We start from the raw sequence: 135,655 nt of genomic DNA, 5'->3' as shown, positions 1-135,655 counted from the left end.
TAAATGAACAGAAATGTCTGGCAGAGGAGGTGACAACTAAGCTGAAACTGGAAGGAAAAGAAGAAATTAGGCAAGGAAAGTGTTGAGGGCAGAGCATTCCTGACAGAGAGGACTGAAGGCATGAATGTTCTCAGACAGAAGAGCTGGGCATGGTCTAGAAACTACTGATGACTCGGGGTAACTGAAGTGTTGCTGTGATGGATGAGAGTGGCTCAAGACAAAGCTGGAGGATCAGCATCCGGCCACAGAAAGGAGTCTGGATTTTATCCTAAGAGCAATAGGACAGTCGTCAAAGGTGTTAAGCAGGAGAGTGACCTGATCGAGCATAAACTTTTAAAAGCTCACCCTGCCTGCTCTGCGAATAATGGATTGGAGGGAGGGAGCAACACAGGAAGGCAGCAGAAGGACCCAATTAGGAAAGGTTTTTGCAGCCATCTAATCAAGAGATGACGGTATCCGGACAGACTGGAGTAGCAGGGCAGTGGATGAGTCCAAGATATGTTTTAAAAGTAGAAATGATAAGATTTGATAATGAATTGGACCATTCTTCCATCAAGGATCTACGATTAGCAGCACTCCCCTGCCAATATTCAGATAAGCTCTTAAGGTCCATTTGTAGGAAAATGTTGGGTAGCCAAGCTTCCAAGACTCCAGACACATCCAAATGAGGCCCAGCATGTGGCAGTCTGCCTTTCTTTAAAAAAAAAAAAAAAAAAAGTTCTGGATTATGATTTATGTTAGAAATTGTCCAAAGTACTTTGGTTAAACCTTGCAAAAGAAAAACAAGAAACCAGATTTGAAATTTCAAACATCAGACATTTCAGTGAAATTTTTATAGTGTTGTAGAAAAATAAGTTTTTAAGCTAGGATTCATTTTTCAGTTTGACCTGAAGTCATTAACAATAGGTACTACATATAAATGATCAATATCTCCTATCTGGCCATATTAGTCTTCAATTATCTAATACACATCTCTCAAACCTTGATCTCCATACAGATACTAAGGTTTACATTTCACATAGGTAACACAGACTTTGAAAGGAGAGTCCTTATTTTTTTCACTTTGCAATAGCAGGAAAGCACAACAGAAAAATCTATTCCACACGATAAACGACAGAGAACAGTTAAATTAATCTCACCGTGATTGGTCAGAAAGTAGGTTCTCTGTTTACCGTTGAATTAATTAGGTTTCATATTTGATCGCATTATCAAAGGCAAACATAGCAGATGCTTATAGAAGAAATAAATTTTTTTCTCCATCATACAACATGCTGAGCAGTGCAGGAATAATATGGCGGCCCTAAAGTGTTAGGGACTCAGGCACCCTCTGTCTCATTGCTCTGATACTCTCACATGTTAATTTCTCCATGTTCCTTCAAAGGCCATTCTCACTTAACTTCTCATAGAAGAGTTTCTGACATACCGAGACTTAGCTACCATCTTGTATATCATAACAAGTATCCCAGGCAATTCTAATGCCAGGTAATTTTGACGTAGTCCTTGGACCACACTCAGAACGACTAAGCATTGTTTCCCAAATTATGACTCTCAGAACACTGATTTTGCAAGATGCTCCTTATAAAAAAGGATTCTACTTAATATATCCTTCTCCTGGAAATTAGCAATAATTATTAGCACATTTAGAGCTCAAGTAAGTGCTGCAGTAAAGAAATCTGTTCAAAATAGGTGAGGGAGATTAGAAGTAAAAACTTCCAGTTACAAAATAAATGAGTCACGGGGATGTAATATACAGCATAGGGAATACTGTCAATAATATTGTGAAAACTTTACATCAGTCTTATAGTGGTGATCAGTTTGTAATGTATAGATGTATCGAATCACTATGTTATATACCTGAAGCTAATATTGTAAGTCAATTATACTTCAATAAAAAAATAATAGCAATGAAAGAAAGAAATCTGTTCAATGTTGTAACCCATGATTTCCCAATCTTATTTGAATGCAGCACACTGTTTTTTTCAAGCGGCAACTGTTAAACACTCTGGAAAATGTTGTTGTAGAGTCAAGCTGGGAGACGAGACTGTTAAAGTTTATCAGTTAAGGAATCTCGAGCATCCTTAAATTGAGCAATTTCAGTTGAACAGTGAGAAGAAGCTGGACTATAAATTACAGAATGAACCGGAGGTCGCGTGGACACAGAGAATGTACAACTATACTTTCAAGAAGTATATGAAAGGAAGAAAAGTTCAGTACTGTTTCAGGAAGAGAAAAGGAGCCAGGAAGAGAGAGAGCTTGCAAATCCAAGAGAAAGAAGGAACAACTGATGGAAAATTCCAAAGGAAGTAAAAAAGGGGTGGGACAAAGAGAGTAAGTAAAGACATGAAGAGAAGTAATGCTACGGGTTTTTTCCTCAAAAAAAAAAAAAAGATAAAAATATGAGTGTAGATACATACGTTTGAAAGTGAAGGAGCATGGCTGAAAGGGAACTGTTTTTCTCTATAAAGTAGGAAACAAAATCACCTGCTGAAAACGAGGAGCAAAGAAAAGCTTCAAATGGGAGATAAAAATTTAGGAACAGCACTTTGTTAGAAGTAAGAAACACTGCTGATTCAGAATTAGTAAAAATATTGTTGAGCAAAACTCATTTCTGATTGGACTGTTGAATAAATTTTTCTCCATCCTCAGTGGCCCAGGAGAGGAGCAAGCAGGTGTTAGTATTTGTAAGGATCGATGGAGCAAGGGAACCAAAGGCCCACCCAAGAGTGTTGTTGAATGATAATTTTGTTGGGTTGGTAAGAAAAGGAAGCTAGAAAAAGAGAATGATGGGTAGAGGTTAAGGCTCTGGAGGTTTCTAGGATGTGGAAGAGCAGGTTTGGTGGGGATATAGGAGTGGAAGAGTTGGGAGGTAAACAGGGTGTGTTCACATGAGATTTCTATGTTCAAGATTTCAGAGTTTTAGGTGGTAATTAGATCAATTCACGGGAATGAATTGTTGGAGTGAACCGGAGGGGAAGGTTGCTGCAGTAAAGGATATCTAGGAATTGTAAAGCTAATAAACAGGACATACGACATAGTGAAAACAACAATAGCTACCATTACATCCTGGCTCTGTCTCTTGAACAAGTTGCTCAACCTACTCAGCGTGTTTCCTTTTTTTGTTTTGTTTTTGTTTGTTTTGTTTTGTTTTGTTTTTGTGGCCGCACTGCACAGCATGCTGGATCTTGGCTCCCCAACCAGGGATCGAACATGTGCCCCCTGCAGTGGAAGTGCAGAGTGTTAACCACTGGACTGCCAGGGAAGTCCCTGTGTTCCTTATTTTTTAAGAAAAGGGGGAAATAATAACTATCTGGTAGGAGCAATGTGAGAAGACAACATACATGAAGTATCTGGCACAGTGAATTTAAAAAGCAGTAGCTATTATTATTGGATTGATTGGCTCTGAGGATTTTATAGATGCCTGGAATGATGGCAGAAAAATGATTTAAAAAAAGATCAGAATAGGCCAGATGATGAAGTCCTCCACGAAACTGAGGAACTGACTTGTAAATTGCTAAGGGGATGATCAGGAGCTGAGAGATTGCTGAGAGGGTAGATCTTAAGAGTTCTCATCACATACACATACACACATACAGACACAGAGAGAGAGAGAGAGAGAGAGAGAGAGAGAGAGAAATAGTAACTACGTGAGATATGTGAAGAGATGAATATGTTAATTAGCTTGATTATTTCACAATGCATACTTAAAACATCAAGTCATACATCTTAAATATATACAGTTTTTCTTTGTCAATTATACCTCGATGGAGATGAGGGGGGAAAAAAGACTTGAGAGAACCCAGAGAATGTTGAGTCCCTGACTGTGGTACTTTCTGATTCACTATCTTCCATGTCCTCATTTGAAGTGGCTGTTCAGACTTCTGCTTCCGATAATGATTGAATAACTGGGGCCAGATTCATCTTCCTGCCTTAAACAACTAGAAGACTGGGCAAAATATGGGAAACAATAATTTACAGACATTGGACAACAGGTAACATAGGACAGTGATCTCTGCAAGTGAGCTCTTCAAATTTCCCAGCTCTCTACCTTAAAAGAGTTTCCAGGCCATAGTGCAAGAGAGGAAACCCAAAGATAGCCCAGCCATGTTCCTGTATGAAGGAGACATAATTCAGAGTAGCTAGAAAGGAAGGAGCTGTGCAAAGAAAGAGCTTTGGAGAGCTGCAGGGAGTCCCTGATCTGAAGGCTGACGACTGATCTACAGTACTCAGTAATGAGGAAACTACCCAGGGCCAAGGGAAAACCCACCAGAAAGGAGACAGAAAAATCCCTTGAGCTCATATAGGATTGGAAATTGTTTTTGTTCCCACCAGCCAGAGTGGAAAGACCTTATACCATAGGGCATTGTGTAGGGTCCTTGGAAGGATATTGCCTCAATAGTGGGACCAAATTAACCCTAGGCTAGTGGTTGCTCTGGGACTGACAGAACAAAGCTTAAAGCAAGCCTCAAAAAGATCAAATCAATTTCAAGTAACTCATCTGTGTCCCAGAACAAAACCCCCCAAATATTTAAAGGAATACAGTAAAGTCCAGCACCTAACAAAGTAAAATTCACAATGTCCAAAAGCCAATTAAACATTATCAGGCATGCTAAGAACCTGAAGGAATATCAGTCAAAAGAAAGACCCAGAAATCACACAAGTGATAGAACTATTAGATATGGATGTTAAAATAGTTATTATAAATGTATTCCATATGCTTAAGAAGGAAAACATGAACATGATGAGAAGGAAAATGGAAGATATATGTATGAAAAACATAATATCTGAATATTGAAAATACACTGTGTGGGATTAACAGATTAGATACTGCAGAAGAAAAGATTAATGGATTTGAAGACAGCAGAAGAAACTCCAAAATGAAACACACAGAAAAAAAATACTGAAAAACACAATGAACAGAGCTTTAGCGGGCTATGAGGCAATATCTAGTGACCTGACATATATATAACTGGATTCTCAGAAGGTGGGGGGATTAGGAGGTGGAGAGAAAAAATATTTGAAGAAATAATGGTCAACATTTTTCTAAATTTCATGAAAATTATAAATTTTCCAATCCAAGAAGTTCAATGAACCTCAAGAAGAAATATTAAGGAAACTAAATCAAAACACATCCTAATCAAAATGCTAGGAACCTGTGATAAATAGATATTTTTAAGTGGGTGCTAAGGAGTCCTTCTTTGAGGCCTATTTGGCTTTTGCAGCCTGATTTTGCAATCTGAGAGTCCAGGATTTGTTTTATTTTAACAAAACTTTTTTTAGGCCAGGCTTCCTATGGCTTCTTCAGGAATACTCTCACTTTACAAACTTACAAGGCTTTTAATCTATTTGCTTCTATTCAGTTCCATGTGCCAGGGGAGACACGCAGAGTTCTTTTCTAGACAGAGTCCTTAATCTGTTTCAGCACTTTGCTTCCTTGCCCCAAGCTTCTCCTTCTCAATAGTGGTAGTTGCCTTGAAAACATCTGAAACAATTGGGCAAGATTGAAATAAGCTCTTTGTCTGACTGAGATGTCTTAACGAGAGGCCTCTAAGCAGCAAGTCTCATCTCTTGCTATTTATGGTATTGAAGCAGTTGGCTTATTAATATCTACAACATCTCAAATTTCTGAGCTCTTTATTCCCTTCTTCTGCCTGCAAACCAGTAGATTCTGGTCTGAGTGCATCTCTTGCTTGTAATACCTAGATAAAAACAGCAAGCAGCACTACAAATAATAAATGCTGGAGAGGGTGTGGAGAAAAAGGGACCTTCCTACACTGTTGGTAAGAATGTAAATTGATACAGCCACTATGGAGAACAGCATGGAGGTTCCTTAAAAAACTAAAAATAGAGCTACCACATGACCCAGCAATCCCATTCCTGGGCATACATCTGGAGGAAATTATAATATCAAAAGGTACATGCACCCCAATGTTCATAACAGCACTATTTACAATAGCCAGGACATGGAAGCAACCTAGATGTCCATCAACAGAGGGCTGGATAAAGAAGATGTGGTACATATATACAATAGAATATTATTCAGCCATAAAAAAGAGTGAAATAATGCCATTTGCAGCAACATGGATGGACCTAGAGATTATCACACTAAGTGAAGTAAGCCAAACAAAGACAAATATCATATGATATCGCTTATATGTGGAATCTAAAAAATACAAAAACAAAAACAAAACAAAAGAGGGAATTCCCTGGCGGTCCAGTGGTTGGGACTCCCCGCTTCCACTGCAGGGGGCCTGGGTAAGATCCCACAAGCCCTGAGGCATGGCCAAAAAAAAAGATACAAATGAACTTATATACAAAACAGAAATAGACCCACAGACATAACAAACTTATGGTTACCAAAGGGGAAAGGGGGGGAGGGATAAATTAGGAGTTTGGGATTAACATTAACACACTATTATATATAAAACAAATAACCAACAAGGACCTACTGTATAGCACAGGGAACTCTACTCAATATTTTGTAATAATCTATAAGGGAAAAGAATCTGAAAAAAATATGTATATATATATATATGTATAACTGAATCACTGTATTGTACACCTGAAACTAACACAACATTGTAAATCAGCCATACTTCAATTAAAAAAAATTTAAAAAAACAGCAGGCAGCAGCCAACTCATACTTTCTGGCTCATTCCAACCACCTTCCCTCGCACGACTGGCACAATAGGGATTGTGTCTGCCTTTCAAGTTACCACAGCATCAGTTCTACCAAACGTTTTGCCATGGCAGAAGAGGAGATGCCATCTTTTCAGCCAGTGATACCAGTTCCTAACCTCCTGCTATGCTTCCGCTAAGCCAATATTACCAATTCTAAGCCAATCATTCTATTCTGTTCTATTCTATTCTACATTTTTTAGCTGCACAGGTGCAGCTTGCGGGATTTTAGTTCCCCAACCAGGGATCAAACCCGGGACCTCGGCAGTGAGAGCGAGGAGTCCTAACCACTGGACTGCCAGGGAATTCCCTAGGTGTTTATTTTAAATAGCACTCCACTTCAAGGTACCAATTTTTCTGTTAGTCAGGGTATGTTAAATTAGTTTATGAAACAAATCCAAAATGTAAGAGCTTGAACACAAAAGAAATTTATTTACAACTTACCTAACAGTCCAGGGGCATCTAGGTTAGGATGTTTAAGATCTGTGAGGCCAGGGGCAGGGAGGAGGGGACTTGGCTCCCTATAGTTACAGAAGGACCCGGGATGCCATCTTCAACACATGGTTTCTGAGGATGCCCTCTGTGTCACCCTGCCAGTCATCCAGGAAAGACAAAGAGCAAGGAGGTATAATGGGTCAGGCATGGAAGTCGCTCATTTCACTTCTCTTCCCACACCAGTGGAGAGAATTTAGCTGCATGGCCACACCAAGCTGCAACTCATCATCGGTTAACTAGGAGAGTGAAGTATGAATTTGTGGAGACAGCTATCCACCCCCACTACAGATATTCTATTAGTCAGTGTTCTCCAGAGAAGCAGAATCCATAGGATATATTTATATAGACAGAGAGAATGAAAGAGAGAGAGAGAGAGATTTTAAGGAATTGGCTTATGTGAGTTGGGAGGGTTTGCTGGCAAGTCTGAAGTCCTTAGGGCAGGCTGGCAGGCTGGAAGTTCAGGTAAGAGTTGAGGTGGCATAAACAGTAATGGAAAAGGATATGAAAACAAGTGTTTGTATATGTATAACTGAGTCACTTTGCTGTACAGCAGAAACTAACACAACATTGTACATCAACTATACTTCAATAAAAATAAATTTAAAAAAAGAAGAGTTGATGTGGTTATCTTGAAACCAAATTCCACAGGGCAGTAAGCTGGAAACTTGGGCAAGATATCTGTGTTGTTGTCTTGAGGAAAATTCCCTCTTATCTGGAAAACCTCACTCTCTGCTTTTAAGGCCTTCAACTGCTTGGATGAGGCTCCAGTTACATCATGGAGGATCATCCGCTTTCCTCAAAGTCTACTGATCATGAACTCTTATCACATCTAAAAAGTACCTGCACAGCAACATCTAGGTGCTGTTTGTCCAAACAACTGGGCATCATAGCCAGGCCAAGCTGACACATAAAATAAACCATCATAGACAACTAAGTATTAACCGTAGTTATTTTGGAATAGGCAGTGAAGGTGAGGCAGGAGGACAGTATAGGGGAGGTAGGCATAGATTTTTGTTATTTTTATATCTTCATAAATATTTGTTTCTTTACCGTGTGTATATATTACTTTCTTTTTTAAAAAAACTGTTGTTTTTAAGAAGGGAGATAAGATGATATAGACTGATGATATAAGTCTGAAAAGAAGACAGGCTTTTTGAAAAACTGAGGATCGGGCAATGGGTAGCTAAAAGCATGTCATCCCCACCTCTTGGTCCTCAGATAGGAGTGTCAGGGAAACAGCAGCTTCTGCTCAGGAGGGCTGTGAATTACCGTGTATTCCCAGATGCATTTATGTAATTATATGTATACTTCCCTCATGAGAAAGCCAGGTTTTTAGTTACGGGGGTTGGAGTATTCTATGATGAAATTGAGGCTGTGGTAAAGTCTAAGCAAAGAGTGGGGCAGCAGAGGACTTGGTGTAGAGGAAAGGGGAAGCGGGAGGAAGAAGGGCTTGGCTGGATGGAGATGGGCCATAAGAGGACAGACAGTGGTGGGGCGGCCAGTAGGATAAGGGGAACCCTTCTAGGTCCACCTGCTCTCTTTCTCTCCTAATTTTTTAGGATGGTTGCCAAGTCAAGGAAGAAACAAACCTTTTGTGGGTTTTGTTGTTGCTGTTATTGTTTTTTCTTGGACGGACATTGAGAGGTTTGAGGAGTGGCAGAAGGAGAGTCCAAGAGGGGAAAAAGGTAATAATACCTGTCATGCGTTTATGAGATCTGTGCCTTCATGCTAAACCACAGGGAGCCTCCCACTGGCCCTACTCGAGTAGCCATTCTAGAATCCTCTCAGTGTGCAGTCCACTCTGCCTGCTTCCCTTTTGCTGTACAGCGGCCAAGGGGCTCCAAGAACACAGAACCTCACTCCCCTGGAGAGCCTGCAGGACCAAGTCTCACCACTAGGTGGCACACACACAAAAGCTGTAGGTTAACCGGCGGAAGGATAAAAATTAGACAACTAGAAAAATCAAACCCATATAGCAAAGAAAGAATTCAAGAATGAGGTCTACAGATTCAAACATCTATTGCGTTTTTTGAAATTTTGACTACCAAGTGGCTTTTTCCGGTGCCCCCAAACTTGAGGCTGGATGCTTGGTCATGATGGAAAGAAATGTCTCTGCACCAGGTGGCAGCAAATAGCAAGATACAAAATAAGAGAGGCTGATGACCCATCTAGAGCCAGGTTACCTCCTCAGGCAGCCCAATTCTATCTTGAATGGCCTCTCTGAATCATTATCCATACTCCTTAATATTTGTATCCCACCCAAAGCCATTTCTCCCTTTTCCCAGGCTTAACAGATCCTGGATTTTTTCCCCAGTGTTTAACTCCCTCGCCACATAACTAGGGCAAATCATGAGTAGACTAAACCAACCAGGGTTGTCTTATTCCCCTTGGCATTGATGGGCTTGGGGATGAGCGTATGACCCAGATCCAGCCAATGGGCACTGGAGAGGCTGGGCATCTTCTGGGAAAAGATTTCCCAGCTCTTAAAAAAAGCCCCAATGTGAAAGTTGGACAGCTGCATGTAAATCAATAAAGTTAGAACACACCCTCACACCATGCACAAAAATAAACTCAAAATGGCTTAAAGACTTAAATGTAAGACATGACACCATAAAACTCCTAGAAGAGAGCATAGGCAAAACATTCTCTGACATAAATTATACCAATGTTTTCTTAGCTCAGTCTCCCAAGGCAATAGAAATAAAAACAAAAATAAACAAATGGGACCTAATCAAACCTACAAGCTTTCACACAGCAAAGGAAACCATAAAAAGTAATAATAATATAAAAAAAAGACAGCCTACAGAATGGGAGAAAATATTTGCAAATGATGCAACTGACAAGGGCTTAATCACCAAAATATACAACAGCTCATACAACTCAACAACAGAAAAACAAACAACCCAACTGAAAGATGGGCAGGAGACCTTAATAGACATTTGTCCAAAGAAGACATACAGATGGCCAGTAGGCACATGAAAAGATGCTCAACGTCACTAATTATTAGAGAAATGCAAATCAAAACTGCAATGAGGTAACACCTCACACTGGTCAGAATGGCCATCATCAAAAAGTCTACAAATAACAAATGCTGGAGAGAGTGTGGAGAAAAGGGAACCCTCCTACACTGTTGGTGGGAATGTAAGTTGGTGCAGTCACTATGGAGAACAGTATGGAGGTTCCTCAAAAAACTAAAAATAGAACTAGCATATGATCCAGCAATCCCACTCCTGGGCATATGCCTGGACAAAACTATAATTCAAAAAGATACATGCACCCCTATGTTCATCGCAGCACTATTCACAATAGCCAAGACATGGAAACAACCTAAATGTCCATCGACAGATGAATGGATGAAGAAGATGTGGTACGTATATATATAATGGAATACTACTCAGCCATAAAAAAGAACGAAACATTGCCATTTGCAGCAACATGGATGCAACTAGAGATTATAAGTGAAGTAAGTCAGAAAGAGAAAGAAAAATACCATATGATATCACTTATATGTGGAATCTAAAATATGGCACAAATGAACCTGTCTACAAAACAGAAACAGACTCACAGACATAAAGAACAGACTTGTGGTTGCCAAGGGGGAGGGGGAGGGAGAAGGATGGACTGGGAATTTGGGGTTAGTAGATGCAAACTATTATATTTAGAATAGATAAATAACAAGGTCCTACTGTATAGCACAGGGAACAATATCCAATCTCCTGGGATAAACCATAATGGAAAAGAATATAAAAAAAGTATGTATATATATAGTGTATAACTGAGTCACTTTGCTGTACAGCAGAAAGTAGCACAACATTGTAAATCAACTATACTTCAATTAAAAAAATAGAGGGACTTCCCTGGTGCTCCAGCTGTTAAGATTCCACGCTCCAAAGCCGGGGGGCCCGGGTTCGATCCCTGTTCGGGGAACTAGATCCTGTATGCATGCCACAACTAAGAGTTCGCATGCCGCGACTAAGACCTGGTGCAGCCATGAATACATAAATAGTTTTAAAACATTATTTTAAAAATTAAAAAAATAGAGAATTAAAAAAAAAGCTCCAATATAATAAGAGCCTTCATTCTTTTTCCCAACAGTATGAAAAATAGGTTTGTCTAAGCAAGGAAGAGGTTCATCAGAAAGTAAGGGAAAGAGGAGAAAGAGTATCTTTTTTGCTCCGTGGTTGGGGGTTGGGGGAGCAGTGAAAACGGGGCGATGCTCCTAGGAGTGTGTAAGCTGCTGTGAAGGCCCCACGCAGCTTCAGAGCTGAGCCTCAGCCGTGGCTGTGGCCCTCTTCCCACTCCCTCCTCTTCCATTTCCCAGTTCTCCTCAGGTGGGTAGGGGGAGAGGATGCTGCAAGGGCCCCCTGCAGCCTCAGTACCAGGGCAGAGGAAGCTGAGGAGTGGCCAGCCTCACAGAGCTCCTCTCGCCCCTCCCCTGTTCTAGTTGCTTCTAAGGTGCACAGTGCGGAGAGACTCAGCCATGTGGCTCCAGGTAATCCATGGGCCCAGATGCCACACATGAGCCCAGCCTCTTACTTAAGCTACTTCTTCAGCCTTTAACCAAATCCAAGTGCCTCTCATCTAAAAATAACAGTTCTCTTCCACCCTACCCATGTGTCCGTCTAGCTGCAGACCTGTATCTCTCCTTCCTCAGAACCAGCCTGATAGGAAAACAGTACACCTGCTATCTCTACTCCTTCAACTCACATTCACTCCCCAATCCACTGTAATCTCTGCCACTCTACTGAAGCTGCTTTGGATAAGGTGTTAATAAGCTCCATCTTGCCAAATCCAATGGATGCTCTTCTAACTTTTTCATATTGACTTTTTTGTGTGGCATTTGACACTATTAACCACTCATTCATTTGTTCAGTAAATGTTCATTAAGCCTCTACCATACACCAGGCGTTGTTCTAGGTTCTGAAGATATATTAGTGAATAAAACAGTCCCAAGTCCCTGTCTTCATGAAGCATCTATTCTGGTGGGAAGAGATAGGCAATAAAGTAAATTGATAAGAAAATTACATTGTACATCAGAATGTGTTAGGAGAAAGTGTTATGATACATCAGAAGGTGTTATGGAGAAAAGTAAAGCAAGAAAAATGATAGAGTGCTAGAATAATCTGAATGTAGAGTGTTTTAAATAATGGGTCAGAGAAGGACTTACTGAGATGATTGTTGAGCCAAGACCTGAAGAAGGTGATGAAGAGATCCATGCAGAAATCTAGGGGGAAGACTTTTTCAGGCAGAGGGAAAAGTAAGTGCAAAGGCCCTGAGGTAGAGTGTGCTTAGTGTACTGAGAACAACCTGGAAATCCCTGTGTCACCATCAGAGTGAGTGACAGAGAGAGAATAGTAGGGGATGCTGTCAGACAGTAAGAAGGGGTGGGGTGGGGAAGAGCAGGGGAACGGGCACATCTTATAGTCTTGTAGAAGCTTTGCAAAGACTTTGGACTTTACTCTGAGTTGGGAAGTGTTATGGGTTGACTTGTGTCCCCTGGAAAAAAGATATGTTGGAGTCCTAACCCCCAGTACCTCAGAATGTGACCTTATTTGAAGACAGGGTCTTTACAGAGATAATCCAGTTAAAATGAGGTCATTAAGGGGGGGGTCTTAATCCAATATGACTGTGTCCTTAAAAAAAAAAAAAAAGGAGAGGGCTTCCCTGGTGGTGCAGTGGTTAAGAATCCTCCTGCCAATGCAGGGGACATGGGTTCGAACCCTGGTCGGGAAGATCCCACATGCTGAGGAGCAGCTAAGCCTGCGAGCCACAACAACTGAGCCTGCGCTCTAGAGCTCGCAAGCCACAACTACTGAAGCCCACGAGCCTAGAGCCCATGCTCTTCAACAAGAGAAGCCACCGCAATGAGAAGCCCGCGCACCGCAACGAAGTGTAGCCCCCGCTCACGGCAACTAGAGAAAGCCTGCGTGCAGCAACGAAGACCCAATGCAGCCAAAAATAAATAAATTAATAATAAAAAAAAAGAAATTTGGACGCAAAGACAGGGAGAATGCCATGTGAAACACTAGAGTTATGCACAAGCTGAGAAACTACCAGAAGTTAGGAGAAAGTCCTAGAATACAGCCTTCCCTAGTGTCTTCAGGGGGAATATGGCCCTGCCAACACTTTGATCTTGGACTTCCAGGCTCCAGAACTGTGAGACAATAAATTTCTGCTGTTTAACCCACTAAGCTTGTGGTACTTTGTTTTTGTTTTTGCATTTGTTAATTTTTTTTTTTAACATCTTTATTGGAGTATAATTGCTTTACAATGGTGTGTTAGTTTCTGCTTTATAACAAAGTGAATCAGTTATACATATACATATGTCCCCATTAAGCTTGTGGTACTTTGTTATGGCAGCCTTAGCAAACTAATACAGGGAGCCAAGGGAGGGATTTAAGCAGAGGAGTTATACAATCTGGCTGACTTTGTAAAGGAATCACACATTGTTGCTGTGTTAGGAACAGAAGAGTGGAATCAAATGGACCAGTTAGGATGCTAATGCAATAACCTGGGTGACAGGCAATGGTAGACCAAGGTGGTAGTCTAGGTAGAAGTGCTGAGAAAACCAGAGCCAACAAAATATGCTGGTAGATTGGGTGTGGGGAGGGCATGTGAGAGAGAGAAGAACCTAGGGTGCCCACTTGTTAAAACCTTATTCATCTTCAGCTCAAATAGCCTCCCTTTCTCCTGGGTTTTCTCATTATTCTGTGTAGGCATCTCTGCTTCTGTTTCTTCTATAAATGACAATGTTCCCCTGAATTTGTTCTTCTTCCGTCACAAGCTATAGATTCTCCTTGTAGTTCAGAGCCAAAGCTGACTTCAACTTTCACTTGTATTTCGATAACTCCCAAGTACGTAACTCCATCTTTGATTTCCCTTCTACACAACAGAAACATATATCCAGACCCTATTAGGCATTTCCACCTAGTTATCCCACAAGCTTCTTCCATTCATTTTGTCTAAAGTTGGCCTCATTATTTTTTCCCCAAAGCATGTGCCTCCTTCTCCTGTATTCCCTTCAGTGTAACTGGAATGTTCAAAGGTGGCTTCAGCTTTAGGCATAGTTAGATCCAGGGGCTCAAATAATGTTGTCAAAACTTTTTGTTTTTCTTTCTCTCTCTCTCTGCTCTACTTCCACCTGTTTATTGGATTCATTCTCTGGTTCTCTACATTTATCAGGAAAGATGTTAATGGTTCAAGCCATTGAGCCAAAAGAATGAGAGGCCCTCTCCTTCCTAGCATCCACATATCAAATATCAGAGTAGTTCCTGACTGGTTTTTTGTTTGGCCCCTATGCCCAGCCTGGAGCCTAAGCACCAGGGCCAGGAGGATAGAGCACTTTAATTGACTAGTCTTTGTTATTTGTCCACCTTTTAGGAAGAAGGGACAATGTGATTGACATATCATATGGAGTAGGGAAGGTATGGTTCCCTAAAGGAAACTGTTGTCAGAAGGAAGGAATGCTGCACTCTAGAGCCCGTGTGCCACAACTACTGAGGCCACATGCCACAACTACTGAAGCCCATGCGCCTAGAGCCATGCTCCGCAACAAGAGGAGCCACCGCAATGAGAAGCCCATGCACCAAAATGAAGAGTAGCCCTGCTCGCCGCAACTAGAGAAAGCCCGCGTGCAGCAACAAAGACCTAATGCAGCCCAAAATAAATAAAAAAAAAAAAAGAAGGAAGGAATGTTGGGCAGTCAGCAACAGCAGAGATGTACCACAGTCACATTGTCCTACTCTCTCACAGTGATTTAGAATACCTACATTTTGTAATTATGTGTTCATTTGTTTGACATCTACTTCCCCCACCAGAGTGGAACTCCATGAAAGTGTAACCATGTATATTTTTGATGACCACAGTGTCCTGGTACACAGTAGGCACTTAATATACACATGATGAATGAATGGCTTCCTAATCTGTCCAAAGGCTTGCCTTTCCTAATCTCTGTCCACCCTGCCACCAGAGTGAGCTTAAAATGTAAATCTGATCATGCAATTTCTCTTCTTGTAATCAATGGCTTAGAGCTTTCAACCTAACCCCCTTAGCTGGTCAGGAATTGGCCTCATGGCTTGCTGGTTCCCCACGTATCCCCAGAGCTCCAGTCATCCTAAACTACCTACTCTTTCTTGCTTCCTTACTTTCTTGTACATTATTCTTTCTGTCTCCAATGCTTTTCTTCCAACTTTTTCTCAGCCAACTCCAATAATTCCTTTAGAATTTGGCTCCTGTCACCTCTTTCAGAACCCTTTCTTGGACCTGTGTTAGATATCCTCCTCTATGTCCTAGAATACATTATGTTCATTTCTACTTGCCATACTTGGCCGAGTCAATCAAATGCTGCCCCATCTATACTCTAAGCTCTTTGAAGGCAGGGGTTTTGTTTTATTAATTTTTGCTAACCCATAGCTCCCAACCCTCCCCAAACAGAATCAACGGTCCCCTTCTCTCTGTGTAGCTACCTCTATTGCACTGTATACCACAATCATTACTGTTGTTCATCCTTTCTCCTAGAGGATATTGACTATGTATTATTAATCTCTGCACCTCCCTGGTGTTGTTGAGTTGCTCTGATGTGACTGAGAAGAATCACCTTGGGGAAGTGATATTCACATTGTTAGAACTTTTAAGGATTGAGTCTTACCAGAGTTATAGAGATTATGACCTCTATATCTGTAGCCATGTAATTTTTTAAGAGCGACCTAATAGTACTTCACGTTATTTTGAAGTCTTCTGGGTGTTTTTTAATCTTTATTGTGCACCAATAAATCCTATCTACTGAGATAAGCAGGAAGTTGGTTCATTATTTTTTACTGGAAGATAACATTTTTAGTTAAATTATCCTGTGGACATAGGGTACAACCAAGACTAGAAGGAAATGAAATTTGTTCATCTACAAGTCTAGCACTTTTTATCAGCAACATTTTACTAAATACAGTTAAAGCTTTTAGACAAATGAACTTCAGAAAGAAAATCTTCTAGCTGCTGCCTAGAGTTATTATAAATTGATGATTAAAGGGGAAGAAAAACAAATTGTCAAATGATTGCTTAGTATATATAGAAATAAAACAATTGAACATTTTACTTGTTCAACTGTTTTTACTAATGTCCCCTTATAATTTACAAAGTATATATCTATTTCTCATTTCATCTTTATAACAATTTTGTGAGTAGCAGGCCACTGAAGGAATTATCATCCTCTTTTTTAAAATAAGGTAACTGACACAGTAGCCACAAGTTGTCAGTTGTTTGAACATAGAATCCTACTCAACTCACCTTTGTGGCCACTATGCCCCCAGCACAGGGTCTTGCACAAAGATGGTGCCCTGGGGGCTTCCCTGGTGGCGCAGTGGTTGAGAATCTGCCTGCCAATGCAGGGGACACGGGTTCGAGCCCTGGTCTGGGAAGAGCCCACGTGCCGCGGAGCAACTGGGCCCGTGAGCCACAACTACTGAGCCTGCGCGTCTGGAGCTTGTGCTGTGCAACAAGAGAGGCCGCGATAATGAGAGGCCCGCGCACCGCGATGAAGAGTGGCCCCCGCTTGCCGCAACTAGAGAAAGCCCTCACACAGAAACGAAGACCCAACACAGCCATAAATAAATAAATAAATAAACAAATACTTTAAAAAAAAAAAAAAAAAAAAAAAAGATGGTGCCCTGTATGTGCCTGGTGGATGCGTGAATGAATGTATGTAATTATATCCTGACATTAATTTCAGGTTCTTGTGTTTTCTCGTCATCCAGGAAGAGGCATTCCAACATATTTGATGGAAAGAAGTCACACTTTGGCTAAAGCCTTTCTAGAAATTTGATTATTCTTTATTTTTAAAACCCAATTACTGGGGCTTCCCTGGTGGCACAGTGGTTGAGAGTCTGCCTGCCAGTGCAGGGGACACGGGTTCGAGCCCTGGTCTGGGAGGATCCCACATGCCACGGAGCAACTAGGCCCGTGAGTCACAACTACTGAGCCTGCGCGTCTGGAGCCTGTGCTCCGCAACAAGAGAGGCCGCGACAGTGAGAGGCCCGCGCACCGCGATGAAGAGTGGCCCCCGCTTGCCACAACTAGAGAAAGCCCTCACACAGAAACGAAGACCCAACACACCCAAAAATAAATAAATTAATTTTTTTAAAAACCCAATTACTGATTAACATAATATAGTCAAAGTCTTAGATGAGCCCACCACATCTAATTTAAGCAGTGTTTTCTACTCTATTCTCCCAAATTTGACTTCAGCCAAATTTCCTAATTCAACTTCCAAAGAGATCTCTCCGTCTTGTTTTTTTTTTTTTTCTTCAAACTACCTGGTACCACCTATTAGTAGGTGGTAAAATTAGTAGATTGAGACCAAAATGTTTTGTAGATACAGTACTTTTATAAAGTTAGAAAAATTGGCGTGAATATGGAGAATAAAATTTCAGAGGGATCTCTTCGGCAAGCTGACTTTTTAAATGATATTTTTATATTTTAAATATCACCCCTGAGTCAAGGGATATAAATGGGAATAGGGAAGCCAGTGGAATTTCCATTTTCCTGTCCAAGTTGACTTTACTGTTTATATCTGAGTGTTCTTGGAGCAGTGTTATCAAAAAAGAGCAGAACTGCATTTAAAGAATGTGACCAAATTTTTTGAAAAATTAAAGTATGAAATTATCAAAGTACATATAGGAGGTAAACATTGTTTCATGAAACTTCAGTGTCTGGGTTGCAATAATGGTATTCCTTACCATGGATTGTGGTCAAAAAAAATTCAAAACCACTGCTCTAAAGCTATTGTCCTGTTTTGCTTAAAAATGTGAAATTTTCTCTAGAATGGAACAGTCTGTCACCAGCTCAAGCAGGTTTTAGGCTTTTTCAACCTTCTTGATATGATCTCTATTTATGGTCGATGACTTTGTTCAGCAAATGGTTGCAGTAATTAATTACAAACCTAAAAATCACTTGCATAAAAAAGGCCTTTGATTACATTCATAAGCAGCCAGATGGGCCTTGGATCCAAATATAATTTTCTGGTTTAAAATATGTGTTTAGCCTCTCATCTTCAGAAAGCAGCCATTCAAAATATCATCTCTGGAACTTCCCTGGCGGTCCAGTGGTTAGGAATATACCTTCCAATGCAGGGGACGCGGGTTCGAACCCTGGTTGGGGAACTAATATCCCACACGCCGTGGGGCAACTAAGCCCACGCGCCATAACTACAGAACCCACACACCGCAATGAAAGATCCCACATGCCGCAACTAAGACCCAATAAAGCCAAAAATAAAATTGAAAAGAAAAATTAAAGAATCGGGCTTCCCTGGTGGCTCAGTGGTTAAGAATCCACCTGCCAATGCAGGAGACACGGGTTCGAGCCCTGGTCCGGGAAGATCCCACATGCCACGGAGCAACTAAGCCCGTGTGCCACAACTACTGAGCCTGTGCTCTAGAGCCTGTGAGCCATAACCACTGAGCCCACGTGCCACAACTACTGAAGCCCGCGCACCACAACTACTGAAGCCTGCGCGCCTAGAGCCCGTGCTGCGCAACAAGAGAAGCCACCGCAATGAGAAGCCCGTGCATTGCAACGAAGACCCAACGCAGCCAAAAATAAAATAAAGAAATTAAAAGAAGTTAAAGACTCAAAGATTTAAAAAAAAATCATCTCTGTGATAAGCCATAATGGAAAAGAATATGAAAAAGAATATATATTTGTATAACTGAATCACTTTGCTGTACAGCAGAAATTAACACATTGTAAATCAACTATACTTCAGTAAAATAAGTTTGAAAAATAAAAATTAAAAGAAGCAATTTTGAAATTAAAAAACATCATCTCTTAGTAGACTTATGTTTATACTCTTCCATATTCATCTGTGACTGGTGGACAATTTCCTGATTTAATAATTTAACATTTTCTTCTAAGATTCACAAAGTCACGTTAATATGTACCATTCAGATGGTGAAACAGGAATGTGCGCAAGTTTTTTAAAAAGAGAGGGAAAAGAGACAGTGATAGTCACTTAAATGATACTCCCTGGGAACCCCAGCTTGCCTTACATGAAGACATTTTGCATAAACGGTAACAAGTCCAGACAGGATTCCAGCTCAGCAGTCTTATATTGTAGACCCAATGGAGTCAGCCTACCGGATGCTCTAGTAGAAACAGCATGGACCCTGAAGCCTAAGGCTCTTTCTGGTTCTGCCACTTGCTGTGATCTTGGATACATCACATCTCAGAATCTGATCTGTCACATATAAAATCAGGACAATAAAAAGATATCCTATCTACTTTATAGGACTGCTGTGTTTGAAGATCAAATGCTTTCAATATGCCAGGCATAATGTCAATTGCTTTATATAATCCATCCAAAACACCATGAGGGAAAAATCCATGTAGCTGATGTGACTAGAACCAGTAATTTGTAGGTTAATCTAAGAAGTTAATTACAGAATCATGAAAAAAATTCATATGTACTTCAGACACTTCTAACTTATAACAAATATATACCTATTCACTTCTGATGTAGGGTCAAGGCTTTTTCCCTGAATATGAGGTTATTTTTTGGAGTCTTTTTTTTTTTTTAATAAATTTATTTTTGGCTGCGTTGGGTCTTTGTTGCTGCGCGCGGGCTTTCTCTAGTTGCGGCGAGTGGGGGCTACTCTTCGTTGTGGTGCGCGGGCTTCTCATTGCGGTGGCTTCTCTTGTTGCAGAGCATGGGCCCCAGGCATGCGGGCTTCAGTAGTTGTGGCTCGTGGGCTCTAGAGCGCAGGCTCAGTAGTTGTGGCGCACGGGCTTAGTTGCTCCGCGGCACGTGGGATCTTCCCAGACCAGGGCTCAAACCCGTGTCCCCTACATTGACAGGCGGATTCTTAACCACTGCGCCACCAGCGAAGTCCCTTTTTTCTTTTTTTGTATACACCAAACCGATAATGTATCACCTCTCGTTTGTTTGATTCATCATGACTGGCTCATTCATTTCAAAGAACCCTTATCTTTATTTTGTTTTCCATGCATAGTTTATAGCAATAAAACAACAGAATCAAACATCTGCAACTCAAAGGTTTCAAAGACTGAAAGAATTTAAACAGAGTTTTTAAAAATAATTTATTTATTTATTTAATCTTAGTTTTTGGCCATGCCGCGCAGCATGCGGGATCACAGTTCTGCAACCGGGGATTGAACCCACGTGCCCTGCAATGCAAGCATGGAGTCTTAACCACTGGACCGCCAGGGAAGTCCCTAAACAGAACTTGTGATGATGAAAATTCCATGTTTTGTGGCAATGCTTTCCTAAAATTAAATGTTTTTAAGACGAAAATGTATCACCTCTGATTTCCAGTTTTGGTTTCTTTAAAGTGAAGTATGAACTAAAACACTAAGAATGAATATGAGTACTGAATCTTTCTAAACTTTTATTACTTTTTTCAGTCTCTGTTATTTTACCCATATGTAAGTCAAAGCAATTTGCTTTTATTGAGTCATTCCAAACCATTCAAATTAGTTTTCATGGACACAATTCTCTTTTTTGCATTCATATTTCATTAATTTTCACAATACTTAGTGTATATAATTAAAATTAACAAGTAAAACAAGTAACGTTATACAATTCCCTGGTAAGAGCTAAAGTGCATACGTGTGGCTGACAGTGTCCAGTGTGCTGTGGGCATCAGGCAGCAGGCTTTTCAGAGGGAACTAAGAGAATCTAGCTGAAGACTCAGATGAGTGATGTTGGATATGACAGTTTTAACTGGAGTATTCATCCCATTTTCCAGACGAGGCCATTGAGGCTTAGAAAGTTAAGAGATTTGCCCATTTTTAATAAATGACTCATATGAAAAGCTCAAACAGATACAGGGAAAAGAAACCTAACACGACCACGTAAAGGTCAGAGAAAACCTTTAGGAGGAGGAGATGCTTGAGCTGAGTTGAGAAGGAAACATGAGAAAATCAGGCAAATAAGAGGAAGAATATTTCAGGCAGAGAAAACAAAGGTAATAAAGTCTAAAAATGTGAAAAATGCAGAATTTAAAAAATAAATTTGCTTGACTAGAGCCTAGGATGTATGCAAGACAGGGATGGGAGAAGGGTAGATCCTAGGGGTGGGAGAGGCTGGAGATCCAGACTAGGGTGATTTTCTATGCTAAATAGTTTACATTTACTTACAGGTTACTGGGAGCCAGTGGACAACTTTCCTTGGAGGAGTAACACACTTAGATTTATATTTTAGAAAGATTATTGCCTTTACAGGATGGATGATGAGCCAGGAGAGACCAGAGTAAAGGAGACTACCTGGGAGGCTACTTCAGGGAAAGTAAGGGGACAGTGATGAGGACATGAATGAGAAACTCAAAAAAGAAACTATTCCAGATAATCTGAAATTTCAGTAATCTGACTGTCAACCTGGAGTGGGATGTATTTTAAAGAACCCCCCAAAAAAACTTCAATTATTTTCAGGAATTATATTGTTGGTAGTAATGTTGGTATTGATATTCTGAGACTTTTGGGTGGATATTGTGGGATTATGCTAAAGACTAAGTATATGATATTCCATCATTTCTGGCAATGAAAACTGGAATTCTTAGCATGAGAATTAAAAGAGACACAGGTTAAAGAAATTAAGGAAGAACTCTGTAGCTCGGAATTTAAGAGGGGCATAGAGTACTGGTATAAACTCATGATGCATTTTATCTTAAAACAACAACAAAACATATTACCTATCTTAGTCCACAAAAAGGGCCTAGAAACCTAGTAACCCAGTCTCAATGAGCATCTTTATGCTCTGACTGCAGTCTCCAAATACCATTCCCCAGTAAAAAGAATCAGGCCTCCTTGAAGAAAGTGTTGCCTTCTGGTCAGGCAGGAAATATGAGGTGGCCCTGGAACATCTTGTCATATCACTTAGCAAGGATGCCACCAATGAAAACTAGGGTCATGTCAAACAGCCCCAGGAGCCAGCTTAAAGAGCCTCTCACTGGCCAAAAATAGGACAATTTGAGCATCCGCAAGAAAAATAACTTCAGTGAACTGAAATGAATCAAGTACGTTTAAACCTATGAACTGCTAATCACACACATTGTTCACCCCTGGAGCGTTAGAGTGAACAGCTCATTATTTTGAAAACCAGATCATCACGCATTTAGTCTGCCTTTCCTATAAAATTTAACACTGGGTAACCAAACAGTAGATGAAGGGATGCTTCTACCTATAGAGGTATTTTTACCTAATAAATGAAGAGATAGTAGAGTATCATAATTTTTCAATCCCTAATTATTGGCAATTAGTGATTAGCAAAAGTTAACAATACAAAAAGAGACAACCAACAGTGTGTAAAACAGGCATGCAATCAGCAAATTTCAAACTGAGGGTAACCCTACAGGGGAAACAATGCCGTTTCTTCAACAAATAAATTACAAGGGGGGGAAATGAAAGAGAGATGGTGGGGAACTAAAATGTGAGTGGACTGCAAGCCAGCCAACATCAGCGTCACCCTGGAATTTGTTAGTAGTGCAAGTTCTCAAGCTACACTGCAGACTTATCAGAAACTCTGCAGTAGGGCCCAGCAGTCTGTGTTTTAACAAGGCTTCTAGGTGATTCTGATGTATTCTAGTTTGAGAACCATGATAATAGATTAGAAGAGATTTACAACGCTTGTCAACCAACTGATTCAAAAAAACTGTAAAAAATTTTGACATCTATAGACAATTATCCTATCAAGGAATTGTCAATTATTTAAAGTGTGAAAATGGTATTGAGATATATAGAGAGATATAGATATTCTTTAAAGCCCTGAAACGTTTATGAGTAAAAGATACAATGCCTAGGATTTGCTTTAGAATAATATAAGAGGAATAGAAGCAAGAAGGGGTAGACATAAGATTGGCCATGAATTAATTGCTGAAGATGAATAATCAGTATCTGGGTGTTCTTTATACTATACATTTTTTTAACTTTCATTTATTTTTGAGGTTTTTTTCCATTCTAAAAAGCTTTAAAACTCAAAGCAAGAAGTAAATTCAAAGAAAATAAAAGACTATAACTTAAGCAGAATTAATCCAAAAAAGGAGAAAGTATATGGTGCTTTTACTTGTATTGAAGGGCAGGACTGAAATACACAATATAAGTTTAAGTTATGTTGAAAAAACCCTACTACACACTAGCCTGTGACAAAATGATTTTGATTTGGATGTAAGGGAAAATTCTGGATGCTCATCAACCTACTGATGTCATTTTAAATCCCTAAACAAACTGAACAGAATAATTTACACATGAGAGAAGAGGAACCACAATCTGGTCAAAGGCATATGAGTACACTCGTTTGCTTTCCAGGTTTCAAACTGGCTTAGATTTTGAAGTCTTATCTGTTAATAAATTTAGGTTTACCTGCATTTTTAAAAAGTTTACTACTAAGTATATTGTGAGCACAACCTGAGTAGCCTAATGTAAATATTAATAATGTTTGATTTTTTTTTTTAACTAGGAAGGGGACAATCCATCCTTTACATAAGCAAAGTAGCCAAATCACGTGTTTTGAGAGCTGTTCAGAGGCTTCTCTGGCTTGAAATGTCATCTCCATTAATTCAGTGATGGTCTGGATTTAGAGTCATCCAAATGACTAGTCTTGAAAATTTTTCAGGGCAAGTAAATAAAAAAGCTAACTGTGAGGCTATAGTAGCCCTTAATATCTCCTTGAATTTACATTCTTGTGATGTGATAGCTCTGTTTCCTCTGCATACATCCTTGCTATTGTGTCCTTTTAGGAATAGGGTGAATAGATGTTCTCTCTCCTCCTTCCTTCTCCTTTTTTACTTCTCCCTCTTATTTACCCTCTTCCACTGAAATATACTTTATGAAAACCTCAACATCCATTAGAAATCTGATTAGAAAGCACCAGCTTCAAAACCTAAGAGGGCTGATGGTAGGATGAACTATATATTTTCACTTTAGAAGGTGACGGCAGAATTTTGAGTGTGGTCTCTTCTCTTTTTATGCTTTAGTTTAGATATTCCGTCATTTTCTCATCATTGTTATCATGATCATCGTTTCCTTCTTTATCACCCTTTTAATTTTTATTTTGCCTGGAACAGTTAATGACATGGAGAAAAGACCATTAGAAGTTATCACTACCCATTTTCAGGCATCTTTTCTGATAAAGGTAACCTTGCAATAGAGATTTCTGTTCCATTTCATCTGCTTTTAATGAGCTCCTGCTGTGCCCCCTCCCACCCATGTGATGGCTTTGAGGAAACAAGAACAACAACAAAAAAAGACAAAGCCTCAACTTTAGAGCTCATATACTCTAGCTGAGGAGATAATGGAAAGAGATGGGAAGAGACTCACCACATACTATATTGGGATGTTATAATACAACACAGCATTTGAGAGCCTGGACTACGTGGCTTTAAACTGCTTGGGTTCGAATCCTAACTCTGCCACTCACTAGCTAAGGGATGCTGAGCAAGTTACTTAACCTCTCTTGCCTCAGTTTCTTCATCTGTTAAATGAGGGCAAGAACAGTAATTACTTTGTGGGGTTGTCTTGAGATAATCCTTAAACTAGATAATCCATAAAATATTTAAATGTATCCATATATTTTATCAATTTCTGTGTTGACCATCGTTTCTTAGATCCCACACCTTCCCCCTGGTATTCTTTCCCGTCCCTGAAATATATCCTTTAATAATTCAACTATCTTGGATTTTGTAGCTCTGAAAATATTTTCCCCAGTTTTGCTCTCAAACTTCTGGTTTAGCTGTACATAAAATTCTAGGTTGATAATTATTTTCTCCAGCTTTAAAAATATTATCCCACTGTCTTCTGGACTTTATGCCATTGAAAAGTTTGCTGTTGGTTTAACAGTTGTTACTTTGCAAATAATGTACCTTTCTCACTGGTAGAATACATGCATCTAAGAACACTACTGATAAAAGTAAACATTTAGTACTAGAGTTATCACTCCACATAAGATTTCCAATTCCATGGATTCGGGGGGAAGATCATGGTATAAACATCCTCTCATCCTTTACAAAGGAGCAGGGCAAGAACCGAAGGCCACTGTGACTACAAGGAAGCTCTGCAAGATTAACCACAAATAACCATAACCTTGCCTCCAGGGGAGGACTGAGTGCCTTCCCAAGAATCCAACGGATTGTACTAGGGTATGAAGGAAACTGCTGAGGACCCACATTTTTATACTCTCGTGAGTTATTACTTTCCTTTTCTCTCATGCTTTCGAATTCCTATAACAGAGCAACTCTGTATTTTGAGCATATGAAGCAAGTATGATAAAATATTACATTTAAACATTGCCCCAGGGTAAGGGGGACGGGAGAGAAAAAACAAAAGCAAAAACAGCATTGCCCCTTCCTGGCCAATGTTTACCCTTATGTTCAGATTACTAAAAATATGTATCTAGAAATATGGCAAAACAAAACACGTCTCTCCTTGTAGATGAAATAGCTAAAATTTTGGCCTCTTTTATTGATCTCAGGTCATATATTTGGGTTGAAAAAAACACACAACAAATAGTTCCAAATAAGAGTTACATAAACTAAATTTTTCTTCCAGATCTCTAAATGCTCATAGAGAGCCAACTTCCATGGTACATGGCACACAGCACATACTTGAAAGTTGATCCCACAGAAATATTTGGGTAAGCAAAATAAGAATTCGTTTCTCATTACATAAACATCCATCACCTGTGCTTATCTAATCAAAACACTTGTTTAAAAAAAATTAATCTGTGACCAAAAGCACTATCATGCTTCTTGAGTGCCATTCTCATTCGAATCATATCCAAAAAACCTAGAAATAACTCAAAATTAGAAAGTGGCCCAAGTGCTAAGGCTGCCTATGGCTCTTGCTACAAAATAGTTGCCGGTCTGATTTGAGTGTCTAAAAAGAATGACAGGAATTATAGGGTTCTTCTTAAATTCAAGAGAACTTCCCAGAAGGAGGTGGAGGGCCAAGAAATCCACCTGCCTGCTTGGTGGCGGCTCGTGAAGGGGCAAGGCCAAGGATCTTCTGGATGTTCTGTGAAGGAAACAGAATAAAAATTGGGTTTTAATGAGATACACAGAAAAGTATTTAACATAGATCTCATATAAAGAGAAAACTTACAAATAAAAAGTACTGATATGACCTAAAACAGGATGATTACTACTTATTTTTTAAAAGGCCTACAATATTATAGAGATCACAGAACAGTATAAGGCCTCTTACCTCATGGGATCTTGGTCTACTAACCAAAGAAGCTGATTTTTTCAAGTGGTGAATCATAAAAAGAGGTAATCTTTTATTTCAACACAAAGTACATTCATTAGCTATTTCGTGTAGGAAGGCCTTTTCTCTGAGTATGGGTCTTATAGCTGGATTTAGTCATTATTGCACCGTCTGAAGCTGAAACTGAAATATTCAGTATCAATGTCTTCAAAGAAGCGAGAGAATTCAGAATTTTGCAAAGTAATCTAAGTTCAGAATCCTCCTAGGTTTCTACACAACCCCTCATCTTTTCAGCTGTCTCAAATCTAATTCAATAGTTTTTTTTCTAGAAACTCAACTTTATGAAACTAGTTCTCATAGAAAAGACTTTTATACTCAGATTTCATCAGTTAATATAACATTAAATTAAATAACATAAATGCAACAATAAGTAAAACTAGCATAAACAGTTTAGGGATAAACACAATTGGCTCTTGAAAGGCAATGACTCAACTGGTGGGAGCAGACAGGTGGAGGAGTTCTATAGAGCAATCAGGAGTGGACAGTGTGATGTGGGGATGAGGTGGTTTGCTTTAAAGAGGGAGGGAAGGGGTTCATGAATGTGGAGAGGTTAAATAAGGTCAGTTAAGATATTGTACAGCACCTGTAAGGGGGAAAAAACCTTAAAGATCGTCTAATTATTTTTGCTCAAGTCTTTCATTTTATATTTCAGAAATTCCAATTAAAACTTGGAAGAGTAGGATGGCCTGTCCAAAATTACAAAGTTAAATGAAGAACAGAGTTAGAATTAAAACTCATGTTTTTTGATTCTTAATCTAATGGGTTCTCTTACACAGTACCTCCTCTATTAAAGTTCTGTTCTTCAGAACAAACTCTACACCAGGGTAGGCAGGTTAGCTTGTATGCATTCATTCGTTCAACAGTTATTGAGTACCTAATGTGCATAAGGCACTATGAGAATATCTATATCTAGGCTCCTCTGAAGTATATACTCCCCAATCCTTTATCATTAAGAATAATTGCTACTGAGAGGGCAGACAGCAGAAGCAAGAAGAACTACAGTTCTGCAGCCTGTGGAAGGAAAACCACATTCACAGAAAGATAGACAAAATGAAAAGGCAGAGGACTTTGTACCAGATGAAGGAACAAGATAAAACCCCAGAAAAACAACTAAATGAAGTGGAGATAGGCAACCTTCCAGAAAAGAATTCAGAATAATGATAGTGAAGATGATCCAGGACCTTGGAAAAAGAATGGAGGCAAAGATCGAGAAGACGCAAGAAATGTTTAACAAAGACCTAGAAGAATTCAAGAACAAACACCTAGAAGAATTAAAGAACAAACAAACAGAGATGAACAATAAATAACTGAAATGAAAAATACACTAGAAGGAATCAATAGCAGAATAACTGAGGCAGAAGAATGGATAAGTGACCTGGAAGACAGAATGGTGGAATTCACTGCCACAGAACAGAATAAAGAAAAAAGAATGGAAAGAAATGAAGACAGCGTAAGAGACCTCTGGGACAACATTAAATGCAACAACATTCGCATTATAGGGGTCCCAGAAGGAGAAGAGAGAGAGAAAGGACCCGAGAAAATATTTGAAGAGATTATAGTCGAAAACTACCCTAACATGGGAAAGGAAATAGCCACCCAAGTCCAGGAAGCGCAAAGAGCCCCAGGCAGGATAAACCCAAGGAGAAACACGCCGAGACACATAGTAATCACATTGACAAAAATTAAAGACAAAGGAAAATTACTGAAAGCAACAAGGGAAAAACAACAAATAACATACAAGGGAACTCCCATAAGGTTAACAGCTGATTTCTCAGCAGAAACTCTACAAGCCAGAAGGGAGTGGCATGATATATTTAAAGTGATGAAAGGGAAGAATCTACAACCAAGATTACTCTACCCGGCAAGGATCTCATTCAGATTCTACGGAGAAATCAAAAGCTTTACAGGCAAGAAAGAGCTAAGAGAATTCAGCACCACGAAACCAGCCCTACAAGAAATGCTAAAGGAACTTCTTTAGGTGGGAAACACAAGAGAAGAAAAGGACCTACAAAAACAAACCTATAACAATTAAGAAAATGGTAATAGGAACATACATATCGATAATTACCTTAAACATGAATGGATTAAATGCTCCAACCAAAAGACACAGGCTCGCTGAATGGATACAAAAATAAGACCCATATATATGCTGTCTACAAGAGACCCACTTCAGACCTTGGGACACATACAGACTGAAAGTGAGGCGATGGAAAAAGATATTCCATGCAAATGGAAATCAAAAGAAAGCTGGAGTAGCAATACTCATGTCAGATAAAATAGACTTTAAAATAAAGAATGTTACAAGAGACAAGGAAGGTCACTACATAATGATCAAGGGATCAATCCAAGAAGATATAACAATTATAAATATATATGCACCCAACATAGGAGCACCTCAATACATAAGGCAACTGCTAACAGCTCTAAAAGAGGAAATTGACAGTAACACAATAATAGTGGGGGACTTCAACACCTCACTTACACCAATGGACAGATCATCCAGACAGAAAATTAATAAGGAAACACAAGCTTTAAATGACACAATAGACCAGATAGATTTAACTGATATTTATAAGACATTCCATCCAAAAACAGCAGATTACACTTTCTTCTCAAGGGCACACAGAACATTCTCCAGGAGAGATCACAACTTGGGTCACAAATCAAGCCTCAGTAAATTTAAGAAAATTGAAATCACATCAAGCATCTTTTCTGACCACAGTGCTATGAGACTAGAAATCAATTACAGGGAAAAAAACATAAAAAACACAAACACAGGGAGGCTAAACAATACGTTACTAAATAACCAAGAGATCACTGAAGAAATCAAAGAGGAAATCAAAAAATACCTACAGACAAATGACAACAAAAACACAACGATCCAAAACCTATGGGATGCAGCAAAAGCAGTTCTAAGAGGGAAGTTTATAGCAATACAAGCCTACCTCAACAAACAAGAAAAATATCAAATAAACAATCTAATCTTACACCTAAAAGAACTAGAGAAAGTAGAACAAACAAAACCCAAAGTTAGTAGAAGGAAATAATTCATAAAGATGAGAGCAGAAATAAATGAAATAGAAACAAAGAACACAATAGATCAATAAAACTAAAAGCTGGTTCTTTGAGAAGATAAACAAAATGGATAAACCCTTAGCCAGACTCATCAAGAAAAAGAGGGAGAGGACTCAAATCAATAAAATTAGAAATGAAAAAGGAGAAGTTACAATGGACACCGCAGAAATACAAAGCATCATGAGAGACTACTACAAGCAACTCTATGCCAATAAAATGGACAACCTGGAAGAAACGGAGAAATTCTTAGAAAGGTATAACCTTCCAAGACTGAACCAGGAAGAAACAGAAAATATGAACAGACCAATCACAAGTAATGAAATTGAAACTGTGATTAAAAATCTTCCAACAAACAAAAGTCCAGGACCAGATGGCTTCACAGGTGAATTCTATCAAACATTTAGAGAAGAGCTAACACCTATCCTTCTCAAACTCTTCCAAAAAATTGCAGAGGAAGGAACACTCCCAAACTCATTCTATGAGGCCACCATCACCCTGATACCAAAACCAGACAAAGACACTGCAAAAAAAGAAAATTACAGACCAATATCACTGATGAATATAGATGCAAAACTCCTCAACAAAATACTAGCAAACGGAATCCAACAACACATTAAAAGGATCATACACCGTGATGAAGTGGAATTTATCCCAGGGATGCAAGGATTCTTCAATAGACGCAAATCAATCAATGTGATACACCATATTAACAAACTGAAGTAGAAAAACCATGTGATCATCTCAATAGATGCAGAAAAAGCTTTTGACAAAATTCAACACCCATTTATGATAAAAACTCTCCAGAAAGTGGGCATAGAGGAAACCTACCTCAACATAATAAAGGCCATATATGACAAACCCAAGGATATACAAAGGAGAAAAGACAGTCTCTTCAATAAGTTGTGCTGGGAAACCTGGACAGCTACATGGAAAAGAATGAAATTAGAACACTCTCTAACACCATACACAAAAATAAACTCGAAATGGATTAGAGACCTAAATGTAAGACTGGACACTATAAAACTCTTAGAGGAAAACATAGGAAGAACACTCTTTGACATAAATCATCGCCAAGATCTTTTTTGATCCACCTCCTAGAGTAATGGAAATAAAAACAAAAATAAACAAATGCGACCTAATGAAACTTAAAAGCTTTTGCAAAGCAAAGGCAACTACAAACAAGATGGAAAGACAACCCTCAGAATGGGAGAAAATATTTGCAAACGAATCAACGGACAAAGGATTAATCTCCAAAATATATAAACAGCTCATGCAGCTCAATATTAAAAAAACAAAGAACCCAATCAAAAAATGGGCAGAAGACCTAAACAGACATTTCTCCAAAGAAGACATACAGATGGCCAAGATGTACATGAAAAGCTGCTCAACATCACTAATTATTAGAGAAATGCAAATCAAAACTACCACGAGGTATCACCTCACACCATTCAGAATGGGCATCATCAGAAAATCTACAAACAACAAATGCTGGAGAGGGTGTGGAGAAAAGGGAACCCTCTTGCACTGTTGGTGGGAATGTAAATCGATATAGCCACTATGGAGAACAGTATGGAGGTTCCTTAAAAAACCAAAAATAGAACTACCATATGATCCAGCAATCCCACTACTGGGCATATACCCAGAGGAAACCATAATTCAAAAAGACACATGCACCCCAGTGTTCATTGCAGCACTATTTCCAATAGCCAGGTCATGGAAGCAACCTAAATGCCCACTGACAGACAAATGGATAAAGAAGATGTGGTACATATGTACAACAGAATATTCCTCAGCCATAAAAAGGAACGAAATTGGGTCATTTGTAGAGACATGGATGGATCTAGAGACTGTCATACAGAGTGAAGTAAGTCAGAAAGAGAAAAACAAATACCATATATTAAAGTATATATGTGGAACCTAGAAAAATGGTACAGATGAACCAGTCTGCAGGGCAGAAATAGAGACAGAGATGTAGGGGACAAACGTATGGACACCAAGGGGGGAAAGCGGCGGGGGGTGGTGGTGGTGTGATGAATTGGGCAATTGGATTGACACATATACACTAATATGTATAAAACAGATAACTAATAAGAACCTGCTGTATACAAAAATAAATAAAATAAAATTCAAATATTCAAAAAAAAAGAATAATTGATACTGATGTGTTTATATTTCTGAGATAACACTCTGTCAGAATATCACATAATATTTAAATATGAAGACACAACTTTAAGAACTCATTTAAATTATATTTGCCATAAAATACTTTATTTATTCATTCATTCAATCACTCACAATACTATAGATCATGCTGTACTTTAAAAAGAAATCTAAAAACAGGTTAAGAAGAAAAATCAATCATTAGTAGTTCAGGTTACTTCCCCTTAGTAAAGCTGGAGAACGTCTGTATTACTTTCATAATAAAAATAGCTCCTTCATGCCCCCCTCTAAAAATCCACTGCACAAAGCAATAAGAAGACCAAATGATAGAATGTCACTAAATTTCCAACTTCTTTTATTTATTTATTTTAAAAATTATTTATTTATTTATTGGCTGCATCGGGTCTTTGTTGCTGTGTGGGGCTTTCTTTAGTTGCAAAGAGCAGGGGCTACTCTTCATTGCAGTGCTCGGGCTTCTCCGAGTGCAGGCTCAGTATTTGTGGCACACAGGTTTAGTTGCTCCGCGGCATGTGGGATCTTCCCAGACCAGGGCTCAAACCCGCGTCCTCTGCACTGGCAGGTGGATTCTTTACCACTGCACCACCAGGGAAGTCCCCCGACTTCTTTTACTTAATCAGTAAGTACTTACTGACCACCTACAATGTATCCAGCATTAAGCAACGCATGATGGTAAATTACTTTAAAGATAAAATTTGAAATGATAAGACATTTGAGAATTAGCTGCTGATAAACACATTTGTCTAGTTAATGACTAGAATAATACAGTCTAGACAAAATATACAAGGCATCCTTGCTCCGTTATTCTGTAGAGACAGGGGTCAATTAAGTGACTCCTTACCATTTTAGAGATAAAGACCAGTGTAAAAACCTCTGATGCCCTTTAAATCACACGTTTACTGTGATTTAAAGGAGACAAATGAAAGGAAAACAGGCAATATTTTGAAAGGCAGACTGAAAGGGTAGACTGTGGACAGTCTCATTATGAATTAAAAACACATAAATGACTATTGTACACACGCCACTGCTCTAGATGGAAAACAGCCCTAACAGCAACAACCACAACAGCAACAAGAATGTTAAAACAAGGTTCAAGTTCATGGAAATCCAGGCAGTGCTTTGGATTTCCTTGTGGCTCTTGTCACAGACTCCCTTTGGAAACACTAAATCAAGTTTATCAATGGTACTTTACTCAAGCATTTGTATTTCAATACCAACCCTCTGCAACCTTATCCTTTAGTGAAATTCTAAACCATCAGTTTAAATTCCTATAGTCTCACAAATGAACCCACGATGGTTTTTCTTAGATAAAATTTTTCCTCCACAGCAGTAATACTATCCTACATTTCTATGCACTTTAAAGTTTGAAAATAGTTTTAAGGACTAGATACCAGTCCTTAGTTATCCTTGTTTTCGAGATGAGAAAGCTGAGGCAGAGAGAGGTTACAAATCAGGCACAGTTTTCCTCTATTAAACAACTCTCTAAGGGATCTTCACCTTAGGAGTGAAAAATATTGTAGCAGGCCTGGCCTATAAAAAAATGCACAATTATGAAGACTATGTATGAGCACACCATAGAAAATATATATATGTTACATTGTTAAGTGAATAAATGCATATAAATCAAAACCCACAGAAGGTACAATACCAAGAGTGAACATTAATGTAAATTATGGACTTTGGGTGATAATGATGTATTAGTGTAGGTTCATTGATTGTAAAAAGAACATATCACTATTATGCAAGGTGTTGATAGTGGGGGAGGCTGTGTGCAAGTGGGGGACAAGGAGTTAGATGGGAAATCTCTGTACAGTCCACTCAATTTTGCTGTGAACCTAAAACTGCTCTAAAAAAATAGTCTATAAAAAATGCATATAAATACTGTAAGAATATATGGAAAAACAATAGTTAATAGTTGTATATCCTTTTCTCATTCCTTGCCTTCAACTTTTTGAAATATTGCTGAACAGGATAATTTAAAATAAAGACAAATATTTCCATAGGTGCTATCTCAAAGTGCCAGCCAGGCATTGTTCTAAGCACTTCACATCTATGTTCTCCTTTAATCCTCACAACAACTCCATGAAGCAGGCTTATTATTATCCTTACATGCAGATAAAAAAAGGGGATCCAACTGTCAGGCTGTAATTCAATAAACAGTCGCTGAGCTTCACAGTGTATATAGCGGGTATGTGTGTATACATTATCTCCTTTATATCTTTCAACAATCTCATCCATTAAACTTGACCTGACTGCTTTCTTACAGCCTCTCAATTCTCCTCCAATTTTTCAGGCCTTCTTAATTAGCAAGATTTAGTTTAGAAATATGCACTTTGCTAAAAAGACAGGAGTTTTAATATATTATGAACATGATATGGAAGAACACTGAACAGAAATGCAAAATATAAGATGTGAGTCTCCCAAGGAAATAGAAATAAAACAAAAATAAACAAATGGGACCGAAATCAAACCTGCAAGCTTTTGCACAGCAAGGGAAACGATAAACAATATGAAAATACAACCTACAGAATGGGAGAAAATATTTGCAAACGATGTGACTGACAAGGGCTTAATTTCCAAACTATAAAAACAGCTCATACAACTCAGCAACAACAACAACAAAAAACCCAACAGAAAAATGGGCAGATCCATTGTTCTCAGACTGTTCCCCCCCAGGGTGCCCAGGGACTCCAGCGGTGGGGTAGGTGGGGGGAGATTGAGTTGGGAAGAGGATAAAGGCAGAGAAGCAGATAGTTGGGGTTCTGGGACCCCTCTCTCACTTCTACCACTTTTACTGCTTTTCTATTTGGTGGTTCTGTGTAAGATTTAACTGGAAAAAGGGGTTGCAATGCTAAAAAAAAACAATGCATGGGACTTCCCTGGTGGCCCAGGGGTTAAGAATCTGCCTGCCAATGCAGGGGACACGGGTTCGAGCCCTAGTCTGGGAAGATTCCACATGCCGCAGAGCAACTAAGCCTGTGCACCACAACTACTGAGCCTGTGCCCTAGAGCCCGCGAGCCACAACTACTGAGCCTGCGTGCCACAACTACTGAAGCCCACGCGCCTAGAGCCCATGCTCCGCAACAAGAGAAGCCACTGCCATGAAAAGCCCGTGCACCACAACGAAGACCCAACACAGCCAAAAATAAATAAATAAAATAAATTAAAAAAAAAAATGCATGAAAGCCTCTTTCTACGGACCTGGGATCAGATCTCAGTCTGGGTGTGGGGCCCTGGCCAGTTGGACTGATTCTGTGGCGTGATTCTTGTCAATAAAAAAATAATATAAATTTAAACAAAAACAAAAAAAGAAAAATGGGCAGATGACATTTCTCCAAAGAGGAGATACAGATGGACAATAGGCATGTTAAAAGATGCTCAACATCACTAATTATTAGAGAAATGCAAATCAAAACTACAATGAGAAAAAAAGAAAAGAAAAAAATAGGGACTTCCCTGGTGGTGCAGTGGTTAAGAATCTGCCTGCCAATGCAGGGCACACAGGTCCGAGCCCTGGTCTGGGAAGATCTCACGTTCCGTGGAGCAACTAAGCCTGTGCACCGCAACTACTGAGCCTGTGCTCTAGAGCCCGTGAGCCACAACTACTGGGCTCGCAAGCCACAACTACTGAAGCCCGTGCACCTAGAGCCCGTGCTCTGCAACAAGAGAAGCCACCGCAATGAGAAGCCTGCATACCACAACGAAGAGTAGCCCCTGCTTGCAGCAACTAGAGAAAGCCCGTGCGCAGTAACAAAGACTCAATGCAGCCAAAAAAACTAAATAAATAAATTAAATAAATTTATTTAAAAAAAAAAAAAAGAAAAAAAAATTTTTTAAATCAAAAGAAAACTGCAATGAGGTATCACCTCACACCGGTCAGAATGGCCATCATTAAAAAGTTTACAAATAACACATGTTGGAGAGCATATGGAGAAAAGGGAACCCTCCTACACTGTTGGTGGGAATGTAAGTTGGTGTAGCCACTATAGAAAACAGTATGGAGGTTCCTCAGAAAACTAAAAAATAGAATTACCATATGATCCAGCAATCCCACTCCCAGGCATGTATCTGGACAAAACTATAATTCAAATAGATACATGCACCCTTATGTACACAGCAGCACTATTCACAATAGCCGAGACATGGAAACAACCTAAATGTGCATCAACAGATGAATGGATAAAGAAGATGTGGTATATATATACAATGGAATACTACTCAGCTATAAAAAAAGAATGAAATAATGCCATTTGCAGCAACATGGATGCAACTAGAAATGATCATACTAAGTGAATTAAGTCAGAAAGAGAAAGACAAATACCATATAATATCACTTATATGTGGAATCTAAAATATGACACAAACGAACCTATCTATGAAACAGAAGCAAAATCAGGGACATAGAGAATAGACTGGTGGTTGCCAATGGGGAGGGGGATAGGAGAGGGTAGGAGTGGGAGCTGGGGATTAGCAGATACAAACTGGTATATATAGAATGGATAAACAACAAGGTCCTACTTGTTACAGCACAGGGAACTATATTCAATATCTTGTGATAAACCATAATGAAAAAGAATATGAAAAAGAATGTATATGTATGTATAAGTGAGTCACTTTGCTGTACAGCAGTAATTTACACAACACTGTAATTCAACTTTACTTCAATAAAAATTAAATTAAAAATTAATTAAAAAAATTAAAAAAATAAAAATAATTTTAAAATTAAAAAGAAAAAAAGTATGGTAAGGTTTTGGAAAGATATAAAACAATTATTTTGCATTTCTGTCCAGTCCTGTGTAACAGGGTAACAACTGAAGAGTATATGTCAGAAGAGAAAAACAAAGGAAAAACATTTTCCCGTAATCATGCCTTCTATTGGCAGGAAACCCAGAAAAATACCACTACAGGATTTGCGTTCCTTCCTCTCTGCAAAGGATAAGGACAGGTGATCAAGAAAAGGAAATTGTTGGTTGCTAACTGGATATTTTGGGAAGACCCAGGTCACTGGCAATAAACACATTCTGCTAAATTTTATTCCTTAGTCATTTAGCTAAAATAACTCAGCCATGGCAGTCCTTACTTCACTCCTTGTTAGTTTCTCTGGCATCTGACAACCAGCCTTCCTTTCCAACTGATTACAATTTCTCATCAAGTTCCTATAACATAATCTTTACTTTATTCATAATGCTGTGTGTAAAATCCAATCACCTCAAATGGCCCCATCCAACAGTCCCAGGATTTTCACATTGTATCAAAATAGGCTATTTAGGAGAATGATGTAGAGATTAAATATTTAATGACAGTACAACACTGGTGTAGCTGAAATAATACTGGGTTAGCAGTCAGAAGACTTGTTTTCCAGTACTAGCAAACTAGGCAAAGAAAGTAATAAGCAATATCTTTTCACTTTACCAAGTCTCAATTTTCCTTACATTTAAAAGAAGGGGGCTCACTAGGTTGATTGTTTTCAGACCCTTTAGCCACAGAATCCTTTCTTTAAACAAAATCATGTAAAAACCCAACACAGAAAAGAGATGAAATAGTGTTGGGAACCTGAAGCCCCCTACTGGGCCCTTCAAACTTCCCCATCAAGCACCTTCAAGGAGCCACAGTCCTGTGTGGCTGTGGCTCTAACATTCTAGAATGTGTCTATGTTGTAACAAATTATATTGCAGACTTCAACACATATCTTACAAAGTGGAAATCAAAATTTTGAAAGGAGGATGAGCCATCAAATCTGCACCAGAGTAACACCACCTCCTTTGTAAAGTTGAATGAATATTTTCTGTCCTAGGATGTCCAAAGGCCTCTTTTGTAATAAAGGTCTCTTTTGTGGGGATTAGGGGATCAAGTGACAATTTCGACCAGTCAAGGAGAACGTTCTGAATGTTCTGAATTTGAGTTTTGTGTAAGAAGACAAGATGTTTTATCCTTTTAAAAATCTCATAATGGATAGTAGAACCCAGCTGGCACCATGTGGGGTATCTATAACTCAGAATGAAATTGTAGTCTTACTGGTTTGAAGAAGAAAAGGACAGAGTTTAGGGCAACCATAGCAACTGAAAGTTGAGGGGAAAAAATCTTGGAAAATAGCTAAAAGGAGAGTTCAAAATTTTACATCTAAACTCTGCCCATATCTCTGGCTGACTCTTAAACCATTCACGCATGAGACTGTCTTCAAGCAGCCGAGCTAAGACTAAAATAACTAAGATCTCAGGTGCTGCCTACCACAAAGGAGACAGACTTTGGAGTTTGAGTGCCAATTTAATTGCCCACTTAAACAAACAAACAAACAAACCCCCCACTCTTTTAAGAATAACAGAATCTAGAATCTCTATAGCCTATCATTCACAATGCCCAAGATACAGTCTAAAATTGCTAGACATACAAAGAAATAGGAAAACTTGACCCATACTAAAGAAAACAGGCAACAGATAGAGCTCAACCTTGAGATGATCCAAATGTTGGAATTAGTAGATAGGGTTTTTAAAACAGCTTAACTATGCCTAAGGACATAAAAGAAAATATGTTCGTAATAAATGAACAAATAGGAAATCTCAGCAGGGAAAGAGAAAAGCCAAAAAGAACCAAATGGAAATTCTGGAACTAAAAAATACAGTATCAAAATTTTAAAATCACTGGATGAGCTTAGGGTTAACTCAGATGAAAGAGGAGTCATGAACTTGAAGACAGATTACTAGAAATTATCCTATCTAAAGAACAGAGAGAAATAGACTTTTAAAAAATTGAACAGACTCAGTGTCCTATTGGAAAATACCAAAATTTTGAAAGGAGGATGAGCCATCAAATCTGCACCAGAGGATTAATGTATAAGTAAATGGAATCAACAAGAAAGAATGGGGCAGAAAAAAATATTTGAAAAAATAATTGCTGAAATTTTCCCAGATTTTATAAAACCATAAACTCTAGCAGGATAATTTTTTTAAAATGCCCTAGGCACATCATAGTCAAATTGCTGAAAACCAAACTTAAAAAAAAAATTTGAAAGCAGCCAGAGAAAAGTGACACATTATCTATAGGGATACAAAGATGTAAAGGACTGCTCATCAAAAACAATGGAGGCCAGAAGATAGTGGAAAGACATTTTAAAATGCTAAAGGATTAAAACAAACACAGTCAACCCAGAATTCTATATCCCATGAAAATATTCTTCAAGAATAAAGATAAAATAAATATTTTTGGATAAATGAATATTAAGAGAATTTGTCACTAGTAGATTTGCACTATAAGAAACACATATAAAGAAAGAAACAGGGCTTCCCTGGTGGCGCAGTGGTTGAGAATCTGCCTGCTAATGCAGGGGACACGGGTTCGAGCCCTGGTCTGGGAAGATCCCACATGCCGCGGGGCAACTGGGCCCGTGAGCCACGACTACTGAGCCTGCGCGTCTGAAGCCTGTGCTCCGCAGCAAGAGAGGCCGCGATAGTGAGAGGCCCGCGCACCGCGATGAAGAGTGGCCCCCGCTTGCCACAACTAGAGAAAGCCCTCGCACAGAAACGAAGACCCAACACAGCCAAAAATAATAAATAAATAAATAAATAAATACCACTTCTGTGCAACAACTCCCACATTTCCATTTAAAAAAAAAAAGAAAGAAAGAAACAGACAGAAATCAGTACAAGCAGTGACATGCTTCATCTCCTATTATATCCCACCAACAACTCTGGACTCAGTGGTCTCTATATCCACTACACACTTTCAAGCCTCCATGTTTTTACTCATACCATGCCAAGAATTTTCTGATAAGATTGGAAAACCCCTACTCATCCTTCAAGATACAACTTAAATGGCCCTCTTGTATAAAATCTTCGTTTCATAGAAATAATCCCTGCAGCCATTTCACTTCCATAGCACTTTTTTCCCCCTCCTATACCGTATTTGTACATGCACACACACACAAAGGGCATCAGTCACACTCTACTATTACTTATGGGTCTGTCTTCCCACATAGACTGTGAGTTCCACAAGGGTAGAGACAATCACTTCTTGCTCTTGCATTCTCAGCATCAAAGAATTCCTGGCATAGTATAAGGACTTGAATCATTTTTTTGCAAGGACAGGAATATTCTAAATAAAGCCTTGAACTCATGCACTGAAACAATTCGAAGGGATCAGATTAAGATGATGCCTGAATAATCTGTTCTGAATCACATGCATTCTCTGATTTGAAGTTAAATATTACAAATGAAAATGCCTTGCTTATAGATGAGCTATACTGAAATTAATGACTTAAGTTATAATCCTTAAATAAAGTGACATAAATTAATGATGAGGTACAAGAGATGGCAGGCATCTATCTTGTCCTATCATTCTGATGACTTTAAGATATACTGACATGACATAATTAGAACCTATTTTTACAAGCCATATCAAAATTCTTTGCCCTAGGAAAGCCAAAAGTGAGAGAAAAAATAAAATTTACTTATTTTTATCACTGTCCTGAGCACATATGTCTGTTGAAGGAGACAATGACAAATTCTCACTGATACTTCTTCAGATTACAGTCATACATCCATTAAAGTTATATATTAAGATATGAGTGACAAAAAAAAAAAAAGAAACTCTTTCTTGTACTTTTCCTCAGAACCACTAACCCCTTTTGCCTGCAAAGAAAAGAGAATTCCGTTCATAGCTTTTACTGTCATATAAATTTATAAGAATAGACCACTTTTCCCTTAGCTGTTCACCAGGTAAGTCTGCGTGTATTTTCACTAAGATTTAGAGCACCTTCTGTAGAGGAGATCACAATTTACTCAACCCACTACTGACTCATAATAAGAAAAGGAAAGAAAAAAAAAAAGCAAGTACCTTAATTTTAGGAGTTAAGAAAATTTCCCTTTATTCTTAAATTTTGTCACTGCCCTGGACTAACTTATCACCTCTGATAAAAGCTGGCAGACCTACCATTTCCGCTGCTACAAAGTCAGACAAAGGAAACAGTGATGTGAAGGTCAAGGCAGCTAATCACTAATCACTACACATTAAGCAAGTAAACAAAAGGAGAAAGATAAAATGAGGAAAGGTAATTAGATTTATTTTCAGTTAATATGACATATCACCATGTTTTAATCTGTGAAAAGAACCGGTCCCATCTAGGGCTGGGAAACAAATACTAATTTTAAAAATTTAAATACTTATTTTTTAACTGGTTTTTAAAAAAAGTATCACCTTAAGAAAAACTGCTAACTTTCTATATCATTGTCATCTGATTATCATAACATGGTGAGGTTGCACACCAAACCCCATTTCACCTTTGTGAAAATTGAGACTCAGAGAGTTTCCCAAGGACACTCGGCCAGTAAGTGTCAACAAGAATCAAACCTTGGTGTTTTACCTCCAAATACTATACTTCCTCAACCTTATAATGCATTCCTCCTCTCTCCCCACCATTTTAAAGTTTCTGAAGTAAGAATGTGTCTTAAAATCTATTATCAGTAAGTATTATTTCTGCTTTTACTTGAAAACTCTTTGTTATTTTTTTTATAACTTTATTTATTTATTTTTGGCTGCGTTGGGTCTTCGTTGCTGTACACGGGCTTTCTCTTGCGGTGAGTAGGGGCTCCTCTTCCTTGCCGTGCGCTGGCTTCTCATTGCGGTGGCTTCTTTGTTGCGGAGCACGGGCTCTAGGAGCACAGGCTTCAGTAGTTGTGGCACAAGGGCTCAGTAGTTGTGGCTTACGGGCTCTAGAGCGCAGGCTCAGTAGTTGTGGTGCACGGGCTTAGTTGCTCCGCAGCATGTGGGATCTTCCCGGACCAGGGTTCGAACCCATGTCCCCTGCATTGGCAGGCGGATTCTTAACCAATGCGCCACCAGGGAAGTGCCTCCTTGAAAACTCTTAAGTTGATGGTGAATCATATAATCACTAACATACTAGAACATGAAAAAAATAAGTAATAGATAAAAACCAGACTCACAAATACTTATGTGAATTAGTAATGTCATAAAATTGCCTTAGTTTAGGTTTAAAATTTAATCTTTGTTTAATCTGCCTCCACTCTGATTAGTATAACAGAAATAATTTTAAATGTAGTTCTATACCCTCATATTTGATAATGATTTCTTTAGAAGTGAAGTTGCAAGTGGGGAAAATTAACCTTTTTATTTGAAAAGAAACATAAGTTCCATGAGGGCAAGGACCATAATCATATGTCAGTTTTTTTTTTTTATATAACTGTATACTAAGCACCCAGCACAGAGCCTGATACACATATGTGTTCAATTTTGTTGAATGAATAAATGAACAGAGGACTCTATCAAGGGATTATTATTAATGTGATAGTAAGTTCTCTTATAGATAGGGGAAAAAAATTACTGAAGCAGACAGATACCCTTAATTCAACCTAATATTATACCTCCATCATAATAAGGGGGCATGATATAGATAGTTAGCAGTTTTCTTTTTTTTTTTAGCAGTTGTTCTTAAGGTGACACTTTTTTTAAAACCAGTTAGCACACTCCTACCCTTGGGGTATTGTCACGAAGGGACTGGAGCTAGCTGATTTAATCACACTATCACTCTCAGTAAAGGAAGTGGATTCTGGTTAATACTGTAGAGACATTATTAACTGACATATGTAAATATCATAATCTTTCACAAATATAAGATGTTTAAAACAAATTCCAGAAACCTGGTGCTAGAACTATCTACTCACTTCAGCAATTAAACTGTTGACAGTTTAAGGACATGAATAACAGAAATGTTTCTCATTCCCCTAGATGCTATATTCTAATTTACTACAAGAAGACTCCCCCATTAAAACAAGCAAGGCCACCCCACCATTGCTGGAGGTAACGAATAAAATACATTTTGTTTTTACACGTTCAGCATAAACATTAACCCTGAGTGAATGAAATTATGGTTTTCACTCACTGAAACAAAAGCATGAGAAATTACTTGTATTCTTTTAAAAATGGTCTCAAACTGGTGGCGAACTGAAGCCTTAAGATAACAGTACTGGGTAAAATGATGAGTAGTTATGGAAAACAGTATGTTGATTCCTCAAAAAATTAAACATAGAATTGCAGTATGATCAGCAATTCTACTTCTGGGTATATATGCAAAAAGAAGGGAAAACAGGAATTCAGACATTTATACACCCGTGTTCACAGCAGCATTACTCACAACAGCCAAAAGGTAGAAGCAATCCAATTGTCCTTTGACAGATGAATAAACAAAATGTGGTATATACATACAATGGAATGTCTATTCACCCTTAAAAAGGAAAGAAATTCTGACACATGCTACAACATGGATGAACCTTTAAAACATGCCAGTTACAAAAGGACATAAGTATGATTCTACTTATATGAGGTCAAATTCACAAATATGAACAGCCAAATTCACAGAGACAGAAAGTAGAATGGTTGTTGCCAGGGACTGAGGGGAGAGGGTAATGGAGATTTAGGGTTTAATGGGCAGAGATTTTCGGTTTGGGAAGATGAAAAAGTTCTAGAGATGGATAGTGGTGATGGTCATACGACAACGTACAATGTACTTAATGTCACAGAATTGTACAGTTAAAAATGTTTAAAGCAGCATATTTTATGTTATGTCTATTTTACCACAATAAACAAGAAAGGTTAAAAGCACTGGAATTACTGAACATAGGAAACCAGAAAGTAGCTTCTGGACATAAGACAGCATTGCCTTGAGGATTCCTCAGGAAAATTGCTACCAGGGGCAGTCACACTGACAAGTTTAAACCTTGAGACTCTATAGGTATGACACGTATATTTTGACCCACTCCTCCATATTCTTTTACTCTAGGGGTTCAGATCACAACGCTTAGCCCACCCTATGACACCTGCGCATTCCAAAAGACCTGATTATCTACACAAGGTGTGAAGAAAGGAGGAGTGTCCCCAGCCAAACACTTGCACTGGGATCTGAACAGACTTACAAATTTCAAAGAGGAATTTAGACAGGCACTCCAGAGAAAATATTAATAGTAGGCTGCTGACAGGGCTTCGTCCTATTCAAATACACACTAGATTCAAGAATAATCATTAACCTTACTGCATTCTTTTGACCCCCTGGCTTCTCAGTCTTTGAAAACAAGGGATAGGCAACCTTTGATCTCAAATGAATCCATGTTTTCCCTCATAAAAATCACATAATAGTTGGCAAAGTACAAGAGCAAAGAATAAATAAGGTACACCAGTGTCAACTGCAAATGCATCGAACCATGACTTAAATATAAAGAATGAAACCAAAATGTACTAGAAGAAAACAAGGATGAATTTCTTTATAACTTTAGTTAAAGACTAGTAAACCAAAAAAGGAAAAAAAAAAACAACAAAAAACCTCCAGCAAACAAAATTTTGCATGGCAAAAACCATACTAAGTAAAACAAACACGAATGACAATTTGTAAAAATTATTAGTAACTTAGATCACAGAGAGAGCTAATCTCCCTAAGAGCTAAAAATTAAGAAAAAGACCAACAACCCAATAGCGAAATAGGCAAAAAGCATACACAGTGTCTCGCCTACCAAAGAAAGAAAAAAAATACATGAATAGCTCTTAGACAAATAGAGATGCTCAATCCAAATGAGCAAATTAAAACTACAATGAGAGAGCAATTCTTATGTATTAGATTGGTAAAAACCCAAAAGTTTGACAATTTCTACTGGAGGTTGGGGGCAACATGAATTTTCCTACATTGTTCTAGGGAGTAAAAAGTGGTATAACCCCAATTTTCCAAGTTTATAAGTTTATATTTGGGTGTAGTAGCTACTGTTTGTTTCACATATGCCTTTTAGGTGCACACTATGCTTTAAGGTATATACAGGAAATTAAGAAATCACTAGAAGCCCGCGTACCACAATGAAGAGTAATCCCCGCTCGCTGCAACTAGAGAAACCCCATGTGCAGCAACAAAGACCCAACACAGCCAAAAAAAATGTTTTTTAATATATACATAAATAAATTAATTAATTAAAAAAAAAGAATGGCTTCATTGAGGGAATCATAATACAGTCTCTAATCTGAAAGCCTCATATTTTATGATGGCTCATTTCACATGCATCAACAGAGTCAACTATTATGCAACCTAAGATCTTAAAAAACAAATAAAACAACAAAACAAAACATAGAAAGAGAAAGGGAATAAGAGAAAGGAATTTTAATTCAAAGAAAGAAGCATATATTCCATAGTAACACTTCAAATGCTAAAGTATTTCAGACTGGATATAAGTTCATAATCCTCCTGTTAGTATACATACTAACAACCAATGGGGAACAGAATACAGAAACTATTGGCAGCTAATAAAAATGATAAAAGTAGGCCATTTTAGTGATTTTTCAAAGATTTTTAATATCTCAGAATACCTATACTAGAGCTCTATATACTTTTCTCTTATTAATATCAGTGCATAGGATCGGACAAGCGGAAATTAAAAGTATGAATATATATCTTCCTTGGCTGAAAACAAACACACTGAATTTTTTTATTTTTTTGCTGCCCCTTCTCTCCCCACCCATCACCTTTCACCTTTTTTTTGTATTCTCAGGAGTTAGCATGGCTGGTCTACTGCCCGGTTTTTATAAATTAATTAATTAATTAATGGCTGTGTTAGGTCTTCATTGCTGCACACGGGTTTTCTCTAGTTGCAGCTAGAGGGGGCTACTCTTCGTTGTGGCGCGCGGGCTTCTCACTGTGGTGGCTTCTCTTGTTGCGGAGCACGGGCTCTAGGTGCATGGGCTTCAGTAGTTGTGGCACGTGGGCTTCAGTAGTGGTGGCTCGCAAGCTCTAGAGCACAGGCTCAGTAGTTGTGGCTCACGGGCCTAGTTGCTCCATGGCATGTGGGATCTTCCCGGACCAGGGCTCAAACCCATGTCCCCTGCATTGGCAGGCGGATTCCTAACCACTGCGCCACCAGGGAAGCCCCTGACTATTTTTATCAATAAAGTTTTGATGGAACACAGCCACACTCATTCATTTACATATTGTCTAGGACTGTTTTCATACTATAATGGCAGAGTTAAGTTGTTGTGACAGAGACTGTATGGTCTGAAAAGTAAATACAAAAGTATTTATCATCTAGACCAGCAGTCCCCAAACTTTTTGGCACTAAGGACTGGTTTCATGGAAGACAATTTTTTCCATGGACGGGCAGCAGGGAGATGGTTCAAGCAGTAATGTGAGCAATGGGAGCAGCAGATGAAGCTTCGCTCGCTTGCCCGCAGCTCACTTCCTGCTGTGCGGCCCAGTTCCTAACATGTCGTACCAGTCCGCAGCCCGGGGGTTGGGGACCCCTGATCTAGACCCTTACATGGTGGTCAGCAAACTTCTTCTGTTTGCTGACCACCATGGCATTCCTGATAAAATTAATTGCTACACATACACCTCACCAGACTTTCTGAAATAACTGAAAGGAGTTTAAAGACCAGCTTGAGCTGAACTTTCTCAATGATCATTCTTAACATTTATTTCATTAAAAAAAAAACTCTACAGTTCAGATGGTGATTTCTAGGTAACAATGTCCAGGTAGCAGTGCAAATGGTGCATCTAAAATAACTATTGTGAGGGAGTTCCCTGGTGGCCTAGTGGTTAGGATTCCGGGTTTTCACTGCCGTGACCCAGGTTCAATCCCTGGTCAGAGAACTGAGATCCTGCAAAGCCGCGAGCCGTGGCCAAAAAAAAAAAACCCCCAAAACAAAAAAAACACAAAACTGTTGTGAGCCGTCACAAATAAAGTAGTAACATCTGCATGTAATTAAAATAGAATTGTTCTTTGTTGCTTAAAGTAGCATGTATACATCATTGTTTTTATTAATATTGACCCTAGCTATAATTTTAATATTTCATACTTAAATAATCAAATTTAAGAGCAATATTCTAGTTACTGATGACCTCTGTTAAACCAACAAAGAGATCCATGTTGTCACTGTCTTGGCTTTCACCTTGGATAAGGCAAAATGCTAAAGCATGCCAAAAGATGTAGTATACACCTCGGCTACACAAGAATATAACTTCCTGGTGGACATACCCACTTAAGTGCCTCACAAACACCTCAAACAGCATGTTTTCTAACCAACCTACTTCTCTTTCTTCTATTCCCATCCTCCATTTGGTCACCAAAGCCATAATGTTGAAGTCACCTTAGTTTCTCCTTTCTCACATTAAATCAATCACTAAGTTCTGCTAGTTTACCTCTATATATTTTTCAACTTTGTCCCCTCCTTTTCAACCCTCCCATCACGGTAACAGTTTAGAACATAGTGATTTTTTGCTAGACTACTGTGATAATCTTCTGAGATTTCTGCATCTGGTCATATATCTACCCTTCAGAATGCAGCAAGTGTCAGAAAATGATTCCAGGAAGCCTGGAAACTTGGTTGCATTCAATATGCAACAGAAGAAGGTGGGAGACATCCAGATAGAAGGAAGAGCATTCACAAAAAGTGAGTCTGGGTAAGTGGAACATGGAAACTGTCAGGCAAGTCAGAATGGCTGGAGTGTTGGATGAGGTGAGAGATGAGGTAAGGAAAGTATTAAGTGGTAAGATCATGAAGATCTTTGTGAGCTTCAAACTATAATTCCATTTCCTATTGATTCCCACATGCCAGACAAATCAAAAAACCTGCTGCCACAGACAATATTCAGAGGAAGAAGAAGAAGAAAAACAACTCTGAAAGAATCATTTATGCAACAATCATTGAAAGAATCATGTTCATACTTATTGCATGTGCCAACCTCCCCACTACAATGCCTGCTGAGTGGCAGTATGTTCAAAAACTGAATAATGCCCTGAAAGATTAAGAGTTCTGGAGCAGAGACTTTAATTAACCTCTCTTACTTTTTAAAGTCCCATCTCAAAAGCCACTTCATTCTTTCAACCTTTCTGCCTGAATCGTCTGCCACTAATTGAATGTTATGTCTCTCTTCCAGGCTCTCACAACCTTATATGGATCTCTTAGTTCTCACTCTTTTTCACTATGAATGTCTGACCATCATGTTGCTTGAATGTAAATTCTACAACCCAGACTTTATCTCAACTGTGACTAACTTAAAGTTCCCAAATTATTATGTTTATCTGTGTTTCTGAAGTGCCAAAAGGCACTGGTGTATAATAAAGAAGAAATGATAGTGGGAAGACAAAACCCACTCTTTACTTTTCTACCTTTAGATAGTTGCAATAAAGAAGAAACTTGAGAGCTCTAAAAATGGGATGTGGAAACCATGTTTGATTTTATGGCTACTTCCCATCCCTAAGGATCAGTAATCTAGACCTACACACATTTAAAACAGTTTTAGATGATACTCTGGAATTCTAAAACAAGCAACTGAAAGATCTCAGTAGCAACAGGTAGACACTTCCAGTATTACAGAAGTAGACACTCATTTAGGGTGTGACAGCAAGGAAGGATATACATATTAAATAGTGGATGTTGTCACTTACCTGTCGAATTGACATGGTACAGAGAATATACAGGAAGATGAAGGAACAGTCTGTGGTATCATCCCCCAGCAGATTTCGATGAGACAGTCCTTGGATGTAGGAAAGGGGGGTGAAAGGGAGCTTTGCCACCACTCTACCATCAAATCTAAAAAGGAAAAGACAAAGAACTGTTATTTTTGGAAGACAGACAAGCCTCTTAGTTCCAGAGAAGAATCTGGGATAGAAATAGAACTCTAAGTCCCTTGATCTCTAAAAAATAAAGAAAGGATGATATTCTAAAAAGGGACTTGAAGTATAAGGATGTAAGGAAGGGCCTAGATTTTTCCCATCAATCTTTTTCTAAACTAGTGATTCTTAATTTTTTCAGTACCAGGATCCTTTAACACTCTGAAAACTTATTGAGGACCCTAAAGAGGTTTTATTTAGAGGTTATATCTATCAGTATTACTGCTTTATAAATTAAAACAGAAATTTTAAACCATTTATCAAATCATTTAAAAGGTAACAATATTCAGTATGTTAACACAAGTATTTTTATGGAAAATATATTTTCCATACAGAAAAAGAATTTAGTGAGAAGAAAGGCTTTTTTTCCCCCAATCTCTTTAATGTTTTACTTAATAGAAAAATGTTGGATTCTCATAGCTGCTTCATTACTCAGGCTGTCGCAATATTACACACCCTATGAAGCCTCTGGAAAATTCCACTGTACATTCATGAGAGAAGGAGAGTGAAGAGGCAAATAACATCTTAGAATTATTACAACAATAATTTTTACCTGAAGGACCTCCTAAAAGTCTCACAGACCTCCAGGGATCCCCAAACCACACTTTGAGAACCACTGTTCTAAACCATGACACCAATAAGATTTTAAGAACCCTCTTTTCCAAGACTCAAAGATTCCCAGTATATACACATTAAACAGGATAAACACTTCTGGAGAGAAATTCATGGAATATACATAGCGGTGAATGAAAAATGGCATACATAATACTCTGAGATAACTTTTAACATACTTCTAATGTTTGAAAGTAATTCCTTTTACTTTTTCTAAAATAGGAAAGAAAAATGTTTTGAAAAGAGAAAATCTTAGAAAAAAGTAGAAGAAAATATGTATCAGTGTTTATTTTGAGGTGCTGGGGATATAAACTTCTTTTATACTTTTCTATGAATAAGCTGTACAGTCAGACAATATTGAGAATTATAAATTAATGTGATTAAGGATAGTGATACTTCATAATATTAGAAAAATATGACAGCATCAGTTACATTATCCAAATAAAGTCTTTAACTCCAGTTAAAATATCTAGAACATTCCCTCTTAGAAAAACATTTGGTATTTAGAATGTTTCTATAGAGGGAGAGGGAAAAGAGAGGTAGCATTACCATCTTTTTCGTTGGGGAAAAAAATCCCTAAATATCCATATTAACTATTGTGGTTATAAAGAGCTTCTTATACAGCTGAACTCCAAAGAATATAAATAGAATGAATTTGACATATTCTATACATATGTATGATTGTCCACTTACTATTTCCAACTGCTTTCCTAGTATATAGTTTGCACAGGGTAAGGGCTCAATCATGAACTGTTGTTACTTGGATATGACGAAAATATTTAAAGATCCGCTTGAAGTAGTTATTCTTATCTACTAACCTCACAAAAGCAAAAAAAAGTATTGTAATAACTTTTCCAGGAGGAGATATTCCCATTCACTCACAGGAAGTATTATACACAGTTGTTCCAATATTTCCTGGTTATATGCCGTATGCAGTATACTGTTCTACATACGCCACTCTACTCTCCATCTGTAGAGTTAAACTGTGAGGAGTAGGGCTGGAATAAATATAGCCCGAAATGTTTAGCCCTCTTATTGCTAACATACACACCCAACAAATTCATCTTATACAGTAATTTTATTCCTTGACATTTTTGACTTGAAATTGTAGCCAAAAAGAAAATCTTTTACAACTAATAAATGAATTCAGTAAAGTTTTGGGATGGAAATCAACATACAAAAATCAGTTGCATTTCACCAACAATGAACTATATGAAAAAATAAATAAAACAATCCTATCTACAATAGCATCAAAAACAATAAAATACTTAGGAATAAATTTAATCAAGGAGGTGAAAGATATATACACTGAAAATTATAAGACATTGATAAAGAAACTGAAGAAGACACAAATATATGGAAAGATATCCATGTTCATAGACTGGAAGAGTTAATATTGTTAAAATGTCCATACTATCCAAAGTCATCTACAGGGCTTCCCTGGTGGCACAGTGGTTAAGAATCCACCTGCCAATGCAGGGGACACAGGTACAAGCCCTGGTCTGGAAGATCCCACATGCCGTGGAGCAACTAAGCCCGTGTGCCACAACTACTGAGCCTGCGCTCTAGAGCCCACGAGCCACAACTACTGAGCCTGCATGCCACAATTACTGAAGCCTGCATGCCTAGAGCCCGTGCTCCACAACAAGAGAAGCCACCACAATGAGAAGCCTGCGCATCACAATGAAGAGTAGCCCCCGCTCCTTGCAACTAGAGGAAGCCCGTGCACAGGAAGACCCAAGGCAGCCAAAAATAAATAAATAAAATAAATAGATTTATTAAAAACAACAACAACAAAGTCATCTATAGATCCAATACAATCTCTAATCAAAACTCTACTTTTCACAAAAATAGAAACATCAATACTAAAACTCATATGGAACCACAAAAGATCTTGAATAGGCAAAGCAACCTTGAGAAAGCTGGAGGTATCAAACTTTCTGATTTCAAACTATGTTACAAAGCTATAGTAATCAAACCAATATATTACTGGCACAAAAATAGACATGCAGACCAATAGAATAGAATAGAGAGCCCAGAAATAAACCCAGTCAACTAATATCTGACAAGAGCCAGAAATGCTCAGTGGGGAAAAGGATAGCCTCTTCAATAAATGGTGCTGGGTAAACTGGATATTCACATGCAAAAGAATTACACTGGACCCCTATCATACACTACTCACAAAAATTAACTCAAAATGGATTAAGGACTTAAACATGAGACCTGAAACTGTAAAACTTATAGAAGAAAACATAGGGAAAAAAGCTCCTTGACATTGGTCTTGGCAATGATTTTTTTGGATATGACACCAAAAGCACAAGCAACAAAAATCAACAAATGTGACTACATCAAACTAAAAAGCTTCTGCACAGCAAAAGAAACAACAAAATGAAAAGGCAAACTATGAAATGGGAGAAAATATTTGCAGACTATATATCTGATAAGGGGTTAATATCCAAAATATATCAGGAATTCGTACAACTCAATAGCAAAACAGCCCCCCAAATAATCCAATTAAAAAGTGGGCAGAGGATCTGAATAGACATTTTTCCAAACAAGACATACAAATGGCCAAGAAGTACATGAAAAGGTGGTCAACGTTACTAACCATCAGGGAAATGCAAATCAAAACCACAATGAGATTTCACCTCATGCCTGTTACAATGACTATTATCAAAAGGACAAGAGATAACAAATGCTGGCAAGGATGTGGAGAAAAGGGAACCCCTGGGCACTATTGCTGGGAATGTAAATTGGTACAGCTACTATGAAAAACAATATGGATGTTCCTCAAAAAATTAAAAGTAGAACTACCATATGATCCAGAAATCCCATTTCTAGCTATTTAGCCAAAGGAATTGAAATAAACTATCTCAAAGAGATCTGTACTCCCATGTCATTGCAGTATTATTCATAATAACCAAGATATGGAAACAACCTAAGTGTCCACCGACAGATGAATGGATAAAGAAAATGTGATATATATACTGTATACAAGTCTGACAGAGAAAGACAAATACTGTATGACATCACTTATATGTGGAATCTAAAAAAGCTGAACTCATGGAAACAGAGAATTAGATTGGTGGTTGCCAGAGGACAGGGGTTGAAGGAAATGGGGAGATGCTGGTCAAAGGGTACAAACTTCCAGTTTTAAGATGAATAAGCTCTGGGCTTCTAATGTACAGCACAGTAATTATAGCTAATACTGTATTATATGCTTGAAAGTTAAGAGAGTAAGTCTTAATTGTTCTCACCGCCACCACAACAAAATGATATTTATGTGAGATGAAGGATTTGCTAACTGAACTTACTGTGGTAATCATTTTGCAATATGTATGTGTATCAAATTATCACTCTGTACACCTTAAACGTACACAATGTTCTATATTATATGTCATTATATATCTCAATAAAGCTGGAAAAAAGCTTTAAAAGAAAAAGGAGAGAGAAAACCTTTCATGTCCTATAAGTGAGTTATTCATTTATGTGAAACTGAACATTTAGTACGAATGAGACCTTAAACCAGCCACAAATATGAAGAAAAAAAACCCTCCAAATTAATTTTTCCAGGAGATTAGAGGCTTGCCATAGGAATAGCTAAGAATAGATACCATTACTGGTGTGTAGCCTAATAATGAAAAGAGTTAGGGAGAGAAAGAAAAGGGTGCAAAGAGAGAGATAGCTTACAATAGGTCAATTATTTCTTTAAGTGAACTTACTCTCTGCAGTTCCAGAGGGCAGGACCACTGCTCATGAGCAGAAGAACAAGCAGGCATATTTTGGTCCAGTAAAAGGAACCACTTTCAAACTCTAAATACTACTCGGTAAAACTATATTATCTCAGAAACCATCAAGCTCCTCATCGTTGAAAATGATTAAAAATAATGGAAAATTATCTGCTAGAGGTATTATTGGAGGGATTTCCGTATTGACACAGAAGTAATGTGTTAAATGACTTTTAACATCACTTCTAATTCTAAGATTTAATGTTTCAGCTTTATGGAAAAGATCCAGAAGAGAAGTCAAAGACAAATAAATAGCTGAATTTTGTGCCTCTTGTTGCTGCTCTGGCAATCTGGGAGCTCAAGTCCTTCCCATCTTAGTCTAACTTGAGGCTTTTTTCTTATCAACAATTTTAAGACTAAAATAGATATTAGAGATAATGTATTCCATTCTATAATAAACAGATGATCAAGGTGAAACTAAGAGAAATTATATGAAAAATGAATAGTGATTGTTCAATACAATCAAAATATGTACTAGACTCTGTAATAATTGACACCCACATTAATTTTGTTTAGAACTGCTGAGGGATGGTGGGGTTTTTTTTTTCTATATGTTTTTTTTCCTTTTTTTCCCATTTAAATTTAAAATTCATACATACAAATATGATTAAATTTTGATTAAATTATTATTTGCTAATATTTTTAATGAAAAGAAAAAGAAAGGGGTGCATTCGGTTTCAATCCCAGCTATTGTCTGGACTGTCATGTCACATGAACAATGACGTTTTATCTGAGGATATGAAGATAGCATTGAATCCTATAGACTGGATATTCTGAACATCAGATCTGAAACGTCTGCTTTTCAATATATGTGAAATAAAACTTGGAATTCGTTCACCAAAAAAAAAAAAAAATGTACTAGACTTTTAATTTCACATACCAGCTTATAAAAATAGAGATACATTCTTTAACTTCTAGGTGCTCACAGTCCTAGACATAAGAAATATGTATATATTTAAATAGATTAAATATATATGTTTATATATATTTAAATATATATATTTATATATATATATATATATATTTAAATTTCTGGGCTGGGCACAAAGACCAGAAAAAAAACATGAATACCATTCGGCAACCATGCTCCTTGGTATCTATCCAAAGGAGTTGAAAACATGTTCACAAAAAAACCTGCACACAGATGTTTATGGAAGCATTATTCATAATTGCCAACTGATGAACCTACAATGGCACCTCATTATCACCCAAAGTCCATAGTTTACATTAGGGTTCACTCTTGGGTTTTAATAAATGTATAGCAACATGTATCACCATTAAGTATCACACAGAATAGTTTTACACTAAAAAATCCTCTGTGCTCTGCTTATTCATCCCTCCCTCACACCTAATCCCTGGCAACCACTGACCTTTTTACTGTCTCCAGAGCTTTGCCCTTTCTAGAATGTCATATAGTTGTAATCATATAGTACGTAGCCTTTTCAGGTTGATTTCTTTCACTTAGTAATATGCATTTAAGGTTTCTCCATGTCTTTGCATGGCCAATAGCCCATTTCTTTTTGGCAATGAATAACATTCCACTGTCTGGATGTTCCACAGTTTACCCGTTTACCAACTGAAGAACATCTTGGTTGCTTCCAAGTTTTGGCAATTATCAAGCTGCAATAAACATCTATGTGCAAGTTTCTGTGTGGACATAAGTTTTCAACTCATTTGGGTTCACTTTCACTTTTTATTCTACATTACTCTATACTGTTTGAATTTTTTAGAAGTACTTGTGTATTACTAGTATAAGAAAATTCTTTTTCTTTTTAAACTTTGGTTCTGATGCACATTCCTGGTTAAGATCTACTGCATAAGCTTTGGGAAGCTACCTGATATATCATAAACTAGTCATTTCAAATCATCAGGGAAAATATATTATTTGTTCCCTACCTGGTATTAACAATAGCTAAGTACTTGGTAAAGTTGGAAACTGACCACCAAAAAAAATTACAGATGAAACAAAATTTAAATATAAAAAATAAAAAGTAGAAAAAAATTTATATAATCTGGTATGAGAAAGGCACTATTTATATAACAGAAAAGAGTTAACAGATTTGACATAAAAATTAACATTGTCCATATATCTCAAAAAGAGAGCTTAATAGTCTCAATAAATAAAAAATTCTTATAAAAAGAAAATAAGGGAAAGAACACGAACTAGAAATTTAGAAATAGATAAACATAATAAGTATATGAAAAGATGCTACATCTCACAAGAAATGCAAATTTTAAAAGAAATATTATTGTTTAGCTATTAGATTTGCAAATATTAAACAGATACATAATTCCCAGTAATGACAAATATATGAAGAAAGAACCACTCACAAGTACTGAGGGCAATAATTGAAAATATAAATTAATAAAAACCTTTCTAGGGGAATTCCCTGGCAGTCCAGTGGTTAAGACTCCGCACTTCCACCGCACGGGGTCGCGGGTTCGATCCCTGGTCGGGGAAACTAAGATCCCGCATGCTGTGCGGCAAGGCCAAAAAGAAAAAATTTCACCTAAGCAATACTGCTAGGATATGCCTGAGGAAAAAATAAGTATACACTGGTGTACATACTACCTGTGAAAATTCTGTGTGAAGATTAATAGAAGATTATATAAGTTAGGGGACATCCATTCAATGGAATACTGACAGACATTAAAAATGATTATGCAAGATGGGACTTCCCTAGTGGCACAGTGGTTAAGACTCTGCCCTCCCAATGCAGGGGGTCTGGGTTTGATCCCTGGTCAGGGAACTAGATCCCACATGCATGCTGCAACTAAGAGTTCGCATGCCACAACCAAGGAGCCCACGAGCCACAACTAAGACCTGGTGCCACCAAATAAATAAATAAATAATTTTAAAAATCCTAGCCTGCATGCAGCAATGAAGACCCAACGCAGCCAAAAAAATAAAAATAAAAAAATAAATTTTAAAAAAATTAAAAAAAATTAAAATCCTCTAAAAATGATTATGCAAGAGTTACACATACTGTATTTAAAAAATTATCACAGGTAACTATAGCAGGTTACAAAACAACCATTTTGGGGTATAAAAATTAATACATACAAATATTAAATGTTTGTATACAGAGAGAAGAAGTACAGATCTTGAAAGGACACACACTCATTTGAGGAAGGCAGAGTGATCTTTACTTTATATTTTATACATTTATATATTATTGGAATTTTTCCAGTAAGAATTTATTACTTCAATGATTACAGAAAAAAATGTAATAAAAGGTTCCACCTGAGGGGAAAAATATGGCATTGTGAGAAAAATATATTTGAATCAGATGCCCCTCCCAGAGAGCAGCCATTCATACCACGATATGTTCACAAATAACATTAAGAAAGGGAACCACATGAATATAAGGCAGCATTACCACTGGTAGAAATGGCCACCATTCTTTCTTCCTTTTCTTTTTTTTAAAATTCAGGTATAGGTGATTTACAATATTACATAAGTTTCCGGTGTACAACATAGTGATTCGCAGTTTTTAAAGATTATACTCCATTTAGAGTTATTATAAAATATTGGCTATATTCCCCACAGTTCTTTCTTAATCAGCCTATTTCGTTAGAACCCACCTGTACATAAGACTAAGGAATAAAATCAAATGCTGAACTTCAAGCAAAGCAGTGATTCAAATTTATTGTAGGTATCACACAATAAAGCCAAGACCAATAAGAATAGCTATACACACACACACCACTAACCTATAAAAATATTATTTTAAAAATCAGAAGTATGAGAAAAATAAGACGTTAAGCATCAAATTTTTAAAATATAGATGAGTACTTAGCTAGCTCTATACTGTCCAGAATGTGACAAATTAAAGAATATTTGAGTATTTGAGTTGTACCAATGAAGCTTACTAGTTAACTACAAAATCTTTCAGTGTTTGGTTTGCCTGGTAATCCACGGTGATATATACCCAAGAAATGAGAGAAAGCATAGCAGTGAAAAAAGAATACTGAGTTTAGAGTTATAAGTTAGAAATTATGAGACTTCTAGAGACCTTGGGCAAGTTATTTAACCTTCCAAAGGTCCTTTTCAGCACTAAAGGTCTATGATTTTAGTAATCACTAGTTAAGTGGAAATTCTGTATTAAAATCATTTTGGACATTCCCTTTGGTGCCTCACCTAAGTAAAAATAACCACTCCCTTTCTCCCCCCTACTATATTTCACACACACACACACACATCTATTGTAACATCCATCAATGTATTGATTTGTTTGTCCTTTCTTTCCATAAAATTTTGATATTACTGAGGGCAGGGAACACACCTTATTTGTTATATTCTGATACCTAGCACAATGCCTGGCACAAAGTAGGCCCTTGACAGGTGGGAAGAGAAGAACAGACCGGAGGTGGGGTGGGGGGTGGGTACAAGGAGAGAAAGAGACAGACAGGTAGAAATGAAGCAGGGGAGGAAGAGTAGGAGAAAGGGAAGAAAAAGAGTGAGTGAGGAAAATGCGTGGTAGTTCAGGTGAGCTCTGAAAGGTAATAAATGACAGCTTGTCATCTCTGGATATTTTCCCAGCTTCTGTCAAAAGCAGTCCCACAATTACTCAGGCCTGCTATATGCTAGTTTAGACAATAGTAACCTACCTTATCATTAAACAAGATTATAGTTGTTAAGACTCTATTTTAAGAGTCAAAACATCTCTGTACGACTACCTTCATTTTGAAGCAGTTTGTTAGTAAGGAACTTAAAAACCCAGGAGACATATTAAATTCTTTTTAGAGGACCCATAAAACCTTAGTCTTTGCCTTACACATAAGATATCCTCAATATTAAGACGGTGAAAAAGTTATAATTGTATTCCATCAAAATTAAATTTCCCTTGATTTTGATAACTGGATTGAGGTTAAGTAAGAGAATGTCCATGTTCTTAGGAAATACACACTTGAGTAGTTATGGGCAAAGGGGCATGAAGCCTACAACAAACTCTTGAATGATTCAGAAAAATATACAAATAATGTATGAATGAGTACATATATGATATGGAGAAACAGAGAAAAAAAGAAAGCAAATGAGGGAAAATGTTAACAATTGTGAATCTGGTTAATCAATGTACTATTCTTGTAACTCTTCTGTAAATTTGAAATATCAAAATATTACCAAAAAAGTTAATTGTTCACATATACACACACATAGAGCAATATTTAGATAAAACCATATAAAAGGCTACTCACATAGAATTAAACATTCCCATTAGGGCAGTAAAACAAAAGCCAATTGCAAACATGGATTTCATTCGAACCTGGAAGGAAACCAACGAATTGTTATTTTACACTAGAGAAAAAGTACCACTAAAGGACATCCCAAAAGTTTTGGTTTCATGTCATTTTTAAAAGATGCTCCTTGGCAAAAAGCTGTTTATTGGCTAACCCACCCTCCACCTCCAAGGCCTCTTCTCCTTGCCAGCTTCTGATGAATAGTATTGGGGTGGCCATATGACCCAACTCTGGCCAATGAGATGTAAGTACCAACCAGAACTTTTAAAAGGGACAAACTTGGCTAGCATCCCTTTAGGCCTTTTGCCCATACTTCTTGCCTGGAATGAAGAACATAATGCCTGACAGTAAAGCACCATCAAACAACCAAATGACCATAAGCTAAGGAAGGTTAACCTGAGTCCTTAGTGACATTACTATGCTGCCACAGCAGCCCAGGACTACCAACCTCTGTACCTCTTGAGCAAGTGAAAAAAATTTTATATGTTTAAGCCATTATTAAGCATTTTGTTTCTTGTAGCTAACTTCTTTCTTGATTACATGTGCCATAAAAGTATAAACAAATAAAAGATCATAAAGATATAAGATTAACAGTTTATCAGCAATTTTTATCTCTTCTTTCTGCAGTTTCCAAATTTGGTCTCATGAACATGTAATAATTGCGACAACAGAAAAGCTATTTTCAAAAAAATGCACTTCTAAATTATGATCTTTCTTAATAAGAATTTCAAGAAACAGAAGATAAAATAATATAGCAAAGGTCTCTTGGTAAGCAAAAGACAACTGTTGCACAGTTTAGATGTCCTGCGTTGAATATACAGAAATTAAGCTGAAAAATAAGTCAAGCCATATAATTAGCCTACCTGCACCTCAGAAAGACATGCTTGAACTCTACTCTTTATAAATAATGAGTAAATGGCTAATAAAGTCACTTTTCCTTACACTTTATGATATGATATGATCTGACCCTCAGATCAAAAGGCCTCTTAAAGAATAAAGGCCACAATAAAGGCCATCTAGGATGCTCCAACTCCTATTTGGGATTACCAGGTCACCATAAAGCCAAAGATTCAGCAATAACATGAGGAAGAAAAAGAAAATAAGCTACTTCATTTGAAAACATAAGGGGGAAGCTAATAAAAACTGTGTGAAAGGGACAAATTATGACTTCGAGAGAGCCTAAAAAAAAAGCTATTCATATTACTAACACGAAGCTTCAGCCCAGTAGCATATTTTCACTTCTATCTGGTCCAGGAACAACCATGATATTATTTATACCCTGCATAACTATAAATTTCTGAAAAGGTAAGTGCAGTGTACTGGATGAAAATCAGGGTCTTTTGCTGAAAAACATGTGGTTTATCATGAAGTTATATTTAGGACTCTTACCATTGATAGATCCCTGTTATTATTCTTCAGTTTCTCTTCTTGCCGCTCTGCAAAGAATTAATGAACTGGTTAATATACACAGCGCTGAGCGCAAAGCAGATGTTAAACTGTCACTGCCTGATGACTATAATAGCACTTCTGTCTCAGTATCACTTAATAAGATAAGCTGAATACATGGAATACTGTATACTTTGTACTAACAGAAAATTCAAATGCATCAGGGCACCAAAATAGTTCAAATTAAATAAATAAAAATATTTAAAGTTTAATTTAAACTTTAAGTGTCTGAACTCTGTACATTAAGATATACTCTTGGGCTTCCCTGGTGGCGCAGTGGTTGAGAATCTGCTTGCCAATGCAGGGGACACGGGTTCGAGCCCTGGTCTGGGAAGATCCCACATGCCGCGGAGCAACTGGGCCTGTGAGCCGCAATTACTGAGCCTGCGCGTCTGGAGCCTGTGCTCCGCAACAAGAGAGGCCGCGATAGTGAGAGGCCCGCGCACCGCGATGAAGAGTGGCCCCCGCTTGCCACAACCAGAGAAAGCCCTCGCACAGAAACGAAGACCCAACAAGGCAAAAATAAATTTAAAAAAAAAAAAAAAAAGATATACTCTTACTTTACATCAAAAGGAAGTATAACCATAATGACTGTACTTAGGTTTCAAGTATTAATTCCCCATCTGTTATGATTTTTTCCCCCTCTTTCAGTTTCTTTAAGAGAGCATGGAGTCTAAAAATTAAAAGCCAATTAAGATGAATTTAAGATTCAGGTTCTTTCATATTACAGTCAAATCAATCTAAAAATAAGCATAGTTTCATAGTTAAGTCACTTGGAAAGCTAGGAAATTTGACATATATTTCAAGAAAATTGTTATATACACAGAACCTAAACCGCTAAAGAAGTCTCAGCTGTACATTAATGACCTTATTTACTGTATTCCATCAACGTAAGGGACTTTATTGTACTAAAGAAGAAATTGAGGCCCAGCAAAGGAGAGGTGACTTCTCAGAGACCACACAGGTATTTTATGCCAAAGCCAGGATGAGGATCCAAGTTTCCCAACTCCCAACCCAATGATCTCTATATATACTATGCTACTGCTTTCTTTGATTATGCATTTTTATCACCAGGATCAATTTATTCAACAAATACTTATTGATTACCTACTAAATACCGAGCACTTTTCTGAGCACTAGGGATAAATGAATGAACAAAACACACATAAATCCTCACCCTCACAGGAAGATTATGAAATTAAAATATAATACCCTCTAAAATAAAAAATATACAATTGGAATATATGAAACTTGTGTGAGGGCTGCAAGTTCAGGCAGTTAAAGGAAAGGAAAGGAAGGAAGAACAGGCCTACAGGAACCGCAGACTGGAGTGTAGTTTCCAAACAATGTACGGTGAGATGAATATATGCTTCCTTGTCTTACATCGTTCCTATCCAGTTTGTTCTCCCTGGGAGAAAAGGATACAGGCAGGAGAAAGTGGGGATTATGAAGATATATGGAAGAAAATGAACAAAATGGGGTGGAACTAAGGTGTATCTCGGGGGCTAGAGCTCTTTTTCTACCTGAGCAGCCCTCTTACAATGTAATAAGACTTTTTAAAATTGGGTGTTTGAAGATTGGGATGACTAGAAGGTAAACAGGCATAAAATCAAGTAGAGAGGGAAAAGGACTACCACTGAGACATGAAAAGAAAGGTATAGAAAAGCATCTATACTAGAAACCTTGGCACATCCTTGACTCCCTACTCTATCTTCAATCAAACACCAAGTCCTATTAATTATGCCTCATAAATACTTTGAAATCCACCTCTTCCCCTCCTTACTATCACTTCCTTTGTTAGGATTTCTAACATCTCTTAACCTATATTACTTTGAAGTCTCCTAACAGATCTGCCTCCAAACTTGTTCCCTCAAATCCATCTTCCACATAAATGCAGTCAGATCTACTTAAAAGGCAAAACTGAACAAAATCATGATACTCCCCAGCTTAAAATCCTTCCATGGCTTTTCATCCCAAGATCATGTTTCTTTTTTTTTGGCCACGCCACGCGGCATGTGGGATCTTAGTTCCCCGATGAGGGATCGAATGCACCCCCTGCAGTGGAAGCGTGGAGTCTTAACTACTGAACTGCCAGGGAAGTCCCAAGATCATGTTTCACTATCACCTGCAAGTCCTGCATCTGGCCTCTGCTTACTTCTGCAGCCACATTTCCAACCGCTCCCATACATTTTTATGTTCTTACAATACCAAACAACTTTAAGTTCCTGTATATATGATGCTTTTCTCTTGATTCAGTGTGTTTGTTCATAAAGTCTCTTCTACCTTGGGTGACCAAGCGTCCCAGTTTTCCCTGGACTGTTCCAGTTTTAGCTCTGAAAATCTCACATCCCAACAAACTCCTCGGACTAGACAAATTGGGATGGTTGCCTACCCTACTTCCACCTAGACTGTTTTATCCTACCCCACCAAACCCTTTCCTGGCTAGCCTATACTCAACTTTTAAGCCTCAGCTCTTGTGTCACCTCCTTTTGACAATCTTGATTCCTTAAGCAATACTATTCTAAAAAGCTTTCTACAATTATGAAAATATCCTATATCTGTGCTGTCAATACAGTAGTCACTAGCTACATGTAGCTACTGAGCAATGAAATGTGACCAGTATGATTGAGGAACTAAAATTTCAACTTCATTTATTAATAATTTTAATTAATTTAAAATCTGAACAGTCAAATGTAGCTACAGGCTGCTGTACTGGACAATGCAGTCTTAGACACTGGATTAGAAGTCCTTTCTTTATGCTTCTAGAATATTCCAAGCACATCTCTATCATTATACTCACCGAGTTTATACATTTTGTTATAATGATCTGTTTATGTACTTAACAATGCAACTAGATGGCAGGCTCCTGGAGGACAAGGACTTCTTCATCTTTGTATCCTCAGTAATTGGCAAGTAGTTAGCTGCTCAGTATTGTAGTATATGCTCAATATTGCTTAATGAATCAGCAATATAATAAAAGCTGATCTGAAGATACCGTACACCAAAAATCCCCTTCCAGGGACAGGAGTCTTTCATGATAAAGCTGGTAGCCTGAAGAGGCACTTAAAGCCTGAAAGGCTGAGAGGACACTAAAGTGACACAGTTTTTATGAAGTTCTATTCCACTTTTTTCAATTATGTCCAAACAGAAGCTCTAACCATACGTAGTGTCAAGGTAGACTGTATGTATACATGGCTTAAGAAGAATACAGCAGTACAGGTTTATGATATATCCCAACACTACTGTGCTTGGTTACTGAAGATTTTTCAACTCAAATTGCTTTTAGGTGCCCACCATATACAAATAAAGTAGGTTTTGTTGGTTTCAAATAATTCAGAAATAAGTTAACGTTCATCTGGTTTTGGAGGGGATAAAAGAAACAGAGTCAAGTTTCTTATGACCTTGATGTGCTTAGTTGGCAGGAAATGCTAAGATGCCTCAAGAAGCATAAACACTACAAGGACTTTAACATTTAAAGTCCTAGACAATGTAAGAGTTTTCAGAAATCCAGAAATGCCCATGTGGGAAACAGCAAACCTGATCTAATAGAAATGTTACCAATAGGGAAGCAATTTCAGGTACTCCCCAAGTTATGAACAATAAACTTGTAAATATCTCCATAAAGCCACAGTTAGGTTTATATACCTCCCCTTCTCCCCACTAACCCCAATGCCTAATCTAAAGTTTTTCCATTTTCAGTTTTCTCCATTCCCAGCTCAGTTAATTGTATCTCAGATCCTCCTAATCTCTCTCTCTCTCTCTCTCTCTCTCAATATCCACGTTCTCTTTTACCCTCTTTATTTTCTTTCCAGTCTTAGAAAATTATTAAACTCCTTCTCTATCTCTCTTCCATTATGACTACCAAACCCTGACTCTAATAAAACTGCTAGGCAACGATTTATTCTATTCATTCTCATTATTTTAAAATATAAGATTCAAGTTTTACAAGGATATTCTGTTAGACACAATGAGAAGTGAAACATTTAAGTCCTTAAAAGTACTTAAAACATCCTTTTAGAGTTTCTATCTCTCATACTGTAATCAAATCTACTTTTCTTTAAGCCTCAATGATTTAAGTAAATTTTAAATGTTATTTCCTAACCAATTTTGCTTTTAATTACCAGCAATACAAAAGAGGAACAAAAACAAAACCAACTGTTGTCCCTAAAAATAAAGTTTTTACATTACATTATGGGTTAAATAAGCGTACGAAGACAGGTTTGTCAATATAACCACCATGTAATACATGGTTTTATAAGAATAATCCAACTTCTAATCAACTGTACTGAAAAAAGTATCTTTTTTTAAACAACCTGCTTTTCCCTTATCAAGAAACTTTGTTTCCTCAAGTGAATAATTTCTGGGAAAGTCACATTAGTAAGTAAAATAAGTGCAAACAATTTATTTTGAAATGATGATTTATATTGTTTATTAGCAGCAATCAAATATTTGACCATAATGCTTCATGTAATTATGAGAACAGTTTTGGCTGAGATGACGCAATAAAAGCTAGCTAGTTAACTCTTAACTTCTAGTACCCCAAATAGTTAAGAGTATACTGAAATAAGTAAAAGTGATTGACTGGTTCTCTATTGCTCTGTGCGTAACTTAGCCCTTAACCGCTGTCAGTTAACTAGCATAACTCCTCTCAAAAAGTTGTTTCTTGGCCCCAATAAGGTAGGGAAGTCACTGTCTCAGTCTAATGTTATTTTCGTCTTGGTGGTGTGTTACTTAAAAGAAGTATAGCTAGTGAACCTCCTCCTAAGGTTCACTCGCCCTTAGTTTTCTCCTTTGAGAAAACTCAACATCTAGAAGCCCAAGGCTTCCAAGATGGTTGTACTTCCCAACCCACCTTTCAACTCTTATGTTGACATCAGGAGGGAGAAAACGTATGTCTAAAACCTTCTACACCTCCCCTGAAGATCTAGAATTTAAAGGTTCCAAGCCGAGTGCTGGAAATAAATATTCTATGTCATTCAGTGTTCACTTGTCCTGTGTGAACTATTCTTTATGCCATTCAGAACCTCAGGATTTAATACAGAGGAGAATCATACCTCAATTCCTCCATTTGAAAGGAATTCTACACACCCTTTTACTACTGAACTTTTGGAATACACCCTCTATGAAATTTGAGGAAATTTCATGGAGAGAAAAAACTGGAAGTATAAAGAAGATATATTTATATTCTAGGATGATTTATTATCCAAGATGATAGACAAAAGGAAACATTAAAATTCTAAAAGGGAATACTCCAATTAAAAAGAAGCTACATTTCTTGTAGGTATTGGAATACACTAGTAGCAACTATGACATCCATTCTGACCAAAGAATGAACAAACCTCAAGCCAATCTATCACACATTTTTATTTGACAGCATTAGGCTTCGTACAACAAGATAACATAATTTAACTAAGAAAGGAACACGTCATCATTTACCTTAGTCAATAACCAGTGATGGGACTTCCCTGGTGGCGCAGTGGTTAAGAATCTGCCTGCCAATGCAGGGGACATGGGTTTGAGCCCTGGTCCAGGAAGATCCCACATGCCGCGGAGCAACTAATCCCGGGTGCCACAACTACTGAGCCTGCGCTCTAAAGCCCGCAAGCCACAACTACTGAGCCGACATGCCACAACTACTGAAGCCCGCGCGCCTAGAGCCCATGCTCCACAACAGGAGAAGCCACCGCAATGAGAAGCCCGCGCACTGCAACGAAGAGTAGCCCCCGCTCACCACAACTAGAGAAAGCCCACGCACAGCAACGAAGGTCCAATGCAGCTAAAAAAATTTAAAAAATAAAAAATAAATAACCAGTGACTTTTCTGTCAAAGAATATAAATCAATTAAAGTACTCACGGGGCAACTGGGTAGTCTGATCAAACCGACAGTTTGGGAGATGGGGAACATTTTCAAATAAGGAAGAGATGATCAAAATAGCAGATGCTTCTCTACAGATTAAAAGAGTTAGGTATGCCATGACATTTCTATATTCTGAGTTGTCTTGAATGGAAGACCAATTAATGACATGCCTTTAAAATTTCATGTAGATTGGGAGAAGCAAAATTTAAATGAAATGCCTGATACAGCCTTCTTTTATAGAAAATCCAAATAGCATAGATAAACGTGTAGAATAAATATATAAATTCAGGGCCCCAAATAAATTTCAAAAATGTCCTCCCATATTTCCAAGTCACCAAGAAAGGAGATACACACCCCATTCAGCAAAGCTTCAGAATGCCTGCTCTCCCTTCTCTGGCCACCTTCTGGGGAATATCTCCCTCTCATCATAGTCTTTGTTGAGGTTCAACCTTATGAAGATTCCTAATACCCCCTGCCCTGCCACTACTGACCAAAAAGGAGGCCAATCCATAGGCTTACCCATGACCTACGGCATAAAAAGATGAGCTGAGCTAGTCAGATTCCTTCTTTCAGGAATTTAAACCAAAAAATCTTGGGAAAGTAAATCATTTAACTGTGGGAGCAGAAACAGCAAAACAGTAACGTAGAACTGGCTCCTGAACTTTAGTTCGTCTAAAAATTATCTGGGCAGCTTGTTAAAAAAGCAGGCTCCTGTGTCCCATGTCCAGAAATTCTGATTCAGTAAAGCCTGGGAGTAAGACTCAGAACCCTTCATTTGTAACAAGTATCTCAAGCAATATTGATATAGGTGGCCTAGAGAGCACATTATGAATAATACTGATACAGAAAGAACCACAGGACACAAGCCAAAGTTAGGCGCAGGCAAAAATTAAATGCTAATAAAGCACTGCAGAGAAAGTGGGGAAGTTGAACAACAGAAGAGAGAGAAGTACTATAAATTAATAGTGGAGCCCAATGTCTGGCTTTATCCCAGGGCTTGCTCTGCCTGCAGGAACTGCTTTAACACAGTTCCTGCCTTCCTGTAACCAATTAGTTCAGCTTTTCCTGAGTTCTGGATCACATATATCCTTAAATTCCTCATTACTTGAGGTAACTTGACTGCAGCCAAAATATCTAAATAAAATTCACACATCAAATGTAGTTTCTCTTTAATGAGAGGGAAACGTAAAATAACCAAAACATCTGCTCCTGAAATTAAGAACGGGAAACAAAATCTTCAGACACTTCAGTTTCAAATTAATGTCTCTATCCAAGACCATTATCTCTAAGAGCTTCACCTAGTGATATCAATGATATTTTGCTTCTCTGAAACACTGAATATTGCTGACAACACCGCTCTTACTAAAAACTCCCTTCTTTCAATGCAGCAATATCATTCTTTATAGTCTCCCCATTACTGTATATATATGTTTGTTTTTTTAAAAAATAAATTTATTTATTTATTTTTGGCTGCGTTGGGTTTTCGTTGCTGCACGTGAGCTTTCTCTAGTTGCGGCAAGCGGGGTCTACTCTTTATTGCGGTGCACGGGCTTCTCATTGCGGTGGCTTCTCTTGTTGCAGAGCATGGGCTCTAGGTGTGTGGGCTTCAGGAGTTGTGGCTCGCGGGCTCTACAGCGCAGGCTCAGTAGTTGTGGCACACAGGCTTAGCTGCTCTGCAGCATGTGGGATCTTCCTGGACCAGGGCCTGTACCCGTGTCCCCTGCATTGGCAGGTGGATTCTTAACCTCTGCACCACCAGGAAAGTTTATATATATATATATATTTTTTTTAAAGAAACCCAAGTGGGGAATCTGAGCAAAGGGGAAGTAAGGGCTGCATAATAACAAAATTGTAGATAGGGTCAGTATACAAAAATACATTTAACTGGTCTTATAAAGTTGCTGGAGATGAATAGCAAATCTGACTCTATGCTTATTAGCAGCCAGTCTCAAAGTGGAGGGAAAAACCATCAGTTCAAGCACAGGGTCAATAAGATAAAAAATAAATTAATTATTTATGAGAATCACTGCTTGTCTTGACATTGAAAACTACTAGAAAGTTTCCACAATTTCTCGTCAAAGGGGTATCGTGTAATGTTGTAGATAATGTTCTCAAAAATAGTTCACAGCAGCACTACAGTAAATTTTATCTGGCTGAGTTTTTCATGACATGTCTAATAGTGCAAATGTCAAGGTGAAATAGAGTAGAAGCAATTTTATAAAGTCCAAAACAATACAAGTTTAGGTTTACAGATTTCTGATAGTCTGGTTTATTTAGGAGTAAAATTTAGACATCTACAGAATGGATAGGATGTATGTCCTTCAAGCAACTCCTAACAAATATTATGTCTTGTAACTCCTATTAGATTTTGATAAGCAACTCTTCATAAATATTATTTCTTTTACCTTCTGATGACATTTTGGTGAGCAAACAATTCAAGGTAGCATTCCATGGTAAAATAATTTGAGTATAGATAGTCTGTGTTGTCAATTTTAAGGGTAATGGGTAATGTGCCTTCCATTTTTATATCTTGCCTATCCTTTATAGCAAAGCTACTCCAAAGAATTACCCATGTTCAATGTCTTCACTTCCTCACCATGCATTATCTCCCTAATCTATACAATCTGGCTTCTATCCCCTATCATGCCACTGAAATTATTCTTGCTAAATCACTAATTATCTCTGTTTTGCCTCTTAGATATTTAACACCCAGCCTCTAACCCTTCCTGTCCTCTGAAACTCTCCCCTCAACTTCCGTGACACAACTCCTTTCCAACTTCTCTGGCAATACTTTTTCAAGCTCCACTTCTTCTGCTACCCCGTAAATTTCTATGTCTCAAGACTCTCTCCATCCTCAGCCCTTTGCTTTTCTTACTTTATATGGTCTCCCTGTGTGATTTCATTTACTTTGTGGACTCAATTATAATTTATAATCATATGATTCTAAATTTTATTTGTAGCCTTTATCTCTCTGCCAGCTCCAAACCATACATCCAACAGTGTACCAAGTATTTCCGCCCTACTGTCACACAGACACTGCAAATCTAACATGTTCAAACCTGAAATCATCCTCTCCTCTTCCTCATCCCAATCTGCAACTTCTCCGATATTTCCTCTCCTAATCAGAAATCTGGGCTTTTTCCCAGACTCATTCCTCTCTACATACCCTACATGTAAAAAGTCTGCAAGTCCTGGGACTTCCCTGGTGGCACAGTGGTTAAGAATCCGCCTGCCAATGCACGGGACTCGGGTTTGATCCCTGGTCCGGGAAGATCCCACATGCTATGGAGCAACTAAGCCCATGCGCCACAACTACTGAGCCTGTGCTCTAGAGCCCACGAGCCACAACTACTGAGCCTGCGTGCCACAACTACTGAAGCTCACGCACCTAGAGCCTGTGCTCCGCAACGAAGAGAAGCCACCGCAATGAGAAGCCCACGCACCGCAATGAAGAGCAGCCCCCGCTCGCCGCAGCTAGAGAAAGCCTGTGCGCAGCAACGAAGACCCAATGCGGCCAAATAAATAAATAAAATTAAGAAAAAAAAAAGGCCTTCGAGTCCTGTTACATCTACTTCCTCTATATCCACTGAATCTGCACCATTCCCATTGTCACTGCCTAGGTTCAGGTTCTTGCCATTTGTATGCCTAGGATACTTAAAAAGCCTCATAACTTCCCTGCCTCCAGAATGATCCCCTCTCTGATTTATCCTCCAAACTATTGCCAGAGTTGTCTTCCTTAAACTCTGATTTCAAATCTCTGTTTAAATCCCTTAATGGTTATGGGAAGACTTCTGCATACGTTAACCTCCTTACCTTAGTTTAATTTATCAAGATCTTTATGAACTAGGCCCTACTTATTTCTCTAGCCTTGTCTGCTTGTACTTTATACATACCTTCTTTTTTATTTGTTATACTAAACTATTTATAGTTCCAGGTATATACCTTGCTATTTGATCCCTCTACTTCTATCGAGAATATACAAGGCTTAAAAATGTGGATTCTTGGGACTTCCCTGGTGGCACAGTGGTTAAGAATCCGCCTGCCAATGCAGGGGACACGTGTTCAAGCCCTGGTCTGGGAAGATCCCAGATGCCGTGGAGCAACTAAGCCCGTGTGCCACAACTACTGAGCCTGTGCTCTAGAGCCTGCAAGCCACTGAGCCCACGTGCCACAACTACTGAAGCCCGCGTGCCTAGAGCCGTGCTCCACAACGAGAAGCTACCGCAGTGAGAAGCCCGTGCACCGCAAAGAAGAGTAGTCCCCGCTCGCTGCAACTACAGAAAGCCCATGCGCAGCAACGAAGACCCCAAGCAGCCAAACATAAATAAATAAATAAATAAATTTTAAAAAACTGCAGATTCTTAAAGTTATGAATGACTAGGATCAAACCCCTTCTCTACCACTGACTTAATCCATCATACCACTGAATGACCAAGAGCAAGTTACTTAAACCTCAATTTTCTCATCTCTAAAATTGAGGTAACACTGTTCACTACCACATACCATTGTTAAGAGAATTAAAAAATATGTCAAGTGCTTACTTCAGGGTGTTGCAGATGGTAAGAACTCAACTGACCAGTATTTTATTTATTTATATTTTTACTTACTTAATGCACACTAAAGCTTCAAGATTCAGCTTAAGCATTATCTCTTAAAGAAAACCTGATCCTCTAGATTCGTTTGGATATCCTTTCTTCTTTACTTTTATGACACTCAGAATATCTCTCTAAAAAGTAAGTATTACACTGCATTGATCTGTTTTTCCTCTTTAGACCTCTTAAAACAGCAGTCTCCAAGCTTTTTGGCACCAGGGACCGGTTTCGTGGAAGACAATTTTTCCACAGATGAGGAGGGCAGGGGTGTGTGTGTGGGGATGGTTCAGGTGGTAGTGCATACGATGAGGAGTGACGGGGAGCGGCAGATGAAGCTTCACTCCCTCACCCACCCACCACTCACCTCCTGCTGTGTGGCCCGATGACGGTCCGTGGTCCAGGGGTTGGGGACCCCTGTCTTTAAAGACAGAATTCTACTTTGTTTCTCCAATGCCCACCAGAGTGACTGACACATACAGAGTAGATGTACAGTAGCATCTTGCCATGGAACTAAATGAATAGGCCATTTAGAACATATCTGATACCCCTACACTAAATTGAAAAGCTTTAACCAGAAAAGAACACTTGTATAGTCTAGCCTGGTAGAGTAATCTCCCGGGATTTAACAGCAGTGACCTAGGCATAGAGACATAGTTTCTGATCCAAATACACAATTTCACAACCATTTTGTTCTGATTTTAGAATCAGGAAGCATCATAAAGTATAAATACAAATCACATGCAGTCATTTATAAATTGTCTTTTTGGAACTGAACTACATTCTGTAATTAAATTCTAAATTACACTGGAAAACCAAAAACATGTAATTATTTTGCAGACTAGGTAAAATTACTCAGCAGAAAATTTCCTACATCTTGGTAGATCTCCATCACCAGTCAATTCTCAGTAAGGAAGCTATGGCAGCAATAAATACAAGTAACTCAGACTTAACTGGAAATAATCATCTCAGATAAGAAAAACAGGTGGTCGAAACAGAAGCCCAGAGAGAGAGCTAGAGAATGTCACATCCAGCACTGATGTGTTTGCTCTCCAAGCCTGCTTTTTCTCCATGACACAGAGCTGCCTCTTAAATATATACCAGCTGTGTGGATGAAAGGCTCTTGGTGCTCCAGCCAGGCATCAGGGCTGTGCCTCTGAGGTGGGAGAGCCAACTTCAGGACACTGGTCCACAAGAGACCTCCCAGCTCCACGTAATACCAAACGGCGAAAACCTCTCAGAGATCTCCATCTCAACACCAAGACCCAGCTTCACTCAACGACCAGCAAGCTACAGTGCTGGACACCCTATGCCAAACAACAAGCAAAACAGGAACATAGCCCCATCCATTAGCAGAGAGGCTGCCTAAAATCATAATAAGGCCACAGACACCCCAAAATACACCACCAGACGTGGACGTGCCCACCAGAAAGACAAGATCCAGCCTCATCCACCAGAACACAGGCACTACTTCCCTCCACCAGGAAACCTACACAACCCACTGAACCAACCTTAGCCACTGGAGACAGATACCAAAAACAACGGGAACTATGAACCTGCAGCCTGTGAAAAGGAGACCCCAAACACAGTAAGATAAGCAAAATGAGAAGACAGAAAAACACACAGCAGACGAAGGAGCAGGGTCAAAACACACCAGACCTAACAAATGAAGAGGAAATAGGTAGTCTACCTGAAAAAGAATTCAGAATAATGATAGTAAGGATGATCCAAAATCTTGGAAATAGAATAGACAAAATGCAAGAAACATTTAACAAGGACGTAGAAGAACTAAAGAGGAACCAAGCAACGATGAAAAACACAATAAATGAAATTAAAAATACTCTAGATGGGATCAATAGCAGAATAACTGAGGCAGAAAAACGGATAAGTGACCTGGAAGATAAAATGGTGGAAATAACTACTGCAGAGCAGGATAAAGAAAAAAGAATGAAAAGAACTGAGGACAGTCTCAGAGACCTCTGGGACAACATTAAACGCACCAACATTCAAATTATAGCGGTCCCAGAAGAAGAAGAGAAAAAGAAAGGGACTGAGAAAATATTTGAAGAGATTATAGTTGAAAACTTCTCTAATATGGGAAAGGAAATAGTTAATCAAGTCCTGGAAGCACAGAGAGTCCCATACAGGATAAATCCAAGGAGAAACACACCAAGACACATATTAATCAAACTATCAAAAATTAAATATAAAGAAAACATATTAAAAGCAGCAAGGGAAAAACAACAGATAACACACAAGGGCATCCCCATAAGGTTAACAGCTGATCTTTCAGCAGAAACGCTGCAAGCCAGAAGGGAGTGGCAGGATATACTTAAAGTGATGAAGGAGAAAAACCTACAACCAAGATTACTCTACCCAGCAAGGATCTCATTCAGATTTGATGGAGAAACTAAAACCTTTACAGACAAGCAAAAGCTGAGAGAGTTCAGCACCACCAAACCAGCTTTACAACAAATGCTAAAGGAACTTCTCTAGGCAAGAAACACAAGAGAAGGAAAACACCTACAATAACAAACCCAAAACATTTAAGAAAATGGGAATAGGAACATACATATCGATAATTACCTTAAATGTAAATGGATTAAATGCTCCCACCAAAAGACACAGACTGGCTGAATGGATACAAAAACAAGACCCATATATATGCTGTCTACAAGAGACCCACTTCAGACCTAGAGACACATACAGACTGGAAGTGAGGGGATGGAAAAAGATATTCCATGCAAATGGAAATCAAAAGAAAGCTGGAGTAGCAATTCTCATATCAGACAAAATAGACTTTAAAATAAAGACAATTACAAGAGACAAAGACGGACACTATATAATGATCAAGGGATCGATCCAAGAGGAAGGTATAACAATTGTAAATATTTCTGCACCCAACATAGGAGCACCTCAATACATAAGGCAAATACTAACAGCCATAAAAGGGGAAATCGACAGTAACACAATCATAGTAGGGGACTTTAACACCCCACTTTCACCAATGGACAGATCATCCAAAATGAAAATAAATAAGGAAACACAAGCTTTAAATGATACATTAAACAAGATGGACTTAATTGATATTTATAGGACATTCCACCCAAAAACAACAGAATACACATTTTTCTCAAGTGCTCATGGAACATTCTCCAGGATAGATCATATCTTGGGTCACAAATCAAGCCTTGGTAAATTTAAAAAAATTGAAATCGTATCAAGTATCTTTTCCGACCACAACGCTATGAGACTAGATATCAATTACAGGAAAAGATCTGTAAAAAATACAAACACATGGAGGCTACACAATACACTACTTAATAACGAAGTGATCACTGAAGAAATCAAAGGGGAAATCAAAAAATACCTAGAAACAAATGACAATGGAGACACGACGACCCAAAACCTATGCGACGCAGCAAAAGCAGTGGTAAGAGGGAAGTTTATAGCAATACAAGCCTACCTCAAAAAACAGGAAACATCTCGAATAAACAACCTAACCTTGCACCTGAAGCAATTAGAGAAAGAAGAACAAAAAAACCCCAAAGCTAGCAGAAGGAAAGAAATCATAAAGATCAGATCAGAAATAAATGAAAAAGAAATGAAGGAAACAATAGCAAAAATCAATGAAACTAAAAGCTGGTTCTTTGAGAAGATAAACAAAATTGATAAACCATTAGCCAGACTCATCAAGAGAAAAAGGGAGAAGACTCAAATTAATAGAATTAGAAATGAAAAAGGAGAAGTAACCACTGACACTGCAGAAATACAAACGATCATGAGAGATTACTACAAGCAACTCTATGCCAATAAAATGGACAACCTGGAAGAAATGGACAGATTCTTAGAAACGCACAACCTGCCGAGACTGAACCAGGAAGAAATAGAAAATATGAACAGACCAATCACAAGCACTGAAATTGAAACTGTGATTAAAAATCTTCCAACACACAAAAGCCCAGGACCAGATGGCTTCACAGGCGAATTCTATCAAACATTTAGAGAAGAGCTAACACCTATCCTTCTCAAACTCTTCCAAAATATTGCAGAGGGAGGAACACTCCCCAACTCATTCTACGAGGCCACCATCACCCTGATACCAAAACCAGACAAAGATGTCACAAAGAAAGAAAACTACAGGCCAATATCACTGATGAACATAGAAGCAAAAATCCTCAACAAAATACTAGCAAACAGAATCCAACAGCACATTAAAAGGATCATACACCATGATTAAGTGGGGTTTATCCCAGGAATGCAAGGATTCTTCAATATACGCAAATCAATCAACGTGATACATCATATTAACAAACTGAAGGAGAAAAACCATATGATCATCTCAATAGATGCAGAGAAAGCTTTCGACAAAATTCAACACCCATTTATGATAAAAGTCCTGCAGAAAGTAGGCATAGAGGGAACTTTCCTCAACATAATAAAGGCCATATATGACAAACCCACGGCCAATATTGTCCTCAATGGTGAAAAACTGAAACCATTTCCACTAAGATCAGGAACAAGACAAGGTTGCCCACTCTCACCACTATTATTCAACATAGTTTTGGAAGTGTTAGCCACAGCAATCAGAGAAGAAAAAGAAATAAAAGGAATCCAAATCGGAAAAGAAGAGGTAAAGCTGTCACTGTTTGCAGATGACATGATACTATACATAGAGAATCCTAAAGATGCTACCAGAAAACTACTAGAGCTAATCAATGAATTTGGTAAAGTAGCAGGATACAAAATTAATGCACAGAAATCTCTTGCACTTCTATACACTAATGACGAAAAATCTGAAAGTGAAATTAAGAAAACACTCCCGTTTACCATTGCAACAAAAAGAATAAAATATCTAGGAATAAACCTACCTAAGGAGACAAAAGACCTGTATGCAGAAAATTACAAGACACTGATGAAAGAAATTAAAGATGATACAAATAGATGGAGAGATATACCATGTTCTTGGATTGGAAGAATCAACATTGTGAAAATGACTCTACTACCCAAAGCAATCTACAGATTCAATGCAATCCCTATCAAACTACCACTGGTATTTTCCACAGAACTAGAACAAAAAATTTCACAATTTGTATGGAAACACAAAAGACCCCGAATAGCCAATGCAATCTTGAGAACGAAAAATGGAGCTGGAGGAATCAGGCTCCCTGACTTCAGACTATATTACAAAGCTACAGTAATCAAGACAGTTTGGTACTGGCACAAAAACAGAAATATAGATCAATGGAACAGGATAGAAAGCCCAGAGATAAACCCACGCACATATGGTCACCTTATCTTTGATAAAGGAGGCAAGCATATACAGTGGAGAAAAGACAGCCTCTTCAATAAGTGGTGCTGGGAAAATTGGACAGGTACATGTAAAAGTATGAAATTAGAACACTCCCTGACACCATACACAAAAATAAACTCAAAATGGATTAAAGACCTAAGTGTAAGGCCAGACACTATCAAACTCTTAGAGGAAAACATAGGCAGAACACTCTATGACATAAATCACAGCAAGATTCTTTTTGACCCAGCTCCTAGAGAAATGGAAATAAAAACACAAATAAACAAATGGGACCTAATGAAACTTAAAAGTGTTTGCACAGCAAAGGAAACCATAAACAAGATGAAAAGACAACCCTCAGAACGGGAGAAAATATTTGCAAATGAAGCAACTGACAAAGGATTAATCTCCAAGATTTACAAGCAGCTCATGCAGCTCAATAACAAAAAAATGAACAACCCAATCCAAAAATGGGCAGAAGACCTAAATAGACATTTCTCCAAAGAAGAGATACAGATTGCCAACAGACACATGAAAGAATGCTCAACATCATTAATCATTAGAGAAATGCAAATCAAAACTACAATGAGATATCATCTCACACCGGTCAGATTGGCCATCATCAAAAAATCTAGAAACAATAAATGCTGGAGAGGGTGTGGAGGAAAGGGAACACTCTTGCACTGTTGGTGGGAATGTAAATTGATACAGCCACTATGGAGAACAGTATGGAGGTTCCTTAAAAAACTACAAATAGAACTACCATACGACCCAGCAATCCCACTACTGGGCATATACCCTGAGAAAACCATAGTTCAAAAAGAGTCATGTACCAAAATGTTCATTGCAGCTCTATTTACAATAGCCAGGACATGGAAGCAACCTAAGTGTCCATCATCGGATGAATGGATAAAGAAGATGTGGCACATATATACAATGGAATATTACTCAGCCATAAAAAGAAATGAAATCGAGGTATTTGTAATGAGGTGGATGGAGTTAGAGTCTGTCATACAGAGTGAAGTAAGTCAGAAAGAGAAAAAGAAATACAGTATGCTAACACATATATATGGAATCCAAGGGAAAAAAAAAAAAAAGGCCATGAAGAACCTAGTGGCAAGACGGGAATAAAGACACAGACCTACTAGAGAATGGACTTGAGGATATGGGGAGGGGGAAGGGTGAGATGTGACAGGGTGAGAGAGTGTCATGGACATATATACACTACCAAATGTACAATAGATAGCTAGTGGGAAGCAGCCGCATAGCACAGGGAGATCAGCTCGGTGCTTTGTGACCACCTAGAGGGGTGGGATGGGGAGGGTGGGAGGGGGGAGATGCAAGAGGGAAGAGATATGGGAACATATGTATATGTATAACTGATTCACTTTGTTATAAAGCAGAAACTAACACACCATTGTAAAGCAAGTATACTTCAATAAAGATGTTAAAAAATAAAAATAAAAAAAGAAAAACAATACCCTTTTACAAATTATGCCAAGAACCTTCAGCCAAGTTCAAAACCCATGACTGTCAACACCATTTCACTAAACTGAAATTTCAAACCTAAGAGCAAAAACAAGCAGAGAGAATCAAGTAAGATAACATATGCAAGTGCTTTGTAGATCATAAAACTATACAAACATAAGTTATCACTACTAAATACTTTATTACATTTTCATTATCTAAGAATTTATTTCTTCCAGGAAACCTCAATATTTTGTATACCAATAACTCATCTTACCGATTTTCTTTTTTTGTTGTCGACCAGCTGACTCCGTTATTGTTTCCTTCTTCTTTTCCACTGTAAACAACATAGTAACACAGTAAAAATTAATTATGCATTACACAAAAGAAACAAAGGATGTTTTATCACAGCTGAACCAATGAAAGAAGCTTACAAGAAAGTTACATGCTGCCTTTGATTATGGTCACGGTTAACTGGTATGCTCCCACACCTGCTGACAGTAAAAGGTAAACACAATATTCTAAAAATAAAACAGCAATATTGTAAGCATCATTAATTAAATACCCATAAAGGACTTTATAAAGACAAAGTCATAATCAAAACTGAGATGATTTTCAGACCATTAACTGTGGGTGATTGCCTTAGGTAGAGTCTAAGCACAATGTTAAAATTCTGCTCTCTCAGGTGATTAATTGTAGTGCCATTCTCATATTCACCATAGAAGGTGGGCATTCATTCATTCAGTTATTGGCTGCCTAAGTTAACAGGCACCATTCTAGGTAAATAAAAAGATAAACATGATCCTTGCCCTCTAAAAAGCAATTCAGTGAGGGCACATAATCAAGTAACAATTATAGTATAGAAATATGGCAACACATGCACAGGGTAGGAAGATCAGGAGAGCCAAAAAAGCTAAGACCAATTTTTTTTGAGGCTTTTCAATTAATATGACGATAGAGTAACAGTAAGCTTTTGAAGAAGAATAGTGTTAACATATTTATATTTTATATTTACTATCTTTAATCACCTATGAATGGACTAGCAATAGATACACCAAAAATCACCTTTACTCTATTTACATTATCTGTTTCTTATATTATCTTAGTATACTTCCTTTACTAGCAAATAGTACAGTACCTGTATTATTTCTAAAAGCTGCATTAAAGAGAATTGGCAGGTAGGAATCTTTCCCTTAGTATATTAAGTATGCTGAATTCTAAAAGCAAAATTGGTGTTACTCCTTTATCAAAGAGATATAAAATTCAATTTAACTCCACTATTACAAATAAAATGGTAAAATTCTGACTAAAATAAAATGGTAAAGTTCTGACTATAATAAAATGTGTGTGCGTGAATATATGTATTGGGTGTCTAAGTGACAGGTACTGTTCTAGGTAGATAAAAAGATAAAACATGACATATATAGGGGGAAAAAAGAGTTTTTTTTTTTGTTTGGCCGCACCAGGCGGCATGTAGGATCTTAGTTCCCTGACCAGGGATCTAACCCGTGTGCCCTGCAATGGAAGCTCGGAGTCTTAACCACTGGACCACCAGGGAAGTCCCAAGACAGAGATTTAGAATGAACTACTAGTATGAGATCATAAAAGGAAATTAAGTCAAATTCTACAAGATGTTACAGAAATAACATTTTAAAAGACATAATGGACAGAAACATTGATGCTTTATTCTTTATCATTATTATTAACCAAAGAAACAAAAAATATTTCTTTCCCACCTCAGAAGGACTATAACACAGCTACTTGGCATTTAACCATGACTGCATAAAAAACAAGGGGAAAAAAAAAAGTCAGAAGGCTAGAGAATAGAAACATAAGATGATACAATGAACATTAACCTGATCTTCTAGCACACTGGATTAAGACTAGATAAATCTTTTCTAGGGATAATATAAATTAACCTAATGGTTTTTTAACCTCATGAAGTTGCGAAGAAAACTCTTTTTGCTGATATTTATTCACAAGAACCTCACCCCATAACAAGAAATGGAGATATTGGACTTCCCTGGTGGCACAGTGGTTAAGAATCCGCCTGCCACTGCAGGGGACACGGGTTCGAGCCCTGGTCCGGGAAGATCCCACATGCCGCAGGGCAACTAAGCCCATGTGCCACAACTACTGAAGCCCGCACGCCTAGAGCCCATGCTCTGCAACAAGAGAAGCCACTGCAATGAGAAGCACACTCACCGCAACGAAGAGTAGCCCCTGCTCACCGCAACTAGAGAAAGCCCGCATGCAGCAATGAAGACCCAAGGCAGCCAAAAATAAATAAATAAATAAATTTAAAAAAAAAATAAAGGGAGATCCTTCTCTAAAAAAAAAAAAACAAAGAAAAGAAATGGCGATATCAGAGCTGACAAAAATAAAAGCCGTCTACTATGAAACACATTTTTTACCCATGACCTGGTATTGCTGCGTTCTGAATTCCAGAGTTGTCAGTTTATAAATTACTCTAAAAGCTTTATCCTGTTGCACTGTAAACTAAAGAAATATTTCATACTTTACAATAATTTGTACTTAATAAATGCTCTCAAATAAATAATTTTGTTACAAGAATCCAATTACATATAGTACTTTAATCTTTCTCATTTACTGAAGTGTTCTTTCATTGGTCTATGTTATAAAAGTGACACAACAAAAAAAGACTTACTGACATTTAGAGCACACTCATAAGTCTAGAGACCACCTAAATCAAACAACTTGGTACCTTTATGAAAGCATCTTTTGTCAAAGGTCCCACCACAATAGGACAGCTTTGTAGGTAACACCAGTATTCTCCAAATAATGCCTAGGATCAGATCTGCACAAGATACGAAATCTACACCTAATTCTGATGCAAATATATTTATATTTCTTTGTATTCCTCAAAAACCCTACAAATTTTTTTTGAGGTTTTAATTATTTTATTTTTTTCATTTCATTTCATTTTATTCTTTTACATTTTGAGCCTGTGCTTCCCATCGCTTTATTACAGAACAAAGAGTAGATGCAATAGCAAGGCTTCCCTTCAGTTTGGTTTATTACTATTGATTGGTTTGTTCACTGAAATGTGTGAAAATACACTTTAGTCACCTTAAATTCATTATTAGCTATCAAAGTCCAAAATGGATTGACTGATTCAAAATTGTTTCAATAGACAGAAAATATCTACTTTTTCAACTGTGGCTGCCTACTTATTTATCTACTTATTTATACTCATAAAGGATTTTTGTTTGCCTGAAGTTGTAAATAGATTAGATTTTTATATAAGTTTAAAATATCAGGTAGTAACTATTTTAATAGTCTACAAGTTGGTGATCATCCAATGAGAGTTGTCACTGGAAAACATTTTAAAGAACAGATACATGTATATGTATAACTGAAACACTTTGCTGTACACCTGAAACTAACATAATGTTGTTAATCAACTATACTCCAATATAAAATACAAAGTTAAAAAAAATAAATAACCAAAGTAAAACACTCATTTATTTTAAAGAGTCAGTTTTAAAGATAAGCAATGGTCTTATGCTTGCCCCCACTCCCTATTTCCTTCATTTCAAAGAGCAACCACTTTTACCTCTTTTAGTTGATTATTTTGATATTTACCCCTATATCCTTTTTTTTTTTGTTTTTTTTTTGTTTTGGCAGTGCCGGTGGCTTGTGGGATCTCAGTTCCCCAACCAGGGACTGAACCCGGGCCGTGGCAGTGAAAGCACCGAATCCTAACCACTAGACCACCAAGGAACTCCCATAAAGTTTTTTTTTTTTTTCTCTTTTAACCCCTATATCTTGAAATAAGCTAGTTACATCATAAAATTGTTATAGTTATATACCATTGTTATAGTTGTAATTTTGGTTAAATGTGAGTTCAACATTTACAAAATTATGACCGTGAAAATACTGTTCACAGGTAATTTATGTAGCAAACGATTTAACTTCCTGCAAGCTTTTCCTAGATTTATGGCATTTTAAAATTTGTTTGGTTGTCTCCGTACTTATCACTAATTCAGCCCCAGATTCTTAGTTAGCTGTCTAAATCTTTCCTGTACAAAGTCAGATCATTAGGCATTATAAATTTTCCTGAAGAAGTGTCTCCTAGCACCCTCTTATAAGCTCAGCCTGGTGCACAGCTGACATTCCTAAGAATGTCAGATCTAAATTTGCCTTCATCATTGTCCCGGCAATTCCCTTCACCTGAGTCCTGTGTTGGAGCTCTTGTTTCCTGGAGTTCATAACTTCCTCTTTTTTTTTTGGTTTACTCATTTGTCTTGGTGTAGTGTATTTTCCAATAGTTGGCCGAGATAAAATTTTGTAAGGCCTTGCATATCTGATAATTTCCTCAAAGGATCCTTTATGTCTGATATGTTTTTATTTCTGTCATTTCCATGTGACACTTTTTTATAGTTTCCATCTCCTGAAAATCCCCATCTGTTCATGCATATTGTCTAGATCCTTTAAAGGATCCTTTCCACTAGATCCTTTAACATGCTACTCGTAGTTATGTACAAGTTCTATGCCTGGGCCATCTCTCTTTTTTTTTTTTCCTTTTTTCTTTGGTCACACTGCACAGCTTGCGGGATCTTAGTTCCCCAACCAGGGATTGAACCCGTGCCCCCTGCAGTGGAAGAGTGGAGTCCTAACCACTGGACCACCAGGGAATTCCCATGGGCCACCTCTAAATTTGGTCCCTACAAACTTTTCTTGCCTGGATCCATACCAAATTTTGAACACAGAATGTCAGAAAGGATTATGCTTGCAATTAAGACGTTTGTTCAAAGAGGGAATTTACCTTATTTCTTCCTATTAAATATCTCATGCTAAATAATAGTTATCCATTTGATTACAAATATCTAGAAGACAGTATCTATGCCCGTTCATTGCGTACTGCACTCATCATGGTGACCTCTACAGCGAGCAAGCAATCATATGTGTCAACTGATCATATAAATGAAAATAATACATGCTGAGTTCTTGTGTTTTTTTTTTAATTGAAGTACAGTTGATTTACAATGTTGTGTGAATTTCTGGTGTACAGCAAAGTGATTCAGTTATACATATATACATAAGTTCTTTTGCAGATTCTTCTCCATTATAGTTTACTACAAGCTATTGAATATAATTTCCTGTGCTATATAGTAGTACCTTGTTGTTTATGTATTTTATATATAGTAGTTTGTATCTTCTAATCCCAAACTCCTAACTTATCCCTCCCCCTACCCTTCCCTTTTGATAATCATAAATCTGTTTTCTATGTCTGTGCATGTTCACTGAGTTTTGATAGATTACCTGAAATAGAGGACCTAAGACCATAAGAAATGCCATGAGACATTCCAATCATCACCAACCTACCTCATACTTATCTTCAAAGCAAGCACATTAGTCAATTATATTAAAAAATACAACTATGGAAGCTTTGCCTGGCAACTATTACTTTGAATTTAGGTGTCAGGTGAAGGAGACTTAACTTCTATAATACAGATAACTAGAAACAAGGCAATTAGTTGTGGATACCAAGGAAGCCCAAAATCTACAGAGCAAATTCATATAAGTATTTAAGGTATGAGAATATTAATCCAAACAAATTCGAAGCTAAATGTGTTTTGTATTTCATAAGACTACTCCATGATACATGTGATATGAAGAAATTTGTCTTTGGATGCCACTGCATGCTGGCTAACTAGTTTATGATCATAGCAGAATAATTCCTCACAAAGAATACATGTGATGTTATGTTATAGAGATCATTTATTCTTTAAGCTATTCAACACGCTTTCATCAAGTAGCAAATCTGTGCCAGGAACTGTGTTAAGTGCTAGAGATACAAGGGCCTTTGCCCTCATAAAATTACAGTTCAGTTGGGGAGAGGACATTATTTGAATAATAATAATCACACATAGAAAAAATTGTAATTATGGTTAAGTTCTCTAAGGAGAAGTATCTGGATAAATTAAGGCCCATGATCCGAAGATTTGATCCTGCTGGGGAGACTAAATAAGGCTTTGAGATCTGAAGAATGAGTAGGAGTTTATTAGACAAATGAGAAGGGAAAATTATTCCAGACAGAGGAAAAAGCAGATACAAAAGCCCAGCTCCATAGTAGGAAAAAGCAAGATTAGTTCAGAGGATGAACTAGGATTCTATTCTATTCTAGGATTTCTATTCTAGAGAATAGAAAGTAGGGAAAAACATGACACAGATGTGGTCGGAGGGGGAGAGAGGGAGGTACCTGACCACGCTAGACCTTGTAGGCCACACCTTTGTCCTCAAAGCAATGGGAAGAAATTGAGTGTTTTAAGAAGGGCAAATAACACAATCAGATTTGTGTTTTGAAAAACTACTCCAGGTGTTACTGAACAGAATAAATTTGAGTGGCTGCATGTGGAGCAATGAGGAGGCTATCACAGTAAATCAAATGAAATGTGATAGAAGTTTAGGCTGAGTGATGGTGGCGGAAATGAAGAGATGTGGAAAGACTGAAAACTCTTCAGGAGGACAATAGTATCAGGGATTGAGAGTGGACTGCACATACAGGGTGATAGAAGGAAGTATTTGAATCAACAAATATTTATTAGACATTTACCATGTGCCAGCCACTTTTCTAGGTGCATGGGATACATCAGTAAACAACGACGATAAAAAAAAAAAAAAAAAAAGAACCCTGCCCTAGTGAAGCGTTCATTGTAGCAGATGAATGAAAACAAAACAAATAGCAGGATAAGGAAGATGAGGAGTGGCAGTGGTACAGGAGGTAGGCTGACTGCAGTTTTAAATAGGGTGGTCAAGTTAAGACTCACTGAGTTGAGCTCTGAACAAATATTTGAAGAAGATACAAGGGTTAGGTAAACAGATATCACAGAGAAGAACATTCTAGGTAGAGGGAACAGCCATTAGATAGGTCCCAGCACAGGAGTGAGGCTGATGTGTAGTAAGGAACAGCAAACAGGTCAGTGAGGGTGGAGCAGAGTGAATGAGAGGGAAAGAAGATCAGAGCCGTAACAGGGGACCTCTGTAGGCCACTGTAAAAACCTTGGCTTTTCCTCCGAGTTAAAATGGGACACCATCACAGAGTTATGAGCAGAGAAGGGACATGATCTGATATACTTTTGAAAAGATTATTCTGGCTGCTATCTTGGGAACAGATTACAGGGAAAAACAACCACTTGTTGGAGGCTATCACAATAATTCATGCAAAGGATGATGGTGGCTTGGACTATGGTAGTCAGCAGTGGAGGTGATGTAAAGTGGGCAGATTCTGGATATATTTGAAGGCAGCCCAACAGTACTGGATGTGGGCTGTGAGAGAAGAGTCAAAGATAACTACACAAGGATTATGTCCTTATGTCCTACACAAGGACAGGATTACCACTGACCAAGACTGTGACGGCTACAAATGTAGCAGGCTTGGAAGTGAGGAACAGTGTTCAATTTGGACAGCTTGGGTTTGAGATATACATTAGACATTCCAGTGGAATTAACAAGTTGATAGTTGGATATTTGAATCTTGCATTAGCAGAGAGGGCTAAGGATATAAATTTGGGGGTCACTGGCAAAGAGAGCACATAAATGAGTTCATTAAGGGAGTGAGTATAGAGGAAAAAAAATAAATTTTGGGTCACTCCCAACAACAGGAGGTCAAGAAGAGGAACCAACAAGGAAACTGCAAAAGAACGACCAACTGACAAGTTAAGTGCAGAACCAAGAGAGTGGGGTGTTCTGAAAGCCAAATGAAGAAAGTGTAGTAAGGTTTCTGGCTTGCACCATTGGAAGCAAGGAAGTACCATTCACCGAATGGGGAAATACTGGAAAAGGATCACATGTGTGAAGGTAAAGATAATGAGTTTGGTTTTAAATATGTTGAGGTGCATTATCAACATTGAATAAATGAAGGAACAGTAAACCGTAACTTAAAAGGCCTGAATTTGGTTTCTAATTCTTTGTTTGCTCTGAGACATTAATACGTCATTTAACCTTTCTGAGTCTCAATCTCCTTTTCTAGAAAAGGAGAATAATTTTATACAACTGACCACAAATTGTTACTATGTGGATATTAGAAATGGGATGTTGTAAGAAAGAAAACTTCAAACTCTTATGAAGACATACAGTAAAGTCATAGAATACAGAAAGTCACAAGAATTTTAAGATGTGAAAGTTAGAATTAATCTTTATAAGGCAGAAAAGGAGACTGAAAACCAAACCAAGCTTGTAAGGAACCATTCACATTATACCTATAGCAGCCCCCTCAGCTGTATCCTGTGGAATTCCTGTTTTATTTCAAAAACAACAAACTCGACTTGTTCTTAACGTTTTCCTCAAATACTCCTTCAACCATCAGACCCAAATGAAAGTTGGCTTATCCCTGAAGACACCACTTACCTTGATACTAATCATTATGACCTGTTGTTCTCCAAACACACCTTACTAGTTAAAATTTCCCTATTTTTGCACATATACTATTTCCTTTGCCTGGAACTCCTTCCTCATCTCATCCTCTGTCCAAATTCTAACTACGCATGAAGGACTGCAAGGCTATCTGCATCACAAAGGCTTCCATAGCCCCTCACAACTGAATGGGGTCTCTTCCTTAGAACCACCACAGTACATAATAAGTACCTCGCTTGACAGTCACTCCGCTGAGGTTTGTATTAGGTATTCTGCATAAAAGTCTTATATTTCGGCACTTCCCTGGTGGTGCAGTGGTTAAGACTCCGCCTGCCAATGCAGGGGACACGGGTTCAAGCCCTGCTCCGGGAAGATCCCACATGCCGCAGAGCAACTAAGCCTGTGTGCCACAACTACTGAGCCTGCGCTCTAGAGCCCGCAAGCCACAACTACTGAGCCTGCGTGCTACAGCTACTGAAGCCCGTGTGCCTAGAGCCTGTGCTCCGCAATAAGAGAAGCCACCACAATGAGAAGCCCACGCACCGCAACGAAGAGTAGCCCCCGCTCGCCGCAACTAGAGAAAGCCTGCACGCAGCAACGAAGACCCAATGCAGCCAAAAATAAAATAAATAAATTTATAAAAAAAAGTTTTCTTAAAAAAAAAAAAAGTCTTATATTTCTAAACAGACTTCAATTCTAGTCAGATTCACCTTTGTATTCCTATAAAGTTTTTATATCAGTTGATGCTCCTAAAATATGTACTGTGAACATGCACTCAGTGAGCCTCATGTGTTGAAACTGTTTTTAAAGGATGTTGCCATACTCACATTTTTTACTCTGTTTTTCCACTTCTGCCTTCAGTCTCTTGTACTTGTCTGTCCTGTAAACCAGGACCCAGGTTATACCTGAAACATTAAAAGCAGCATGCTAATAGAGAAATGTTTGGAACGGTCACAACAGCCTTTTTTAGTGGTTACCGTTAGATAAGAATGGATTTCAATTTTTTGCTTTATATTCACCAATAGTTAACTTTTTTCAAACGTTAAGACAACTGAATCTTCAACCAAAACTGTGACAAGATACGAAGGTGTCTTCACAAACACGCAAGTGAAACCTCCCCTAGACCGAAGAAACCTCGGCGATCGATTCCACACTACCCCTCCCGCTCCTGGAGGTAACATTCCCTGGAATGGAGGTGAACCCCACTCCCACCCCCGCCAAAGGAAGCAAGGCTCGCGCCCTCTCCCTAGGCTCGAGGGACCCAGTGCCTAGGATCCTTCCCTCGGGGACTGATCAAACGTCAGAGAAGCAGCCGCTCTCACCCTCGGCGAGCAGAGCCGTGCACACGGAGATAAACACGATGAGCAGTGTGTCTGCGAACATGGTGCTCATCTTGCGCTTCAGTCTCTGCACTCCCACCCGCCAGGGGGGAAGCGCTCGAAAGCCAGGGAAAGTGAAGCGAAAACGACTTTCCTAGATTTCAGGACAGCCGAGTAACACACCGCCTCCATCAGCCTGGAAGCCTCACTTCCCCTTCCGGGGCGCAGCACCGGAAGTGCTCCTCCTGGCGTGTCGCCCTACCGCGAGAATCCCGTGGAAACCGAGCTGCGTGGGGCTTACGGGCTGGCGCTCAGGCCGAATCTCGCGAGAGTTGGAACTGGAGCAGCTGAATCGGAGTTGCGGCGGCGGGACCTCGTCCGGTAGCGTTTGCTCGCGGTGGTGGAGTGGTGTGCTTTCTTCTCGCCCAGAGTCCACTTGTTTTGACTCGTCTGCGTTTCTGTCTCAGCCCCACATCTAAGGTCGAGTAGGTAGTTTAGCCTAGCTTTGCGTAAAGGGAGGAGATTGACTTCCGCACACACGTACCGAATGCCTGTGTTTAGATGCCGGGCCACGGATTTGGGGCGCGAACGTCAATGAATCGTGGGCCGCTGGCTTCCAGGCACTCACATCCTAGTAAAGGAGAAAAACTTGTACATACGGTGTGATTAGGGTTTTAATAGAGGTATGACCAGAATGCTGCGGTGACCCGGTTGAGGGGATGGTCAGAGAAAGCTAGTAAAAGGAATTGAAGCAGTCGCTTAGAGAAGTCTGAGTGCTTTTGTAGAAAGAAAAGTCTTTCCAGGCAGAGACACGGTGCTTGAAAATACCCGGTGTGTAATAGAGCAGTGAGCGGTGTGTCTTGAGAAGGGGTCCTAAACCCAAGTACCCATTATGGTCAGGTATAAAGTATTTTACACTGGGTGGGCGTAAGAAAATGGTGGGAGGTACTACGATGAGCAAGGGAGCACTAACTTTATCTGAAGGGAACAATTGATACATCCAACCAATTTCTCTTGGAGAATGAGCACCCAGTTTCCAATACCTTCCCATTTTTCAAGAAAATCCAAAAATCCTGATTTTATGTGAAATTTTAAAAGTTCAGTCTATAAATGCTGGTAACTCATTAAATTTTAAAATGGGGAGAGAAATTGTCTCATTAGCTTGGTTTCAGCCTTTTCAGCTTTTGCAGACTGTGTCTGTGTGAGTGTGTAGGAAAATCTGGAAGCTGGCTGAACTGTTTCCCCTTGACCTGTACTCTCTATCGTTTTTTTTTCTTTTCTCCTAAACTCCAATGCATTTTATTTATAATTTTCCTATAACACTATATTTTGCCTTTATTAGTTATATGTGCATTTCTTGTCTCCTCTTTACACTTAGTGGCAGAGACCCTGTTTCCTTTTAACAGACATTGAGTTTCTCTTCATGTGTCAGGATCAGTGGTAGGCACTGTAAGGTTGGAAAGGGTGATTAAGATACTACTCCTGACTTCCTTGTAAGTTATACATTATAACAACATATACTAGAGGTGTCAACTGAAAAAAAATTGCACAACCTGAAAGTTGGGAGTTACATTTTATTCCGGGCAGACTTTCTGAGGCCTTAAGCCCGGGAGGCAGCCTTTCAGCTCTGAGACACTGCTCCAAAGAAGCAAGGGAGGAGCAAGGATATATAGGAGTTTTTGCAACAAAAACCAAGTAGTTGGCAATCAAAAGATTACTGCTAATTGAAGAAAAACCAGACGTCTCAAGTTTATGAATTTAGCTGTGTATGGGAAGATGCAAGAGTTTGGGCTTATTGAAATCCTTCCTTTGATATGCACCTTAACGGTCTAGGGCCAGTATCCTGTTTTTTACTCCATCCTGAATCCCCTCAGGTTGCACCATTGGGGACAGCTGCAGTGGCTGACAGCTTGGTGACCAGCAGCCTGTTTGTTTTTCTCTACCCTGAGTTGCCTCAGGGCTGATGTAGTGGCTGATGGCTTGATGGCCACAGTAGCCTATGTTTGCTGATATGGCAGGTGACATTTTACATCCACAGAGGTACTCATAAAATGTTACGGGAGCACAGATGAGGGCAAGATTGGTTCTTTCTGGAGGAGTTGGAAAAACTTCATCCCCCTTGAACTATTCAGCTTCGATGGTTTTTATTCAGCTTTGTATCACCCATGGTAAATGTTGAGGTGCAACAGAGCATGACTTTTGAAGTAAGGCTTGGTTTTCTTTTTCTGTTTTTTTTTTCTTTTTGGCCATGCCACGAGATTTCTGGATTGAACCCAGGGCCCCGACTGTGAGAGCACTGAGTCCTAACCGCTGGACCGCCAGGGAATTCCCCAGACCTGGTTTTCAATTCTGGCTTTGCCACTTAATTGACAGCAGTTCTTGAGCATATTGTTTAACATCTTTTTTTTTTTAATAAATTTATTTATTTATTTATTTATTTTTGGGTGTGTTGGGTCTTCGTTTCTGTGCGAGGGCTTTCTCTAGTTGCGGCGAGCGGGGGCTACTCTTCCTCGTGGTGCGCGGGCCTCTCACTGTCGCGGCCTCTCTTGTTGCGGAGCACAGGCTCCAGACGCGCAGGCTCAGTAGTTGTGGCTCACGGGCCCAGTTGCTCCGCGGCATGTGGGATCTTCCCAGACCAGGGCTCGAACCCATGTCCCCTGCATTGGCAGGCGGATTCTCAACCACTGCGCCACCAGGGAAGCCCTGTTTAACATCTTTGAGCCTCAGTTTCCTTGTCTATAAAATAGTAATAGCATCAGCTACATGAAACTGTTAGGAAGATTAAATTAGAAAGAGTAATATTATAAAGCATATAAAACTGTGGCACACATAGTTGATCAAATCCAACATGCTATTGATTAGAAGATGCACTATTATTTTATGTACTACTAAGAAAGAAAATAATTAAACCATGACACACCATTGATTGTAAGATGCATCCCATCCAGAGGTTTAAAATATGGGGGGAAAAGTCTTACAATCAGTGAAATACGGTAATAAAAAGCATTTCAGTTATTCCTATGTTAATATTTACTACAGAACTGTCTGCTAGGATAACATTTCCTTCTCTAGGGAAACAATATCATGACCCTAATGCCCTTTGTTGAAGAACAGTGCTAGAGGCAGTTCAGTGACATCTTTACTACATGCTACCAGATTCCTTTATCGTATCTCTAAAGTCTCATTGTATTAATTTTTAGATTTCAAAGTTTTCTCCATGAAGACCACTCTCCAAAAATTCACTGTCCTGCTCCAATTTCTCTACTATAAGGCTTTTGTACTGGGACTTCCTTTCACTATTCTCTAGGGTACGAGTCACTATTTCCTGGACCCACATCTTCCGCCTTAGTTTATACTTTTTTTATGTTGTGGTACAACCTCAAGTAACTTCCTGTGAAAGGTAAATTGGAGCTAAACTTCAATGTTCTTACATTATTGGTAGTAATAATTGAGGATAATAATACCATTTTTTAAACAAATATTTAGTACTAGGCGAGGCATTGTAAAAGATTATGAGAGAAATTAAATCTCTTCTCATAACTGACGTATGAAAGGATATGGTCTTTAGGTTTGAATCGTAATCCTACTTCATGCAAGCTGTATTATTCTAGGAAGTTAATTTAATTTCTCTGAGCCTCATTTTTTTTTTTTTTAATCTATGAAGTAGAGGTAAAAATACCTACCTTCCAGAATTACTGTGAGGTTTGTATAGGGTTGAGAACAAAATTCTGGAGTCAGGCTACCTGTCTTCAAATCATGGCTTCACCACTCAATTTAATGTGCAATTTCAGGCAAATTATTTCACTGCACTGTGCCTTGGTTTCCTTAAATGTAAAATGGCATAATAATAATAGTACCTATGTCCAAAGTTGTTTTTTTTTTTTAATTATTTGAGCAAAATATTTAGAATGGTACCTGGCTCATAGAAAGGTCACAATAAGTGTTAACTGTTATTGTTACTGGTTCTTATTAAACCACCTAGCACATAATCCTTGAACTAGTTTTTTCTCATTCTATTCATTTTCCCTGTCCTCTTGCTTTCTTCAGTAGCTTCAGTTACCATTTATCCACTGATAATTCATGAAATAATATCTGTAGCTCAGGTTTCTTTTCTGATTCTCAGACCTAGTAACTTAACTGCCAACTGGGCATTTCCGTTTGGATATCCCAGACTGAACCTATCCAGTTCTTTCACCCAAACTCCAATTTTCCCTTCTTCCCTTATACTTAGCAATCCAAGTGTTCATAGATGGATGAATGGATAACCAAAATGTGTCCATATACATATATATATATATATATATATATATATAAAATTCAGTCTTAAAAGAAGGAAATTCTAAAACATTCTGCAACGTAGATGAGCCTTGAAGACATTACGCTAAGTGAAATAAGCCAGTCACAAAAGTATGAATACTGTATGATTTCACTACGAGGTACTTAGAGTAGTGAAATCCATAGACACAGAAAGTAGAATGGTGGATGCTAAGGACTGGGAAGAGGAGAGAGAGGAGAGTTATTGTTTAATGTGCACAGAGTTTCAGTTTGGGAAGATGAAAAAGTTCAGGAGATGGATGTGGTGGGTGATTATTGCACAACAATATGAATGTACTTAATATCACTGAACTGTACCCTTAGACATAGTTAAAATGGTAGGCTTGATATTGTGCATATGTTACCATAGTTTAAAAAGACTTTATTAAGTTGGACCATATCTAGAGGATGTGGATCAGCAGAATCTTTTAGTCATTTCTAGTGGGAGTATAAATTGGTACAGCCTCCTTTGAAAGTTTGTCATTACCCTGTAAAGATAAACATTTGGAAACCCCTTGACCTACCATGTTGCTCCAGGTATATACCCAAAAGAAACTTGAACTAGTACCAGGACATACACAAGATTGTTCATATGAGCATTCTCTTTAATATCAAAATCTGAAGACAACCCAAATGCCCATCTACAAGTAGAAGAATAGATAAATAAATTAGAATATATTTATACAGCACTCCAAATGAATTTATTACAGTTATATGCCATAATGTGCATTAATCCTAGCAATATAATATTGAGTGAAAAGAGTAAGTCTGTAAGAATTACATACAGCATGTGATAGACTTCTTATAAAGTTAATAACTTCTAAGCTGCCCCCCAAAACTGTTTAGGAACATATATATATATATATATATACACACACATATATATACATACATATATATATATACATACATATATATATATATACCTGTGATATTAAAAAGAAAAGCAAGAGAATGATGATTTAGATAGTGTTACCTTGAATGGGAAGAGGCTGGGTGATGCAATGGAGGGTCAAAGAGGTGAATGTAAATGTAAATTCATGTCCTAGTTTTCATGTTGGTGGTGACTTCATGGATATTTGTTTTATTTATTTGTTTGTTTGTTTATTTATTGGCTGCGCAGCTTCTGGGATCTTAGTTCCCCAACCAGGGATTGAACATGGGCCCTCAACAGTGAAAGCTCGGAGTTCTAACCACTGGAACGCCAGGGAATTCCCCTGTTGTATTATTTTAAATGAAAGAATGAATGAATGCTTGAGAGCCTTGAATGAACCAATGGTGAGAATGTGTCATGAGCCAAGAATAATAGTGAATCTAATTTTCTGCATCTGAGCTCAAAAGTGTTTTATCTTTTTACATTCAATTCGATATCTCTTTGATACAAGTAAAGAAAAGAAAGGGGGGAAATAATCTTTTAAATTACTTGCTATCAAGAAAAAATGATACTCTAGAAAAATGTGTCACATTTCTCTTGTGGCTTCAAGTACCCTCTGATTGACTGTCACTTTTGCCTGGGCATTTAAGCATCCCAAGTGTAGAAGATCAGTGATAGTGGAAAGACACCAAAATATCTTGAGTTTGGATGGGAATTTTGCAAAATAAGCAATGTTGCTTTTTAAGAAAAGTAGTCTGCCAACTTTACATAGGATAGATTTATTTGGAAGGGAGATTGCAGTCAGGAAAACCAACTATCAGGCATTCATCATGATGCAGTTTTAAGTGAGGAAGCCCTGAACAAAATAGTATCAGCAGAAATTGACAAGAGAAAGTCCAAGAGAGTTTTGAAGGATGAAATAGTAATTCTTAGAATTAAATAAAATGAGGTGAACAAGAATACTTCAGTAATTCTAAGGTTTCTACCAGAGGCATTTCTAGGTGTATTGTGACCTAAAGCTTATACAATTCTTGGGCTCTTTTTACAAAGAACAATATGGAATTACATGTCAAAATTAGGTACAAAAGTGAATACTTATTTACTTTTTTTTGGGGGGGGGGATTTTTTTTTTTAATTCAAACTGAAAGTCACAAAAATTATACTCATCCTCATCAGTTCACTCAGTCCCATGTAATTAATTTTTTTTATCTTGATATTTTGTTAGCACTTTTATGAGTTCACCAGTTTTTCATTAGAGTTCTGAAAATGCTTATTCATTCAGTTCAGCAGTACAGTCAGGTACCAGAAACCTGTACTTGTCAGAGTCTTTTCCATGAATTTCTTGAAGATGAAACCCTTTTATAGGCACATATTTGCAAAAGCATCAGAGTACACCCAGAACTGTCTGTAAATGACATAAGACTTAAAAATGACCACGGTTAAAGATTTGATGAAAGTTCATAATAATGCAGTTGACAAGAAAATTAGTTGTTTCTGAGATATACATTTTAAAGTAATAACTAAGATTATGACTTATAACATTATACCAGAACATATAAGATTTTTAGAAATTTCATGTAATGTCTGAAACATTTATATTAACATATTTCCATACAAATAACCCAATGAAAGTTTAGTATTAGTTGTTTTGTTTGTTTGTTTGTTTATACTGCAGGTTCTTATTAGTCATCAATTTTATACACATCAGTGTATACATGTCAATCCCAATAGCCCAATTCAGCACACCACCATCCCCACCCCACCGCAGTTTTCCCCCCTTGGTGTCCATATGTCTGTTCTCTACATCTGTGTCTCAACTTCTGCCCTGCAAACCGGCTCACCTGTATCATTTTTCTAGGTTCCACATACATGCGTTAATATACGATACTTGTTTTTCTCTTTCTGACATACTTCACTCTGCATGACAGTCTCTAGATCCATCCACGTCTCAACAAATGACTCAATTTCTTTCCTTTTTATGGCTCAGTAATATTCCATTGTATAAATGTACCACAACTTCCTTATCCATTCGTCTGTTGATGGGCATTTAGGTTGCTTCCATGACCTGGCTATTGTAAATAGTGCTGCAATGAACATACGGGTGCATGTGTCTTTTTGAATTACGGTTTTCTCTGGGTATATGCCCAGTAGTGGGATTGCTGTGTCATATGGTAATTCTATTTTTAGTTTTTTAAGGAACCTCCATATTGTTCTCCATAGTGGCTGTATCAATTTACATTCCCACCAACAGTGCAAGAGGGTTCCCTTTTCTCCACACCCTCTCCAGCATTTGTTGTTTGTGGATTTTCTGATGATGCTCATTCTAACTGGTGTGAGGTGATACCTCATTGTAGTTTTGATTTGCATTTCTCTAATAATTAGTGATGTTGAGCATCTTTTCATGTGCTTCGTGGCCGTCTGTATGTCTTCTTTGGAGAAATGTCTATTTAGGTCTTCTGCCCATTTTTGGATTGGGGTGTTTGTTTCTTTAATATTGAGCTGAATGAGCTGTTTATATATTTTGGAGATTAATCCTTTGTCTATTGATTCGTTTGCAAATATTTTCTCCCATTCTGGGGGTTGTCTTTTCGTCTTGTGTATGGTTTCCTTTGCTGTGCAAAAGCTTTGAAGTTTCATTAGGTCCCATTTGTTTATTTTTGTTTTTATTTCCATTACTCTAGGAGGTGGATCAAAAAAGATCTTGCTGTGATTTATGTCAAAGAGTGTTCTTCCTATGTTTTCCTCTAGGAGTTTTATAGTGTCCAGTCTTACATTTAGGTCTCGAATCCATTTTGAGTTTATTTTTGTGTATGGTGTTAGGGAGTATTCTAATTTCATTCTTTTACATGTAGCTGTCCAGTTTCCCAGCACCACTTATTGAAGAGACTGTCTTTTCTCCATTGTATATCTTTGCCTCCTTTGTCATAGATTAGTTGACCATAGGTGCGTGGGTTTATCTCTGGGCTTTCTATCTTGTTCCATTGATCTATGTTTCTGTTTTTGTGCCAGTACCATATTGTCTTGATTACTGTAGCTTTGTAGTATAGTCTGAAGTCAGGGAGTCTGATTCCTCCAACTCCGTTTTTTTCCCTCAAGACTGCTTTGGCTATTCAGGGTCTTTTGTGTCTCCATACAAATTTTAAGATGATTTGTTCTAGCTCCGTAAAAAATGCCATTGGTAATTTGATAGGGATTGCATTGAATCTGTAGATTGCTTTGAGTAGTATAGTCATTTTCACATTGTTGATTCTTCCAATCCAAGAACATGGTATATCTCTCCATCTGTTGGTATCATCTTTAATTTCTTTCATCAGTGTCTTATAGTTTTCTGCATAAAGGTCTTTTGTCTCCCTAGGTAGGTTTATTCCTAGGTATTTTATTCTTTTCGTTGCAGTGGTAAATGGGAGTGTTTCCATAATTTCTCTTTCAGATTTTTCATCATTAGTGTATAGGAATGCAAGAGATGATTTCTGTGCATTAATTTTGTATCCTGCTACTTTACCAAATTCATTGATTAGCTCTAGTAGTTTTCTGGTAGCATCTTTAGGATTCTCTATGTATAGTATCATGTCATCTGCAAACAGTGACAGTTTTACTTCTTTTCCAATTTGTATTCCTTTTATTTCTTTTTCTTCTCTGATTGCCGTGGCTAGGACTTCCAGAACTATGTTGAATAATAATAGTGGACATCCTTGTCTCGTTCTTGATCTTAGAGGAAATGCTTTCAGTTTTTCACTGTTGAGAATGATGTTTGCTGTTGGTTTGTCATATATGGCCTTTATTATGTTGAGGTAGTTTCCCTCTATGCCCACTTTCTGGAGAGTTTTTATCATAAATGGGTGTTGAATTTTGTCAGAAGCTTTTTCTGCATCTATTGAGATGATCATATGGTTTTTATTCTTCAATTTGTTAATATGGTGTATCACATTGATTGATTTGCGTATATTGAAGAATCCTTGCATCCCTGGGATAAATCCCACTTGATCGTGGTGTATGATCCTTTTAATGTGTTGTTGGATTCTGTTTGCTAGTATTTTGTTGAGGATTTTTGCATCTATATTCATCAGTGATATTGGTCTGTAATTTTCTTTTTTTGCAGTGTCTTTGTCTGGTTTTGGTATCAGGGTGATGGTGGCCTCATAGAATGAGTTTGGGAGTGTTCCTTCCTCTGCAATTTTTTGGAAGAGTTTGAGAAGGATAGGTGTTAGCTCTTCTCTAAATGTTTGATAGAATTCACCTGTGAAGCCATCTGGTCCTGGACTTTTGTTTTTTGGAAGATTTTTAATCACAGTTTCAATTTCATTACTTGTGATTGGTCTGTTCATATTTTCTGTTTCTTCCTGGTTCAGTCTTGGAAGGTTATACCTTTCTAAGAATTTGTCCATTTCTTCCAGGTTGTCCATTTTATTGGCATAAAGTTGCTTGTAGTAGTCTCTTAGGATGCTTTGTATTTCTGCGGTGTCTGTTGTAACTTCTCCTTTTTCATTTCTGATTTTATTGATTTGAGTCCTCTCCCTCTTTTTCTTGATGAGTCTGGCTAATGGCTTATCAATTTTGTTTATCTTCTCAAAGAACCAGCTTTTAGTTTTATTGATCTTTGCTATTGTTTTCTTTGTTTCTATTTCATTTACTTCCGCTCTGATCTTTATGATTTCTTTCCTCCTGCTAACTTTGGGTTTTGTTTGTTCTTCTTTCTCTAGTTTCTTTAGGTGTAAGGTTAGATTGTTTACTTGAGATTTTTCTTGTTTCTTTAGGTAGGCTTGTATAGCTATAAACTTCCCTCTTAGAACTGCTTTTGCTACATCCCGTAGGTTTTGGGTCGTCGTGTTTTCACTGTCATTTGTCTCTAGGTATTTTTTTATCTCCTCTTTGATTTCTTCAATGACCTCTTGGTTATTTAGTAACGTATTGTTTGGCCTCCATGTGTTTGTGTTTTTTACGTTTTTTTCCCTGTAATTCATTTCTAATCTCATAGCGTTGTGGTCAGAAAAGATGCTTGATATGATTTCAAATTTCTTAAATTTACTGAGGCTTGATTTGTGACCCAAGATGTGATCTATCCTGGAGAATGTTCCGTGCGCACTTGAGAAGAACATGTAATCTGCTGTTTTTGGATGGAATGTCCTATAAATATCAATGAAGTCTATCTGGTCTATTGTGTCATTTAAAGCTTGTGTTTCCTTATTTATTTTCATTTTGGATGATCTGTCCATTGGTGTAAGTGAGGTGTTAAAGTCCCCCACTATTATTGTGTTACTGTCAATTTCCTGTTTTATAGCTGTTAGCAGTTGTCTTATGTATTGAGATGCTCCTATGTTGGGTGCACATATATTTATAATTGTTATATCTTCTTCTTGAATTGATCCCTTGATCATTATGTAGTGTCCTTCCTTGTCTCTTGTAACATTCTTTATTTTAAAGTCTATTTTATCTGATATGAGTATAGCTACTCCAGCTTTCTTTTGATTTCCATTTGCATGGAATATCTTTTTCCATCCCCTCACTTTCAGTCTGTATGTGTCCCAAGGTCTAAAGTGGGTCTCTTGTAGACAGCATATATATGGGTCTTGTTTTTGTATCCATTCAGCAAGCCTGTGTCTTTTGGTTGGAGCGTTTAATCCATTCACGTTTAAGGTAATTATCGATATGTATGTTCCTATGACCATTTTCTTAATTGTTTTGAGTTTGTTTTTGTAGGTCATTTTCTTCTCTTGTGTTTCCCACTTAGAGAAGTTCGTTTAGCATTTGTTGTAGAGCTGGTTTGGTGGTGCTGAATTCTCTTAGCTTTTGCTTGTCTGTAAAGCTTTTGATTTCTCCATCAAATCTAAATGAGATCCTTGCCGGGTAGAATAATCTTGGTTATACGTTCTTCCCTTTCATCACTTTAAGTATATCATGCCACTCCCTTCTGGCTTGTAGAGTTTCTGCTGAGAAATCAGCTGTTAACCTTATGGGAGTTCCCTTGTATGTTATTTGTCATTTTTCCCTTGCTGCTTTCAATAATTTTTCTTTGTCTTTAATTTTTGCCACTTTGATTACTATGTGTCTCGGCGTGTTTCTCCTTGGGTTTATCCTGTATGGGACTCTCTGCGCTTCCTGGACTTGGGTGGCTATTTCCTTTCCCATGTTAGGGAAGTTTTCGACTATAATCTCTTCAAATATTTTCTCTGGTCCTTTCTCTCTCTCTTCTCCTTCTGGGACCCCTATAATGCGAACGTTGTTGCATTTAATGTTGTCCCAGAGGTCTCTTAGACTGTCTTCATTTCTTTTCATTCTTTTTTCTTTAGTCTGTTCCGCAGCAGTGAATTCCACCATTCTGTCCTCCAGGTCACTTATCCGTTCTTCTGCCTCAGTTATTCTGCTGTTGATTCCTTCTAGTGTAGTTTTCTTTTCAGTTATTGTATTGGTCATCTCTGTTTGTTTGTTCTCTAATTCTTCTAGGTCTTTGTTAATCATTTCTTGCATCTTCTCAATCTTTGCCTCCATTCTTATTCTGAGGTCCTGGATCATCTTCACTATCATTATTCTGAATTCTTTTTCTGGAAGGTTGCCTATCTCCACTTCATTTAGTTGTTTTTCTGGGGTTTTTTCTTGTTCCTTCATCTGGTATATAGCCCTCTGCCTTTTCATCTTGTCTACCTTTCTGTAAATGTGGTTTTTGTTCCACAGGCTGCAGGATTGTAGTTTTTCTTGCTTCTGCTGTCTGCCCTCTGGTGGTTGAGGCTATCTAAGAGGCTCGATGGGAGGCTCTGGTGGTGGGTAGAACTGACTGTTGCTGTGGCATTCAGAGCTCCGTGAAACTTTAATCCACTTGACTGTTGATGGGTGGGGCTGGGTTCCCTCCCTGTTGGTTGTTTTGCCTGAGGCAACCCAACACTGGAGCCTACCTGGGCTCTTTGGTGGGGCTAATGGCAGACTCTGGGAGGGCTCATGCCAAGGAGTACTTCCCAGAACCTCCGCTGCCAGTGTCCTTGTCCCCATGGTGAAACAGAGCCAGCCCCCGCCTCTGCAGGAGACCCTCCAACACTAGCAAGTAGGTCTGGTTCAGTCTCCCCCAGGGTCACTGCTCCTTCCCCCAGGTCCCGATGCGCACACTATTCCATGTGCGCCCTCCAAGAGTGGGGTCTCTGTTTCCCCCAGTCCTGTCGAAGTCCTGCAATCAATTCCCACTAGGCTTCAAAGTCTGATTCTCTATGAATTCCTCCTCCCGTTGCCAGACCCCCAGGTTGGGAAGCCTGACGTGGGGCTCAGAACCTTCACTCCAGTGGGTGGACTTCTGTGGTATAAGTGTTCGCCAGTCTGTGAATCACCCACCCAGCAGTTATGGGATTTGATTTTACTCTGATTGCGCCCCTCCTACTGTCTCACTGTGGCTTCTCCTCTGTCCTTGGACGTGGGGTATCCTCCTTGGTGAAGTCCAGTGTCCTCCTGTCGATGATTGTCCAGCAGCCAGTTGTGATTCTGGTGCTCTCGCAAGAGGGAGTGAGCACGTCCTTCTACTCCGCCATCTTGGTTAATCCCAGCACTATTTTTTTTAACATGAATATAACGAACTGACAACTTCATTCTGCCTTTGATTTGGGTCATTAGACCTTCATTGTTACTTAATGACAGTATTATGGGACAAGAGGAAATGACTGCCAATGGTATTTCTCTAATCAGCATTTGCTAATGAATGAATGAAAATAAAGCACTGTCTTTTATTTTCTATCTTCTTTAATATCCTGGAGTATCACCTTTTATACTATAAGAGAGTGGTTATCTTTTATTTGTTACAGGATATGTTTCAATTAGACTATTGCAAACTTGAATAACCGGAAAGGTCAGGCAGGTAGCATGAATATGTCAGTCCATTCTGGAGTATTTAACAGAGAAAGAAGGGTGGGAACTATAGTGAAATGAAGAGTGAGGTCCCACCTAAAGCTATCCCCATGCCATTTGTCAAACAAAACATGCCTTCTGGGTGGAATTTGACCAAAAAGCAGGCTAATGTGCTACTCGTATTCAATTCCTAGCCCTTTCATTAAATTACTCCTAATTATTATAGTGGCCAAGACCTTGGAATTTACTACACTTGTGAGGTATTATTTTTACTTTAGTTCTAAGATTATTTTCTGCCTCATGTTGTTAATATATTATGGTATAGCTCCTCTAGTTTTTATTCTCACATTTTCTTCCTTATTTCTGTTCCTAACTTTTTTCTTCCTGTCTTTCCTACTTTCCTGCTGTATCCTTCATTCTCGCTCTTGGAATCAATGCAGTCAAGTCATGGTTGTCCAGAATGCAAGGTAGAGTTGGTTCTCTTTCAGTGTCACACTTCAGTGAAATGTCTAGAGTTCTCTTGTTTGCCTTTTAAGTACATTCACCTGCAGTTCAACTTCGGTTATAATTTTTATTTTTCTACCTGTTTGTATCAATTGAATTAGGCTAATAGCAGACTGTTCTGACCACAACATTACTAAATATGTGTAGCAGGTATGTGCATTGGAGCCCAGAAAAGTAGAAAAGAGTAAAAACATAGAAAGGTATGAATAAGGAACTATCACTTTGAAATTAGATATAACTAAAGTTTTCATTTATAATTTGTCTGCTAAAATTCATTTAGCTCCTCATGCAAAAATCATGGCTCAGATTCTTCTGAATCTTTTATGACAACCAAACAAAAAATCTAGTCATTTTTCAAAAGGAATTAACTGATCTTCTGGATGACGAGTACTAGGTGTGTATCTCATCTTAAAGATGATAGCTGTCTGGTCTTTTACCCTCACTTAGACCTGATATTGAAACATTTTCATGCCTTTATACCTTCTGCACCACAAAATTATTGCTGTGTAATATAGGATGCCATAATCTGCCTGCTCTAGGGTGTTAGCAACAGCATAAGAGCAACCTCCTTGGTTTGTCTGTTTTCTGCTAGAGCATGTTGCATCATTACATTGTCAGCTAAGGATATTTCTTACACATAGCCAAAAGCAATTTTTTGCACATCTCATTGCATTATAAATTAAATGTGTTATTTAGTTGGGGAGGTGAATCTAGTACCATCTGTAGCATGATGGGAATTTTAGTACCATCTGTGGCGTGATGGGAATTTTAGTCCCACCCAGAATATTAGTGGTACAGGATTTTTGTCTTTGACATTAAAATTCAGCATCTTTACTAAACCTGACAAGCTGTTGCCCAAAAGAGGCAGGTTCTGATTTGTAAAGGCTTAAATATTTAAATATCTCAAAGAATAGTATTAGTCACTACAACCTTTCTGGTGCCCAGAAACTTTCTGTTTCTTTGCAACCACATAATTATGGCAACCAGTAAAATTTGATACTGAGAAAGGTTGCTTGTTATGACTGGCTCTTTCATCTCCAGATCTCTCAGAGTGATACGCGAAATGAGTTTTGTTTCAAAGAGATAGTGTCATTTTAGAACAGATGTTATCAGTCACTTTATTCAGAAGCTTCCTCTCTTTCATGCAGAGAAACCAGGGGGAAATTGTCAGAATGACAATGACTGTCTATATTTAACTTAGAAGAGAACATGTTTTCTGTAAATGTAAATAATGGTCAGAATAATCTGGGATGTATTAGATTACAATTTAGAAGATCTAGAGTCACTTTCTCATCATATCTTTCATCTTGAAATCACTTTCATCATCTCTTCGAGAACTGTCAATGTGAAAAGGAATTATACTGATGAGGTACTGACATTGTACGTTAGGCTGAGGAGACCAGTGAGCGAAGTCCTTAAGAACTTGGATTTGAATTTCAGCCCTGCCACTTAGAAGTTGTGCAGTTTCTCTAAAACTATTTCCTCTTCCACCTAGGAATCATAATAGCCCCCCTCCCAGGGTGTTTGTGAAACACAGGGAGAATGCACCAAAAATGATAAGCATAATGTCTGGCACGTAATAAGCTCTTAATAAATGGCAGTTGCTATTATTGCTAGAAATATGTATAATAAACTCCATGTAGCCAATGGTCAGTTATCCCTGCAAAAAAAGAAATGCAGAATGCTTGGGCTGCTGAATTACACCAAATTATTTAACAACACTATATAGAAAATCAAACAACTTTTCTTCAATAATAAGTGTAATACATCCTTCATTCTTAAAATTTGTTTAAAAATGTCCTGTTAACTAAAAGAATTTCACTGGTCCAGTTTTCTTTTCTCCTTTCATTTCCTCTTGCCATCCTTTAGTCAAGATGCTCATAAGCTCTGACAGCCCAAATGTCAGCCGAGAAGAGGTGAAAGAAAGACAAGGAAACAGCCTGAAGAGTCCATGAACTCAAAACTTGTTCCCGGATAATTAAGAAATGGAAATGAGCATATCTGAAGGATTTTGTTGTGGTTTTCTCTCATTACGCTGTTGGACAAAGTACAGATTTTTTCTCACTAATGAGATTTTGCCATGACTGAAGCTGAGTTTTGCTATCATGATACCTGGAAACCTAATTCCTGGCTGGACATTCTCTAAACACCCTTGTTAGCATCTCAAACTATTTCCTCTGGAAAGAATGTAAAGCAGATTCAGGTGTTGTGTGTATTTACAATTTGAAGGCCAAAACATTTTATTTCAATAAATTTTAAAGGAAAAAGAGAAGTACAAACATGTTTTAAAGATCCATCCAAAAACCATCTATTTAGCACAGACTGCTCCAGACTCTGTGCTGGGGTTGGAATTGAGAACACAGCCATAGTGTCAGACCTCAGGGAGCACAGAGGACAACCAAGTGACAGCCCATAAATGCACTATTGCACACAGAGAAACAGAGCTTATAAAATGGGATATGCTCTGTGCTTCTTTCTAAATTAAAGGCAACATCCTCAGAGGAGTAATTTTGAAAAAACTACACACACACACACACACACACACACACACACACACATATATATATCTTTATTGGACTCATTATATATTTTTTCAATAAAGAAATATATATGTATTTTTTCCAATCAAGAAAAACCAAATAAAAGAAATGAAGACCTTCAGTACTTTAGATAATTCTATGAAAGTTAAGAAAAAACAAGCCATTATATTCCATTCTTCTTTCTCAATTTTTTTTACAGAGAAACTCAGAGAACTGTTTTTATTCTGCTGGTTTAGGAGAGGGTAATTGAATTTTAAGTACCTTTTTCTGCCAGCCTTAAAATCATATCTACCTATGAGAAAATGATTGTCCAATAATAAAAAAGAGAAAGAAAGAAAAAAGAAATTAGTCAAAACTTTAAGGAAATAAAGGTTTAGATTTTTTTTTTAAGTTTTTGGCCGCACCCCACGGCATGTGAGATCTTAGTTCCCCGGCCAGGGATCGAACCCACACCTCCTGCATTGGAAGGCAAAGTCTTAACCACTGGACCACCGGGGAAGTCCCTCGATTTTTGTTTGATAAACACCGTGTTCTATCTTGATTAATTGACTTTTTATTTTCCCTTATAAAAAACTTCTCTGATTATTACATATGGCTTAATTGTCCTAAAATAATGTCATTATTGCAGTCTTCCCATGAGGGATTGTAGTGTGTTTACCAGACACAGTAGGAAAAGGAAAAGGAACTCCACTTATTTCTCAGCCTGGATTTCTGCTCACATTCAAGAATCCCGCTGCTTACCTGGCCACCTTCAACTTGTGAATCCACAGATTTTGATATGGCGATGAGAACTGTGGAGTTTTCAATTGTGTAAAGTGGGAACACAGCCCATTGACATCATGCCCAAGATAGTCAGTACATGGTAGCTATCAAACAAGGGTTCTTGAAGGAAGAGCTTTGTGTGGCCATCTCTGCGTGTCAGGAAAGTCAAGTTTGAAAAGATTGCAAAGGATCTCATTGGCATTTACACAGGTCAACCAGGGCTGGTAGAGGCAGGATCAGGAGAAAGGTATGTTTACCCTCGTTAACCCTAAAGGCAAAGGACACAGACCTTGAGTCTTGAGAGAACTAGAGATTCAGACTTATTAGTAAGATTAAGATAACCTAGTAAAGTGAACATCTAGATTTTTCCCAGCTAATTGGGGTTATATGTGAGTGTATCTGAGCAAAAGTAAATTTTTATAATAATTATCCCTACTTGTTCCACAGCACTCTCTTAGTCTTAAGATATACCATTCAATGTTTCCCTAGGCAACTCTAAAGCTGTCCTCATTTTCGATATGTGTATATATACACACACTATAAATAATTTATGTTGTATATATAAAACATATATTTAATTTGAAGTGTACAGTTTTTGACTGTAAAATAAAGAAGACAAACTAGACACTTCAGCTAATGAAACCTGCAATTAAGAAATTTTATGATGGGCCTAATCAATTGAGTTCATATAGCCCATGTTTCAGAGCAAGAAATTAGTTTCCCTGTGTTTGAAACCTGGTCCTATGAATTAATAACTATGCAACCTTGCCAACATGCCTGAATTCCTCTGAGCTTCAGTTCTTATCAGCTATAAAATAGGATAATAAATAATACTGGACTCATAGAGTTACTTTGAGGATTAAATAATGTAACACATGAAAAGCACTTAGAACTCTGCCTGTGAAAAAGTAGCATTTCGTAAATGTTAGCTGCTATTATTTCAATGTGCTTACTTTATAAAGTGTGCTTCTCATGACATAATGGTATGTCAGTACAATTAAGAGTTTTGCAGTTGTACATGTTGATAGAGCATAATTCCTGGTGCAGAGTTGGCATTCAATAATTTTGCTACATATGGGTGAAAAAATGACTAAAGTATGCATGTGAAATATAACAATTATTAATATTTATAAATTAAGAAAATATGTTGACTAATACATCTTTTTGAAGACATTTCAATAGTTCAGGCTATTTTAATATATACTGACATATAGAATTTTAGTAAAAATACATGAGTTTGCCTTTGACATTAATTTCCGTCTTCAATCTTATTTTAAAATTTTGTGCATTCAATTTTTCAGAATTTGAAAAAAATAACAATTTTACCACTGTTCACTGTATTATGAATCTTATCCCTAATATGTTTTTCCCATGATCTCACCACTTGGATAATTAAGTCCAAAACAGATAGAAACTTTAAAACTCGTACTACACAATGTGTTTTTTTCTTAGTATACCTACTGCAGGAATAGCCATGAATTCTAAAGTAGCAACCAAAGTTGGCTATTAACTTAAAAGTGGTCATATTCATTCTTCTTATGTCATTAATTTAAAGAATCAAAATCATAAAGTATAAAGGGACATAATTTGCTAAAATAGTTTTGAATTTTGTTATAAAATATTTTAAACTTACTGAAAATTATAGAAAATACTGTCACAAATACTTGTGTTCTTGCTATCCAATTTTACCAAATCATAACATTTTGCTATATTGGCTTCAGATTTTTTTTAATAAAAAATATATTACAGGTACCCCTGAAGTCCTCTGAAACCATTCCCCTGTTGTGCTGAGATAACCACAAAATAGAGTTTAACGTCTGTAATTCCCAAGCTGTCTTATGATATTAATGTTTGTCATACATATATACAAGTAGACATAAATAATTAACAGTATTATTTCATGTAATTTTAACTTTATATCATGATAACTTACTATAGGTTTTCTTCTGCAAATTATTTGCTCAAGATTTTTTTTAAGATTTATCTATCTTGATAAATGAAGGTGTATTTCATTTAATTTAACTGCTGCTTAAATTTCATTGAATAAATATATCATAATGTATTTATTTATTATTAACACACTATTAGAAACAATGTTGCAATGAATGTTCTTTAACAAATTCCTTTTGTACATGTGGGAGAATTTCTCTAAAGTAGAAGTGGAATTAAGTCAAAGTGGAATTTTCTGGGTACTTGAGTGCATAAACTTCACTAGACATAGACAAATTTACCTAAAAAGTATATGTACAAATGTATACTTTCTGTCCACAGTCTATGAAAGTTCCTGTGTCTTTGAATCATTGCCTATACATTTCCCCAGAATTATTTGCACTTTGTGCTGAATGACAAAATTGTCAAATCCTACTCTTTTTTTGTACATTCAGATAGGCTGGTTACAAATAAGAATAGTGCTGCGTCATTTCTTAAATTGGATTCAGTTCACAGTGGCTGAACTGTGAGGTCTTAGGAGACATGAGCTCAGTGGTTCTCAGTGGTTCTCAATCTTGGCAATACTTTAGATTTACCTAGATGATTTTTAAAATTCTGATGCTCAAGCCTCACCCCAGACCTGTTAAATAAGACTCTCCTTGGGGGTGAAGGGCAGGGGAATGTGGGTGCTGTGCTAGTTGCCCCACCTACCACCCTTGGAACTCAGATCCCAAAGTGATCCTAATATGCAGTCAGTGTTGGAAATTATTGCCCTTGTGTATGTCTGATAAGAAAGAGAATAAAGCCAGAGGGAGAAAAAAAGATACTTGGCTGTAGACCCATCTCTAAAGTGAGTGGTGAACTGGAGCTTGATTCTTAATAGTTTTATCTAGAATGAATAAGTAAATTAGCATCTGGGGAACAATAGTAGGTATTCCAGAATTTGGCAATGCTTGAGACCAAGAATATGACAAGAGTTAGTCTGCCGACAGTTGGGAATAGAACTACAGATCCAGGGTCAGGATGCAGTACCTTTAGGGTAAGGCAGTTTATGAAGTCCAGGCACGTGAATGGACCCCAAACAAGTAGGTTTGTTTTCTAGGCAGAAAATTTGGAAAAAGCCAGTGAGTGTTAGAGAAAAACTTTGTCTATGTGGGCACCATTGGCTCATAGCAAATAGCAATAATTCCAACCCCATTAGCTGGTTAATGCCAGTTATAAATGTTTTGTCAGACTTAATTAGAATAAGTTTTGAAAATAAGTTATGCTTAAACGTGTAAGATATAAGCTTCTAACTGGTGATCAGAGGTCATGGAAGAGTCAAGGATAAACTGAAATGCCCCAAGTTATAATGAATGAGGAAAAGTTTTGATTTGGTTCATCATTTGTAACATAAGCTATTGACATAAACCAAGAATTTGTATTTAATTAAGATTGTTTCATAACTAGATTAAGTATTCTACTTTACCAAGAGTGTCAAAATCTACTATAAATGTAAGATAACAAATGTTCATGGAATCTCAGGTATAGCAACAGCCATTTCTCATCCTTTCCTCAGTCAGTACAGTTATTTCAGTTTTTTATAGAAAAAAATGAATTGAAAGACCATTTGGCTTTGCTGACATGATCAGTTGCAAAACTATTGGAAAGTTAAATATCAAATTATTATTTGTAGGACAAGAAGATATTGACGTTACTGTATAGTTCATGTAATTATCTGACACATTCAGGAGAGATTAAGATTTCTAAAATTGTATCCTAGTTAGAACACCTAAAAGCTTTTCTTTAAAAATAAAATACCTTAGGGAAAATAAAACTAAAGGCATCCAAGATATTTTTAAATTGTCATTGTGCATTCAACTTAAAATACAGTTTAAGACATGAGTATGATGAGACGATTACATAGTGATTCAAAACAAAATACCTTTAAAAGTCTGCATGCCCTTCAGGTTGACTATGAAGTCATCGGTCAAGGTAAATAATCAGGGTAATTCTTTATTTTTTTCCAATTCAGTGCTGAGTACAAGAGAAGGACTAAATATGTTCAGAAAAGTCTTAATCCTGAGTGGAATCAAACAGTAATTTATAAAAGTATCTCCATGGAACAGGTATGCAATGATTATTTTCTGTATGACAGATTCAGGCTAATATAAAAATAGTGATGACAGAATTATTGAAAGATTGTGATTCATATCAATTTTTCCATAGAAACAAAAAAAATTAAGTAAAATACATGCAAGAAATATAGCCAGTAAAATGAACTGGGTGCAGTTCGAAGATACAGTGAAAGAAAATGTGCACATTTTGACAAAACAGCTAAAAAATAAACAAAATGCATAAGACTAGTGGGACATTTTCCACTGATTATTTCAAAATTAAATATTTCAATAGACTGGGCTCTATTTATCATATTTTAATGGAAAGTATTTTCCAACCAGCTGTATTTTGACTTTCATAAACAAAGAAAAAATAAGATTCAGATGCACTGAAATGAATTACCCCTCCTGGAAACAATTTAGGGATCATCTCTTTTCTAAATTGAGGCTTCCTATGGATCTGGCATTGTGCAACTAAACTGTGCAGAAGAAAGCATGAAGAAGACTAGTGTAAAGGATTATCACAACAAATAGATGACTCTAAGCAAAATTGCATCAATGTGTTTCTGAAAATCTTCATGTCATAACTTTGTATCAATAATAGAAAATAACTGATGGTTTATAAAGATGAATTCAGAGAGAAAAGAATACAAATAGAATAGGAAGAAGACATCCATGAAAACAATTTACAAATGAGTTGTCTTTCAAAATGAGGTTTCTGATTTATCCTCTGTAAGATTTCTAAGTTGACTATGAAATTGAAACTGGATATAAATTATAATCTGGGTTCTTGAATTTAAAATAAGTTAAATTCATCTGCAGAAATAAGACAGTGCTACTAATGTGTTTTGGCAATTTACTGAAACAAAAAACTATAATCCAAATACTTTGAATAACCTAGACATTTTTGCAACCTATGAATTTCATGTATTTAAAGAGTATATATAGATTCTGCTTGGTACTTTTAATAATGGGCAGGGGTAGAATAACAGGAAATAAGTAAAAATCACCCTTTTTTTTGCAAAATGGTGAGGTATCTTATGATCAAATACTTGGTTGGACCACAAAATGATTGACAGTTTACATAATATTGAATGTAAGTATACATTTTTATATAAACTTAAAGTATTTTTACATAAGCGGAAAGAGTTCAAGGAATGAAAATATAAATGAGTCTATTATATGAGTATAATGAAAATTTATGATGAGAAATGAGGTTAATGACATTTTGATTTGAACTGTAGCTCAAGAAGAAAACACTGGAGGTGACAGTCTGGGATTATGATAGATTTTCTTCCAATGATTTTCTTGGTGAGGTGAGCCTATGGTTTCCTTTTTTTATTTGCTTCATTATAAACCATCAATTAAACCTTTATGGAAAGCATATTTCTTAAGTGTATAAGATAACTGTTTCTGGATAAAATTCTTTGGTGGATAGAATTTATTTACAAATGACTCTTTGAATAGATGAATAGCAACTGGAGAAATAATTTTCACTTTACCACTTGATGTACTTTATAATTAATTTGCAAGATGAAATATTAATTGTTTTGATAGAAAGTTATATAATCATGCTGTAAATCTAAATGATTATGTAAAAGATTTGAGATAAATTTATTGTATTATAAAATGAGCTGGATTTTTTTCAAATGCATTTTCAGGGTATTTAATTGCTATTCCTCATTGCACGTATGAATGACTTGATGTGACATTTTACATTCTTATTTCTTTTAAGTGTCCCACAAAACATCTCAAAATATTTTAAGAAGCAAAACTAGAAGTAGGAGAAAATAGTAAAAACAATTTTTATAAATTCACAAGGAATGTAACCTAATTATGAAATGTGGCAGGATGCTCAGATTCTGTGATATTTTTCATCTATCATATTCCAAAAATACATATTTTGTTTAGTGATCTTTGCTTAAAGCAGAAGTTATGAATTAATGTTAAAAAAAATAAATCTCCAAAAATATATAACACCTAGAAAATACAATATCCTTTTGATAGAGACAATAGAAAACAGTTGAGTAGTCTAGGTGACATGAGGTCTTGTTTGGTTCCTACACTCTGTACCTCTTTCCCATCAAAACTAGATCATTTGAACTTCACCTGCAGGCTCCATGTGGTATAGCCACTTGGACTAATCTTGGTCTTAGACAGGACTACTCTAGAGTACGGTTATATCTGATTTATTGTCCTATTTCAAAAAGCTGATTTATTGAAGTCCTTATAATTTATTGTTCACATGAACCTAAAGCATATATCCATTGTGTGGTTTTATTTTTTAATATCTGCTCAAATTTAAGATGCCAACTACTGTAAAATGCACCATTGTTTATGTACTGCTAAGAAAGAAAAAATGTTGCCAATTAAACCATGACACAGCGCTTTCTTATTGTAAACTGTTGGTAATATCTCTGTTTCAAATGTGAACTAAAGTATGTTTTAAAATAGAGGGAATAAGTTAGTAATTGAAAATTAGCCATTCTTTTTCATTTTGTCCCTCTTGTAACTAAAATCAAACAATCTGCAAAAAAACACTAGCCCAGTTTAAGAATATAATGTGTCCATTTAACAAAAGAAGACTTGGGCTTCCCTGGTGGCGCAGTGGTTGAGAATCTGCCAGCTAATGCAGGGGACACGGGTTCGAGCCCTGGTCTGGGAAGATCCCACATGCCACGGAGCAACTAAGCCCGTGAGCCACAACTACTGAGCCTGCGTGTCTGGAGCCTGTGCTCCGCAACAAGAGAGGCCACGATAGTGAGAGGCCCGCGCACCGCGATGAAGAGTGACCCCCACTTGCTGCAACTAGAGAAAGCCCTCACACAGAAACGAAGACCCAACACAACCAAAAATAAATAAATAAATAAATTAATTAATTTTAAAAAAAGATTTGAAAAGTGTGCTTGGGTCAGATATGAGTAGATCATGGGGGTGTCTGGTTTAAAAGTTAGTTACAGTATAGCTTTGCTAAAGTGACAAAAAAAAAAAAGACTTTATTTCATAAAGAGATTGACTTGTGACTCTACCTTTTTGCATCATCTCCAAATAATTTAATTAATAGTCAGAGATGTCATACAGTTCGATTTAACCAAACGTTTATATAGCATCTGGTATGCACAAGACATTCTCAGTATCATGGGTGAAGAAAAATGAGGAAGACCTCATCATCCTAAAGGTTATACTATATCCTTTGACTTAGGTCCTTGAATAAATTTCAGATCACAGAAAAAGACAACAAATGAATTACAGCTTAATCCATAAATTTTATTCACTTATTGCACTTTTTTTCAGGTATTGATTGATTTATCTAGCACATCTCACCTCGATAACACGCTTAGGTGGTATCCTCTCAAAGAACAGACTGAAAGCATTGACCATGGCAAGTCCCATTCCAGTCAAAGCAGCCAGCAGTCCCCAAAGCCGTCTGTCATCAAAAGCAGAAGCCATGGTATCTTCCCTGACCCATCCAAGGGTAGGAGATATTTCAAGTAGAAAAAAACTTTTGTCTGTTTGTTCACTCAGTATCTTCTTGAATATGAGTGCCTGTATATTTAATATCCTTTGAAAAGTATTATATTGGGAAATATTTAATATATTATCATGCAAAGAGTAATGGATATGGAATCAGGAGAAATTTGCTTTGGTCTCAGATCAGCCCATAATTAGGTTGATGCCTTTGTGATCTTCACCTCTCTGGTTCGCTGTTTTTCAACCTATAAAATGGAGGAGGTTGGGTTAAGCTATTGGGTCTTTTTCAGCTCTCAAAATCTAGGTTAATAAGATTTTATAAAATACGTTGGGGTATTTCATAAAGAAAACATAAAAATCCTCAACAGTTCATTGACTAGACATAATCATTACCATTTATGCATGTTTCTTCTGTTTAAATCCCTATTTTTTCATATGTATATTCTTACTCATAAATCATATATGTAATATATGGATATAAACAGTTTTGCATTCTGCTTTTTAATTATATCAAAAACATTTTCCTCATGTCATCAAAACAATTGGTATGCTGAAAATTACTTAAACCTTTCCTAAATGGTGCATTCAAACTAATTCTATGATTTTTTTTAACTACTATTATTATTTTTAAATTGCAGCATACATACATACATTGGGTTTGGCAATATGCACAGCTTTCCCATTGGAATGAGCTTTTCCTTTGGGAGGTTCATTAACCAGTTATCCTACAACACAACAGTAATCTTCATCATAATCTTCATCATAAAATGAGTTACTGCCTGTATGAGAGAACCATGTAATATCTTTCCAGGATATGCTGAGCTATTTATAAATATTAAATAAAAATTTTTATATTGGATCTGAGTATTCCTTCCTTTTCGCCTCTTCTCAGGAAGTACAGCAAATTGAAAAGTGGTTCTTTGCAATTTGGATTGGAAATGCAAGTGTTCTAGGAGATGAAAAACTGAAGTCACGTCCAGGAGGCCACTGAGTTCATACAATAAACCACTGACTACAATAAGTGCTATAGATTACTTATGAGTTGTATAGATAATTTCTGGATTCCACTTAGCCAGATCAACTCTGCACTAATTAACATTCTGGAAGATTATTGGTATAAAGACCTCTCTCTCTACGACTACCACAGTAAATGTGTGATCTTATATATACATTCTCTAAAATCACCTGAGATGATGATATAATACAGTCTCCACTTCCATGTATCCCAGTGACTCACACACCTTCCTCCAGGAATTTTACTTAAAACTCCTGCTGCGGCAGTGTCAGCCTATTGTTTCTTACCTGGTCCCTACTAGAATTAGCAGAGTTGCTTGGTCAAACTATAAGTTAATATATTCATTTATATGAGACTACTTAGAATGTATTCATTCCTCTTCTCAAACCTCTCTTCTCAAGATTATCATCCTCTTGCCTTTCCTCCCAAAAATTGTCTCCCAAATGTTGAATCACATTGCTGTATGGTGAGCAGTTGCATAAACGCGCCAAAAAAAGAAACAGAATTAACATAAATCTTGGACGGTTTCAAATTATGTGAGACCCAGCTTGACAGGAGGAACGCTGGAGCAACTTTAACTCATGTTTTACCCTTTTGTAACCAGACATGCAGCTTCCCACCACTGAGAAATCCCATAGTAGTCCCGGTAGCTCGAAATCCTCATCCGAAGGCCACCTCTGCTCTCATGGACCATCTCGCAGTCAAAGCAAAACCAACGTCACTCAGACCCACCTGGAAGATGCAAGGGCTGCTATAGCTGCTGCCGAAGCCGCCGTGCAACAACTCCGCCTTCAACCAAGTAATAGACGCAAATAAATTCCTCAGCATGGCAGCTTAATGTTCATCTGTTGCCTTTCTTTCCTGCTGTCCTTCCCCATTTGCTTTGTTTTGTGCATTCCCTGCTCCCTCTGTTCTCTGTCCCTTTGTCTGTGTAGGAACAGTATCGATACATAAATATGCTCTCTCTCATTCAGTTCTTTTTTGTTTTAATTTACATAGAACGAAATAAAACTGGCTGTTTCTCCTTTGTCTCCACCATCCATCCAACCTGGCTAATAGTATTTGGTAGCTGTGTCTGTGCTGTGTGCAGGCAAAACTATGCTGTGTGTCCTTTTTGTGTGCACTTAAATATCCTTTAGAATACAGGAATTATAAGCACAAGTGGCTGCCAGATTTCCAGGCATTACACCAAAAAAAGGCACACACATAAGCATTTTGAGCAGATTAGCAATGAGAGTCTCACCTCTGAAAAACACTAAAAAATTTTAGGCAGAAGAGTCATGTAACCAACAGTCAAGTTCTAGAACCTAGGGGAAATGGAAAAACCATTTTACGCTTAAAATTTTTAATAAATTATGCATGTGAAATAATGAAGCTTTCCGTGTGAGAAACTTTCTAGTCTTTTGGAAAAAAAAATCTGTAAAGAAAATAATGTTTCTTATATTCTCAAAAAAGTATGTAGTATTAATATATGTCTAAGCATATTCAATGAGGCCATGTTACCTCATTAAGGAGCACAGTTGGGTCCATTCTGTTGGATCACACTTTGTATATGATACAAGAGAATTTATAGGGTTATTCTTTTTTCTAACCATTGGAAGTCAAGATATCAATTAAAGCATAACAATTCACCCATCTTAACTGCTGTAATTTCAATTGATAGAATTATATAAGAACTTAGTGAGTACAGAGACTTTAAAAATGTAGGGGCACTGTTACTTCCAAGAGGCATCAGCCAAACAACGGAGATAGATGAATGTTCTCCCCATCTCCCAAAGTCATCATTTCCAAAGAAACAGCCAGTTTTAACCCCCTTTAGTGCTGTGCATGTGGTGTCATTTTGGCATTTGAAAACACAACTTACTTCGATAGAGGAAAAGATCACTTCTGTTTGCATGAATAACATTCAAGCTGGTTCCATCTGAGGATACATACTCTGGGTTTCCATTTCACCCACACTACCACAGCAGCACATAAAAGCGGTCAGTCTAATCATGCCAGGAAGCAGCACAGACACAGCATAGCAGGAGTCCTCCCCATTCAAAGAACTCAGTCTGATAATCTGCCTCCACCTGCTAATGGCAACCAAGACCAAAGCCAGCTAGCCCTCAGGAAGGTGATGTCTGATGGACCAGTCAAGCCAGAAGGAGGTGAGCAGAAAGGCGCTATTCAAAGCACACAGCAAGAACATCTCCCAAATTTAAAGCCCTCATCTTTTAATTTTTAGAGATTGTCTGATAAAGTATGTTTATCCACTTTTGAATGTGCTTTTGTGGGCATGGCATTTCAGGACTTCATCACCACTGTGTAAGTCCCAAGATCAGTCCCATAATGTATTGACTACAGTGATTTGTATTTTTCTATGCACTGGGCATCTTTTGACTTTTGTTGGGAAATAGATTAACAGTATTCATATTGCAGAATGGAACGCATGCTACTGGCCTAATCTGTTCAAGCATGACTATAAATATGTTGCACTGTGATAAAAGTTTAAACTGCTCACAATTCGAGTTAGCATACCAGTTGGAATGTAGATCAGTTTTTCAAGTGTAACTTTAAAAAAAAAATTCAGTGGATTTTGAAAATTCTTAGAGAAAGTAAAGGAAAAAATTGTTAATGCACTCATTCACCTTTACATGGTGAAAGTTCTTTCTTGATCCTACGAACACGTTTTTTCCACTCATGTTTCCGTAGTTGTCAAGTGTATCAGATGTGTTGGCATGTGAATATCCAAGTGCCTGTGTAATAAATAAAGTATCTTTATTTCATTCATAAACCACTGGGTTCTGAGCCATTGTTATATGATGCAGCTTAAAATGAGTGTGTCAGTTTTTGCTTTCTCATTTGATTCCTTGCAATAGAGAATTTAAAGTCACTGCTTCGTTTCTAGTGCGAGCTATAATGATAGAATATTGAGTTGCAGGACAAAGTTTCATGTCGGAAACATAAGATAGATGGGGAATTATTACCAAATAAAAGTACCAGAGCTTACGTAAACATGTAAATAAATAATGGGGTTGGGCTACTCTAGGCAATGCTTCCACTCTTCCTTTCTTGCACGTCTGATCTACTTCACAATCTTCTCAGCTTTCTGGATAGAGGAAGACAAATCCAATGAGTCTTGCTCCGGACAGGCACCTAGACTTGATTCCATGACTTTGTTAGGAAGGAAAGCAAGTTAATATCTGTCCCTATCTTGACACCAACAATTTGTGGAATTTTCCCCAGGAAAGAATGCCACTCACTGCCAGTGACAGGGATCAAACCAGGGTGATTATAAAATTATCTTCATTGTAATTCAAATTTAAATTTAATTTTAATTCAAAAACATATATCAAAGAAAGGATTAAAAAAAAACAATAGTAGTGTTTGCCCCCTTAAGTCCCTTCCAACCCTAAAACACTTGATTCTATGATTCTGTACTTTCCACAAAACTAAAATTAAGACTTGTACTTTCCTATTGCATTTCCCTGTATTCTCAGAAATTTTTTAAATTTAATATGCTTTTGTCCCAACTAATCAGATATTTAGGAGCAATGGAGGATGTATGTGGCAGTACAAAGGGCAAACCACTGTGATGTTCCTTGAATTAGCAGGCAATTAAGGAAACAGCTTAAATATTAAGATAATTGTGAATATGCATTTACTCAGCCCAGTTTATAGACTATCACCAAAGCAGTTTCCCTTTTCTAGTTAGCCTTACTAGTACTGTCCAAGAGTACTTAAAATTCCACCTCTCACCTTTTTTTCCATCAAATAAGTTCAGTTGATTTCTTACTTCATTTTCTTACTGCAAATATTTCATAATTGTAAGTGTCACAGTAGTCAAATGCTTCTCTTATTTCACTCTATTTTTAATTATCATGATTTAAGTATTCCTATGATACTTTGTCTGAGTTTTCCTAGGTGTGGGTCTTAAAATTTGCAGCAAAATGCATTTAACTCCCTTTCTTTGAATAATGCTCTAATGGATATTCTCATAAATTTATAATAGTTCTTCACATTGTGCAAAGTGTTTCATCACCCATTTTCTCATTTTGTCACACCTAGTGGATGAGGGATTCGTTGCAGATATTTTCATTTCTGTTTTCTGAGTGAGCCATCAGAGAGTCAGGGTGTGCGGGTGGCAGCATGACTGATGAAGAACACATAGCTGGAAATTGTCAGAATCGGCAATCTAACCCGTGTTTATGACTGCACCTAATAAGCCTTTGCTTTTTAAATACATTGGCTCCTTTGAAATCAAACTCTCCTGACTTCACTAAAAACAATTGTCATTTACTTATTTGCTATTTACACTCCAGTCCTTACAAATGATTAGAGGTTGCTAGAAATTATGGCGGAATACAATTTAGACTTGGTCTACCTACTTGATCCTCTTTTCTGAAGGCTGATAATTAAGCTGCCACAAACCAGGGAAGTAAAACCCTCCCACTGCACAAGCCGAGTGCAGCAGCAAGCAGGCTCTGTAGAGGAGGCTGTGTGTACATCTGCAGTAATTTCTATCAAGGGTGATGAAATTGTCCCTAAAGAGCTTTTCTTTTTTTTTTTTTTTGGTGAGCTTTTCAGCAGATTTCTGCTTGAAGTAGCAGACAATATGGGTCAGGTAAGAATTATGGAGTAAGCCAGGAGGAACTTTTTCTCTCTCTCCAGGGTTTAGTTGCATGCTAGGAAACCTGAAGGGAAGAATTTAGGCAGATTGTGCCAGATCATCCTGATACCTAAACAACTCTCCGTTTGTATTTAGAAATCCCTGGAAATGTTTTTTTCCAAGCCAGTTGGTTTGGTGGAATATAGGCCCGGCTGTTTTAGAAGGTAACGCCAACCAGGGAAAAGAGTTTCAAAATAGGTTGTTTTTTAAAACCATACCCAAACTAAAACAAAGTTGAAGTATTTTTAAAACCTTGAAAATTAATTTAGTTGCTATGGAATATATTACATTTTATATATATATTAAGGGCATTTTTAAATTCCTGACCTGTTTTTGTTTGGTGCTGAGATTTTAGGTAAGCTTTAAGTTTAGAAACACTCATACAGGATGGATAGAAGTATCCCTCCACCCTGGGCAATAAGATGAGAGCTTGGAGAGGTTAGTACCGCTGCTGGAAACTCCACTTTCCGCAAGGCTCCTTTGCGGCACCTGTCAAAGAAGAGTTTCCTATCCATATTGCCGTGGTGAACTCTGACTAAGCCACCTCTCTGTGAGAGCTGCTGACTTGGGTAAGTGGTATGGGTGGCTGGGTTGGGAAACAGGGCGGGCACTGGGAGTGGAGAGAAGTGTTGGTTACAAAGGCAGTAGCTGATCAGTGGTCCATTCTCTTCTGACTGGAAGCAGATGGTCACTTTTGATCAGAAGGAATTTGGTGTTCTCTGTTTCTGGAAAGGAGAGGGTTCAAAAGGAAAAGAAATCAGAATGAGATCATTTGGAGGTGAAGTCTTCTGGAATGTGTATAAGAGGTTAATAAAAACAGACTTAACATTCCTCATTTCAATGTGTTTGTGCAAAGAAAAGAAAGGCAGCACAGAAAAGCTTTAAAACTGAAACTTTGCATAGTTTAAAATAAAAAGAAAACAAACTGTAATGATGTGAACACAGCAAATAGCCAGCAAAAATCTGAGAGAATCAAATTGGATTTCAGCTTTCAAAGTTTTCTGCCTGTTTCTCTGGGGGCAAGGGTTGTATTTCTTTGTTGTCTGTGAAAATCAAAGTATTCTTCTAAAGTTTTGGTTTTTTAAGAGTTTCCATATTTTCTTAGAAAGATTAGTTATGCATTTTCAAATCTTTCTATAGTCATTTAACATTCATTGCCAGAAATATCTCTGCTGCACATGCAGAGGCACAGACAGTAAATATATAGCTCTGAACATATGACACTGTCTCTTGTTTATGCACCTTCCTTCCCAAAGGTGAATTCACTGATGTATCATCAATGGATACTTTTGTTCTTTTCTAGTAGTAGCCATGAGTGTGTCAAGCCATCCACGTAAAGAATTACTGGTTCATACTGAGGACTTCTATGTTCATTTCATCTGACATGAATAGCAAGACCAACTGGCCTATCTAAGTATCAAACTTGGCTTCAGTATTGCTGTGCCTTTGTCACGTGATCTAACTATGGGCCTATATGATTGAGCGGGACTATTAATACATGATCCAAGAAGAGAAAGGCCTAATTTTTAATATGTCAAAGTCCCTTGAATGCTATTTATGACATGTCTTTAACAAAGTTCAACTTACTTTTTTGATTGCAAATTATTTTATTTTAGGTTTAAACAAATTTATTTTCAAAAAGTTAATTTACCAAATTACCAGCAGAGAGCAGGACCCAGAGCAAATGAGACAGGCAAGTAAATGCTGATGGAGGAAAGAAATGAGAAGCATGGAGCATGAGAAGGCTGATGGGGACACAGTGCGGGACCATGGACAGAGGGTACAACCTGAGCTTGGGGCTGGGAACGTTATCACCTGGGTAGGAAGGATCCTGGAACTGGGTGAAATGCCACCTGGGGAGAGGCGGAGGAATGCCAAAGGCTAATAGGTAGCTACTTAACAACATTGCCTAATTCCAGATATCTATCCATGAATTACTTGATTTTTTCCCCACTTTTCATCCGAATGTACTACATTATGTAAAATCATGATATTTCACCCATTCTCTGTTGTGCAAGATAATCTTTGGGAGGGAGGGGGACATATGGGGATGGGATAGGATGAAAGGAATCTTTATGTATAATGAGTCAGACTGTGAAAAATAGCCTTTTTTATTTTATTACTTTGTTGAGTCTGTAAATATATATTTTAATCACTGAGGTGACAAAAAAAACTTTCGGATTTCAAATGAAAACATTTCAGCAATATTTTGATTGGGGTATTATGATTTTCAGATGTATAAAGAGAAATAATGTAGATAGAACCATAGCTTTATACCTCAATGTGTTTTAAAATACTGAAAGATAAAATTAATTAAATGATCATTTGAACAGAAACTGATCAAAATATTAATATTACAAATCAAACAAGAACAGATAAGTTTTTAAGAAGAAAATGCTTGATGAAAATCAGGAGGTAGGAATTCCCTGGTGGTCCAGTGGTTATGACTCCACACTCTCACTGCCAAGGGCCCGGGTTCAATCCCTGGTTGGGAAACTAAGATCCCACAAGCCTCAAAGTGCGGCCAAAAAAAAAAAAAAAGAAAAAGTCAGGAGGCAGGTCCCTATTTCTAAACATAAGAAAGACAATGGAATAAAATTTCTACTTCTACTTTATTCTTAAAAGAACACAGAAGCAAAATCTACTTTTCCTCATTAAGACATTTGAAACTAAAAACCACATTATTTTAAGTTCTATAGGTCACATTATTTTTTTTTCAGAGATCTTATAGCTTTTATTTTTATTTAAAAAACATTTTTGAAGTATAGTTGATTTACAATGTTGTGTTAGTTTCTGGTATACAGCAAAGTGATTCAGTTATACATACAGGTCACATTATATTTTTATCTGACTCTTTAGGTAAAATGAGGTCGGAATCTAGAGAGAGAGAAAATGTAATTTTTGTACTACACAAATCAAATTTCTTTCTATATGGATATATATATATACTTTCTATATATACTTTTAGTTTACTGTAAAGCATTCTCATTGCTACTGACATTTTTAAAGTAAATAACTACTTTGGCTCCATCCAACTATTATTGTACAAGAAAATTGAAGAGACTTAATGTAGAGAAAAGCCATTTTGGGAAGAATTTGCATTGTTTTATGCCTGCCAAATTTCATTATTTACTCTGGATTTCTGTGTAATATAGTTTTTTTGTGGGGTTTTTTAGGCAAAAATAGAAGAGACAAGCAAATTTTTATGATACATATAATATTTAATTCAGACCTTATAATTCTAGAGTTGCAAAGTTCTGAGTGAAACAAATTCTGAAGAAGCTTAGAGAAATTAAAAGGGTGATGATAATAATAAATCTTTTCAAGTAAGACGTTAGAACTTGATTTTTTTAGTGCAGGAAATAAAAAATAAAAGACACCATAGAATGATTGTCATGTATATACTGGTTTAAGATGATTGTCAAAAAAAGCTGGTGCTAATTGTTTCTTTTTTTTTTTTCATTTTCACAGTTCATACTTCATTTTCATCACTGTAGACGTAGACCAGTGATTCTCAAAGTGTGTCCATTGATCCCTAGGTGTCCCAGAGACCTTTTCAGGACTCTATAAGGTCAAAAAATTCTTAAGACTCTTAAGATGTTATTTGCCTTTTTTACTCTCATTCCTTCCTTAGTGTGCAGTGCACTTTTCCTACATTTCCATGAGATGTCATGACATCATTGCTTTGATGGCTAATGGAATATGTATTTGTCAACTGCTTATGTCAAATTTTTCTTAATTTTGAATATGATAAATATTGATAGATATAACTCACATAAAGCTAAGTTCTTTAAGAAATTCAACAATATTTAAGACTGGAAAAGGGGTCTTGAGACCAAAATATTTAAGAGCCACTGATCTATACCTGGGCACTATCATAATTTTTCCAATAGTCAATGATGTTGGATAATTAGAAATTTCTTATAAGATATAATTATCATATTTGCCTCTAAATTTTCTATGTCTTTTATATCTTGTATTGCATTTTGGAACCCCTACTTTCTTTTCTTATTTAATGTTAATTTATAATTTAAGATTGACAAATGATTTTTCATTTTATATTCTTATTTTAAATATTTTATTGGACATGATTTAGATTAAGTTATGATTATATGCCCATATTCATTATTTACATTTGCAGTTTGACTGGTAAGTTGTCTATCAACTTTAATCAAGTTTTTCCTAGCCTAAGGTAGAATGAGAGGGAGTATTACAAAGGTAGAATACATTTTATTTGTGTCCTTATTTTGGTGATAAAATTTATTGGAAAAACATTTATAAATTATTTATTTCTTTAATCTTCTATTGTATTATCTATAGTAGTGGTCCTATACATTGCAAATTCATTGTTGGCATAAATAAAAATAGAAACACTGAAGATCATCACTTTGATTCAAATTTGAGGAAACGTTAAGTTTCTTACCTCTTACCTAATCCTTGATCCTTAATTTCAAACATATAATTTATTGTGTTTTTAAATAATTAAAGCTAAAAAGGGAATTCTGAAAATATGTATTTATCATTTACAGAAAATATTATCTCAATTACCCATATTAGTTGCTCATCATTTATTCACATTCATACACACATTTTTTTAATGAATAGTATGTTTCAGAAACTCTTCAAAGTGTTAGTGATTCTGCAGTGGACACAATAGGCAAAAATCACTGTCCCCATGAATCTCCCATCCTAGTAATATTTATCAAATAACCGATTAAAGATATGTAGGAAAAATTTGAAGAATGACAAAAGCATGAGTTTTGTCTGTCTTCAACTGAAATTGAAGTAGAACATTGCAATTAGTCATTGACTTAAGTTTATATGCACAGACACCATCATGTTTAGAAATATCTGGAAATAGAATTATTTTGTTATTTGTTCTGGTCTGGTTCTCTCTCGTAATCTTTACAGTTCACTAGGATATAACCAAGTATAGGAGGAGAGAAAGTGTTTGAAAATGATCAATTTGGAGAAGGTAGGAATATTAATGAAATTAATTAGAGATGTTGGATTCCATGGGACTGGACTGTGTTTACCAAATAATTGTCCAAATTCCTCTTTACTTTATTGCCATTGACTACATTTGAATGATATGAAAAATAATACTCAGTGTTTGTCGTAACATTAGCCATGTAAATCAGTATGCTATTATTAAGTTGTATTTGTTTACACTGGAAATGTCTCCTCTGGGCAGGATTTTTATATAAATCAAATTATTTGGATTCCGTTTAAAGATAACACCCTTGTTATCTTAGTATTCATGATCTAGGTGATCAGTTTCAGGATTATGTAAGAACATTTTTCAAAACTATTTTTATAATTACTTTCACTCAAACAGGACCGCTTGTTTTGCAAGCAAACTGTGAGCGAGAATATTTCAGTTTCAAAGGAGAATGAAATAAATATTGAAAAGTTGAGTTGCCCTTGAAAAATTGATGTAGATCTTGAATATTTTTTTCTTTCAAATATGATTCTCCTTACTATTAATCTTTTAAAGGTAAAGATCTTTATTGTGTTATTTAAAGGTAAAGATCTTAATTGTGTTAGCATTTTTTTAGCACAAAACCAAAACTCGGTCCTTGATAAACTCTTTGTTCATTCTATTTATTTGGACATAGCTGGAATTATAAACTAAACTTATTAAAGATAAAATGAATTTACTTTCTTTATGATGTCTTAATCAAACTTTTATCCATTATTTACTCTGAAATTTTGGTCCCCACTTAAACTGTATTTATTTTAAGTGTCTTCTTCCAAAATAAGTTCTGAACCAAAAACACCTTTAGAAAGAAAGACACACTTAAAAGGCAACATTATAGCATAAATGCAAGAACTATAGTACACTGAGCCATCACATATTGTATTTATGTAAGAAAAAAATCCTTTCTACCATGTTACTAAGCTAACTTTATTCTCATTACAAATACATGTTGTATTGAAGTTATATGCTATTACTTTTGTTCTCTAAAGTGATCATTGATCCTATTATCCGTAAAGCTAGGGAGTGAATGGGAGACACCTGCAAAATGGTGATGCATTAGATCAAAAAATATTGAATGATTATTAAAATGTCTTGAAAAAGTCAGTTGTAAGGCCAATGTGGATGGAGAGGGAAGAGTGTGAACATGATTTAAAGCTTTACCACCTTTCCCAGGACATAGAAAATAAAGGCATCGCGTCTTCATCTCCCTCTCTGAAAGAAGCTACTATGTGAATAATATGGAATATCTTGAGGGACATATTTTGATTTTTATAAGTTTGTTATAACTTTCTGATATATATAATTATTTTTTCTGAGTGACCAAGCCCAATGTTAGTGTTAATTTCATCCTCAACGACCCTGGGTGAGAGGTAATATAATCACCAATAATTTTTCATTTAAAAAATATTTCAATGACATCCTTCCTTTCACTGACCCCACCTAAGGGTTTACAAATGACTGATATATTGTAGAAATCAGAGTTGTCTATTTTAAATACTTTTATTTGTGAAAACTTGTAATTTGGAGGTATGTGAACACTCCTACAAATAGTTGTATTGAAGCTACCTATGCCATTTTTCTAGTGTCTTCCTTTAAATTTTTCCAAATTGGATAATGAATATACTGAAGTAAATTCAGAAAAAAAGTATATTAAATTTCTAAAGTCCTTGTAAGATGCAACACCCCTTCTTAATACCCCTGGATGATAGTAGAAAACCTAAAAATGTTATTGCACATAATTCAAGGGGAAACCTACCAACAGTGTTGGGAACAGTGGAAACTAAAAGTTGACATTTTTCAGGGCTACATCCAAATCCAATCAACAAATGAGATAAGACTGCAAAATCTCTTTAGTAAATATAACAACTAAAACAACAGCAATAATAAAAGGTAGATAGATAGATAAATAGAAAGAGTGAAAGGTGAAGAAGATAAAGCAGAAAAGGTCACTAAAGTTAATACCAGCTAAATTAAAGTTACACTAGCTAAAGAACCAAAAAAAAAAAAAAAGCATGCTATAAGTATATAATTTCTAAAATAGCCAGGTAGTTATTTCAGTTCCATCATTATACTATTGGAATAAACAAAAGAATTATTGATTGATTTCTCTTAATTTCAAGCAGCTGATCCTAAAATCCTATACATTTTATCTATGAAGATAATACTAATACTGCATCAACCAAGTAATTTGGAAAATTACAGGTTACCTACATAATAAATTACTCCTGAAATATTTGGAAATACCTTTGAGCTAGACCGAAGATATAAAACCAATGGAAGTGAGGCTTCATACATTCCAAGCACTGAATTCTAAGGTAGGCAACCTCTCTTAATTTGAGACAATTCAATATGATAGAAAAGTGGATGAGCACTTTTTAGTTTTGATTTGTGACCTGGAACAAGTCACTTAAACTTTCCAGGGCTTAGTTTTTCTATAAGCAAGATGATGGTTCTGGAACAGGTTATCTTTAGAGTCCGTACCAGCTTTTAATGTCCATGATTCCACAATTATAAAATCATCTACAATTCTGGTCCGAGACTTTGCGCATGGTGCTGCCATCGTGTGGTAGGCACAGTGATAGTTCTGCATTTTTTAAGTATGTATATATAGTAGAGGGGAAAAATCAACAGAGCAAACTAATTGAAGACAGATGTGCAGTCAAAGAGACACTACCAGGTTTAATTAAGGTTAGCCACAGAGGAGTAATAAAACAAAATGTTTTCTAACCACCTAGCAGCCGCAGAAAATGAAGAGGTCAAAGAATAATTTAAAACAGATTGAATTGCCTCACAGAAAATAAAATTTGTTTACCTGAAATGCCCCCTCAATAACTGAGTCACAAAATGATTCAACACGCTAGTATTTATTCTTCTAGCGTATAGGGACCCTCTCTATAGGAGTGGACTTCTTCCATCACATATTTATATGATACATTCTTTTTTCTAGTTGGTACTTAATAGTACAAATAAAAATTCAAAAAGAAAGTAGGCCCCCCAAAATGTAACTCTTTAAGAAAATGGCTCCAAAAATGTTTTTCATTATTAAATAAATCTCAATTCTAATGTAAAATAAATATTTTCATATGTAATACACAGGTGTATAATACATGATTTCTGAAATTCTGATTTCAAGATTTGGAAAAATAAAGCAGATAGAATATTTTTTAATTGTTAATTTTGAAATCATAAAATTATGGAAAGTCATATTTAGTTTTAATGTTTTAAAATAATATTTTCTACAAGAACATAGAAAGAGAGACATTACACTGAAATATAAACTGGAGCTCACCACCTGTCTGTATACCAAGAGGTGCAATCGGCCTAAGTACTAGTATCTGTATTAGCACCATCTAGTGCCTCCCATGGAATGTTACCATACAAATTATTTTGTCACTTCAATTTAGAAATATATATATAATATTCATGGTCTGTTATGAATTTTTTTAATTCACAAGTCTATGCTCTCCCATGTTTCATGTATTATCATTAAATATTTCTTTCAGTCAAACCAGTTTTGAGGGAATTGGGATAACAGAACATCTGGTTGAGTGATCACATTTTTATATACAGTATGACAGATTAAGGTTGAATCTCTGATTTTAAAAGCTACCAAAAAAAACTAGGTTACCCAAAATTTCATTGACAAAGAACGTGGGGTTAAAAAAAACCTATATTGTGGTGTCTTTGATGAGATTTTTTTGATTTGTATCAACAGAACTGGATTAAAAATGAAAAATCTACTAAATCACTCATGTTTTAAGTTGTTTGGTTAAAGGAAAGAATTATTAATATGTTATCATTATTATAATTTTACTATCAATTTATTAAATATTGCTTAAGCATAGTCCCAGGATTAAGCTTTTAAGAAGGCTACCATGGAGCAAACGTAGGTAGGTTCTGTTTCCAATAGCCACATGAATGTAACAACTACAATTAAAGATAGAAAGTGACAATTGCCATAAAAGACAAAAATTATGTGCTATGAGAGTCTAGGTATAGAAGTTCACTTCTGATTGTAAAGATGAGGAAAATGTATGAAGCAGGTTCTATCTGAGCTGAGCCTTTCTGGATGAGTATAATTTAGATATGAGAAAGTGACAGGGTCAGAGGAGGGTATAACAAAACTGGAAAGAAGAGGCTTGGCTAGAGCTCTGGAGAAAAAAAGCCAAACCATAGGAATTCAGAGTGAGTGGTCTGAATGGGCTTCAATGAAGGGTATACAAAGGAAAATTATGGGAGGTACATATGGAAAGGAGCAGATGATAAAGGACTTCAAGAGGCAAACTAAAGAATTTGACTGAAATCATGAGATGTCTTGAAATTGCATACCATCTGGCCTCCAATATTAAATCCTAAAAGCACTTTATTCATTAAGAAGTTTGCAGTAATACAGATTTAGTTCAGTTTAATTGAGTTGATGGTTTCTTATGTGGGGGCTGATTCAATTAAAAGAAATTAGCAAATAGACATGTTGTTTCAAGTAACTGAAAAAGGACTTTTAAAATATTTCGACTCTTAGCACCAGCTTATCAAAACCTCAGCATTTCTGTATTTTTAACCTCATTTTATGCTATGTATATATAGCACTGTACAGGGAAGATCCACTCTGCATTTTAGTTTAAGACATTTTCAGAAACTAACTAAATGTCAGGCTATCTATCTCTACGTTTACATACCAGGTTAAGTATAAAAAAATTCAGTCATGCACCAGATGTTTTGAGATAATGCCAAATATCTAGACTCATTTGAATTATTCACCTAACCGCCCAAAATTTCTTTAGATTCAACATTACATGTAATTTTGTTTTACAAAGATGTTAAGGTAGACTTAGACTTATTCTGAAATATGTATATGTTCCCTATATTTAGTTTTCTTTCTTGTAATATTTCTTATAAACTATTACTTGTTTGCATTTAAAATATTGACAACACTTGTACAGGTTTTCCAAATGAAATTTCTATTCACCTAGGCAGTATGACAAAACTGGCTTTCCTTAAATTTATTTCAATCCTTGTTCCTTTTCTATTACTATATTGTTTTACGTTCTGTTCACATTTCTCAAATTTCCCAGAAGAGGAATACAACTAGAAATTGCATCAGGTAAAATCAAAGTTTGCAAAAGAAAAGATTGGATATTTTGATATGTAAATAAGAAACATCATTTCTATAATGTGGATATTTTGATATATTGTGAGATTGCTCTGGGATTAAAAAAAGTTTTAAATTAGTAAAGATAAATTGATTTTTAAATTAATGTCTATTAATTAAGGTTTGTCTTTGAAAATAGTATATTTTCCAGTTGAGATTTTCCAGTTGATGAAATTAAATTTTTACATTCAATATCATACTAAAAATTATTAACAATCTAGTAGGTTGGATTATATAATGACAATCAAAAGGTATGATAGCTTTTCCTTGTTTACAATCAGTTGACTTACCTGACTCATTATGTGGTTGGTTATACAGTTTAATCTTCTTTGTAATGTTCATAATTTTATATCAGTCATATTACCTTTACATTTTTTAACATCCTTTTAAAAGTTCTTTAACACTACATACGTCAGCTGGGTTTCTTCTACGTAAGTTGAAGAAAATATTAAACAAACATTATGACTATTATTCTTTTCCTGGAAATCTAGTCCTATGAGTTACTCTTAATTCACTGGTGACTGGCTATTTAACAGGATTCAGACCCTTTTCTAACTAGCTATTCCCAATTTATAGATACCTGATATATAACTGACTAATTATCAAACATTTCTTCCTTCTCTATTCTGGGAAAGGAATCCTACTATCACTGGAATAGATAGTATGAAAATTTCTGGTGGCTTTAGAGAAACTGCTAGTTCACAAATGGAAGGGAAGAAGTGAGGAAAAGCTAAAGCCTTTGCAAGACTTGATCCTGGCAAATCTGATGGAGAGTTTCCTGCCCTCAGATGATTTCCCTCACAGTATCTATGCTTTTCACTTTATTTGGATATATTAGTTAAAACTCCACCGGATTGTCATTGTGTTTTTATACATTTCCTTAAGAAAAATGTTGATAATTTAGAATCATTAAATGATTATGAACTCTTTACCCAGTTGTGTGGATCTATCCAACTGCTTGAGAAACTCCTGAGTGAACAGGAGGAGAGTATTTATGGAGGAGAGAGACTCTTAAGTACTTTTGCAGCCTAGAATACATCTGAAATTAGAAGAGAATCAAGGTGAATTCATTGTCCGGGACTAGGTGCGCTGTTCAGTGGGGAACAGCCATTGACAATAAAGCCCTGAAGAAGAGCTTGGGGGTACAGCAAATTAAATCACAAGACAAAGAAGCGTGAGTTACTGAGTTCCTGTTTTATCTCACTCCTCATAATCACAGTCTTATGAGGGGGGCTTTACTGACCCCATTATTTTCAAATGAGGAAACTGAGACCACCTAGAGTTAACTTCAGCAAGAGTTGGGATCCAAAACCAGATCTGTATGATCAGAGCTCATGCTCTTAAACTCTGACCATGTGGCAGAAGACAAATGACAATTTCAAAAATTTGCCTAGAGAATCTCCACCCCCACAAAAAAAGAGGAAACACTTGCCTTCTTTTTTTTTTTTTTTAGTTATTTCTGAGATATACATTTTAAAGTAATAACTAGAATTATGATTTATAACATTATACCAGAACATATAAGATTTTTAGCAATTTCATGTAATGTCTGAAACATTTATATTAACATATTTCCTTACAAATAACCCAAAGAAAGTTTAGTATTAGTTGTTTTTTTTGTTTGTTTGTTTATACTGCAGGTTCTTATTAGTCATCAATTTTATACACATCAGTGTATACATGTCAATCCCAATCGCCTACACTTGTTTTCTTTTCATTCCTTTTGCATCAGAATTTCCTCCCAAATCGCTAATCTAGAACTCTGCTAACAATATTACCATTCTCTTACTGCATAATTTATAACACAAATTCATAACTCTTCTATGGGAATATGGATTCTTATATACAAAAAATCAAACTCATGGGTTATTTAAAACAAGTCCCAGTCATAAACTAGGACATGCCTAAGGGGAAACAAATATCTTCAAATTTAAAAAACTGCTGGAGGTAGTTGGTAGAGCTACATACAAACAAGTCCAGGATTTTCAGTCTTTTCCTGAAATTATCTATTCTATTTTGCATCTTCACTTCTCAGGAGAAAAACAAATTACTGGTTATTAATATGGGAAATAATTAAGCAATTTTCACATATCCTGTCATTTCTATCTACCCAAGTCTTCCTAAATTCCTTTCTCCATGAAATAGCCACAATTCTTTTTTGTTTGCCGTATCGTTATTGCAATACTGTATAAAGAAATCACAAGTAATAATAATACTATTTAACTCAGTCTAAAAATCTGATGGTTGATTACTAGAAGTTAATTTTTTTTTTTTTTATATCCAACAAAAACAATCAAGGGCTTTAGTGTTGCCACCGAGAGTTACTGGTTAAGGAAAAGAAAATGAAAGGCAGGTTAAGAGATGTGGAGTTCTTGCTAGAGCTGTTTCTTTACACATGTAAATGAAGAAAATATATAAGTATGCATTCAGAGATCAATGGGAGGTCCATTGATTGACTGTGGTTTTGACTCTTCCCACACCATGCAGCCAAGCCCACCAATCACCAGCCTGCAGAAAGCTCCGTGTCCACTGGCTCCTCGGGCAGCAGCTTTGGCAGTGGGTATAGCGTGGACAGTGGAGGAAGCAGCAGCACTGCAGGGGACACTAATCTATTTCCTATTCCAAGGATGTAAGTGGTGGTTTGTTTTTTTTTTCCCCACTGGAAAGTTAACAGGCTCATGAGTAAGCTTTTCTTAACATTGAAAAGGAAATAACTAGAGAATTATCCAAGTCTGAGTCAGTGTCCCTGAAGCACTTCAACTGTTTATGCCTATGTAAAAAATAGACTGTTCAGGAAAGATTGGATTAATTTAGTGAATTCTAAGCATGAATGCTGGTCACCACCAGGACTACTTAATCAGTGCATTCTGTATTTAATAGAAAAACTGCTAAACTAATAATAACTTAGCTATGCCTGAATCAAGTTCAGCAACAGTAATACATGGATGCTTTAATCGCATAATGCATAGATTAATTGATTTTGAATCAGGAGATATTTAAACATATTTAAAGAACTCATATATCACATTTGAAATAACACATTGGGCTGCTCATATAGACTTTTCAACTATAAATTCCTCTACCATTAAAATGGAAGATTTTGAAGTGGATCCATATTTTCTAGAACAAATAACAAGCAGTACATAGGTCCCCAAATAGATACTCTTGGAGTAAAGTTAATTTATAATACATTAAGCCTCGAGAAAATCATATTGCAAATAAAATGCAAAACTAAAGCAGACTGTATTTAAAATGTGTTAGAATGGGTTTAGTCATATCGGTGGCAAAATCTAGCAGCATCCAAGATAAATCCAAGATAAATATGTTATCTCTATTCCAATATCAAAATCTAAACTTCCTGACTTTCTCCAGTAACTAGTTTTCTAAGTTTTCAAAAACACCATTGGGCCATGCAGCTCCAGGATCTAGCCCACGGTGAGTCCATCCTGCTGCCTGGTTTTGTAAGGTCTGTGAAGAACTAAAAATGGCTTTTGCATTTTTAAATGTTTCCCAAAAACCCAGAAGAATAGCATTTTGTGACACATGATAATTACATGAATTTGTAATTTCAGTGTCCATGTATTAAGTTTTATTGGAACACGGTCACACCAGTTTGCTTATGTGTTGCCTAATGTTGTCTGTGCTCTAGGGGCAGACTTGTATAATTACAACAGGGACCATTCAGATCATTCACTGTCTGGCCCTTTGCAAAGTGAGTTTGAAGATCCCTGGTCTGGGCCCTTGTTAGAGGGTCTTTTTCATTTTCTCTGTTAAGTGAAACCATCTCTGGGAGTGGAACTTCTATTTCTCTTTGTTTTAATATCACGGTTTTTTATGAATCTTTCCTTTTGATCCCCAGAATAGTTCTAACATTTAGATACTGGCTCAAGTTTATAAAAGCAAAATAATGGGGAAAATGGATTTGTAAGGTGAAAAATGTGTTTATTTTGTGATTTTCGGGTTACATTTTTCCTACTTAAATTGACTAATTATTGGATTATCTGTCTATTTTTTTTGAGACCTAGGCTGTGGATTCAATGGAGTTATTTGTATTTAATCAATTCTTTTTTTATTGGCAGTTATTTCTAAAAGGAGTGTGATCTCATTAGTCCGCAGACTCTGATGATCCAATTTAACTGAAGAGAATTTCTACAAATTCATTACATTCTTCTCTCTCCAAGCTGTGAATATCATATAAATTTGTAAAGGTTTTGCACCACACATCACTTACTATCCTTCCAATTTATCTGTACCTTTCAAAATATATAATCTAACACTGATGATAAAGTTATAACTTTCAGAACGTAAAATACATTATTTCCTCAATATCTGAATGTCTGAAGTGGAAGTAGATTGGTTTTTTTACATACAAACCACATTTCAATTTTGCTTTTTCCCATTTTCCTGTGTCTCTTGTAAATCAAAAGCTTTTAAAACTGCATAGGAGGCTATTGTTTTTGCCATATGAGCACAAAGAAAAGTCTCTTTTCTAAAGCATTACAGGATATAAGTAAAAAGCAGTATTTGGTGGTTCTTTTCTATCTCTCTTTGTATCTAACACAGTTTTGCTTGGGCTAGCATAAGTGTTCAATAACTATTTGGTGATTGTTTAACAAAGATAAATTATAACCTGTGCAGTCAGAATGTTCTGAGATGAAGATTATTTATTGGGAATTCAGAAAAATTGCATCCTTTATGACCCACAGTTACATTTCCTTTGTACTTCATTTAGCTTCACAGTGCTGCAAGTTTTCTGTATAATCTTAGAAATGCACCTAATACACATTTTGGCTAAATGCCAAATGTTAAAATCAGTTTTCATTAGAAGCAAATACTGCAGCTGAATAGCGTCATTAAAATATGAAATGTAGGCCTCAAGATCAAATAAAAATTATCAAAAAAATTTTTTATTACAATTACTAAAAATTATACTTACTTTGTTAAAGTTTGGCAAAGTATAGGATAGTAATTTTTCAGTACTCTCATCTACTCGATTAGCACTACTAAAATGATCCTCACTTTCAATTGAGTTTGGCTCAGTAACAAGATGTGTTTTGGCCCGCTCTGCTTGTATAGTATACTGCTAAAGGTGAGATTGCTACTAAGTTATTAAGCTTACTCCATGTCTAATCCTGGCAGACAAAGTTAATTTTTTTAATTTATCAACACTTTGTCTTGAATCTCATTGAAGTAATTACACAAATTGAAGTTTTGTGCATTGCTTAATCAAGACTTTTTTGTATATATTCAGATGCAAACTATATATAATTATATATATAATTTATAACATTTCTTCATGCACTTTATCCTTCACATAATCACTTAATAAAAATTTGTGTTTAAAACTTTGACCTAGAATTGTCATCTTGGAGCAATGTAATGGCTTTCAAGATAAAATGATTTTTGAATTTACATCAGTTCCTCTTTCATTATGTGCAGAACCATTTCAGTAGAATGATGAGAGGATCTTTAGAGAAGTTTTCAAGTAAGATCTAATTGGAGTCTTGAGAAATAAGTATGGTTACATTTTCAGCTGGTTGGGCAAACTAAATATTTTTGTGAGAGTAAGAATGAATTGTTAGTAAATACTGCTATGTTTGAATTATTGTCTAGAAAATGTAGTATTAAGACATTCCTTTGTTCAAGCACCATTTTTAACACTTAAGCATTTTTATTCCATCCTTTTAGAACATCTTATATAACTACACATAAAGGCAACTTCCAAATCTTTTGTATGCCATGTAGCTTTTTCTCTGAAGAAATAAGAAGTGACCTATAATCTTTTGGCTCTTACATTATCAATATTCTGAACCCACAGTGCTCAGAGTATAATGAATTCTTCATCTGTTTGGCCTTCCAAGAAGTTTAAGGCTGAAATTAAAAATGGTTTGCAGCCTTTGGCTGAATTCTAAAGCTGTTATGTACGTATCTACCTATTAGTACTTTATATTTATTGAATATTATGATGTTTCAGACACTATGCTAAGCACTTACATACATTTTCCATGTGATTTTCCCATAACCAAATGGTAGCTCATGTTACTATCCTTAAATTACAAAAGAAGAAATAGTCTTCACCAGATTAAAAGATTTACCTTACATGACGTATAGCATGAAGTAGCAAAGCCAGAAGTAGAAACCAAGCTGTATGACTTCAAAAGCCAATGTGCTACACACAGCTGAAAATACAGGAAGGATCTGAAAGAAATAATAATCCATGTAATTACAATATTACATTTATAAATTATTCAATTCAAAATTTCCCTTCTCACCAAAGGATCTATACAACTCATCATAACAAAGTGTGAAGATATAAAAACCCTTCTCCTTCTTGAGTTAAAAATGGCAGGAAAAAAAAAAAAAAACCCAATTCTAAAACAAAATTTGAAGATTTCATGATGGTCATGTCTGATAAATGAGCCCATGAATAAGACACTGAATTTTGAGGTACTATGTTTGGACTAAACAGGAATGATAAACAAATTTCCACTTTAAAATTAACATGATATAGAGTGATTTATTGTGTTCGTACAACATTTGCCATTCAAGTAATTTGTTGCAGGTCTGAATATATGATGTCATTCTATTCTTTCAAACTTGGACTCCTCATTTGCATTTAGGATCATAATTGAATATATAAACTTTTATTTCCTTTTTAAACAGAGGAAAGATGGGGCAGAATGGGCAAGAGACTATAGAACAGCCAGGAGTAGGCATAGGACTAGCAGACACTGAAGGTAAGTTACAGTTTACAATACACTGGATTTTGGTTGTATCTGTATGCTATACTGTTTGCTTTGTTTTTGTTTTAATATGAATGTTAATTTCTAAGTACTAATACCAAAAGCACTAGGAAATAAGTCACCATTATCTGTATGATCTATTAAATTAGAATGACTTTGTCACTTCATTTAACATTCATATTTAACATTTAAGCACTTTGGGGTACTACAAATTTTAAAGGGAAAGAAGAATGAGGATTACAGAATGAAACTTGAAGACTTTCTCAGGGAAAAAATATCTTGAAATTTAAAAAAATGTTTTTGTTTAAAATATTATACAAATAGAAAATCATGACACCTCATTTAAGTCAATGGCAAGCCTTAAAAATGTGGAACTAAGAAGAAACTAATGGTGTAAAAATCTTTTTATAGAAAAAATAATGACTGAACTAACTTCTAAAGTGAAAACTTAATTTGAAATTAAACTTTGTATTATTAAATAGTATTATAAATGTATTACAAAATGCAAAAATAGAAAATCCTTTTCTTCCACACATAATCAGTATCTCTAAGGTGCACAATGACTTATCCTTCATTTAAAAAAATTTTTTCCTAATGTTTTGATAAGATCTGATAGCACTGGTATCCATCATGACTTACACTCTCAAGAATTTTAACTATTCTAAGTACTTAACACTATTCTAAATACTTTTCACATATTATCTCATTTAATTCCTACAATTACCTATGAAGGTACTTGGTTTTACATGAAAAGAAACTGAAGTGCAAACATCACACAAGGTAAGAGCAAGTGATTGAATCCAGGAAAATGATGCCAAATCACACGCTATTAAAAAGAATGATTAATGGCATGGTACCACATGGACATTCGATGGGGAAATAGGAAACCCAGATTTAAGGTTCAAATCTTGTCTTGACTGGTGACCTGATCTTTCTATCTTTAGAAACCTGATCTGAAAAATGCTGGGTCTAAGTGATGCTTAAGTTTCATAGTGGACTTAAATAGATATCACATATTTCTGGTTCTACTAAAAATTTTTCTTTGAACTCATTCAAAGACTGTGCTTCCTCTACTTGTTGCCATGGTCCCACGGTCCCATCCTCAATCCACCTTTCCTTTTACCCATCTTCCTTCTGCATAAACTCATCAACTCTTGTATATATGTTGATTCCATCCACGCTCACTGGAATTCAGACTCAGATGTCCACCAGGCATTTGTGCCCAACCAAGAAAATAGAAACCATATTAAAAATATACGTATTTAAAAAATAGGACATTTATGGCTGGCAATTATTATATACGCGTGGAAGATGCTGAGAAACCCAGCAGGGGGTAGGGAGGTAGCAGAAGAAAGCCACTGTCCCTAAAGGCTGGAGGACAGGGAGAGCTGAAACCAAGATAAGCCTGTCTTCTGGGATCAGGAGGTAAGGAAGAGATACAACAAAAGATAGAAATGTAAACTGAGATAGACAAGGATGGGGAGAAATATCCCAGTTTCTCCCTTTCTCCCCTTCTCCAGTCTCTGCCAGGGCCTGATCAAATCAGCTGGAAGCCAACTAACAGGGGAGCCTGGAAAACATGCTAGGGAGCAGCTCTTCTGAAAGCAGGGCAGAGAAAGACCAAAGATGCGTCCAAGGGCACACAGGCATAGGGCTGGTACAATACTTTACCTGGAAATTCCATAGATGCATCAAACTACATATGCCCTGAATTCAATTTTTCCTCTTTCTCCTCCTATACTTTTCTATCACTCACAAAATCTGTGCCTATTTATACCATAATTTTCATATTGTGTTATCATTGTTCTTTGACTTAAATTTACCCATTTCTATGCCTGTCTCCTTCATAAGGCTGAACAACTCTCAGACCAGAGCTATGATTTATTCATCTTGGTGTCCCAGCACTTAGCAGAAAGCCTTGCCCATAAAGTTGTTTCAAGAATGTTTAAGTGAATGAATAAACAATATAATCTTATATTAAAGTAATGGCCATTGATTTTCATCTGACTCTATACTTCATGTATACAGAGAAGCAATTCATGGGCGCTTTTTCCCAAAAGTTTTAGCTACTTAACTTCATCTTTCTCTTAACATTAAAGTTTATAAATAAAATTATTTTAGTATAGATGTTAACATTTGAAAAGAATAGAAATTGTTCATCCTAATGCTGCCTTCTTATTTCCTGTCAGTCCCACACAAAACATGCTTGTTTTCCAAGAAGAAGCCAGTCGTAGGCTACTTTATATTTTATTTAAACTTATGAGTCAATGTGTTTATATTTTAGTGAACTGACCCTTTTCAGCAGTTAATCTCAGATTAGTTACTGAGCAGAGGGTTGGGAGTTGAGGATGGGAACCATATGGAATATGTAATGTAATGTGAGTCATGCCCTTTTGGCAGCAATATTTTGGACAAATTATTTTTGACTGAGTTACTTATGACATTTTGACAATAAGCAAATTTACAAGTAACACATTTAT

At 37.0% G+C, this 135,655-nt stretch overlaps 2 protein-coding genes across 2 annotated transcripts; one reads left to right on the top strand and one right to left on the bottom strand.

Moving 5' to 3' along the window:
- Positions 1–25,594: 25,594 nt before the first annotated feature.
- On the bottom strand, positions 25,595–86,539 carry TMCO1 (transmembrane and coiled-coil domains 1). Its single transcript, XM_061185780.1, has 7 exons — positions 86,329–86,539; positions 85,834–85,911; positions 76,905–76,964; positions 59,365–59,411; positions 57,934–58,001; positions 48,110–48,254; positions 25,595–26,182 (listed from the first exon to the last, which is right to left on the bottom strand). Exons 1-7 carry the CDS (start codon positions 86,396–86,398, stop codon positions 26,084–26,086), a joined length of 567 nt encoding a protein of 188 aa, XP_061041763.1. The 5' UTR covers positions 86,399–86,539; the 3' UTR covers positions 25,595–26,083.
- Positions 86,540–86,655: 116 nt separating this feature from the next.
- On the top strand, positions 86,656–114,261 carry LOC133088016 (protein piccolo-like). The gene is made up of 5 exons (XM_061185779.1): positions 86,656–86,706; positions 107,084–107,177; positions 108,410–108,481; positions 110,460–110,640; positions 112,256–114,261. The coding sequence occupies exons 2-5, from the start codon at positions 107,169–107,171 to the stop codon at positions 112,465–112,467; spliced, it is 474 nt and encodes a 157-aa protein (XP_061041762.1). The 5' UTR covers positions 86,656–86,706; positions 107,084–107,168; the 3' UTR covers positions 112,468–114,261.
- Positions 114,262–135,655: the final 21,394 nt, after the last annotated feature.

This window comes from Eubalaena glacialis, chromosome 3 (assembly GCF_028564815.1).
Source record: "Eubalaena glacialis isolate mEubGla1 chromosome 3, mEubGla1.1.hap2.+ XY, whole genome shotgun sequence".
Taxonomy (NCBI): domain Eukaryota; kingdom Metazoa; phylum Chordata; class Mammalia; order Artiodactyla; family Balaenidae; genus Eubalaena; species Eubalaena glacialis.
This window is presented reverse-complemented; position numbering and strand designations above follow the sequence as displayed.

What these genes read in the sequence shown, in the direction of transcription:
- TMCO1 (XM_061185780.1), bottom strand. Translation starts at nt 86,398, where the DNA reads ATGAGCACCATGTTCGCAGACACACTGCTCATCGTGTTTATCTCCGTG. An exon ending in CACGGCTCTGCTCGCCGAGG is followed by an intron (nt 85,912 to 86,328) that starts GTGAGAGCGGCT and finishes TTAATGTTTCAG; the next exon opens with GTATAACCTGGGTCCTGGTT. An exon ending in ATAACAGGGATCTATCAATG is followed by an intron (nt 58,002 to 59,364) that starts GTAAGAGTCCTA and finishes GTTTCCTTCCAG; the next exon opens with GTTCGAATGAAATCCATGTT.
- LOC133088016 (XM_061185779.1), top strand. An exon ending in CCAATGATTTTCTTGGTGAG is followed by an intron (nt 108,482 to 110,459) that starts GTGAGCCTATGG and finishes ACTTTTTTTCAG; the next exon opens with GTATTGATTGATTTATCTAG. An exon ending in CTTCCCTGACCCATCCAAGG is followed by an intron (nt 110,641 to 112,255) that starts GTAGGAGATATT and finishes TTTTGTAACCAG; the next exon opens with ACATGCAGCTTCCCACCACT.